General features: G+C 45.9%; 4 protein-coding genes across 5 annotated transcripts in view; 2 read left to right on the top strand and 2 right to left on the bottom strand.

The window, feature by feature from the left end:
- The first annotated feature begins 32,145 nt into the window (after positions 1–32,145).
- Positions 32,146–86,546, top strand: PAIP2B (poly(A) binding protein interacting protein 2B). The gene is made up of 4 exons (XM_081254956.1): positions 32,146–32,293; positions 73,400–73,548; positions 76,877–77,053; positions 78,032–86,546. Exons 2-4 carry the CDS (start codon positions 73,411–73,413, stop codon positions 78,086–78,088), a joined length of 372 nt encoding a protein of 123 aa, XP_081111082.1. The 5' UTR covers positions 32,146–32,293; positions 73,400–73,410; the 3' UTR covers positions 78,089–86,546.
- A 111-nt stretch (positions 86,547–86,657) lies between these two features.
- On the bottom strand, positions 86,658–95,981 carry NAGK (N-acetylglucosamine kinase). Of its 2 annotated transcripts, XM_081254954.1 has the most exons (10): positions 95,516–95,968; positions 93,645–93,729; positions 93,391–93,489; positions 92,419–92,560; positions 91,495–91,605; positions 90,680–90,792; positions 89,307–89,394; positions 88,222–88,319; positions 87,642–87,720; positions 86,658–86,985 (listed from the first exon to the last, which is right to left on the bottom strand). In XM_081254954.1, the coding sequence occupies exons 1-10, from the start codon at positions 95,542–95,544 to the stop codon at positions 86,795–86,797; spliced, it is 1,035 nt and encodes a 344-aa protein (XP_081111080.1). In that variant the 5' UTR covers positions 95,545–95,968; the 3' UTR covers positions 86,658–86,794. The 2 variants fall into 2 exon arrangements, with proteins under 2 accessions (XP_081111080.1, XP_081111081.1); XM_081254955.1 differs by lacking the exons at positions 91,495–91,605; positions 92,419–92,560; positions 93,391–93,489; positions 93,645–93,729 and having other exon boundaries at positions 95,516–95,981.
- A 25,393-nt stretch (positions 95,982–121,374) lies between these two features.
- TEX261 (testis expressed 261) lies at positions 121,375–127,480 on the top strand. Its single transcript, XM_081254483.1, has 6 exons — positions 121,375–121,550; positions 122,441–122,520; positions 123,711–123,864; positions 125,713–125,780; positions 126,462–126,564; positions 126,844–127,480. Exons 1-6 carry the CDS (start codon positions 121,481–121,483, stop codon positions 126,957–126,959), a joined length of 591 nt encoding a protein of 196 aa, XP_081110609.1. The 5' UTR covers positions 121,375–121,480; the 3' UTR covers positions 126,960–127,480.
- Positions 127,481–130,251: 2,771 nt separating this feature from the next.
- ANKRD53 (ankyrin repeat domain 53) overlaps positions 130,252–130,393 on the bottom strand; it is a gene marked incomplete at both ends in the record, with an annotated part of 5,485 nt that continues 5,343 nt past the window's right edge. Inside the window, 1 exon segment of the mRNA XM_081253883.1 lies at positions 130,252–130,393. This exon segment is cut by the window's right edge and continues 584 nt beyond it. Coding sequence (XP_081110009.1) covers positions 130,252–130,393 — 142 coding nt within the window.

The raw sequence follows: 130,393 nt of genomic DNA on the forward strand, positions 1-130,393 counted from the left end.
ATGGGAAACAGCCCCTACTTTAGAGGGTCTCCCAAGCAGTCGGGTGCAAAAGGAAACAGGTAACTAGGGGAGCCCGCATGGGGTGCATTCCAATATCAAAAGTCATGTTTTGCAATGGAGGAGAGGAGAGCATGGGGGAGATTTAGGCCAGGTGAGAGCTGAAGGGCATGATACCCTGGACTTCTAGTGGCCATGATTCATAGTGGAGAACAGCCCACGCACCATTTTCTTTTCCTTTATTCCTTAAAGACGACTAGATGGTATATGTGACAGTTAATTTTTCAATAGCGTCAAAAATATATGATATGCAATGAAAGGAAAGTTTCCATCATCCACTGCCCCTAGTTTGCTTTCCTCTGAGGCTACCACTGTTAACAAATTTCCTGCGTATCTTTTCAGAGACACTCTGTGCTATATATATATATATATATATATATATATATATATATATATATATATATATATATACTCATTACTCTTCCCTCAGTCTCTCTCCCTCTCTGTCTCTCTCACACACACATACACACACACACTGTACTCTCTCTCTCTCTCTCTCTCTCTCTCTATATATATATATATATACTCTCTCTCGCTCTCTCTCTATATATACTCATTACTCTTCCCTCAGTCTCTCTCCCTCTCTCTCTCTCTCTCTCACATACACACATACACACACACACTGTACTCTACACAGTTTTGCCACCTTGCTTTTTCTTCACTTACCACTATATCTTGGACAACTTTCATTGTTTTTAATGATTGCACAGTATTCCATCAAATTGTTGTTTCAATTATGCTCCTACAGCAATTTATCAGGGCACCTGTTTCACCACATCTCTTTGTACAGTATTTATCAAACTTAATTTTTTGAAATTTCCTTTCTGTAAACATTCTGTTTGTATCCTTTGCCCATTTTTCTATTCAATAATGTTAGTCTTTTTTCTTAATTGTTGGAAATATATATATTTGGAGATAGGGCCTTTAGAGAGGTAACTAAGGTGACATGAGGTCATGAGGGTGGGGACCTAACCTACTATGCCTGGTGTCCTTGTAACAAGAGGAGGAGACACCAGGGATATGCATGTACACAGAAAGGGTCATGTGAGGACACAGCAAGAATGTGACCATTTCCAAGCCAAAGAGAGAGACTACAGGATAAACCAAAGCTGCTGATACCTTGTTCTGGGACTTCCAGCCTCCAGAACTGTGAGAAAGTAAGTGTCTGTTGTTTCAGCCACCCTGTCTGTGATATTTTGTTTTGGCAGCCCTAGTAAACTAATACAGCAAGAATGCGGAGAAACTAGAACCCTTTTATTTATTTATTTTTAAGTTTATTATTTTTTTTACACATACTGGATTTGATTTTTTTTTTTTTTTTTTTTTGGCTGCATTGGGTCTTCGTTGCTGTGTGCGGGCTTTCTCTAGTCGTGGTGAGTGGGGGCTACTCTTCGCTGCGGTGCACAGGCTTCTCACTGTGGTGGCTTCTCTTGTTGTGGAGCATGGGCTCTATGCGCACGGGCTACAGTAGTTGTGGTACATGGGCTCAGTAGTTGTGGCTCACGGGTTCTAGAGCACAGGCTCAGTAGTTGTGGCACACGGGCTTAATTGCTCCACAGCATGTGGGATCGTCCCGGACCAGGGCTCGAACCCGTGTCCCCTGCATTGGCAGGTGGATTCTTAACCACTGCACCACCAGGGAAGTTCCCTAGAACCTTTTTACACTGCTGGTGGGAATGTAAAATGGTGCATCCACTTTGGAAAACAGTCAAAGAGTTAAACATAGAGTTACCAGCAATTGCACCCCCACATATATACTCCCAAATAAAGTACGCACAAAAACTTGTACATGAATGCTTATAGCAACATTATTCATAGTAGACAAAAAGTAGAGACAACCCACATACCTGTCAATTGGTGAATGGATAAAGAAATATGATATATTCATGTAATGGAATATTATTCTTCAATAAATGAAGGACTACAACATGGAAACACCTTGAGAATATTATGTTAAGTGAAAGAAGCCAGTCACTAAGGACCACGTATTATATGATTCCATTTATATGAAATATCCAAAAATAGGCAAATCTATAGAAATAGAAAGATTAGTGGTTGCCCAGGGCTGGAGGTGGATGAAGGGATTGGGGGTAATGGCCAGAGGTACAGGGTTTCGTTGTGGGGTAATGAAATGTTCTAAAATTTAGGGCTTTCCTGGTGGCGCAGTGGTTGAGAATCTGCCTGCTAATGCAGGGGACACGGGTTTGAGCCCTGGTCTGGGAGGATCCCACATGCCGCGGAGCAACTAGGCCCGTGAGCCACAACTACTGAGCCTGCGCGTCTGGAGCCTGTGCTCCGCAACAAGAAAGGCCGCGACAGTGAGAGGCCCGCGCACCGCGATGAAGAGTGGCCCCCGCTTGCCACAACTAGAGAAAGCCCTCGCGCGGAGGCAAAGGCCCAACACAGCAAAAATAAATAAATTAATTAATGGACTCCTACCCCCAACATCTTAAAAAAAATTAAAAAAATTAAAAAATAAAATAAAATTATTGTGGTGATGGTTTCATAGCTCTATTTGAATATACTAAAATTCATTGAATTATATACTTTGAATGGATGAATTATACGGTATGTGAATTATATCTCAAAAAAAGTGTTAAAAACAGAACCAATACACAGACTTCACTAAACATGAGGTCACAGTATGTGACCAAATATTTCATACATGAAGAAACTCAGAGAAGTTAATCTTGGGGAAATGATTAGCCTTACTGCAAGGCTAATTGAAAATACAAAGGAGAATATTGGCAGAGCTAAGAAAAATGGCTAAACTCCTAAAATGATAAAATTATTTACTAGGACAACTGTTTCTGAAAGTACTGAGGCAAAACACAAGACCTATGAAATTATTCATATTTGTTCCATAATCCACATTTGGGGATACCTCAAAATAATCCAAGTGAGAAAAATCAATTTTCACTAAATGTTTATAGCAATACTATTCATGATGCAAAACAAAATGAAACTGGAAATAACTCAAATACATGGTAATTGGAAGGGTGTTTAGTAAAGTGGCAAACATGGACTGCATTAATAAAAATAATAAAAGTACATGCAAAATAATGAGAAAGTAGAATACAAATTAGTTTCTAAACTCTAATGACTGTACATAAATACATGTACACTGTTGAATATAAAGAGGAGGAAATTAAGTAATAAATGGGACCAGAATTCTTCTTAGGAAAAAAAAATAACTGTGTTTGGGAAAATATCCTGATAAGCTGTTTCTGGTATAAGGTGGGACTCTGAAAACATGGGTATGAGCAGAAGCCCTAGCAACACAAGAAAAACTGCTCTGTATGGAAACACGGGGGGAATTTATTTTTGCTCCTGTGAGAGAGTGAGAGAGGAAGGAGAAGAGATGGGCCAAGCAAGGGAGGGATGGGAGAGAGGATTTGAGAGGAGGAAAAGTCTGGGTTGCTGCATTGACTAAAGGTTGGTGGGAAGTCTCTGGTGACTGGGTGGGAAATGGGACTTTTAAAGGAATAGGAGTGTCTCATATATAAATTTTAAGTTGTTTTCTCAAATCTGAAAACCTCACTAAAGCTCTGTGTGAATGGAGTTTTGTAGAAACTGAGGAAGAGATTGAAGTTGAGGCAGTTGGAATAGTGAAAGGACAGCGCCGTTGGATACAGGGCCTCGGGGCCAGGGAAGATAGAAGAAAGTGAGTCTCTCAGAAATTATCAGTAATCTTGGGAATGACTCTACATGCCCAGATTGGATGTTTGGGAAGACCTTATTTACATTACAGAGGGAAGGGAAGCTCTACCTGACATGTGCCTTCCGTAAGGATGAGAAGATAACATGAAGTAAATGTAGGTGTTTTACGTTTAGGAGAGGCTTAAATGTATGAATTTAAAAAGAAAAACTTCTCGTCTGTTCTAACAATATTGATCCTCGTCCACTGACTAAAACAGAATGAATGGCTAAGCCCCTGCCACAGCAAAATCCAGTGGAAGTGATGTTCAGGTACACTGTGGATAATGGCTGGGGGGAATGGAAAAGAATAGGTAAGATGGAAAAATTAACATCCATTCTCTCTTGGCAGCAGGACTGGAAGGAATGTAGCTGGGCTGTCCAATTTTAGAAAAATTGTTCTGTGTGTTTGTTGAAGTGTTATTAGAGCAAAAACATGATCAAATGTTCAAGAACTGGTCTGTGAGAAAAGTTCACAGAGAAAAGAATTAATATTGTAAATGACTCTCAGTAAGCACATTGAAGTTCTTAATTGCCCAACTCCAGAATTCATCGTTTCCACTGACTTAGCCAGAGGAAGGTTACTAACCAGCCCAAATTGACAGATAGACGGCAGGTCTGTGGCACAAGGCCTAGAAGTGATTTTGCCAAGGTTATAGAGCAAGCCAGAGGGTGAGCTGAAAATAGAAAAGTACCTCACGCTCCCATGCGGGCTATATGATAACTTGTGTACTGTCAGCAAAGAGTTAAGGAATGAATGTCCTGGAGGGGTTAGCATAGTTTTATGGCTAAAGGAGTCTTGCTCAACAATCGCAAATGTAACTTGACAATGGTGAATGACCTACCTAATCCTATAAACAGTAACAACCTGAGCACTTAAGCAGAAGTTTCAGAAAAAAAAAATTTTCTCTCTGACGATTGCAAAATTTTTTAAATGCACAGCTCCATTATCAGGAAGCCGCTACTGGTACAATGCTTAAACTGCAGAGACCATCACCTTTGATCTTCCTCCTCTCAAGACTAAACTTCCAAATAACGACTCTCAGCACTGTAATACCAGCAAGCTTACAGGATCTCGCGAAAGTGTGTAAATGTTTTCATAAGCGTAGGATTTTCTGGAGGCAGATAACTTTCTGTAAGTTTCCTTACTGAATTAACAGAACTGGAAATTAGAATGGGACAGTCAGATAGTTAGAGCTCCAGGGCTTAGCCATTAAATTTACATCTCTAGGTACTCAGGCCATGGAGGAATTGCTCAGCTAGCTGCTATGCTCATATTTTTAGGCAAACAACAAAAGCCAGTACCACTGGTTAGGTGACTGTTCTCTAGGGTAGATTCTTGTATTGCCCTGATCTAGTCAACAGAAAACTTCAAAAATTTATGTTTCAGGAGTGTTGTTAATCCCACTCCCACTTTCCAGAAAGAGTTCTTTGTGATGATTGCTGTGTGAAGTGGGTTAATACTTTCGGTCCAGCTCTAAGTGCAAATGTCACAAACAGTCCCAGACTATGGATTTCTTGACTGTTAGTTTCTTCCCTTTCATGTAAGAGGCTGCACTATTACTGCTTCTGCTCAGTTCTTCAGTTGTGCCTTCTACAAGACCCTGACCAGAAGAAACATAAAATCAAAGTGTACAGTAGAAGAAAGGAAGTGATAGGTCCAGCATCTATTTCTCAGAGAGCTCTCACTTAACTGGTAAGCGTGGCGGAAGCCAATCCCCTTTCAATAGCATAGCATCATATTTGAAAGCATCTTACAGAGGCTTCATAAAAAGCAGAAACAATGGAACTACATGGATAAAATATATATCAAAATATCCACCAATAAAATCAGGGTTATTAGAAATGTTACCTTTTGCAGGCAATATTTTATTAATATGTTAATAACTCACTTATTGTGAGGTGAAGAAATAATCCAAACATTCAGATTTGCATGAAGTTTTTTGCTCCTTCAGCCTCTTTTAGCATAAATGTTTTGGCTGCTACCATTTTTTCCCCTTTTAAGCAGCACAGTGACATAGATTAGGACATTTCTGAGTTAAATACATATAAATACACAGGTTAACTACATTTGGGGTGGGAAGTAGATCTAGCTTAATTCAGAATGCCTTTTGAGCATTCTTAGCCATTCTGTCTAAATTCTGGCAATATTCAGGATTTGCCTCTGTTCACCAAAACATAGGCTACGTTTCCCAAAGAAGGTAAAAAACGTGAGAAACTCCAAGGGGTCGACAGTGTGTCTGGGTTGCTCCACTGCTCCCTTCCACTCCTCCCTTCCCACTGTGACCCATGCTCTGTTTTACAGTCCTGTTTTATTTTGAACCCTGGTTCAGCAATTTCTGTCTGCACAGTTCCAACATATGGACTATTTTCATTGATTTCATGTATTCATCCATCCATCTATTCACCAACAGTTTGTCACTTTAAGGAACATAAGCATTCCCTGCCCTTAATAAGGCTTCAGTTGAATAAGGGAGATAGCCAAGTGACAAGGTAAGAATATATGAAATGGACTGAGCAACCAAGGGAAACTGTTGTTTGTTCTCGCTCCCCACTGCTGCAGCAGGGGCCCCAATAAAGCCTTGCCTGAATTTCTTGTCTGGCCTCCGGTCAATTTCTATTGATTGGGGAAGGCCAAGAACCCTGGTCGGTATCAGATTTATGGCGCCTAATGTGGGGCTGTTGTCCCCTTTTGGGGGAGAGGATCTGGGCATCTCCAGGACCACTGAATGCAGCTTCCCCAAGGGTGACAAGTGGCAACCCTGAACCTCTTGTTTCAGCATCACCGCGTTTGGTAAGTCTGCCTTCCTGGCCCCTGGGGGCCTCAGTACCCTCATTCAGGCATTGCTTTTCCCCTCCCCTTTGTCCTTTTCCCTCTCCTGATATGTCTCTGCTTCTCCTTTCTCTATCCTCTCCTACTTCTGTCCTCTCCTTCCGGGAGAGTGGACATCGGGCAGCTACAGCATCACTCCTCTCAGCTTGTGAGACCATGCTCCCTCTGGCCAGCAATGGCTCACCTTGACGTGTGACAAGGTGACATACCGCGCAGACCCTGGTCCAGCAGGCTCTCCCTGATAGGAGATTTATGAGAGTGATAGAGGTTTAAACCTCATATCTTGTAGTGACTGGAAGTCCTATCGTCCCAGTAGCCTCACCTTTATTTTCCTGCTGCCTCTTTCTCTTTTTCAGCCTTATCTGTCCCTCCTCCCTTTACCTCTCCCTTGATCCTTTCTTTTAAATTTTTTATTTATTTTTTATTTTTATTTTTGGCTGTGTTGGGTCTTCGTTGCTGTGTGCGGGCTTTCTCTGGTTGCAGTGAGCGGGGCTACTCTTCATTGCGGTGCGTGGGCTTCTCATTGAAGTGGCTTCTCTTGTTGCAGAGCATGGGCTCTAGGCACATGGGCTTCAGTAGTTATGGCATGTGGGGTCAGTAGTTGTGGCTCGCGGACTCTAGAGCGCAGGCTCAGTAGTTGTGGCACATGGGCTTAGTTGCTCCACAGCATGTGGGATCTTCCAGGACCAGGGCTCAAACCCGTGTCCCCTGCATTGGCAGGCGGATTCTTAACCACTGAGCCACCAGGGAAGCCCTCCCCTGATCCTTATACCTGCACTGCCGTCCCCTTTATCCTGAAAACATCTTGTTTGTGTCTTTAAGTTTTTGTGATTGGTATCTTTGTTTTACGTAGTTTTGTCTGTCCAACTGCTCCTGCGAGTCTCTGCCAAAATTGTGGGCGTGGTGGAGTATTTAAACCTTGAAATATAAATGCAGCCCACACTGCCTGAAACTCCAACCTTGAGTTACTTGATGGGATTTTAAAGAACAAACAAAAAAAGACAGAAACTTGAATCTTTCCCTCCTCTGCTTTTGCAATGTAACTATGCTACCTGGGTTCAAGGAGCTTGCATCTCTCTCCTCTGCTTCTGCAATGTAACTATTGTGCCTGGGTTGGAAGAGCTTGCATCTCTCTCCTCTACCTTTGCAGTGTAACTATTCTGCCTGGGCTCTCAGGAACTACCTGATTCATCTGTAGCCCCCAGACTGAAGAAAAAAAAAAAAGAGCCATTTTAAATTCAAGCAGGAAAACTATGAGGTCTCTGGTTCTGTCTGTCTTAATATAAAAATTAACTTGTAGGGCTTCCCTGGTGGCGCAGTGATTGAGAGTCCGCCTGCCGATGCAGGGGACACGGGTTCGTGCCCTGGTCCGGGAAGATCCTACATGCTGCGGAGCGGCTGGGCCCGTGAGCCAAGGCGGCTGAGCCTGTGCGTCCAGAGCCTGTGCTCCGCAACGGGAGAGGCCACAGCAGTGAGAGGCCCGCGTACCGCAAAAAAAAAAAAAAAAAAAAAAAAAAAAATTAACTTGTAAATGAGCTGTATTTAATTTGCTTAAAGGAAATCAAGCACTTATATACATTCTCAGAAATATAAAAGAGGCTCACCAGAATACATTTTGGGTTCATGTGACCTGGGAAATACTCAATATTGAATTAATACCTGGTATTAAAGCTAACTTAAGCTTGTGGGTTTAATTAATACAGACCTGTCTTTAGATTCGTCAACATTAAGTATAATGCTTTTATTGTACCTAGGGTTACTGAGGTCAGTAAGTGCGTATTGTTTTTGTTATGAAATTTGTCAACAGGGAAAATTACCTGATATGATTAACTTATTAAGTAAATGTAACTGGGATAAGAACTTTTTGGTAAATTCTATAGGAATAATTATGTTTTGGAAACGTTCATCTAAAACAGTCCCTCCAAATTTTTGTAACTTCAAATTACGTTAAATGATAGGAAGTCATTGAATATCCAGACCATTTCAAATTAAGATAAAATGTTGAGAACATTAATTGCTAAACAGGTCTAAATTTACCTACTTTTGTCTTCTTGTGAGAGGGAAACTAAAGCTCTTTGGTGCCACCTTGAGATGTTCTCTACCAATCTATAGAATGCTAATGAAAAAGACAGTTCATGGTTGCTTAAGGAAAGTAGGATGTGTCAGAAAAGAAGGTATGAGGAATGGAAATATGTTTTGTTGAAGGAAAAAAAAGGTGATTTTGTCCTAAAGCTGGCTGTTTCTCAATGGAAAGAATGAGGGATAAAGTATGGCTACAGAAAGTTGCAGAAAGTTCCCAGAAAAGGAACATTGAGAAAAGAATTTTGTGTGTGGTCAGGATTTTCTAAGGTTGGATTAAATTTAATTAGGTAAATGGATTTTATTAAGAGTAGGCTGATGCAAGACTGGATTTGGTTTCTCTCTCTCATAAGAGAACAAAGTTTTCCTGGAATGCCGCTTTTGATATCAGATTGTGTGAGTTTCTGTGCCTTTAAGTGATCTGTTTTTATTTTTGAAATCTTTTTTTATTTTCACCTTAGCTCAAGGAGTAATTGCTTCACAGCGACTTATGATTCTATCTGACCAGGTGTTTAAAAACTTTTTGAGATTTTTGACAGACTTCCCAAATATCAAATTCTAATTGAAATTCTTTTGACTTCCAGTTAAATTTGGGGTGCTTCAAGGGGCCCCTGGAATATCCCAAAGAGAGAGCCTAACCTAATTGGGTTCATTTGGTACATTAAATTATATGGGAAACATTGTCCAAACTCAGGCTCTCCCCAATTTTATCACAGCCACCAAAAAGATAAGGGAAAGGGTTTTGGGTTCTTCTTCTGTCTAGTCTCTCAACTTGCTCTATGTCCAAAAGATCCCCTGTGGGAATACTCCCACCTCTAGGCCCTCAGGTCCTGACCCCCATGGCATTTTCCATTGCACCCAACTCCGATTCCTCCAGGAGTTCCTTTTTGCACCTCTAGGACCCTCTTCACTCCAGGCCTTGGCAGCCTATACCTTGTTACAGACTACCTATTGGGCTGGCCACTTCCAAGCAGCCCATATCCAAGCAGCCCACATCCTAGGCTTTGTAGATGTTCAGTCTCGAGTAATACACCCCAACACAGGGAAAATTGTTACAAGACATAAGTTTTATAGACAACAGATCCCCCTCAAGGAGAGCCCTGGCAATGCACTAGCACTGGTTCAAATGCCCCCTATCAGGGATCCCTTGCACGAGGGCCTGATGACAAGAGACATCTGATTAGGCAATGGGAGAGTAGAGGATGCTCAAAATCCCATTAGTTAAGAAGGGAATTCGGGGGACACTCTGACCCCCTTCCAACAAAAGCCTCCTGGTAAAATGTCTCTGAGATGCCAGGCTTCACTTCTAGGAGCGTTCTTGGTTGCAGGTTGCTCAACATGGGAGGATTCTCTTCTAAGCTGGAAGAAACACCTCTGGAATGTATCCTTAAAAATTGGAAATTTTAGAAATAGATGGGCTGAAAAGGGGACAACTTAAACTCTACCGTCACACTGCCTGGCCTGTATATAAGTTGGGGGATGGAGAAAAATGGCCTGAAAAAGGGCCTCTAAATTACAATACCATCTTGCAATTGGATCTTTACTGTCACAGATGGGAAAATGGACTGAAGTTCATTATGTCTAAGCCTTCATGGTCCTTTACCAAAACCCCGCTCTAAGCAGCTCCTGTAATCAAAAGCCTGGGGAATCAGAAAGCACTCTTGACATTTTAGATGATCTCCTTCTAACCTTCCCCAATTCTCAGGGGGGCAAACCAAGTTTCCCCTGCTTCTCTAGAGCCACCTGCTTCTCCGGAGCCTCCTACTTCCCCGAGGCACCTACTTCTCCAGATCCCTCTGATGGCTCCCAAACTCCGCCTCCCTGTGTCCCTTTATACCCTCTGTTACCCCAGGGAGGAGAGACTAGTCCCTCCAGGGTAACTTGTAATGGAACTTCCTATCACCCAGGATCAGGAAAATTATGCCCTCTTAGGGCAGTGGCAAATGGTGAAGAGACAATCGGAGTACATGTGCCCTTCTCTTTAACTGACTTAGCCCAATGCAAAAAGAGAGTGGGCAGGTTTTCCGAAGAGCCCAGTAAGTTTGTTGAAGAGTTTGAGGCCCTAACTCTGGCCTTTGATATAACATGGAAGGATGTCCAAATAGTCCTACTACTTGCTGTACCCCTGAGGAAAAACAGAGAATTTGGGCAGCAGCCCAGGGGCACGGTGACCAGCTTGCCAGGGACCAATCCCAACATTTTGTTATGCGTGGGGATGCAGTCCCAAATCAGAAACCCTGTTGGAATTATAATTCCTGAGAGGGAACAGAAGTCAGGAAACACATGATCTAATGTGTATTAGAAGGGATGAGAAAGTGTATCAAAAAACCAGTTAACTATGAAAAGGTTAAAGGAGTGACCCAAGAAGAAAAAGAAAATCCAACCCTCTTTCAGGGGCAGCTTGTGAAGGCTTTTAGAAAATTTACTAACATTGATCCATCCACTCCCAAGGATCAATCCCGGCTGGGACAACATTTTTTTTTTTTTTTTTGCGGTATGCGGGCCTCTCACGGTTGTGGCCTCTCCTGTTGTGAGCACAGGCTCCAGGCGCGCAGGCTCAGCAGCCATGGCTCACGGGCCCAGCCGCTCTGCGGCATGTGGGATCTTCCCGTACCGGGGCACGAACCCATGTCCCCTGCATCGGCAGGCAGACTCTCAACCACTGTGCCACCAGGGAAGCCCTGGGACAACATTTTATCAGCCAGTCCACCCTTAATATTAGGCGGAAACTCCAAAAGTTACAATTAGACTTACAAACCCCAATGCACCAAGTCCTAGAGGGCCTTTGGGGTATTTAATAATCGAGATCAAGCTGAGGAGGAAGAGAGAACACGACGTAAAAACAGGCAGGCCAGCGCTCAAGCTAAACTGATGGCCATAGCTGTCAGCCATGTCTTGCAACCTCAGGACAACCCAAGGGGGCCAAGGAAGTTTAACCATCCGCCTGGAGGTAAAACAGCAAGGGGGAATGCTTCAAATGTAAGTCAACTGGCCACTGGGCCCAAAAGTGCCAAAAGGAACCCCCTGGTCCATGCCCAGTCTGCAAACAAAAGGTCATTGGAAGTGGAATTATCCTCAGTCCTGAAGAGGAAGGGGGGTTCCCACTCCCGAGACAGCCATGCTGGACGACTGAGGCAGCCCGGGGATTCTGACGGCTCCCCACAACGAGATGTCTATCTCCATCAAGGAGCCCCGGGTGGTCCTTGAGAAAGGTGGCAGGTAAGAAAACCAGTTTTTTAATTGATATGGGAGCCACTTACTCTGTCCTGATCTCTCACACTGGGCCTGTTTCCTCCAAAAGTTGTACTGTGACTGGTGTTGATGGAAAGCCTTCCACCCATTTCTTCACTGGCTCACTTGTCAATTTGAACATGGCTTTTTTGTTGTGCCTGAGTGTCATACCCCACTACTGGGAGAGATCTTCTGGGCTGCCTCGGAGCCATATTATAGTTAGGAGGTCCTGAGCAGCCCTTTTTCTTGATTCTGACTAAGACAAATCAGCTGGAAGAACAAGGTCCTATGAACAGCCATATTCTACACGCAGTAAACCCTGCAGTTTGGGACAAAAGAATCCCTAGGAAGGTTAGAAACGTCCAACCTGTAAAAATTAGCCTTAAGCCAGAAGTCGCTTATCCTAACAAGAGACTGTACCCCATAAAGTTGGAAGCAAAAAAAAAGTTTGCAACTCCTCATAGATAAATTCTTAAAACATGGCCTCCCAGTGCCCTGTCCGTCTCAATGCAATACCCCTATTCTGCCCGTTGTTAAGCCAAATGGGGAATATCGAATGGTACAAGACCTTAGAGCAAATGAAGCAGTGGTCCCTATACAACCCCTTGTGGCCAATCCTTATAATATATTAGTCCAGATCCCTGGAGATGCCAAATGGTTTACTGTGCTTGATCTCAAGGATGCCTTCTTTTGCATCCCAGTTCATCCCTCATCTCAGTATCTATTTGCCTTGGAGTGGACTAACGCCCACACAGGCCAAATGCAACAACATACCTGGACAGTATTGCCTCAGAGGTTTCGAGATAGTCCACACTTGTTCGCCCAGGCCCTAGGAAAAGAACTAAGGGAAATACACCTAAAGGAAGGGGCCATTCTGTAGTATGTAGATGATATATTAACATGTAGCCCTTCCATGGAGCCTCAGATCAAAATACCACTGAAGTCCTTAATTTCCTTGAGACCCGGCGTTACAGGGTCTCCCAAATAAAGACACAAATCTCAAAACAACAGGTTAGGGCTTCCCTGGTGGTGCAGTGGTTGAGAGTCCGCCTGCCGATGCAGGGGACACGGGTTCGTACCCCGGTCTGTGAGGATCCCACATGCCGCGGAGCGGCTGGGCCCGCGAGCCATGGCCACTGAGCCTGCGTGTCCGGAGCCTGTGCTCCGCAGCAGGAGAGGCCACAGCAGTGAGAAGCCCGCGTACCAAAAAAACCAAACAAACAAACAAAAAAAACAACAGGTTAAATATCTGGGATATATTATAAGCCCTGGAAGTCGACAGTTATCTCCAGAGAGAAAACAAGCTATATTAGGCCTAAGCACCCCAAAGACAAAAAACATCTTCGTGCTTTCTTAGGTGTGGCAGGATTTTGCAGAATTTGGATTCCAGAATTCGGACTAATGGCTAAGCCTCTATATGAAGCCAGTAAAGACCCAGATATAAAACCATTACTTTGGACTGGGGAACAAGAAAAGACTTTTAATAATATCAAACAGGCCCTCACCAGAGCTCCTGCTCTGGGTGTTCCCAGTTTAAAAAAAGCCATTTATCTTGTACGTAGCTGAAAAACAGGAGACAGCCTGAGGGGTCCTTATACAACAGCTAGGAGAAGCTCCTCAACATATAGGCTATTTTGCCAAACAACTAGATTCTGTGGCCCGAGGTTGGCCTGGCCGCCTCCATGTGGGAACTGCCACCGTTTTATTAGCGGAAGAAGCTAACAAGCTTACCTTTGGACAGCCACTGGAAGTCCAGACCCCTCATCAAGTACAAGGGATTCTGGAGATTAAAGTCCACCAATGGCTAACTGGAGGCTGCCCTACTAGGTGCCACGCTTCACTCCTTGACTCCCCAGAACTAACATTCAAAACTTGCCACACCTTCAACCCAGCTATGCTAATGCCAGCGGAAAAGCCCAGAACTAACACATTCCTGCCTTGAAACCCTTGACCATGTTTATGCCGTAGGCCTGATCTAACAGACCAGGCCATAGAAAACCCTGAGGAAGAATGGTTTACTGATGGCATACTGTTACAGAAGCAAAACCTTTGCCACCTAACACTTCAGCCCAGAAGGCTGAGCTAATAGCCCTAACTCGAGCCTTAACCTTAGGGAAAGGAAAATTATAAACATACATACAGACTGGAAATATGCCTTCCTTGTTTTACATGCCCATGCAGCTATCTGGAAAGAAAGAGGACTTTTAAATCCAAAAAAGTCCCCTGTAAAATATAGGGCTAAGAGTTTACATCCCATAGAAGCGGCTCAAAAACCAAAACTAGTAGCAGTCATTTACTACCACGGGCATCAAAAGGAAAATTCTCAAATTACCCAAGGGAACAACAGGGCAGATTGGGAGGTAAAGAAAGCAGCCCTTATGCCCATACCAAGTAGAAACCAACATTGAGAAAATTCGACAGCAAGCCACTTGGCTTCAGCAGACAAGTAACTACCAATTCTTGCTATTCAATATGGGCGGGGAAATTGAAAACTCGTTCTCTAGTTTGTTCTCTTGGATACCACAAGGTATAAAAAACTTTCTGGCAGGAGGTTTTCATTTTCTTCTAACCCTTTTCTTTTCAGTCATACTGGTTTATGCCATCTTTCACCTAGTACTCCGCTGTCTTTCATACTTTTGTAAACCTGTGAGTAAGACTTTTCAGTCCAAGAAGGAGACCTGGGACCAACAGGTCCAGACCGTCCATTCTAAAAATTGAGAAACATGTGAAACTTTAGCCCCGAGGTTAACAAAAATATACACCCAAGCAGAATGGCTTTTTGGCAGGGGCAACATCGCCCCCTGTCTGGTCAACAGTTACGGAAGCCCTCCCAAAGTTAACCTGGTTGCTTCCCTTTCTAGGCCCTTTAATAGCTATTGTTGTTGTTCTCCTTTTTAGCCCCTGTTTGTTTAACCTTTTGATTAAGTTCGTGTCTTTTAGACTCCAACAGTTCGAAGTAAGGCTCATGATGGCTCAAGGAGTTCAACCCAGGTCCCTACAGGTCCTTGGAACAGTCAGCAAGGGACTTCTACACCTCCAGGGTAGGCTAGGATCTGTGGCCCCTGTCCAGCAGGAAGAAGTTTCAGAAGAGACCTTCAGCCTTTACCCCTTAAGAATAAGTGTGACGGGAATAAAGACACAGACCTACTAGAGAATGGACTTGAGGATACGGGGAGGGGGAAGGGTAAACTGTGACAAAGTGAGAGAGTGGCATGGACATATATACACTACCAAACATAAAATAGATAGCTAGTGGGAAGCAGCTGCATAGCATAGGGAGATCAGCTCGTTGCTTTGTGACCACCTAGAGGGGTGGGATAGGGAGGGTGGAAGGGAGGGAGATGCAAGAGGGAAGAGACATGGGGACATATGTATATGTATAACTGATTCACTTTGTTATAAAGCAGAAACTAACACACCATTGTAAAACATACTCCAATAAAGATGTTAAAAAAAAAAGAAAGAAAGAATAAGTGTATAGGGACTTCCCTGGTGGTCCAGTGGTTAAGACTCCATGCCCCCAATGCAGGGGGCCCGGGTTCGATCCCTGGTCAGGGAGCTAGATCCCTCATGCCGCAACTAAGACCCGGTGCAGCCAAATAATAAATAGATAAATAAATATTTTTTTTAAAAAAGAAGAAGCGTGTAGAGCCTCTCAGCAGGGAGTGAGACAGGCTGGGACCCGGGACCCTTTGCTGCAGTGCTGCAATGCTTGCAATGTGCTGTCCTCAAGCAACAGAATACAAAGAAACTGTATGGGACTAAAAACAACTGCATGCATGTGCAGTTGGAGCAAATTCCGGACGAAAGATACAAAGAGATCAAAAACCCAACTACCACTTTTGAAGAGCCGGGAGAAAAGGCAGGGTACTCGGTGTGCCCCCTGCACACAACACCACCTAAGAGGTGGGCAAAACACCTAAGCCACCCCTCCGGCCTGACCCCTGGACACACCCCTACCCTCACCCCATGTAAGGAATAAGCTCACCCCCACCCCCCACCCCCGCCTCAGGGAGCAAGCAAGCAAGGGAACCTGTTGTTTGTTCTCGCTCCCCGCTGCTGCAGCAGGGGCTGCCTGAAAAGAAGAAGAAGAAAAAACAAGAATATATGAAATAAGTGCTAGAGGTAAGCTGTGGGGTCAGAAAGACTTAAGTTCACATCCAGCTCTGCCATTTACTAACTGAGTGGCCTTGATTATTGTTATTGAACCTCATTGGGTTTCAGTTGCATTATCTGGGAAAATGAGTGAGGCAGCTATCTTTGAAGATGGCGCTCAGTGATCCTGCTATATCATGCCCTTGTGTATCTGCTTCTCTTGAATGAAGGCTGGACCTAGTGACTTGCTTCTAACAAATAGAATACTGCAAATTTTTTTTCCATGATGGGGATTCAAAAAACAGACTTTCATCTCACTGGATTTTTCTCTATTGCCTCCTTAGCTTGCATGCTTTAATGAAGCCAAGCTTCCATGTCAGAGAGCCCCACGTGGCAGAGAACTAAGGAAGGCCTCCAGCCAAAAGCCAGTGAGGAACTAAATCCAGCCAACAACCATGTGAGTCAGCCTGGAAGCAAATCATTTCCCTCTTGAGGCTTGTGATGACGGTAGCCCCATTCGATACCTTGACTGCAGCCTGTGAAGCAGGGGACTCAGCTAAGCCAGCCCTGACTCCTAACCCACAGAAACTATGAGACAATAAATGTTGTTTAAAGTCATTAAGTTTTGGGGGTAATTTGTTACCACAAATCGTGATGATGATGATGATGATGACAAGAGGGGATCCAAGCTGAGCTGAAATGAAGATTCACAACCTGGCGGGAATGCTACTAATGTGAAAAAGATATTTTTAGTGCTTGAGCCCCTGAGGAGTACAAGAGAGATGAAAGGTATGGAGATCAGGGTATCATGTTTCTCATTCAGACCCAGACTATGTCTGACTCTGAGAGAAAGGCGCTTGTGAAAAAACTAAAATGGCAGGTTTGTGGGAGTGGGCAAACAAGAAATGGTGCTTGGGGGCCCAGGTGACACAGTTTAGCGAAGAATTGGGGAGAGGGTCATTCTCCCGCTTCTGCTTAGGTTGGACTGCGGCTCCAGTTGTAAAGTGAGAACTGAAGGGATAGTGCAGTTTTTTGTTTTTTTTTTGCGGTACGCGGGCCTCTCACTGCTGTGGCCTCTCCCGTTGCGGAGCACAGGCTCCAGACGCGCAGGCTCAGCGGCCATGGCTCACGGGCCCAGCCGCTGCGCGGCATGTGGGATCTTCCTGGACCAGGGCATGAACCCATGTCCCCTGCATCGGCAGGCGGTCTCTAAACCACTGCGCCACCAGGGAAGCCCTAGTGCAGTTTTTTGACTCAAGGATTTCCTGCCTTGGAAGCATGGGGGAGCAGCACCCTTGGCAGGCAGGAAGGGTTCTCATGGAGGACACTGGCCACAGTGGAGGTGACAAGGCCCTCCAACCTCTGCTGAGATTGGTGCATAGCTATTTCTGTGTTTGTGAACAATAAGAAAGAGACTGGGGAGCTTCCCTGGTGGTGCAGTGGTTGAGAATCTGCCTGCTAATGCAGGGGACACGGGTTCGGGCCCTGGTCTGGGAGGATCCCACATGCTGCGGAGCAACTAGGCCTGTGAGCCACAACTACTGAGCCTGCGCGTCGGGAGCCTGTGCTCTGCAACAAGAAGGGCTACGATAGTGAGGGGCCCGCGCACCGCGATGAAGAGTGGCCCCCACTTGCCACAACTAGAGAAAGCCCTTGCACAGAAACGAAGACCCAACACAGCAAAAATAAATAAATAAAAATTAATAAACTCCTACCCCCAACATCTTCTTAAAAAAAAAAGAGAGAGAGACTGGGGAAGGAGCATAAGCACGCTTGATTTTGGGCAGCTTCTGAGAAGGGCAGCTGAGGACCTAGATCACCTTAAGCCAGTGAAATTTGGGTTATAGATGTCTTAAAGGACGAGCAGAGTTCTGACAGGCAAAGAAAAGTAAACAGACATTCTAAACTGAGAGAACAGCACAAGGAACAATTCAGAGCTCTGAACATAAATCATTTCTTTAGGGGAAAGCAAGTAGTCTTGTGTGACAGGACAGGAGTACAAACTAGTTAATATTTCCTACTCTGATTCTGATGTAGTCCCTAGAGCAATGATTCTCAAACTTTTTGTGTCAGTTCCCCTTTACACTCAAAAATTATTGGTGATCTTGGGGACTTCCCCAGCGGTCCAGTGGTTAAGACTCTGGCTTCCACTGCAGGGGGTGTGGGTTCGATCCCTGGTCAGGGAACTAAGATCCTGCATGCTGCATGGCGTGGCTAAAAAAAAAAAAAAAAAAAAAAAAAAAAATTATTGGTGACCTCAGAGCTTTTGTCTATGTGGATAGCATCTTTTGAATATTTACTGTATTAGAAATTTAAATGGATAAATTTTTAAGTGTTTAGTTTGAAATTATCTAAAATAACAATAAAAATATGTTAACATAAGTAGCATATTTTTATGAAAATTAACTATATTTTCCACAACACAACAAAAATAAGTGAGAAGAGTGGCATTCTTTTTTATTTTTGAATATCTTTTTAATGTCTGGCTTAATAGATGACAGCTGGGTTTTCATATTTGTTTCTGCATCAACCTGTTACAATATCACACATCACATTGCCTCTGGAAAACTGTGAGAGAATGAGAGTGAAAAAGGCAAATCATGTTTTTGTATTATGAAAATAGTTTTGATCTCCCAGTCTCTTTGAAAGAGTTTGAGGGACTCACAGAGGTCCCTGGACCACACTTTGAAAATCACTACCCTAGAGCTGTTCCTGAGAGAAAAAGCCAGAATTTACAAATATAGGAATGATGATGATAATAGTAATATTACTGATAGCTAACATTTATTGGGTGCTTACTACGTGCTATTCTAAGCACTCACAAAAACCTAAGAAGTGGGTACAATGATACTTTCCAGATATGGAAACTATGGGCAAAGAAGTTAGGTAACTTGCCCAAGTTTATATAGCTAGTAAATGGTGGTGAAGCTGGGATACAAATGCAGGCAGCCCTGGCTCCAAAGCCTACCCTAACCACTGCACAATCCTGCCTCTGTAATGGACAAAGGCCTGCAGTGAAATGACAAAGGGTTGAGTCATCCCGCTCATCCACCCCTTCTCCCTCCTCCCCCTGCCATTTTCGATTTCAATGCTCTTTTCTCTTTCCCTGCCTGCTTAGGGAACTCTTGTTTCTTTTCATTCTGCAGTAAGTCCTTACCCATTGCCTGTTGTTCATTATTCCCATGACTCCGCAGAAACTGCTCTCTCTTGAGGTACCACCGACCTTATAATTACCAGATTCAGTGGCCAATTTTCAGTCTTCATCCTCCTTGCTCTTTAAGATATGGGATATTATTGACCATTTTCTTTTATATTAAAATGTTCCCCTCTATTGGTTATTCTGACACCAGACACTTTTATTTCTTTTACCACCTATCCAATAAAGAATTTTTAAAAATATTCTTGGGCTTCCCTGGTGGCGCAGTGGTTGAGAGTCCACCTGCCGATGCAGGGGACGCGGGTTCGTGCCCTGGTCTGGGAAGATCCCACATGCCGCGGAGCGGCTGGGCCCGTGAGCCATGGCCGCTGAGCCTGCACGTCCAGAGCCTGTGCTCCGCAACGGGAGAGGCCACAACAGTGAGAGGCCTGCGTACTGCAAAAAAAAAACTCTTTACAAGGTCCTCTTTCTTGGCCTGAACTGTAAATATCTTCATTCCTCAGTGTTCGGTCCTAGGCCCTTCTTTCTTCTCATTGTATAACTTCTCCAGCTACCACATCATTCACCTCCATGGCTTTAATTACTAAATATATACTGTTGACACCCAAAGACATTATTTACAGCCCAGCCCTCTGTCATATGTCCAAATGATGCCTAGACATTCCTCAGACATCTCAAACTTAACCCATCCAAATCCTAACCATTATCTCTCCCTTCGAACTGGCTGCTTCTCCTGTGGTCTCTGACCTGGGGAATTGCACCACCATCTGTGAGCCAAATGATCTACAATGACAATAAAAGTATATTAACATAAGTAGCATATTTTTATGAAAATTAACTATATTTTCCACAACACAACAAAAATAAGTGAGAAGAGTGGCATTCTTTTTTATTTTTGAAATCTTCTTTTACCTCGCCCTTAGGATCTGCCTCAGGGTCCAGTAGGTCCTGAAACATTTCTGAAACGTTCTAGCCCAGGCCCTCCTCTTCTCCCTCCTGGATAATTATACTGACCTCATTAGTCGTTCACTTTCTTCTAGTTCTGCTGTGGGCAGTTCATCCACAGCAGCCAGAGTTGCTGCTCCACGTGGCTCTAGGTACCATCACTCCATTGCAAGCTCTATTATTGGGGCTGGCTGGAGTTGTGCAGCACTGAGGCTTTGTATGCGATACTGTTGGAATGTGCCTTCTAAATCCCAGGTGTGACCATGTTACTCAATAGCCTGAAACCACTTCCATGATTCCCTGTTGCCTTCAGATTAAAGCCCAAACGCCGACAGTGTCCAGTTATTAAACTTACTGGTGTAAAACAATAACCATTTTATTAGACTTGTGGATTCTGTGGGTCGGAGATTTTGGAAAGGAGGAACAGTTTGTCTCCGCTCCTTGATGTCTAGGACCTTACCTGGGGGCGACGTTTGAACACCTAGATCCAGCCATGCTGGTTCTAATAATAATCCTGAGGCTTTTCAGTTAAATGAACCAATAAATTCCCTTTTTGCTTAAGGGAATTTCGAACTGGGTTTCTCTCAGTTGCATCTAAAGAGTCTTGACTAGCAAAGGGCACTACCCTTGATCCTTCCCTGATGTCTATATCTTGAATTCTGTGAAAGGGAGAATGCTAATTATTCACCCTTATCCAGACAAAATATAATCATTCTTCAGAGCCCTTGATCATCAATTTTAGGAGGGGGTAAAGAGGGTGGAGCAATTCTCTTAATATTTCATATGGAGTATCTGAGAGTTAGAAAGAGAGATGAGGGGCCTTCTGATAATTCAGTAACCAGTCAATTCAAAATACATATTGAGTAGCTATTATATAATTAGTTTTATGCTTGTCATTATGTGAGAGTACAAGATAATCACCACCATCAAGTAAGGGATCTCAGGGTGACAAGATTTATACACATGTAATACCTAAATAGCCATCCCAGCCTTAACACAATTTACAGGCCAAAATAAAATACACCTGGTAGCATGTACTGTAAAAATTTGAGGAATTTCAGGATTTCCTGTTCAGATGATGGAAAACCTCAAAGAAGAGTCTTGGAAAGCATTAGCTTTTTTTTTTTTTTTTTTTTCAGCATTAGCATTAGCTGAAACAGGAAATTTTGCTCCTTTGGGCAAAGGGGCAGGTGGAAATTGTGGAAACCACAGTTTATTCCATTCCTATTTGTATGTCCTCTCTATGCCCCATAGCGTCTGAAACCTGTTGTTGTTCTTATTTATATTTTGGTCTTTTCCACTCACTGTGTGCTCTTCAAAGACAAGAACCAGGTCACATTCACCAGTGAGTCCCCAGCACCAAGTTTGTTGCTGCTATAGAATAAATGGTCAGTAGGTAGATGTTGAATGGAGGGATGAATGGATGAGGCAGCGTCACCTAGATCTGAGCTCTTGGAGACCCACAGACCATTCCTGTTCTTACCTCCTTCCTACACTTCCTGTCTAACTTTCCTCTCTACCATATAAGTATGCTTAATATATATGTTGTTTGCCAGGATACAAGACGTAAATAAGTGCTGGGGAAGTAACAAATTAGAGTCACTAGTCCTACCTATTTCCCTGGGCCCTGAAGTCCTGGCTCTGCCAAGGGCTCCCTGCCCAGGGCCAGAAGCTGCTCTCTCTCTTGCCAGCTTGCCGTGCTGACAGGTCTAATTGCTAAATGAACAGTCTGTGTTTCTATGTAGGCGAGAGGTTCTCAAAAGAGTATTTGGGCTCCTGCAACCCCAGGAAGGGAACACGATATTGTGTAATCAGAAACTACCACCTCAGCAGAAGAGGTCAGCCCTGGATTTTCTATTACAGGATTTTCTATTTCTATTTGGAACCTGGAGGCATTCTTGGAATTTTGGTTCACAAAGTATAGTGGAACCCTTCTGATCATTGGGAATGTGGACGAGATTTGCTTTCAGAATGCAAGTTTCTATATAAACATAAAGGCTTGTGAAAGATAAATTGGGTAGTGGTGGTGTTTATGGGCTCATATTCACAACATGAATCTTTAAAGTTCATCCATAAATAGATACTTGTTGGACATGTGCATGTGAGGTAGAGAAATCAAGAATTCTAAAACATGACCATTAAAGAGGTGGCAATTTTATTGAGGAATAAATCAGGCAGTCACAACATGTAATTAAAAATGCTAGGCAAAAAATAAGGATCACATAATAGATGCAAGCACTCAGGAGAAGAAAAAAATCATTACTCCCAATGTCCTTAAAATAGATGAATTTGCAAATGAATATTTAGATCACTGAAATCAGGATAGACCTCAGAAACTTCTGGAGAAATTCAGAAACTATCAATATTTTATCAGCCAGCTCTCACCTCAAGTTTATTCTGCAAAGTCTCTTTATGTTAAAGACCTTTGGCCAAAAGTTTCTGGTCAACACTAGTAATTGATAACATGTTCACCCACATAGTCTTGATTTCTCATTAGTATAATCATTTATTACATAGTTGTATTTTAGTTTCTGATTGATTCATTTATAAAAGCTAATGTTTTAGCCTTCTTCTTTTTTTTTTTTTTTTCCTTTTTTTGCGGTACGCGGGCATCTCACTGTTGTGGCCTCTCCGGTTGCGGAGCACAGTCTCCGGACGCGCAGGCTAAGCAGCCATGGCTCACGGGCCCAGCTGCTCCGCGGCATGCGGGATCCTCCCGAACCGGGGCACGAACCCATGTCCCCTGCATCGTCAGGCGGACTCTCAACCGCTGCGCCACCAGGGAAGCCCTAGCCTTCTCATTTTTAACTTTTATTAAGAAAAATGTTTAAACAGAAAAGTAGAAAGACTGGTACACCGAACAGTCATATTCTCATTACTTGAGTCCAAAACTAGTTAACATTCTGTCGTATTGACTTTACCAATATGTATATATGTGTGTATTGCTAAACCATTTCAAAGTTAATTTCAGTTATCACGATAGTTTATCCTTAAATATTTCATCTTATAGCTCTAAAAAATTAAGAATATTCTCCCTATTAACCACAATACCACCATTACACCAACAAAATGAACAATAATTCCCTAATGCTAACATCTAGTACACATTCATATGTTCCCAACTATTCCAAATGTATTCTACAGCTGTTTTAACTTGTTTTTTAAATGCTCATTGAGATCATCATTACCATTAAATTACTACTGTTAGTATCACTTGTATTCTTAATTTATGTTAGTTTGATTAATATGTGTCTCAGCCTGTTCCTCCTTGGGCTTATCCTGTACCTCTTTGTTAAACATTTCTTGTATCTTCTTGGTTTGTGCCTCCATTCTCTTTTTTTTTTTTTTTTTTTTTGCGGTACGCAGGCCTTTCGCTGTTGTGGCCTCTCCCGTTGCGGAGCACAGGCTCCGGACATGCAGGCTCAGCAGCCATGGCTCACGGGCCTAGCCGCTACGCAGCATGTGGGATCTTCCCAGACCGGGGCATGAACCCGTGTCCCCTGCATCGGCAGGCGGACTCTCAACCACTGCGCCACCAGGGAAGCCCTGTGCCTCCATTCTTTTTCCGAGATTTTGGATCATCTTTCCTATCATTACTCTGAATTCTTTTTCAGGTAGATTGCCTATCTCCTCTTCGTTTAGTTGTTCTTGTAGGTTTTTATCTTGCTCCTTCATCTGCAACATATTTCTCTGTCATCTCATTTTGTCTCACTTACTGTGTTTGTGTTCTCCTTTCCACAGGCTGCAGGATCATAGTTCCTCTTGTTTCTGGTGTCTGTCCCCTGGTGGGTCCAGGGGCTTGTGTAGGCTTCCTGGTGGGAGGGGCTGCTGCCTGCCCTCTGGTGGGTGGAGCTGAGTCTTGTCCCTCTGGTGGGCAGGGCAATGTCAAGAGGTGTGTTTCAGGGTGGCTGTGAGCTTAGTACAACTTTAGGCAACCTTTTTCTTTGCCTTTGCAGTTAGTCTTGTTTCACTTGCTCAGAGGGTGCTGCATAGAGGCCTTGCACCTGGCCTGTTCAGAAATAACACATATTGCTTCTGTTTACATTTCATTGGCCAAAGCAAATCACATGTCCATGCCTAACTTTAAAAGGGAAGGAAAAGTACAATCTGCCATGAGTCTAGAAAAAAATACTGGAGTATTTGTTAATGATCTTAACAAGAGGCCCAGGACCTATTTGCTATGGCCCATTTGGTTGTCACCCCTAGTCAAGGTCCATCCAGTGCCCCAGGCCCCTCTGTCTCTCTTTGTTCTTGGAAGAAATTTCCATTCTTTCACCCCTATTCACTCATCCTACATTGGCTCTACAACCTGGCTCCTGCTCTCTGTGTTTCCCCTAAGATGAGCTCCCAGGTATAGGATCCCTACTTTTGCCTCTCATTCTGGTCTCTACCTTTTGGCTTCAGCCCACATAAAAATCAGAAAGACTTGCTCTGCCCACATGTCATGCCTGGAACCCACCAAAGCTAGATTAGTCCTTGTCTGTCCCCCTTCTGACAGTGGAGGTTTAGATACTCAGAGGCCCAGACTTGCAGCTAGAGGACAAATACCAAAGCTGTGTCCAAGGAAGGGTGCCAGGGCTGAGGAACTTGGCCAACTCTAGCCATCATGCAGGGAGCCAGAGCCAAGAAACAGGATCCTGAGACAAGGTCAGGGAGCCGGGGAACATGAGAGCAAAAACCAGCAGGGTGAACACTGCAAATAGAAGCTCCGTAAACAGGGTCCCATATTCACACCTTATGGTTTTCTAATTAAATCTCTTTAATCAAACTAATGCCTATGCATGTTTTACAAAATCAGTTGGTTTTCCAAGGCTTCCAATGAAAATCACCAGTCCCCTCCTCCATCCCTGAGGCAACTTTTTCAACCTTTTTACCTTTTCATTTTTTTTTTTTTCCTGCGGTACGCGGGCCTCCCACTGCCGTGGCCCTTCCCGCTGTGGAGCACAGGCTCCGGACGTGCAGGCTCAGCGGCCATGGCTCACGGGCCCAGCCGCTCCGCGGCACGTGGGATCCTCCCGGACCAGGGCACGAACCCGCACCCCCTGCATCGGCAGGCGGACTCCCAACCACTGCACCACCAGGGAAGCCCTTACCTTTTCTTTTGATGTACCCTCGTGTATTAATAATTTGGTTATATATTTATTCTTGGATTTTTTTTTTAGTTTTAGACTATCTATTTAGTCTATCTAATGCCTTTCCACTGTGAAATAAGGGGAATTAGCTCTCTTATGCCACTCACTACATACTTTCCCTCTCCCTGTCTTCCCAGTGTGAATCCATATTCAGTGCCAACATGATTCTGACTATGTAATTATTGTCATAGAGTCAACAGGGCATAATAAGAGTAAGAACTCTGGAGATAACAGTATCTGGATTTGAATCCTGTCTCTACCTCTAACTGTGTGTGATAGGCTAAATAATGTCTCCTCAAAGATGCTGATGCTCTAATTTCCAGAACCTGTGAATATTTTACTTTACATGGTAAAAGGGACTTTGCAGTTGTGATTAAGTTAAGGATTTTGAGATGGAGCAATTATCCTGGATTACCAGGTGGGCCCAGTGTAATCACCAGGGTCTTATTAAGAGGAAGGCAGAAGAATCAGAGTCAGAGAGAGAAGAGGTGAGGATGGAGGCAGAAGTCAGTGGGAGAGACAGTGCTACATTGCTGGCTTTGAAGATGGAGGAAGGGGCCACGAGCCAAGGAATGTAGGCGGCCTCCAGAAGATGGCAAAAGCAAGGAAATGGGCTCTCCCTTAGAGCCTCCAGATAGAACGCAGGCCTGCAGACACCTTGATTTTAGCTCATTGAAACTTATTTTGCACTTCTAGACTCCAGAACTGTAAGATAATAAATGTGTATTGTTTTAAACAATTAAGTTTGTGGTAATTTGTTACAGCAACAAGAGGAAATGAACACACTGTGTGACAAGGTATTTAACCTCTTAGTCAAAGATTTCTTATTGGCAAAATTAGCTACTGTGAGGGTTAAATGAGTTAATAAATGTAAAATATTTAGAATAGTGCCTGGCACATAGTAAGCGCTATGTGTGTATTTGCTATTATCGTTTGTAGCTAAGCCACCAAGAGTAGTATAATTATGTGCCTTTTCTTTTGTCTTTTTCTCACACTTATAATTCCCTCTTAGTCTTCTATGAATTTATCACTAACTAATCTGCAGCTATAAAATTGCCTGTTGATATGGCCATACATATAGCTGACATATCCATTCCATTTTTTTTCTGGGAGACATCACTCCTGGAGTCCCAAGTTCTCTTCTCCACTGCAAGCAGGTTGCTCTCTAGGCCTGTTGCACAGCTGCTGCCCCTTCATTGTCCTTCTGGGGATTCCCTTCATTTTTCTCTTCTGTAAGATCTCCCGCTTTCCTTAATTCTGTGTCTTCCTCTTTCTTCTTATTATGTTTTTAATTAATTAATTTATTTATGGCTGTGTTGGGTCTTCGTTGCTGTGCGCGGGCTTTCTCTAGTTGTGGTAAGTAGGGGCTACTCTTCGTTGCGGTGCGTGGGTTTCTCATTGTCGTGGCTTGTCTTGTTGCGGAGCACAGGCTCTAGGCGCGCAGGCTTCAGAGTAGTTTAAACCACTCTGGTTTAAAGCTTTGTCTGATTAAGTAATTTAAACAGAGCCTACAAGGAATGCTTAGCTCCTTCAGAAACAAAATTACATGTCTGCATACTAGCCTCCACCATACCCTCCAGAAACACACTTTCAAGCATTGAAAGAACACTATCAACAGAGAAAAGGCAACCCACAGAATGGAAGAAAATATTTGCAGATCATATATCTGATAAGAGATTACTGTCCAGATACATACAGAACTCGTACAATTCAAAAGCAAACAACAAAAAACCAACCTAACTTTAAAATGTGCAAAGAACTTGTACAGATATTTCTCCAAAGATATACAAATGTCCAAAAAGCACATGAAAAGATGCTCAACATCACTAATAATTAGGGCAGTGCAAGCCAAAACCACAATGAGATACCACTTCACATTCATTAGGATAACTATTATATTTTTTAAAAAAACAGAAAATAGAAAGTGCTGGCAAGGATGTGGAGAAATTGGAACACTTATGCACGGCTGGTGGGAATGTAAAATGGAGTAACCTCTGTGGAAAACAGCATTTCCTCCAAAAATTAAACATAGAATTATCACATGATCCAACAATCCTGCTTCTGAGTATATACCCAAAAGAATTGAAAGAATGAAAGGACTTGAACAGATATTTGCACAATCATATTAGCATTACTCACAATACTCAAATTCTATTGGCAGATGAATGGATCAACAAAAGGTTGCATATCTCTATATGCAATCAGATACTATTTAGTTTTAAAAAGGAATGAAATTCTGATGCATGCTATAATGCTATACAACATGGGTGAACCTTGAAGACATTATGCCTACTGAAGTAAGCCAGACACAAAAGGACAGATATTAGATGATTCCACTTACATGAGGTATCCATAGTAGTCAAATTCATAGAGCAGAAAATAGAATGGTGATTTCCAGGAAATGAGGGAAGGGGAGGATGGGAAGTTATTGGTCAATGGGTACAGAATTTCAGTTTGGGATGATGAAATCATTCTGAAGATAGACAGTGGCGATGGTTTCACAACAATGTGAATATACTTAATGCCACTGAACTGTATACTTTTTAAATTTTTATTTATTTTATTTTTGGCTGCATTGGGTCTTCGTTGCTGCACGCGGGCTTTCTTTAGTTGTGGCAAGCAGGGGATACTCTTTGTTGCGGTGCATGGGCTTTTCATTGCGGTGGCTTCTCTTGTTGTGGAGCAGGGGCTCTAGGTACGAGGGTTTCAGTAGTTGCAGCACGTGGGCTCAGTAGTTGTGGTTCGTGGGCTCTAGAGTGCAGGCTCAGTAGTTGTGGTGCATGGGCTTAGTTGCTCTGCAGCATGAGGGATCTTCCTGGACTAGGGATCGAACCCATGTCCCCTCCGTTGGCAGGCGGATTCTTAACCACTGCGCCACCAGGGAAGTCTTAAAATGGTTAAAATAGTAAAAAAAAAAAAAATTGTTATGTGTATTTTACCACAGTAAAAATAAAAGAAATACCCTTAAAGAATAAAGATTTATCACTAGGACAGCAGTGGGATATGGGGAAGGGTTGGTGGACTCCTCTTGTCTCCCTCTCTCCAGCTGACACCATCCCCTATAACTACATGACTGGTTATTGTCTCATTTCTGTCCCTATGGACTCCTATCTAGTCTGTATACTACCACCAAATATCCACAAAGCTACCTCCCCCTTGTCTTTTGGCTTCCATAGTTTCTGATAAGAAGTCTGATGTAGTTCTTGTCTCCCCCTCCCCACCTCCACCATGTGATGTACCTTTTTTCTCTAACTGCTTTTAAGACTTTCTCTCTTTTTTTTTTTTTTGCATTACGCGGGCCTCTCACTGTTGTGGCCTCTCCCATTGCGGAGCACGGGCTCTGGACGCGCAGGCTCAACGGCCATGGCTCACGGGCCCAGCCGCTCCGTGGCATGTGGGATCTTCCCGGACCGGGGCACGAACCCGTGTCCCCTGCATCGGCAGGCAGACTCGCAACCACTGCGCCACCAGGGAAGCCCCAAGACTTTCTCTTTATCATTAGTGATATCCAGTCACGAAGTTATAAGAGACAGTGTCAATAGTATGGAGGGAAGCAACAAGAGCCCACCAACTCTTCCCCACCTCCCATTGCTATCCTGGCAATAAATCTTCATCCTTGAAGAGTATTTCTGATTGTGCAAGGACACCATACTGACCTGAAGACTCTGTTTTTCAAAGCTGTGGATCATGTAAGTCCCTCACTCACTATACACCTGAAGCCACCTTAGGAAAATAAGCAGTGGAGGGTATGGGGAAGTCATCTTGGAGACAGATTTTTTTTTTCTAAAAGAGATGTGTTTCTTGTAAGATCTATTTATTTAATCAGATAAAGCTTAAAACCAGAGTAGACAATCCTAAAAGGATATATACCTAATAACCCAAGTTGGAAATGCAAGAAGCAATGTGACTAGTGATTCTACAGTTGTGCAGCATAATGGCCCTGGGGATGGTACCCTCTTCCCATTCTTCACATTATTCATGTCTCTGTTCAATGCTCCTTCCTCAAACAGCTCTTAAACTATTAAACCTAAAACAGGCATTCCCTTAACCATTTCTTAACCCTGCTTTATTTTTCTTTGTAGTGCTTAGTCAAAGCATATTTTATTGTTTAAAAAATTTTTTTTAATTTTATATTGGAGTATAATTGATTTACAATGTCGTGTTAGTTTCAGGTGTACAGCAAAGTGATTCAGTTATATATCATATACATATATCTATTCTTTTTCAAATTCTTTTCCCATTTAGGTTATTACAGAATATTGAGTAGAATTCTCTGTACTATACAGTAGGTCCTTTTTGATCATATATTTTATATATAGTAGTGTGTACATGTTAATCCCAAACTCCTAATTTATCCCCCCCCCACCTTTCCCCTTTGGTAACCATAAGTTTGTTTTCTTAATCTGTGAGTCTGTTTTGTAAATAAGTTCATTTGTACCCTTTTTTTAGATTCCACATATAGTGATATCATATGATATTTGTCTTTGTCTGACTTACTTCACTCAGTATGATAATCTCTAGGTCTACCCATGTTGCTGCAAATGGCATTATTGCACTCTTTTTTATGGCTGAGTAACATTCCATTGTATATATGTACCACATCTTCTTTATCCTTTCCTCTGTCGTTGAACATTTAGGTTGCTTCCATGTCTTGGCTATTGTAAATAGTGCTGCAATGAACATTCAGGTGCATGTATCTTTTTTTAAATTTTTAAATTTATTTTTATTTTTTATTTTTTTTGGCTGTGCTGGGTCTTCGTTTCTCTGCGAGGGCTTTCTCTAGTTGCGGCAAGCGGGGGGTCACTCTTCATCGCGGTGCGTGGGCCTCTCACTATCGCGGCCTCTCCTGTTGCGGAGCACAGGCTCCAGACGCGCAGGCTCAGTTGTTGTGGCCTACGGGCCTAGTTGCTCCGCGGCTTGTGGGATCCTCCCAGGCCAGGGCTCGAACCCGTGTCCCCTGCATTGGTAGGCAGATTCTCAACCACTGCGCCACCAGGTAAGCCCCCTGGCAGGAGTTCCTTAGACCCAACCAAGTTGTCAATTACTTGCCGCGCAGTCTTAATTTGGATGTTTGGTGGTCGTCTGGGTGGATCTTTTCAAGCCAAAGAGATAGAGCAATAGGAGAATGAGAAAGACTGAGGGGGAAAAGCCTTGGCCTCAGTGCGCTTCTTCACGGCCAGAGAACTGGTCTCTGCCAGATCCTGCAGGCGACGTCAGCTGCCACTTAACGGGCTACTTGAATCTACATGGCTCAGGATAAGTCCCAGTCACCCTTCAGAGGGGAGCCATAGCCCAATAGGCGGATCGAGATTATGGCCTTTGAGGCCCCGCATTGGGTGACAGAAAAGATGTTGCAGGAAAGAAAGTGGGGTGCGAGAGGATGGTCACATCCCAAGTCATGTCTGAGTCCCTGGGATGGCCGCCAAGTGTGGGTTCTTGGCTTTGTGCAGGCAAGAATTCAAGAGCAAGACATAGTAAAGTGAAAGAAGGTTTATTCAGGGAGATACACACTCCATAGACAGAGTGTGGGCCATCTTGGAAGGCAAGAGGCCACATGTATCTTTTTGAATTATGTTTTTCTCAGGGTATATGCCCAGGAGTGGGATTGCTGGTTCATATGGTAGCTCTATTTTCATTTTTTAAAGGAACCTCCATACTGTTCTCCATAGTGGCTGTACCAATTTACATTCCCACCAAGAGTGTAGGAGGGTTCCCTTTTCTCCACACCCTCTCCAGCATGTATTGTTTGTAGACCTTTTGATGATGGTCATTCTGACTGGGACATCTTATTATTTATTGGTTACTTGTTAATTGTCAGTTTCCTCAGCTAGAGAATAAGCACCCTGGGTTCATCTTCATTGTCTTGTTCATATCATATACCCAGAGCTTAGATCAGAGCCTGGAACATCATAGAATATGCTCAATAATGTTTGTTAAATGAATGAATTTATTTATTTATGTATTTACTTAATTATTATATTTAATATATTACATATATATTTATCTAATTACTGTATTATTTAATGAGCTTACTTATCTGTTCTTGTCATTTTTATCATGTATCCACTCATTTTGCAATCACTTACTAAGCCTCTACTTTGTGTTATGTACACAGTTAACATGAGAGGTGGGGAGAGACAAAGATGTGTAAGGATTTCCATAAAGAAATCCCCACTTCCTGAAGGATAAAATTCAAAGTCCTTCGCAAGCAAAGATTGGACGCCGTAAATCCAAGGGGATAGTAAGGTTTTATATATTTTTTAACATTCAGGAAACTAGACTTGTCTCTAGGAAAGTGAAGAGTGCCTCTGCTTCCGTCCAGCCCCTCCAAGGAGTCCAACTCCCCAAATTTCCTCAATGGAGGGCCGCACCATGTCCTACTCAGCCTTGCTCAAAGCTCCTCCCTTGGTAATTGACAGCTGGGGGGAAACCCACTGAGGCCCGCCTCCACGCCCCTCCGTGCTAGACTGAGTGGCGCAACCCAGTGGGAGTGGCTGTTGGCTCAGCCAATGGAAGGAAACGGGAGCAAGGGCCTGTGTAAACAAACCCAGAGGTGCTGCGCCTCGGGCTCCTCCCCCACGTGGGGGCCCGAAGGATCCTTGGCCCAATGCCTATACTGGACTAACGTAGCGTCCTTTCAGCCAATCAGAGCTGGTGTCTCTCTCAAGGAGGTGCTCCGCCCCGAGGGAAAGAACTCAGGGAGCGAAAAGACGGGCATTAACACCAATCAGAAGCTGGAACTTCAGAGGGAGTGGGCGGGAACTGCTTCACATTTAGACCAATAAGCAGCACAAGTGCCCTTCTAGGTGACTGAGCGGCATCCTCTTTGGCCCAATAGACGAATGGGGCGGTGCCCAACAACCAATGGCTTGGGTTCGGGGGCGGGGTGAGGACCAGTGTGCAGTAAGAGGTAAGCTAGCGAGTGATAGCGGCGCTCCTTGGGTGCTGTGGCTCACGCTTTGGTACTACAGGCCGAGACTGTTCTGGCGACGGCGACCTCTGCGGCGACGGCTCACGTTCTCGGAGTAGCAGAGTACGGTCTGGAGGAGGGGCTTCTGGTCAGCCCAGGTGGGCTCGGGCGCCCGGGCTGCCGGGGAGGGACCTGCGGGAAGCGCCGCTCTCCCGGCTCTGGGGGCACACTGCGCCTCCCTTTCCGCTGCCGTCGGGGCTGTGAGGGGCGGGGCGCGCCTCCCCGAGCTCCTGTGAGGAGGGTGAGCCGGCGGGTCCCACATCGTGGCCCTCGGCGAGAAGGGGCATCGGCCGGCGTCAGTCCCTGCCCCTCGCGGGCGCTAGGCGGTCTTTAGTCCCTTTCTCCCCGCACCAGCGCGCTATTCTTTCCCCGCTCCCAACTTCCCTGACCCCCCCACTCAGCCCCCTGCTAATACTCGGACTGAAGTCTCTGGCTTGCGAGTCCCTTTACTGCCCGGGTGCAACACTGCCAGGCAAATTGACCCGTGCTGCCTCCTGCCGTCCTCCTCCCGGAGATGGGAAGGGGGAGGAGTTGTGCATTTTCGTCCCTCCCCCATTCGAGGGTCCCCCTGCATTATTTGCGTTTCTTAAACTCCCTGCGTTCCCGCGTTACTCTAACCTTAATTCTTTTTTTTTTTTTTTTGCTGTCTTTTTTTAAACATCTTTATTGGAGTATAATTGCTTTACAATGGTGTGTTAGTTTCTGCTTTATAACAAAGTGAATCAGTTATACATATACATATGTTCCCATATCTCTTCCCTCTTGCGTCTCCCTCCCTCCCACCCTCCCTATCCCACCCCTCTAGGTGGTCACAAAGCACCGAGCTGATCTCCCTGTGCTATGCGGCTGCTTCCCACTAGCTGTCTATTTTACGTTTGGTAGTGTATATATGTCCATGCCACTCTCACTTTGTCACAGCTTACCCTTCCCCCTCGCCATATCCTCAAGTCCATGCTCTAGTAGGTCTGTGTCTTTATTCCCGTCTTACCCCTAGGTTCTTCATGACTTTTTTTCCCTTAGATTCCATATATATGTGTTAGCATACAGTATTTGTTTTTCTCTTTCTGACTTACTTCACTCTGTATGACAGACTCTAGGTCCATCCACCTCACTAGAAATAACTCAATTTCGTTTCTTTTTATGACTGAGTAATATTCCATTGTATGTATGTGCCACATCTTCTTTATCCATTCATCTGTTGATGGACACTTAGGTTGCTTCCATGTCCTGGCTATTGTAAATAGAGCTGCAGTGAACATATTGTTACATGACTCGTTTTGAATTATGGTTTGCTCAGGGTATATGCCCAGTAGTGGGATTGCTGGGTCGTATGGTAGTTCTATTTGTAGTTTTTTAAGGAACCTCCATACTGTTCTCCATAGTGGCTGTATCAGTTTACATTCCCACCAACACCTGATTTGAGTTAGGGACCTTGACCACTTGTCTTCATCCTTCCCTTAAGCGAGTGAGCCCTTTACTCCCTCCCATCCCCTACATTTCATCTTCATCTCTCATGGAAAGTAACATTTTCTACTTGCCCCTTCCAGGCTGCTGGAAGGTGAATGCAAGAGAGGCAGAATACACCGTACAGGGAGCTTTTCAAGGTTGGGAACTTTAATCGGTTTTGTTAATGGTAACCCATTCTTCCTTTCCTGAAAATGGCATTGATCATTATATCCTTTCTAGAATCTGTCCCATTTAGTTGTTTTGGTGATAATTTTTTTAAAATGCAAATGAGAAGGGTTTACTGGAAGCAAGAAATTTTAAAGTGTATCATTATTATTTTTTTAAGTAGATAGACTTGGATTATACTTTAAACAACTTAACTGGGGTGTCCGAGAGTTTGCAGTGTAGGTAAGGGCTTGACCACCCTACTTTGTCATGAAATATAGGACATGCTTTAGCTGTATGGCGCTATGTGATTTGATTACATCCAGCCTGTGGATAATATAGCATTAAATCTGTTTAAAAACAGCACTCTCCAGCACTCTCTGTTCCCCTTCCACAGAGAATTTGTATTCACCTTCATAGTATATCAGTTTGGGTTACAGTAGTGTTGGTTGTAGCCATATGTTTCTAGATAAAAGTATAAATTATGTTGTGCCTAAATAAAATATGCCAAGAATTTTAAGGGGAAAAAGTAACATCATATTCAGTTTTGATTGAGACTTAGAGTTTTGAAAATATTAATTTAGATGTTGGACAGTGAGGATTTTGTTTGAGGGGATGGAGGAAATGGAAGTACTGGGATAAGCCTGATAGGTCCTTTGCCCTGTGTGCAGGGGGGGGGAAGAGGGAAGAAAGAAAACACACGTGTACAAAGCCTAGTAGATTCTAACTGTGCTTAGTTCCATGACGTTACATAAATCGCAGTTGTTTTTCCTACTTCTTAGTGGGGAAATGTAAGCAGTGAGCTTAACATCACGTCCACTGTGTTTTGGCCAGAATTTTGCAAGCTTTTGTGAAAAATTCTTATTGTTTTCCTTATCCTGTTTGTGACATATATATCAATATGCCTCCTTGTATTTTACTATGTTAAGACCGTATCTTGTATATAAAGAAATAAGTCTAATAGAGTGAATTAAAAGGAGTCTTTACTCTGAAGAGGCAGCATTGTCTAAAGGACCATATGTTTGAGCCCTGTTAATACAGAAAATCACACTGAAAAGAGGAAGATCTTAAAACTAACAAATGGCCAAATGTCTAGAACAACAACAAAAAAATTATGGCAGAATTATTAGCAGTCGTCAACTAAAAGTCCTATGAGTTGGTCACTATTGTGAGTTGGTATAAGGCTGCAGTTGAAAACCAAAGTTCAATCTTTTCAGGTGTGTTTGTGCTTAGTAATTACTCGTTTGCAAATTTGGAGCACTGTAGTTATGATTTCTTCTAGAGACCTTGTCTTTAAGGAGCTCATAGTTTGATGGAAGAGAGACCTGTAAGCCAAGAATTAAATGCAGAGGGAGAGCTTCTGCAGTATAAGGTGTGTACAGGGCAAAGAGAAGCACTGTGGTCTCGTGTTCTGTCCTCATCTGCTACTGCTCTAGACTTTCTAAAGTGCCATTTCCCAAACTACCTGTTTATTTCACATACCTGGGCCTTTCTCTGTAGGTACTGTTCTCTCTTCTTGAAAGCCTCTTCCACGTCTTATGTGCCTGGTGAGGTTCTATTTCAAAATCTTCTTGAAGCCTCCCACTGCCTACCCTCCATCCAAATAATTATTTTCTGTACTTTTTTGTTACCTTGTTATAAGTAATTACAGCTGATTCTCATTATTCATGGTGATTATGACCTATAAAATCACGCAGAACACTAAATTAGTGAATATTGAACCATTGCTCCTAGGGAAAATATGTTCATTTCTCACATAGATTTAATCTTAAATCCTAAATACAACTCATCCTGGTAGATTCTATTTCTTTATTTTACAAAAGAGAAAATGAGGTGCAGAAGTGTTAAGTGGCTTGCCTGAGGCCAACCCCTAATAGGTGCCACAGTTAGGATTCAGACCCTACTGGCCCATGAGCCAGAGCTTCCTGCACTACACTGCACTGCCCCCTACTGTCTGTGTCCTTAGTCATCCCCATGAGAGCTGAAGCTAAAAAGCACAGCACTGCCTAGTTCGACCTTAGCTGGGAACGTGCTCCGGAGTGACTCAAAATGTTTGACACTCTGTGCATGTCCATGAGTGACTGCAAAAGCATCATCAGTACTGATTTGGGGGTTACAAATAAATTTTAGCAAGTAGGCAAATTTGCAAATACAGGATCCACAAATAAGGAGTATCAGCTGTACTTGTAAATAAGCCCTGGAATCTATTTCATGGTAACTTTCCCTGCAATCCACTGTAGAATGTGCCTTTAGCTTCTTTGAGAGTTCATTCTCTTATTCATTTGTTCAACAAATATTTATTAAGCATTTACTATAAGCCAGGCTCTGTTTTAGGCTGTGGTGAACAAACTAGAGATTAAGCTGCTGCCCGGGACTTCTCTGCTGGTCCAGTGGCTAAGACTTCACACTCCCAATGCAGGGGACCTGGGTTGGATCCCTGTTCAGGGAACTAGATCCCACATGCTACAACTAAAGATGCCACATGCCGCAAGTAAAGATCCCACGTGCCGCAACTAAAGATTCCATGTGCCGCAACTAAAGATCCTGCACCGGCAACAAAGATCCCGCGTGCTGCAACTAAGACCTGACACAGCCAAATAAATAAATAAATATATATATTTTTTAAAAAGCTGCTGCCCTTACAGATGTTAAATTTGAATAAGAAAGACAGACAGCTAACAGTCTGGAGCTCAGGAGAGAGATCTAGTTTGGAATTAGAGATTAACTTGACCAAGGTGAAACCCTTTGTGGTCCCTCCCGTTTCACATCCCCTAGCATACTGATTTCCAGAACATTTCTGTTCTACTCTGTGCATACACTCTTTTGAGCCTCGCTACTTGTTATTAGTTGATTTTGAGGCCATTTACCCACGTAACTGGCAGCATGTTCTGGAAGAATCATACTGATCTGGTCTTTAATTTCTGCCTTTGCCACCTACCAACTGAGTGACTTCAGTCAAGCTGTTGAACTTTTAAAGCCTGTTTCCTAATTTCAAAAGTGGTGATCTGATGTGCTAGGCCCTTGTGGGTTGCAAGGAAGAGACATATTACTTTTGATGATGAGAGTTTAATGTAAACTAGAATGGGATAGCATCTTAGCCACCATATTGTCCCTTGGCCCTAGTGCTTTTACAACCTTATAGAACAATAACTTAGCAGTATTTAGGATAGGATTTAAGCTCTGGAGACCTACCTTCTTTTACTTTGTTCACCCAACATTTGTGTTTCCTAAGAGAGAGTATCTGATTGGATTGGTTTGTCACCTTCTAAAATGGAGAACCCCTGTTGAGAAGAATTTTGAACCAGGCCATATCCTAGGTGATCTCCCTCAATTTCAACCTGTAGATTGTTCTTAGTTAGAGCTTTGAGTCTGGTCCAGGAGTTTGTGGCCAAAGAAGTAGGATTAGTTTCATGTATTATCTATGACACAGACCATAGCATATACAAAAAGAACCCATTGGAGACAGTTTCTTCAGAAAACGACTGAATATAGAGTGGTCCTTAGAGTTTTTTGTGGACTTCTGTCCAATTCAGATACCTATCTAACATGGTCATAGACAGTGTCTAATAAAGCACCTAACAAAGTACCTGACACATGTCAACTATTGCATAGATATTCCTTTTGGTATTGCATTTAACATTATTGTAGTGTGGTTATTTGTTCACATGGCTGTCTTCCTTACTAGACTGTGCTCCATGAGGGAGGGTTAACATCTTCATCCCCTATCTTTGGCACTTAGTTCAGTGCCTGATACATGGTAATAAATGTACAAATGTCTAACTTGAGGAATTCCCTCACTCTTCCTAAAAGAATGGAAGGATAGGAAAGCTTTCCAGAGAAGGTATTGTTTAAGCTCATTCTTAAAGAATGAGTAGGAACGTTTTCCAGGTGGATAAAACCTTGAGGCAGCAATCCAAGTAGGGACTAGCAGGTGCAAAGGCAGAGATATAAAAAGATAATGAAGTTTACTGTATGCTCCTGGTAGATTAAGACAACAAACAAAAAGTAAACAAACAAAAATCACCTCAGGAAAAAACTATCAGTGAGCTTGGCCAGAAGACCTGTCACACCTGAATTAACTATGACCACAGCTGCTCAGTAATGGATGCAAATTTTAGGGAGAAAGTGTAATATTCTCAAGTTGTTGGCAGGGTATCAGTAACAGTTTAAAAATACAAATATTGACTTTTGGGAACTATTACACTGTAGTGAAATTGTTTACTTCATCATGAAGTTCATATGTGTCCTGCACTGTTCAAGGTGCTGAAAATGTAATCAAACTTATTCTCAAGTGGCTCACAAGCTAACAAGGAGACAGATGGATGAACTGATTTATTATGTAAGTGAAGTAATAGAGATATGAATAAAATGCTATCTAAACCAGGAGAAAGGAGTATTTCGTGATATGGAACACTGGGGGAAGATTTCCCAAATGAGGTGGTATTTTTTTTTAAGTCTTTATTGAATTTGTTACAATTTTGCTTCTGTTTTATGTTTTGGTTTTTTGGCCACGAGGCACGTGGGATCTTAGTTCCCCGACCAGGGATCGAACCCGCATCCCCTGCATTGGAAGGCGAAGTCTTAACCACTGGCCCGCCAGGGAAGTCCCAAATGAGGTGGTATTTGAGCTGGGCCTTGGTAGGTAAAGAAGTAGGGGTGCACTGTACTGAAAATAGGGACTTTATGAAGATAATTCGTGGTAGGAAAGATTTAAGAATTATTCATATTTACCATATCTGTTTTGGGCATTCAGGTAATAGTTACATTTATTCAAGCAGTTTCTCTGAGCATAAGATGTGAATAGTTATGCCATAGTAGAATTTTGTGTCAAAATAAACTGGGTTAAACAAAGGTTTCTGAAATGCAGGACATCTCTAGAGCCTTTATTATATTAATGTCTTTTGTGAAGCATGGCTCTCCAAAAGGGCTACGTTGTATTTAACCATGGCTTCTCTCCCCATCCCCACCCCTGCAGCATACCCAAACATCTTTTGGAACAGGATTACATGAAACATAATTTGAGGAATGATGAATTAAAATATATATTTACCAAACCAAGATTTACCGGTAGTCTCCACGTCCACTGTAAAATAATGTATAATTCTATCATCTTTTTTTTTTTCTTTTTTTTTTTTTTTTGCGGTACGCGGGCCTCTCACTGCTGTGGCCTCTCCCGTTGCGGAGCACAGGCTCCGGACACGCAGGCTCAGCGGCCATGGCTCACGGGCCCAGCCGCTCTGCGGCATGTGGGATCTTCCAGGACCGGGACACGAACCCGTGTCCCCTGCATCGGCAGGCGGACTCTCAACCACTGTGCCACCAGGGAAGCCCATTCTATAATCTTATAGAAAAGAAGGAGAGACATTTGGAGAGAAAGAATACATTCTAGCCAAAATATCATCATCTTGGTCAATAAGTCCCAAACTAAAAGAAAAAAAATTGTTATATGATCACACCCTCCTGGCTTATTCATATTTTGAAATTCTCTAAGGTGATCGGAGACACCCTGAGGCGTTGCAGAACTAGAGCAGGAGTCCATGGTGGTGGCAGAGGCAGAGGTCATTTTGGAAGTGGTACTCTTCCACCTTGAGAGAATGCTTCTTTTATTATGCATTCATTTTAGGCCATGTTAGACATATTTTGCCAGATGGGTAATTTATTTAAGAGGATACTGAAAATCCACACCCTCTTCTGACTCTGGAATTTTTGGGGTTGTATGCCAATGTTCTCTTTTCAATAAGATTTGGTTATATGAGCATTAATTGATGACCTTGCTGTATAATTTTAATTCATCTGTCAAATTCTGATTATGTGATTAACTCCCAAGGTATTGTTAAAATTAAGGAAACAATGATCATGTTTTTGATAGTGCACTGAATTTGAAGTCAGAAGATCTATGTTTGAGATTTGTCACTGCCAACTTTCTATTTGAATGACCTTGGGCACAGCTGTCTAAGCATCTGTGGCCTCCGTTTACATTTTTCTTCCTTTCCCATTTTGACAGAATGAAAGTACATAGGGTTAGTATAAGAATTAAATGATGCATATAAACATACCATATGAACTCTGAGGCACTATGCAAATAAAAGACAGACTGAAGGAATGGAATGTATCCAACTTAATTTTCATTAACATTTATTTTTAGTTTTTAATTTTGTATTATGGAAATAATACATATTTACCATTGTAAAATTAGAAAGCATTAATAGGCAAATGGAGGGAAAAGCTACAAAGCACTTCATAGATCCACCATACTGAGATGATTAACATTTCGATGGATATATTTGATGGATGTGTGTGTCTGCATTATTTAAAAGAAATGGGTTCATCTTGGGTGTTTTGTTTAGTCACTTTACTTTTATAAGTCCCCTAAGAGTACATTTGCTTGGTTCAAGGAATTGTTAAGTCTTTTGCTACATATTGCTGTATATAATGAGAACTATAATAAGAAAAGGAGCTGACTTCTCAGGCTGGTGAACGTAGGACCTTGTGGTAATCTAATATCCTGCACTACTTCAGAAGCTTCATGCAAGGCACATTCAGAAATGAACTTGATGTACGTACATAGTTATGCTTGGCATTGTTTGTAATAGCATGAAAAGGAAGACTCCAGTGTGTCAGCAGGAGCTGGTTAAATAAACCTTGAAACATCCAAATCATGGAATATTGTATAGTTGTGAAAAGAATGAGGAAGAGAGAAAGAAGGGTAGAATAAGAATATACATTGCTTATAATTGCAAAAGAAATTCTGAAATGATGTATAAGAAACCAATGAAAGAAATAGGAGTGGGAATGGGATTTTGCCATATGCCTTCATATATATTTTATATATTAAAATTTTTTTTGAGTCATGTTTTTGTATTACCTTCTCAAAAAATGAGTGAATGAATGAATGAAATGGAGTTAAGAAAAGGAAGAAAAAGGGATCTGAGGTGCTGCCCATCTCTTTGGTACCAGGTGAATACATAGCAACAGTAGAAAAGATTGGAAGAGAGGCCCCAGGAAGGAGTGGCAGCCTTGTTTTTCTTCTTTTACTCAGTTTTGTATATTTAAAAAATATTTTGAGAACAATGAAACGATTTGAAACTGTCAAATGGCAGTACCCATTGCTTCAGTAGCTGCATTGCTTTCTTTTTCATGTTCACTTATAGTATTTTTTCATATGCATACATATTATTTTTAATTGTATTTATACTTTTAATATTTCTAAACTTATCTAATTGTATTTTTTCCATGTTGCTATAGGAGGACCTTTAAAAAAAAATGAAGGTAGGGCAGTTTTATCTAGTGCACATCCCCAGAGTGGTCTAATCTACCTCAAGGGGCAGGAAATTCAAGCTCTCTAGTTTATATGTGACATACATACATGAGGAAAAATAAGGAAAGGAAAAGATTTGAATATGTATCAATGAAAATAGCATTTCTCCTTGATTATAAAAGAAAGCACACTTTTTTTATAATAATTCAGAAAACAAAATATAAAGAAAAATATCTTAAATTTTCCACCCAAAACATTCTATTTTTTGCTTTTTTGGACCTTTTTTATGCATATAAACTTTAAAAAAATAGAATTATATATATATATTTCTCCCAACTATTGAGATGCTCATGTAGTTTTTTTTTCCTTTGCCTGTTAATATGGTAAAATACATTTTCATATTTCTTAATTTTAGACCATCCTTGCATTTCTGGGCTGAACCCTATTTAATCAGAACTTTTTAAATTTTAAATAAATTTTTAAATAAATTGCTTGACTTTGATCCTGTTTTATTTGAAATTATATGTTTGTAACATGGAAATTGGCCTGTGATTTTCTTTTGTCTTATTTTTGTTCTGTTTAATGTGTTGAGCTACCTGTATACTAATCATTAGAAGGTTCTCTTCATTTGTCTGTGTTCTGAAACAGTTGCATGGGGATTACCTGCTTTTTGAAAGTAGGTACTTTGTGGACTATAGACTGGTCTTGCCCACCCTTTAAAATGCATTACGGCAATTCTCTAGCTGTCCACTGGTTAGGACTCCGTGCTTCCACTGCAGGGGGCACAGGTTCTATCCCTGGTCAGGGAACTAAGATATCCCGGAAGCCGCGTGGCGCAGTCAAAAATAAATACGTAAAATAAAATGCATTAAAATCAGGGGGAGGGCTTCCCTGGTGGCGCAGTGGTTGAGAGTCCGCCTGCCGATGCAGGGGACATGGGTTCGTGCCCCGGTCCGGGAAGATCCCACATGCTGCGGAGCGGCTGGGCCCGTGAGCCATGGCCGCTGAGCCTGTGTGTCCGGAGCCTGTGCTCCGCAACGGGAGAGGCCACAGCAGTGAGAGGCCCGCGTACCAAAAAAAAATAATAAATAAAATAAAATCAGGGGGAGTGAAGTTTTAACATAGTGATTGCAGTGTAAACAGAAGCAAAACAGTGTAATTATCTAATGAGAACTTTTGTTTGATAGTGGTGTTCTCAGTGTCTTTTTGCTACCAAGGCTAGTGCTGAGGTTACACTCATCATCTGAGGGTGTACCAGATGTAACTGTCTAGTTCTGAGGTGTTGCACATATACTAAATGTGCCTACCAGGGCTCTGCTTTATCCCCACAGAAAGCAAGAAGTAATGCAGTAAAAATCTACGGAGCTAGAAGATTTTGAAGAATGGCGTGTTCTGGTTTAATTCTATTAACTTTGGAAATATAAAGGTGAAAAAAATCCTGAAGTTTAACTCCCTGTTGAATGCAGTTCTAATACGTAGAAAATAATTCCACTTTTCTTCTTTAGTAAGTTTGGTATCTTCAGACCTAGTTGATGTTTTATTATAGAATCACTAAAGTGTATTAGGCACATATTTGAAGATCCTTTTTTAGAACTTTAGGTGTAAGAGGATGTAAATGGTATTGCATGAAGTCAGGCTGGGTGGGAACTGATGCCTGGTTAGTATCTATTTCAGACTAAATCTCTGATTGCTGCTTGTGTTGTTATCTAACTCATTTAAAATAAAACACATTGGGTTGAGGGTGGGAGCTGTGAGGAGAGTATGTCTTTTAATCGGATGTCTTTATTTCATATCAAGATAGGATATACAGTACCCCTGGCTTTGGACCTGTAGAAGGAAACACGTTTTTCTACTTGCTGTAGACCAGTGGTGCTTCACAATCACATTGCTGGGCCCCACCCAGAGTTTCTGATTCCACAGGTCTGGGCTGGGGCCTGATAATTTGCATTTCTAACAAGTTGCTAGGTGATAATTGATGCTGCTAGGCCAGGGACTAAATTTTGTGACCAGTTGCTTATACTAACTGTAAATTCTAGAAATCTGGTTCTAAAAGAAAGCAAATTTGGTCTGGGAGTATAAGAAGTGCATAGGTTATGGGGCAGATCATGAAAGATTCAACTCTCTGCTGCTGCTCAGCATAGTGTTTGAGTTCAGGTAATGAGCAGTATACAGGGATATGACACAATTCTTGTTTCATGATTGGAAGTCCTAGCCAAATATCAAGTGAGAAATTTTGTTTCATTTGCACAGCTTAGAGACCAGGGGATTCTGGTCAAATAAGATTAAGTGATTAATCCCATGAGAATGGGGGTTATTTATATGTCCCTTTTGTCTTTCCCACTTAACATTTAGCCTTGCTTTAGAAGGGCCTGATTTTTTTTAAACTGGGAAAGAACTTTGAGTGCCTATTAAATTGAAAGCTTTTGTGTTTTTAAAGATATTAGCTATATTAGCCTTAACATTTTTTAAACAGTAATTTAAGAGAATAAGAGGAACTTTTTAAGAAAGAGAGAACTCACTGAAATTATTTTATATGTTGGAGAATATCGTCTGCTTCATAAAACATCAAGCATACTATGGATTTTATTTTATTTTTTTTAGTCATTTTCATTACATCGTTTGAGGTAATACTAGTAATTCTTTTTTTTTTCTTTTTTTTTTTCTTTTTTTTTGCGGTACGCGGGCCTCTCACTGCTGTGGCCTCTCCCGTCGTGGAGCACAGGCTCCGGACGCGCAGGCTCAGCGGCCATGGCTCACTGGCCCAGCCGCCCCGCGGCATGTGGGATCCTCCCGGACCGGGGCATGAACCCGCATCCCCTGCATCGGCAGGCGGACTCTCAACCACTGCGCCACCAGGGAAGCCCTCTAGTAATTCTTATAATCCCTCTGAAGATGAAAAATGAAGGCCAAAATCATAGACTTGGCACAGAAGCTGGATACAGGAGACAGCTATGAAGGAATAGATAGATATACACACACATTTACACACACACACACACACACATAACATACACATACATACACATACATATTTTTTAAATGGTTATTATTGTTACTATTTTAACTAAGACAAAGATACCTGTGCTGAACTTAGGCCTCAGCTCTGGAAGCCACACCTTTTCATGAAGGAGTTTTGCTTCAACAAGTTTCTCTCACTTGTCTGCTACCTAATTTCTTTTGTTCCACTGCTGACACCCTTGGTTTTAAAGTTGACTAGCTGGTTCAACATCGACCGTTGGAGGAATAACTGGTGTCATACACAGCAGGTTGGGCAGACTCCCTACTTGGAAACATTCCTGTTTTGCTCCCACCCCCACAGAGGAGAACTAGGAGGAGAAAAAGGAGAGTAGAACTAGGTCCTACAGACCAGGCCAGTGGTTCTGAAGCTTGTTGCACAGCAGAAACAAGACACTAACGTTCTAATGCACGATATAGATTTGGGGGTCCCACCCTGAGACCTTCTGAATCATGATCTGCTAGAACGGAGCCTGGGGGCTGCATTTTTAACAACTGCCTGAAGTAATTTTATGTAGCCAGCTGGGCTCTATGCCTCAGACCAGACCAGTGCTGGTCCTAGGTGAATTTTCACCAGCCATGGTAAAAGTAAAAAAATTAGGACCACATAGTGTTTTTCATAAAATTGCATTTATTAATACAAAGAATTGTTTTTTGCATTGAATTAAGGCCTTCCTATGTTTTTGGATGTTAAAATATCCCTTTGTAAAATTATGTTGATAAGGATGTTTTCTATTACCCTTATTTAGTTAAAACAAATTGCAATCTTATGTTCTCCTCAAAATACTCGTGAAAATTTCCTAGTCTGTGAAATCCTAAAGATTGAGTATCTCTGATCTACTCATTTTTGGAAATTGTTTTTTTTTTTTTTTTTTTTTTTTCTTTTTGCGGTATGCGGGCCTCTCACTGCTGTGGCCTCTCCCGTTGCGGAGCACAGGCTCCGGACGCGCAGGCCCAGAGGCCATGGCTCACGGGCCCAGCCGCTCCGCGGCACATGGGATCCTCCCAGACCGGGGCACGAACCCGTATCCCCTGCATCGGCAGGCGGACTCTCAACCACTGCGCCACCAGGGAGGCCCTGGAAATTGTTTTTTAAAATACTTTGGAATACAGGTCCATAGAGGGTCCAAAATCTTTGGCTAGATAAGGTTATTTTTTTAATGCTTTTTAAAAAATTTTAATTTAATATTTTATTTATTTTTGGCTGCGTTGGGTCTTTGCTGCCGTGCTCAGGCTTTCTCTAGTTGCGGCGAGCGGGGACTACTTTTTGTTGTGGTACGCTGCCTTCTCTTGTTGCGCAGTGTGGGCTTCAGTAGTTGTGGCTCGCGGGCTCTAGAGCGCAGGCTCAGTAGTTGTAGCGCACAGGCTTAGTTGCTCTGTGGCATGTGGGATCTTCCCGGACCAGGACTCGAACCTGTGTCCCCTGCATTGGCAGGGGATTCTTAACCACTGCGCCACCAGGGAGGCACTAGATAAGTTTTAGAATTCAGAAATTTTCAGATTTTAGAGAGATCCTTTCTCTGTATGTTATGTAATGCCTGAGGGGGTCTGGTGCAGAACCCTTAGTCTCATACATTAATATTTCTGAGCAAAACAAGAGTATCACACTAAGTAAGGTAAATTAAGGCTATATATAGCTTCACATCAGTTCAGGCCAAGTTTTACTGTCAATTGAGTTTTGACATGAAGTGTTTGGAAAATTTTTAGTTTTTAGAGCTTTTTGGATTTTGGAATTGTACGTAAGGGATAGGATAGACCTATCTGAGGTCTGCTTTCTCATCCTAAAAGTGCCAGCAAGCTTCAAATTAAATGGAGCTTTGTATGTTTATGGTAAGGAATAATTTATTTTGATTTAACACACTAGTGTGTGATGTATCCTTATTTGTATTTTCCTTCCAAAGACCTAGTTCTTTTGTTGAATAACGTTTTTCTTCAGCCTCCTTCCCCTACTCCCATTTGTAGTATTTGAGAAAAATCAGAGTTTTATATCAGATCCATTCTAGAACTAAAGTGGAAAGAGGGAGAGTAGGGTAGTGGCTAAGAACGTGGGCTTTGGAGACAGAAAGACCTAACCTTAAGCCCCAATTCTGGCACTCAACTAGATTGTACCTTGCTTTACAAATATCTGAATGTCAGAGAATTCATCTGAAAAACCAGGATAATAATAGCATCTATATCAACCCGATTGCTGTGAAGGTTAAGAGAGAATGTCAGTGAAGTACTTGGAAGAGCTGTTATTCTATTCTCATCTTTTTCCCCTGGTATTTGGGTAGATCACTTGCTTCCTCTGTGTAACTTAATTGTCCCATGGTAGCCTCTCTTTCCCTTAGAGCAGGGGTCCCCAACCCCCGGGCGGCAGACTGGTACCGGTCCGCGGCCTGTTGGGAAGCCAGCCGCACAGCAGGAGGTGAGCAGAGAGTGAGTGAGCGAAGCTTCATCTGCCGCTCCCCATTTGCTCGCATCACCGCCTGACTATCCCCCCCCACCACATGCCCCAGTCCGTGAAAAAATTGTCTTCCGCGAAACCCTGGTGCCAAAAAGGTTGGGGACCACTGCCTTAGAGGTTCTGGATAAGCTTGCTTCAAACATTTTCCCAATTCATGATCTGTTTCTGTTCCATTCTTTTTTTTTTTTTGCAGTACGCGGGCCTCTCACCGTTGTGGCCTCTCCCATTGCGGAGCACAGGCTCCGGACGCGCAGGCTCAGCGGCCATGGCTCACGGGCCCAGCCGCTCCGCGGCATGTGGGATCCTCCCAGACCGGGGCACGAACCCGTGTCCCCTGCATCGGCAGGTGGACTCTCAACCACTGCGCCACCAGGGAAGCCCCAAATTAATTTTCAAGGAGTTTCTGCCACCCTGAATGGTACCTTTCCTAAAAAGACTTCCAGTGAATACAGTTTTCTCTACCTCATTACACATGTATTTGGACTACTTAGCTCCTTTTTCCCCACTTTTCTGTGGAAGACAATTCTTTTCTCTAGAAATATATCAAATAAAATGAGCATGTGGTCCTTTTTGGTGACTTTTGTTGAGATCCATGGTATGGATTTCTTCCAGTTTACATAATCCTCTATGGCAAGATTTTATACCTAGCCTGCAGCTCGTGAAGAGAATGTTGTAGCCACCTGGTGTTATTAAACACTCAAATTGTAAATAAGAACATGTAAAGTATTTTTGAAGAATAGAATTAGGATTTTTTTCCCCCTCAAAAGTAATTTAACCTGTCAAAAACAGATTCCTGAGTGATATTTTCACTGGCTGTGGGGAATAATTGTTGATACTCAGTGAAGAATGCTCAGCCCAAATCCAGGCCCCTGAAGGCATGGACTTCCCTTCCTAGCAAATGAGATTTAGCATACAGCATTCTAGAAATGGCAGTTTGTCAACAAATTATTTATTGAAGACCTAGTGGGCACATAAAAGCATACTAGAAAGTGTAAAAGACTTGATTCTTGCCCTCGAGAAACGTCTAAGGTTATAAATAGACTGTTCCCAAAACAAATAACAAGTAATACTCACTCGAATGTAGGTATAATCAAATGTGAAATGGTGATGGAGGTGGGGTAGACCTTAGGCAGAGATTTTATTTAGGTTTCTATAGTGGCATTTCTTTTTTTTTTAATTAAAAATTTTTTTAAAATATTTATTTATTTGGTTGCATTGGGTCTTAGTTGCAGCAGGCGAGCTCCTTAGTTGTGGCTCAAGGGGTCCTTAATTGTGGCTCGCTGGCTCCTTTGTTGCAGCATGCATGTAGGATCTAGTTCCCGGACCAGGGATCGAACCCGGGCCCCCTGCATTGGGAGTGCGGAGTCTTAACCACTGTGCCACCAGGGAAGTCCCATGGCATTTCTAATACTATTACGCATTTAAAAAACAACCTAAACTGTCCTCAGATCAGTCTAAGACATTTAAAAGCCTTTCCTTTGTTATTCAGGAAAGTTACACATATTTCATATGTAATAATTTGCACATAGGAATGTTTTGATTAATGTTATCTGCTAAAGATTCAGTTTGCAATATTTTCTCTGTTAATAGTACATAATATCTTGTTGGAGCTGTATATAGAGAAGTCAAGGTCCCTATGATAACCACCACTTGATGTTATCCTGGGAGGACAATTGATGGACTTTACCTGGGGAAGTAGAACTTGCCACTGACTGTAGTCAAGTGTTGATTCTACCTTTGAAAGTCCCTTTAAATGCTTTATGGAGAGCATTTTATGTCTGTTTTGTACATTTCCAGTAGGATAATAGTAATATCACAGAATATTCTAGGCATTGTTTCTAAAAGTTTGTGAGTTAGAATAAAAATGTAATGAATAGATAAATAAGGCAATTAATTAATTAGGGAAATGCTTGGTAGTTAAGACTTCTCAGAGCAGTTAATTTACTTGGCCATGGATTCTTTTTTTGGCCATGCCCATGCGGCATGTGGGATCTTAGTTCCCTGACCAGGGATCAAACCTGTGCCCGCTGCAGTGGAAGCACAGAGCCCTAACCACTGGAAACCACCGTTGTTTTTTTTTTCAATTTTTTGCAAAGGGCATTCACAAGACTGATGTTTTGTAAAAAAACCAATTTGCGAACAACTGTACTGATGTAAGAATTAGGGAAATTGGGATTTGTACTATTCCACGTAGTGTTTGCCACTGTATTAGAGGAATTGTTCTTAGTCTTTAGTCTTTCTGTATATCAGAATCACCTATAGCAGTTAATAGGCAAAAATACAGATTTGGGGCCCTGGCTCAGGCCTAACAAGTCATATTGCTTAACAAGCATGTTAACATTCTATTTGCAAGCACTTTTCTTGCATCCAGTGAAAGGATGGAACATTTGTGTATTGAGGTCAATATAGGAACGCTTAGCAGAGTGATTACTTCCTTGTTTTCTGTTAAAGGCAATGCAGCTTCTCCGAGAACAAATGAAGTGGAAACAGAGGGGATAAGGTCATTCTAATTGGAGACTGACCCAGAACTTGTTTTTAAAATCTCCATATGCATATCCTACCTGTTCTCCAGATACTTTCCCCACCCCCCAAAAAAGTTGAGCTTCTCATTCTGCCTCCTTTGCACCTTGATCTTCCACCAAATGATGGAGAAAATTTGTTGGGTTTATTTACTCAGTAAAAGAAGACTTTGTAAAACAAGGAGACAGATAAATTACTTTAGTGCAAAATATAACATGGCATATGAAACTATGTTCTACACTGTGGGAAGAATCAAAATGGAGTCGGTATTGCTAAGAGAGCTCTTTAAAATGGAGCTGGGGCCTTCCCTGGTGGCGCAGTGGTTGAGAGTCCGCCTGCCGATGCAGGGGACGTGGGTTCGTGCCCCGGTCCGGGAGGATCCCACATGCCGCGGGGCAGCTGGGCCCGTGAGCCATGGCCGCTGAGCCTGTGCGTCCGGAGCCTGTGCTCCACAATGGGAGAGGCCACAACAGTGAGAGGCCCGTGTACCACAGGAAAAAAAAAAAAAAAAATGGAGCTGGGAGGCGATTAGTGAAGTGTTGTCTCAGCCTGGATGGAATCTGACCTTTTGACCTGATGAAGTCATCCAGAACATCTGCCAGAAACTCAGGATACTTATGGGACCCTTGCCCTAAAATAACTGTAACAGTCTGTCTACTTACCGGACCTCTACCCTGAAACAACTTGTGCCTTAAGGACAAATATTTTCTGATTCGTGTGAGAGTCAGTCACAGTTCTCACCAGGCAACTTTTTTTCCAAAGTGAAGCCTATAATATGCTTTTATTAATCTACAGGTAACAAATGTAATGCAGACATCGATCTTATTGGAATAGTAGAGAAATCTCTGGAGCCAATAGAAGAGAACTGGGCGCTCCATTAAGTAGCAGTAACAGGGTAATTTAGCAACAATCACCATTAAAGGCAAATGTGTGCATAATTATGGAGGTGAGCTGTTAAATAGTAAAATCGGGACTTATTAATTACAATCAAATAAAAGTTAACACTGATTACTTACGATATACAAGGCACTGTTCTGAACACTTAATTTTTTTAAATTGAGGTGTAGTTGACTTACAATATTATATTAGTTTCAGGTATACAACATAGTGAATCAAAATTTTAATAGATTATACTCTATTTAAAGTTATTATAAAAGAGATGCTATATTCCCTGTGTTGCAAAATATATTTTTGTAGCTTATTTATTTTATACAATTTTATACATAGTGGTTTGTACCTCTTAATCCTCTACCCCTATCTTGCCCCTCCATCCTTCCCTCTCCCCAGTGGTAACCACTAGTTTCTTCTCTATATCTGTGAGTCTATTTCTATTTTGTTGTAGTCATTTGCTTTATTTTTTAGATTCCACATATATAAATAATAACATACAGTATTCATCTTTCTCTGTCTGATTTATTTCACCAAGCATAATGCCCTCCAGCTCCATCCATGTTGTTGCAAATGGCAAAATTTCATTCTTTTTTATGGCTGAATAGTATTCCACTATATATATCCATTATATACAGATCCAAAAGAATATTTCTACAATTTATGTTAAAGAGTGTTCTGGGGCCTCCCTGGTGGCGCAGTGGTTGAGAGTCCGCCTGCCGATGCAGGGGATACGGGTTCGTGCCCCGGTCTGGGAGGATCCCATATGCCGCGGAGCGGCTGGGCCCGTGAGCCATGGCCGCTGAGCCTGCGCGTCCGGAGCCTGTGCTCCGCAACGGGAGAGGCCACAACAGTGAGAGGCCCGCATACCGCAAAAAGAAAAAAAAAAAAAAAAAAAGAGTGTTCTGCCAGGACTTCCCTGGAGGTCCAGTTGTTAAGACTCCGCGTTTCCATCGCAGGAGGCATGGGTTCGATCCCTGGTCGGGGAACTAATGCCACAGCCATGTGGCGCGGCCAAAAAAACAAAACAAAAAACAAAAACAGCAACAAAGACTGTTCTGCGTATGTTTTCTCCTAGTAGTCTTATGGTTTCTCGTCTTACATTTAGGTCTTTAATCCATTTTGAGTTTATTTTTGTATATGGTATGAGAAAATGTCCTAATTTCATTCTTTTACATGTAGCTGTACAGTTTTCCCAGCACCACTTATTGAAGAGACTGTCTTTTCCCCATTGTATATTCACGTCTCCTTTGTCATAGATTAATCGACTGTAAGTGTGTGGGTTTATTTTGGGGCTCTCCATTCTGTTCCATTGATCTATGTGTCTGTTTTTGTGCCTGTATCATACTGTTTTGATTACTGTGGCTTTGTAGTATAGTCTGAAGTTACAGAGCATGATACCTCTTGTTCTCTTCTTCTTTCTCAAGATTGTTTTGGCTAGTCGGGGTTTCTTGTGTTTCCATACAAATTTTATAATTATTTATTCTAGTTCTGTAAAAAATGATCTTGGTATTTTCATAGGGATTGCATTGAATCTATAGATTGCCTTGGGTGGTATGGTCATTTTAACAATATTCTTCCGATCTATGAACATGGAATGTGTTTCCATCTGTGTCATCTTTTTTTTTTTTTTTTTTTTTTTTTTTGCGGTACGCGGGCCTCTCACTGTTGTGGCCTCTCCCGTTGCGGGGCACAGGCTCTGGACGCGCAGGCTCAGCGGCCATGGCTCACGGGCCCAGCCGCTCCGCGGCATGTGGGATCTTCCCAGACCGGGGCACGAACCCGTGTCCCCTGCATCGGCAGGCGGACTCTCAACCACTGCGCCACCAGGGAAGCCCCATCTGTGTCATCTTTAACTTTTTTCACTGGTGTCTTATAGTTTTCCAAGTACAAGCCTTTTACCTCTTTAGTTAGATTGATTCATAGGTACTTTATTCTTTTGGAAGCAATTGTAAATGAGATTGCTTCCTTAATTTCTCTTTCTGTTAGTTTGTTGTTAGTGTATGGAAATGGACCAGATTTCTGTATATTAATTTTGTATTCTCCAACTTTACCAAATTCATTGATGAGCTCTGGTAGTTTTTTGGTGACAACTTTAGGATTTTTTTTATGTATAGTATCATGTCATCTGCAAATAGTGACAGTTTTACTTCTTCCTTTTCAGTTTGGATTCTTTTTATCTAATTGCTATGGCTAGAACTTCCAATACTATGTTGAATAAAAGTGGCAAGAGTGGGCATCCCTGTCTTGTTCCTGATCTTAGAGGAAATGCTTTCAGCTTTTCACCATTGAATATGACGTTAACTGTGGGCTTAGTATATATGGCCTTTATTATGTTGAGGTATGTTCCCTCTATACCCACTTTGTGGAGAGTTTTTATTGAACATGTATGTTGAATTTTGTCAGAAGCTTTTTCTGCATCTAGTGAGATATCAGATGAGTTTTATTTTCAATTTATTAATGTGGTGTACCACATTGATTGATTTGCAGATATTGAACCATCCTTGTATCTGTGGGATAGATCCCACTTGATCATGGTGTATGATCCCTTTAATGTTTTGTTGGATTCAGTTTGCTGATATTTTATTGAGGATTTTTGCCTCTATGTTTATCAGTGATATTGGCCTGTAATTTTATTTTTTTGTGGTATCTTTATTGGTTTCTTGGTATTAGGGTGATGCTGGTTCGTAGAATGAGTTTGGAAGCATTTCTTCCTCTGCAATTTTTTGGAATAGTTTGAGAAGGAAAGGTGTTAACTCTTCTCTAAATGTGTGGTAGAATTCACCTCTGAAGTCGTCTAGTCCTGGACTTCTGTTGCTTGGGAGTTTTTTTGTTACTGATTTAATTTCAGTACTGGTAATTAGTCTGTTCATGTTTTCCATTTCTTCCTTGTTCAGTCTTGGGAGATTGTATATCTCTAGGAATTTGTCCATTTCTTCTAGGTTGACCATTTTATTTGCATACAGTTGCTTGTGGTAATCTCTTATGATCCTTTATATTTCTGTGGTGTTGGTAGTAACTTCTCCTTTTCCATTTCTGATTTTATTTATTTGGGCCCTCTTTTTTTTTCTTGATGAGTCTGGCTAAATGTTTATCGATTTTATTTATCTTTTCAAAGAACCAGTTCTTAGTTTCCTTGATCTTTTCTCTTTTTTTTTTGTCTCTATTTCATTTATTTCTACTCTGATCTTTATGATGTCTTTCCTTCTACTAACTTTGGATTTTGTTCTTCTTTTTCTAGTTCCTCTAGTGTAAGTTTAGGTTGTTTATTTGAGATTTTTTTCTGATTTCCTGAGGTTGGCTTATATCACTATAAACTTACCTGTTCATGCTGCATCCCATAGATTTTGGATCATTGTGTTCTTGTTTTCATTTATCTCCAGGTATTTTTAAAATTTCTCCTTTGATTTCTTCAGTGATCCATTGGTTGTTTAGTAGCATATTATTTATCCTCCACATGCTTGTGTTTTTTGCAGTTTTTTTCTTGTGGTTGACTTACTGGTCTCATAGCGTTGTGGTTGGAAAAATGCTTGATAGAATTTCAATTTTCTTGATTTTACTGAGGCTTGTTTCGTGGCTTAGCATGTGATCTGTCCTGCAGGATGTTCCCTGTGCACTTGAAAAGAATGTGTATTCTGCTGCTTTTGGATGGAATGTTCTATGTATATCTGTTAATAAGTCCATTTGATCTAATGTGTCATTTATGGCCAATGTTTCCTTATTGGTTTTCTCTCTGGGTGATCTGTCCATTGATGTAAGTGGGGTGGTAAAGTACCCTACTCTTATTGCATTACTGTTGATTTCTCCCTTTATGTCTGTTAATATTTGCTGTATGTATTTAGGTGCTCCTATGTTGGGTGCATATATATTTATATTTGTTATATCTTCTTCTTGGATTGATCCCTTGATCACTGTGTAATATCCTTCTTTGTCTCTTGTTACAGTCTTTGTTTTAAAGTCTGTTTTGTCTGATATAAGTATTACTACCCCAGCTTTCTTATTTCCATTTGCATGGAATACCTTTTTCCATCCCTTTCCTTTCAGTCTGTGTGTTTCTTTAGATGTGAAGTGAGTCTCTTGTAGGCAGCATAAATATAGGTCTTATTTTTGTATCCATTCAGCCACTCTGTGTCTTTTGATTGGCGCCTATAGTCTCTTTACATTTAAAGTAATTATTGAAAAGTATGTGTTCATTGTCATTTTGTTAATTGCTTTTGTAGTTCTTTTTTATTCCTGTATTCTTTTGTTCTCTTCCCTTGTGATTTGATGACAATCTTTAGTGTTATATTTGGAGTCTTTCTCTTTCTTGTGTGTGTATCTATTATAGGTTTTTTGGGTTTTTTTGCGGTACTCGGGCCTCTCACTGTTGTGGCCTCTCCCATTGCAGAGCACAGGCTCCGGACACGCAGGCTCAGTGGCCATGGCTCACGGGCCCAGCCGCTCTGCGACATGTGGGATCCTCCTGAACCGGGGCATGAACCCATGTCCCCTGCATCGGCAGGCAGACTCTCAACCACTGCGCCAACAGGGAAGCCCTATTATAGGTTTTTGGGTTGTGGTTACAATGAGGTTTATCTATATAGCAATATATATTTATTTTAAGTTATTGATATCTTAATTTCAAATGCATTTTAACAACTCTGCATTTTTACTCCCTTCCCCTCACGATTACTGTTTTTGTCATCATATTTTACATCTTTTTGTTTTGTGAATCCTTTACCTGCTTATTGCAGATATAGATACTTTTACTACTTTTGTTTTTTAATCTTCCTACTAGCTCTGTGTGTGGTTAATTTACTACCTTTACTGTATTTTTAACTTTACCAATGAGCTTTTTCCTTTCATAATTTTTATGCTTCTAGTTGTGGTCTTTTCTTTTTTGCTTAGAGAAGTCCCTTTAACATTTCTTGTGAAGCTGGTTTGGTGGTGCTGAAATCTTTTAGCTTTTGCTTCTCTGTGAAACTTTTGATCTCTCCATCAAATGAAAGCCTTGCCAGGTGGCGTATTCTTTGTTGTAGGTTTTTCCCTTTCATCACTTTAAATATATTGTGCCACTCCTTTCTGGCCTGTAGAGTTTCTGCTGAAAAGTCAGTTGACATCCTTATGGGAGTTCCCTTGTGTGTAACTCATTGCTTTTCCCTTGCTGCTTTTTTTTTTTTTTTTTAATTTTATTTATTTATTTATTTATTTATTTATTTATTTATGGCTGCCTTGGGTCTTTGTTGCTGCGCACAGGCTTTTCTCTGGTTGCAGCAAGTGGGGACTTCTCTTCATTGCGGTGCATGGGCTTCTCATTGTGGTGGCTTCTCTTGTTGCAGAGCACAGGCTCTAGGCACATGGGCTTCAGTAGTTGTGGCATGTGGGCTCAGTAGTTGTGTCTCATGGGCTCTAGAGCACAGGCTCAGTAGTTGTGACGCATGGGCTTAGTTGCTCCATGGCATGCGGGACCTTCCCAGACCAGGGCTTGAACCGGTGTCCCCCGCATTGGCAGGCGGATTCTTAACCACTGTGCCACCAGGGAAGCCCTCCCTTGCTGCTTTTAATATTCTCTCTTTATCTTTAATTTTTGCCATTTTAATTACAATGTGTCTTGGTGTGGCCATCTTTGGATTGATCCAGTTTGGAACTGTCTGTTTCCTGGAGCTGGATGTCTGTTTCTTTTTCCAGGTTAGGGAAGTTTTCAGCTATTATAACTTCAAATATGTTTTCTGCGCCTCTCACAAGGCAACTTTTAACAATCTCATGCCTTTTTGTGTTCATGAGCCCTTGACTCTTTCTTTTCCTTGGAATACTCTTTCAGGGTTTCCCAAATCTGTGACTTGTGAATTGCAATTCTTAAGTCCCAAATGAACGCTTTTCTTATTTGCAGCCTCCTGCATTATTTCTTTGTTGACAACATGTATTTAAAAGGCTTTACAAAATTATTTCCTATTTTGCTTATGTAGCTTTAAAATGTGTGTGTATGTTTGTATGTATACACACACACACATATACATGACTGTGAAAAATTAGAAGAGGAAACAAAAACAAAGTCCCAAAGTTAGAGTTTGGTAGGTTTATCCAGCAACTGTTTGGACAGGGAAACTTATATTCCTGGCACCAGGGAAGTGAAAATCTCCTGCCATGGAGTTAGAATGTTTCGTGGAGTAAGGCTTTGTAATGGATAAACTCTCTCTCCCAATGCTCTTCCTTCAGCTCTGACTTTATGCTCACCATGCAACTGTCTATTACTAATTAAGAATCCCAGGCATTTAGATTTTGACTCATGGGAATGAATTAGCTATTCAAAAGAATAAACAAGTAAAGTTGAAATAACAACAAATCAAATAACAAAAAACATTTTTATAGATTTTTAAAGCTTACAAACATTTTCATGTTCATTATCTAATTTAATCCTGAAATCAACTCCATGAGATAGCTATTATTTTCCCATTAGAAATTACCACGTATTAAATCCTTAGTGGTTGTTCAAGAAAAGCTGAAATCTTGAGTGTTACATCTATTAATGCCAAGGTTGGGGTTTTTTCCATGGGAACATTGGATGCTAAAATCAACAGGGATTTTCAGCTCAAGATGGCAGACTAGGAAACATTTACTTTCTGTTCCTCCTGAAACCATATTTAAATAAAAGTGTAGAAATACTAAAATTAATAAACCAATAAAAGCCAAGAGATTGTGGAAGTCATCAACCACAGAAAGATTTCAACACGTTTCGAGAAGGCAAACAATGAAATGGGGAGCAATGAATAAAATAATAAAGAAAAGACTACCCTAAGTAGGATCTGCGCAAAGCCAGTCAGCTTTTGCTGAGCTCTGGTTATAGTAAAGGGCAGAGGAAAGAAGAGGGGCTGAAAACAAGGAGACAAAAGTCATTTTAGGAAAAAAAGTTCATTTAATGAGCTCCAGGGAACACTCAGCCTGCTGCCATACTAACTCATGAATTACAATGGATTGTTGGTAAGCAAGACAAGAAAACAGGGAACAAACAAAACAAAAATCAAGAGATTGTTTCTTACTGAACTCTTCTCAAACGAGATCAAAGAATTATGGTTAAATGCCACAGCTGTAAATCATTTCTGCTCCTGGAGAGGCTGGAAAGGGCTTATAATATTTACCCCTTTTTTTTCAGACAGAATTTAGGTCTGAGCAAAACCTTTTGTGTCCTCCAACCTCAAAGATTATTGGGGATGGAAGTCCAGATTTGCTTTGACATACCATAAAAAGAATCTCATGAGCAGAGGGTCAAACTAATTTTGTAATATATGAGTTATACCCAGTGTTAAATAGATTTTAAACTAAAATATATAAATAAATTTTTACTGATCTGTATGATTCTGGGTTCTAAAACTTCTACATGTCACATGCCTGATACATAACACACAATGTCAGCCCCAGGAGAGAGAAAACACTCCAATGAAGCAAGCCAAAGAAACAAGATTCAAACACGGTAAAGTGATGTGTAGACCAGGATTTTTCAAATCTTTCCTGTCATGCTGAAGCTTCCAGCTCCTGAATAACAACACATGTTTCCCTTGTCCTAGACACCCAAGAGTATGTCTCCTCTCTTGGGCATAAGAATCTCTAGAGTTACATATGTGTAGTAAAGAGTGGACCCAGCTGGCATACTCACAATGACCAAATTGTGTTGATCATATTTTTAAACCAATACATCACTCTACGATGAAGTTGCAATAAATGATATATTTGCTTTCTAGACATGAATGAGATGCCTTACTGGATGTACTCCAGGAAGGCCAGAGAAACTGGCTTCTAATCCATATGGAATAATTCACTGGTGAATTTCTTTCAGGATAGCCCATGATTTATCTAGAATATAATCTTTACATATCTGGATCCTTCAAACTAGACCAAAGGAAAAATCTGGGCTGCAGGCCTCAATTAGAAATGTGGGATGTTGCTTCTTTCTAGACAAAACCAATGAATATTCTTTTCATACCACCATTTTCAAATATACCTTGGAAAAGCCTTGTCATTTAAAGTATTTTACAGTTGTCATACACTTAGATTGGTAAGAAAGGACTCATAAAACAGTATAAGTAAAGCAAATGACTATACTAAACCCAGAAAATTGTTGAAAGAAAAGTGGTTAGCATGTTCTAATTGGGATTCTAAATATAACTCATATTTCCTGCTGGCTTTGAGTATTTGTTGCAAAGAATGAAGTGCAGTGATAATGATTATCCTACTGGTCATACTGGGCCAGCCTCATTCTCTTCACAGATTCATATATGACTCAAGCATCTGCCTATTAACTTACCCCAGTTGCCAATATTTTAAATTGCCATGAGCCAAATATCTCTTCTGTACAGTTGATCCATTTATTTTAATGGCTGCCTTTTAATTTCCATCTTTCTTTTCTTGCTGCTACCCATCTTTCTATATAGTCATTAGAAAACAAAATGTGGCCACACTTTTTGGTGGAAACATTTCATGTTAAAAGTGAACACTTTGTCCAGGTCCTTTCTAATCTGGTACCAAATCTCTTAGGCATCCTTTTCTGCTAAGACTATTCCAGTCTACTTATGTTTTTAAATCCTTCCAGTTTCTCCACTGTCTCTCCATTGTTCTTGTTCTATAGAAAAGCTTGGGACCATTTGCAAAGCCAATGCCTTCTGTGCCATTAAACTTTCTTGACCAATCACCCTCAAACTACAGCAGAAATATAGGACTCTCAACAACTGCTTCCCTGGGTGTCTTATCCACTCCTAGCTTCCCCACCGACTGACCTTGGCCTCTTTTGAAAGGCAAGAAGAAACAGACAGAGAGAAGGGATGCCTAGTAGAACATCCTGATGCTTTCAGCCAGTGTGTGATGGCCACGGGTATGTTATAAGGAGCTTGATAGACATAAATTTTTTTGGTGATAAATCTTTCTAGATGTTTTCTACATCCATTCAGATTTTACGGTAGTTAATATTATATTTGAAAACAATGGCTCCCTCTATAACTGTTCTGTTTCAGTAACAATTATTTTGTGCCTAAGACTAGCGAGCATCACAGCTAGAGAGAGGCTGCTCCCCTGTCTTCCCCACTGGATCTTCTCGGTGTGATTGTTACTTTAGTCCAAGTTTGTTTATCATCAGTGAAGTTTTTTTGGTTTGTGAGACTCTAAAATATTTAGTTTTTTTCTTTTGATTTAATTCACTGTAATGTTCATATTTTTCTACTAACACCAATGGAATGCATGATTGTTATCTGTTTATTAGGTTAGTAATCATCGTAATCAGCATTATCCACAAAATCTGGCACTAGGTATTCCTAAAGAGGACAAAACTGATTTTCTTAATTTTCTGAATTATTCAATTTATCCCTTCCTTCCTACCATCCTTTCTTCCTACCTTCCTTCTTTCTTTTTTCTAATGCCTGTAAATATTAACAATTAGCCAATCTAATTCTAGATGGAGTTTTCATAATGTATTATTGTTTGTCTTTGTAAATTAAAAATATTTCTTTCAAAAAAAAAAAGTGAACACTTTGAAAGCTTTTTTGATTGGTGAAAGAAATGAGCTTGGAATAATGCCACCAGAGACTGAGTGGGAGTTGCCCCTTTCAGAGGTGCCACTCTTAGGAGCTAAAAATTAGGTGTTTAAAAGTTTATCTTGAGGGAATAACATGTAATATAGTTTGAAATAAAGGTATAATAACCTTATGAAGAAGAGCATTATAACTGATACCGTTGTGAAGGGGGTGAAATTGTTAAATGAATGACTTCGATAAAGCTTCCATGCACAAAATGTATTCATTAGCTTTCTACATAGTGATCTGCTTTTACTTTGTAATTTGTAGTCCCTAAAAGGCTTTTTAAAAAAAATAAAGTCCGTCCTTACACTTAGGTTTATATAGGTCAATCTTCTTTTTTAATTTTTAATTTTTTTGTAATTTCCATGTTACTGCCTACTGGTAACTGTATGTTATGCATTCAGACATCTCTACTATGTAAGCATTAAATAATTGCTCTTTTCATCAAAAAAAAAAAAAAAAAAGAAATGTGGGATGGTGCTATGCTGACAACTGGTGGTCCCTGACCTGTATCTTCTGAGACTAGAACCCAGTGTGGTGGATGACCAATTCATGAGTTGAACAAAAGAAGACCTCCTACAGGGCAGTAGTGTATGTGTTCATTACAGGTATGGCACTTAGGGCTAAGTACCATAAGGACTACAAGAAAAAAAAATGTAGCACGTGAAGCATATATGATAAGGAGGCACCACAGTCCAGAGCATGAGCTCTGGAATCACACAGGCTTGGTTCAAATCCCGGCTAAGCCACTACCATCTGTATACGCTGAAGAACAGTCGAAGGTTTAAATGTTTTACCAAATTTCGAAAAAGAAGTGAAGAAAGAACCTATCTGCCAGGAAGGGACATCGTGGGGTGCAGCATCCAGTCGGGTCAGGGCTCTGTATCCCCTGCTCAGAAACCTTCGCTGCCTGGCTCATGGTGATGCTGGAAGCTGAGCAGCCCTGGAGAAGGCGCTCCTGTCTCCAGGCCTCGCAGAGAAGCTGAGGAGGTCCCCGGAGGAGGCTGGCCACAGCCTGGCAAGCTCTGGGTGCCTCCTGCCCTCAGCTCTGAGCAGGCTCTGGCCTCTGGGCCCCATTGGGGGGAAGGGCTGGCTGATACATACCCAGGGCTGAGGGGCCTGCAGAGCAGGTGCCCAGGCAGGGTGAGCTCTGGAGGAGAAGGCTTCCACAGTCCCAACAGTCTCCGCATGGTGGCCCATCCGGTGCCAAACACCCGCCACCCACAGGGAGAAGACCCAGCCACTAGAAAGTCCAGAAGGGGCCCCGCCCTTTGCCTTTGGGCCGGGGTTTCTCCACCAGCTGGGCTTGCATATGCCCCCTGCCTCAGCCCCTGCCCCGCCTGCCCTCTCTCTGTGGCAGGTAAAATGGACATGTCACAGTGTCAGGCTGAGCCATCCAGCATCCAGTGCGTGCTAGACCTCGAGAGGAGTTAGAAGCTAGGAAGAAGCTCTCCCAGTTTCACACTCTATTCTCGGATTGCTTGGTGCACAACCGCTTCTACATGGGCAATTTACTTTGTAAATTTCGTACCTGGCTCCACCGCTGCGGGCCCCGGTGGGCTGTCACCTGCTGGTTTTGCCCTCCCACGAGGCTGCCATATCTGACCGGGACCACCCTGCTGCTCCAGCACCTGCCTTCTGCCCTGGTCGCAGGCTGTCCCACCAGGACCGAGTGCCTTTATCGCGTGCCTTTATCGCCTGGCTTTTACATTAGGCCAAAATGGCAGTATCCCATCCAGCAGGCCAGGTACTCCCGTCTGAGGATTCTTGGTGAACTGGAGGGACTCGCCAAAGAAGCCTGTGCTGTCTGCTCGTAATTCCATCAGGTTCGGCCACTCAGCCATCAAGATTCCTCCACTGGGGCACAAATTTACCCTCCTGCATTCACCACCTGAGCAGGTAGTCAAGGTTAGGAAGCCATCCAGATGGCTAGGTACCATCCAGTCACCTCCCACTTCCTTGCCCAAAGGAGAGTAAGGTGAAAGTCCAAGAAGAACCCCGAAGAGGCATGGCAAAGATGGAGGATCACACAGAGACCAAAGGAGAGGACGATCGGAAGAGGGGCCACCGTAACAATGGGGATATACCATTGACATCTAGGCCCCAGGAGACCAGCGGAGACCTCACTTCCCTCAAGTGCGATCTTGAGCCTCTGGACCTCCTTCCCGAGCACCGAGAAGACAATTTGAGTGAGAACGCCCAGATGTCTCCAGTGAGCTCCTCCTCAGAAAGCCATGTCATCAGCTCAGATGGAGATACTGGAGATGTCCTGCCTCCTTGGAAGCCTGAATCCCATGCCATGGTGTTCTCTGCCCCAACCACATGCTGCTCCCTGCTGCTGGAGAGGCCAACAAAAGAAGTGCTGGGTGAAGACCACCGGCCCAACTCACCAGGCTCACTGATGTCTGGGAAGGAGCTGCAGCGTGAAAAATCTTCAGACATCCCATCAAGAAGCTCCCCTTCCCTGGTATCTACCAGCAGTAGGCCCTGCAAGCAGAAGATTCCCCTGCCACTTTTTCTGCTGCTGCTGGGGTTGAGGTCGCCCCCGCCAGGGCTGAGGTCGCCCCTGCCACTGACAAGGGATCGAGGTGAGTGACCCCGTCCTCCTAAGCTTCTGTGCTTAGCTCTTGCCGAAAACCCAGGCACCTTGGAGAAGAACACTGAGTGTCAGTGGAACAAGATCCTGAATAATATAAGGAAGGTCCAGCCACCGTCCCATGAAAAGGAACCCCCAACACCCATTTTTTGTAGATTCTACCCCTCCTTTACTGCTAAGCTACTCCTCTTCCAGTCCCTACCATCAATCCCCCTGTCTTAACTGGGCAGCCCATGACTTCTATGGCAGTCCCTTCTACCAGCATGGTCACGGCATCTGGAAGTTTGACCTTCCAGCCTACCGTAGATCCTAATGTCACTGACATGGACACTCCTGCCCCTTCCCAAGCTGTCATTTTTAGGTCTCCCCCAGGTTTCAGGGTGGAGCAGAGGCGCCCTGCAGGGGTACCAGTGTCCATCACCCGACCTGTGCCGATGGTCCCCTGCGCCACCTCAATTTTTAACCATCCCTTTGGCCCCCAAACCAACCCTCAGCCCATATTTGGGACCTCTTATGGGCAGCAGAGAGCCTCTCTCCCTGGTGCTCCTGTTTTCCCCAGCCCCCCATTTATGGCTTCAGCCGTTATTGGTGCTTCAGCAGGCAGCACGTCTGACACCAAAGCTATGGACAGCACACCTCCTTCTTAGGCTATCATTTTCCAGTCTGCGCCTGTCTCCAGGTAGAACCAATACCCATTTCACACGGCTGTTCCTATTGCAGAGAACACACCACCCAGTGGTAGCAATGCCTCAGCCCATGCCTTGACTCATTTACCTGCAGCATCGGCCAACAGACAGACCAACACTTCAAGCTTCTCTTGGACCCAGGTCTCCCGTCTCAGGCCACATTTGGGGCCAACGATGGGCAGAGGCCTAATGATTATTTTCTCTTGGGAAACCCAGTAGACCCAGCACAAGATAAAGTCCTAACCTCTCCTGCAGCCCAGCCACTGCGAGTCAGCATCATGCAGTCAGCTTTGCCAGCTCCCCTATTGGTCACCACCAGCAACACGCAGCCGGCCTTTGGCGACAACCCAGGCATTCTCCCCAGGGCTGTATCCATTACTACTGGCTTTGGAGTTGCCACCAGGGTGCCCAGTACTGGGGACAGTAACTCGCTCTTTGCCGATACCACACCGGGCCTACTGTTCATGGGACCTGCGGCCCCTACAGCTGGTGGGAGCCTTGGAGTCAGTGTGTCAGCCCTAGGCCTCACCCATTCAGAGGCATCCAGACCACTTAACTTTGGGGCAGGACTAAGTGGGGCACCCAGCACCGCTTCTGTTCCTACTTTGGGCCAGATAACCTGCGATCTACCTGACCACAGCAAGGCTGCTGCAGTAGGAGGGGCAGGCACCATCCCAGCATTTGGGAGTGTACCTGATTCCACCTTAAATCCAAATACCTGGGGCCTACCTGGGCTGAATACAGGTGGTATGGTGATGGCAGGGGATAACACCATCCCCATGACTGGAGGCCACTTTCCATCACTGAACCCAGGGCCCATCTGGATGTAGAAAATCTACATTTAAAAGTTCCATCACCAAGGAGAAGAAATCTGTGTCAAGGGACCTGTCAGTTTCCGCCTTCCATCAGAGCACACCACATCTGTTGGAGTTGCAAGTGTGGGTACCACCCGTGGGTTTCAACACACTTCTAGTTCTACCTTATTTTCAAACACAAGGGGCCCACCTGCCCACAATCCAGGTGGTGGTCGTATGGGAGGGAACAACATCATGCCCATGATTGGAGGACCTGGTATTCCCGCTTACAACTGGGGCCCACCTGGCCAATACACAGGTGGTGCGGATGGAGGGAACAACATCTCACGGGTGCTCGGAGGCCCTGTGTCAATAACTGCCATCAGACTTGGAACCCATCTGTGCAGAGAATGGGGTGGGCGATGGGGGACAATACCACACCTGCTGTGACTGGATACACTTCTGGTGCCACATTCATACAAAGCCCCTGGGCCCCCCTCCAGCCAAAACCCAGGTGGTGCCATGGGGGATAGCACCATCCATATTTAGAGAGGAACCTCTACTCTCAGAGCACTGGGGTCCCCAAGTCAGGACTCCCCTCTGACTTAGACGAGCCAGCATTGTGTTTAGAGGCTCCTGGTCAGGGCAGCTGTGCCTGTGCTCATAGGAGTCTGGCAGCCTCATAACCTGCCCAGGGCTTCATAGGAGCCATCAGCTAATTCCTTTCTTCTATGAAGAAACTCAAACAAATGAAGAGCAGATCTTATCCTTCAGACTGTGTGTAACCATGAATGGACTTTGCCTCACTGGAAAGCGGCTCAGCCCCTTTAAGTGAAACTTACCCTCCTCCCTTCCTACAGCAAGCCAGAGGACCACACCTCGGGTGTGCGTGTGTGTGCGTGTGCATGTGCGTGCGCGTGTGCGTGTGTGTGTGTTGAGGGTGAGGAGTATATGAGCCCACTTCAGAACTACACCAGACTTGAGAAGTTCCAGTTAGGAGAATGGAAGGGAGCTGCCTGTATCATCCACTGTGCCATCCCTGGCTGGACTGTTAACTTGGCGGACCCAAGCCGCCTGCCAGTTTTCCCTAGATTTGGAACTGGCAGGATGCCCACTGCTGTTTCCAGATGCTTCGTCTCCCCCTATGCATTTGCCCCAATGGGCCCTTCTCTTTCCCAGCTTTATGTACATATATATATGTCAATAAAAGCTTGTTCATGTTAATCTCCTTCTGTTTATGTGTCTTTACTCACTGACTCAGCTGTAGAGGAAGAACTGACATATGTGAGTGTTGATGTGTGAGCCAGACTTAAGGCCCCCCAATTTTTTGTCCCAGTGACTGGGATGTGGAATTAGGCACATGTTATGGCTGCATGTGCTGACTCCTGAAATCTGTTTTCAGTGTAACGAGTGACAATCAGGAGGAACTAAGGTCCAGAGGAGTGAGAGATGGGGTGACTCACCCTGTCTTCTCTACATGTCTCTCTGTCCCCTCACCACTCAGACCACACTGGAGGCTAGATAATCCCTGATGTGTGATAAGGAACCACACCTTAAGATTTTAGTTTTTGAAAATGTTTAAATGTCTTTCAGGGCATCTTTTTACTCAACTGAGACTTAGGCCAGTCATCTTCATACATTCCCACTCCACCCAGAGAGGATGGATTTGGCATCCAGGTTCATGTGTCTGGAGAAACAAAGGAAGAGTTCATACCTGCTCTGTAATTATTGGAAATTTAAGTTTACCTCAAATGTACCATGCTGCTTAAAATAGCAGAAAAGATCCTCTTTAATAACTGGCTTGGCTCTGAGCTAAACCGCTGAAATATCAAATCACAAGAGTTATAATTGTGTCCAGTTCTGGCTGACCCTAGAGTTCTGCTGGACCTCCACTAGGTTTAATAATGGCAAAATTCCTGAGTCTATGCAGCCTATCTTCCAGTTGGAGGGGAGAACAGAAACCCATGTGCATTATCTGGTAGGTTCGCCAGTAATAAATGCTATGGAGATTAAGCAGTATATGGTGAGTTGAGATTGTGGGCAGAGAGAAGCAAGTCTTTCAATGTAAATGGTAGACAGGATAAGTCTTACTGGGAAGGTGGAATTTGAACAGTCTAGAGGGAGGCAGATGAGTCAGACATCTGAGGGAAAAGCACTCCAGATCATGGGCATAACCTCTGCAAGCCCCAGAGGCAGGATGCCAGTGTCCTCAAGGAAGAGTTAGTAAATAATGTGGCTGGAATAGAGTCAGCAAGTGGGAGGGAGGGAAGGAGGAAAGGAGGACAGGAAAGATGTGTGTTGAATTTGCTGCATCACCATTTATTGATTGTGTGATCACAGTTAATTCAGCCTTCAAGTGTTTCAGTGAACTCAGTGCTTTTGCTGCGGCCTATTTACCTCTCGAGTTTTGGAAGGATAAAATAATGTAGGGAAGTATCCCTTCCTACCTTCCGATGGCCTACACTATCAGTTATTCCTTCTTTCTCCTTTATTTGTAGCCTCTCTGTCTCTACTAGACTCTTTCTGTGAACATTTAAACATGTTCTAGACTGCCGAGTCTTTAAAGTTTCCAGGGATCCCTCACCCCTCCAGTTCCTGTTCATTCCTATTCCTTTCCTTGGCAGCTGGCCTCCTTGAGAGAAAGTATCTAATACTTCCTGTCACTGCAATTCATACCTCATCCATTTGACTTTCTCCCTCATTTCTCTTTATGGACACTGCTTTCATTAAGGTCATCAGAGACCTCCATGGTCCTAAATGCTGCGGACACTCTTCAGCCTTCCTTTTGACCTTGCATCAGCCTTCGACACACCTGCCTTACTGGGTGTGTCAGTCCCCTGTGTAACAGATTACCACACACTGGTGGCTTAAAACAACATAAATTTATTCTCTTGCAGTTCTGGAGGCCAGAAGTCAAAAACCAAGGTGTTGGGAGGGCTGGCCTCTCTCTCTGGAGGCTGTTGGGGAGAATCTGTTCTTTGCCTCTTCAACTTCTGGTGCCTATAGGCATTCCTTGGCTTGTGGCCACATCACTCCAATCTCTGCCTCCCTGGTCACACTGCCACCTTCTCTCTGTCTCAAATCTCCCTCTGCTTTTCTCTTATAAGGACACATCATTGGATTTAGGGCCTACTGGGATAATCCAGAATGATCTACTTATCTCAAGGTCCTTAATTTAGTTGCATCTGCAAAGACCCCTATTCTAAACAATGTAGCCTTCACAGGTTCTAGGGATTAGGGTCTGAACATATCTTTTGGGGAGCTACCATTCAACTCACTACACTGGGGTTCTGTCCTTGATTTCTGTGATGGCACACTCTTCTGGTTTCCTTCTCTGTCTCCTTTTCTATACTATCTCCTCCTATAACTGACTTTTTAAAATGTTCACACTTGTCAGGTCTGGGTCTTGGACCCTCTTCTCATCTCACTTTGCCCTTTTCCCCTAGGCAATATCTTCTAGTCCCATGACTTCTGTTACCATTTATGTAAACAACTAGTCCAAGTTTCTGTATTTAGCCATACCTCACCTACTGATGCATATAAACAACCTACCTATGTCACCATTTGAGTGTTTCAGAGACATTACACGTTTAATGTGTCCAAAATAGAACTCCTCACCCTTTATACCCCGACTCCCCATCACCACCCAAGAAAAATTTGCCCTTCCCACAGAGTTCCTTAGCTCAGTGAGTAACGTTACCACCCACCCAGTTGCTTGTGCCAAAGTTATCCTTGATATGTCCCTCACCCTGTCTCCCCGCATCCGGTTCCTCACCAGAACAACCTGAAATAGTTTGGGGATCTACCTACTCTCTTCTTACTGCCATTAGTTTAGTCCAAGTAGCTACCTCTTTTTTTTTTTTTTTTTTTTTCATCTGGATTAGTGCATTAGCTGCCTTACTGGTCTCCCATTATCCACTCTCAGTCTCTCCAATCCATTTTCCATGTGGCAGCCTGAGTGATCTCAGAATATGAATTGAGGGCTTCCCTGGTGGCGCAGTGGTTGAGAGTCCGCCTGCCGATGCAGGGGACATGGGTTCGTGCCCCGGTCCGGGAGGATCCCACATGCCGCGGAGCGGCTGGGCCCGTGAGCCATGGCCGCTGAGCCTGCGCATCCGGAGCCTGTACTCCACAACGGGAGAGGCCACAACAGTGAGAGGCCCGCGTACCACACACACAAAAAAATATGAATTGAGTCATCACTATGCTACTGAGAACACTCTTTAATGTCTTTCATTGCTTTTAGGATGATATCCAAAATCCTTCATGTAGCCTCTGATGTCCTGCATGATCTGGCCCCATCTGCCTCTGCAACCTCATCTCTCTTCCTTGGCAATTCTCCCCCCTGGTTCTCCTTTGACCTTCCAACTATATACATACCTACCTACTTGTAGTTCCTGAAAGTTCCCTCCTGCCTCTGAGTCTGCACATGCTTTACCCTCTCCTCCCTATTGCTAGCTAACTTAAGTTCTTCAGGTATCAGTCTAAGTGTTGCTCGTTCAGGGAAACCTTTCCTAACCATCCCCCACTCCTGGACTAGATTGGGTCTTCCTGTTGTCTTCTCATATTCCCTTTTACTTCTCCTTTTAATTTAATAGTAATTATTCTTAATTATTTTCTTGTCTCTCTCCTGAGCGAATGTAAATACCACCAGGGAAAGGACTGTGTACCCTGTCAAAGCAGCAGTCAAGCACAGTGCCAAGGGTAGACAGGCACACAGATATTAGTGAGTGAGTGTATCTAATTAACTGAGTTGCTAAGATGTAACTGGGAAAAGACAAAACCTGAATCTAGTGGCAGCATGTCTGAAGTAAAATAAAATGTAAAATTGTTGTCCATAATGTTTAATTTTTATTAACCAGTATTAACCAGACTGAATGAAATTAACAAAACTGTAGGAAACAGAATAGTAGAGACTAGTTTTTATATCAGCTACTCAACTGACTTTTTCCCAGTAATCGAGTCAAAAGTTCCAAGTGTTCTTGACAGTCAGACTGTTATCCTGGGCACGATCTAGGTTTATAGCTTCTGAAAAAATCTCATTTAGGTTAAAAAATATAGTCAGTTTTTGGTGTGAGCATGTTGTATCTGAAATTTGTGGTTTTTCAAAGTGTTGAGCTGATGAAGTATGTGTTCTAGAAATATCCTAGATATATTAAAAGCCCTGACATTCTTTGTGGCTGAGAACCAAGGCCTCTGTTTCAAGCCAAATATCTTAAACACAAACCCTTAACCATGGTAAAGTGCTAAACCAAATGCTTGGCAGGAGCTTAGCACTCCTGTTTTGACTGTGAACAGGGCTACATGCTTTCCCATCTTCAGCCAAATGACAATCGTTATTTTCCATTTTCAGCATGTCCTCCGTGTCTATAAGAGGGAAAGTGAGATAGAGGGGGAAGAAGTTTCAAATAGTTCTTAGATTTCATAATGCAGTATAGACACAGACCAGACACCAACTCCTTTATGTACTGCCGAGGTCTAATTCTTGAAGAACTTCTCAAGTAATGACCTACTTCAGACTGCACATTTGACTTCTTGGTTTTTTTTTGTTTTTTGTTTTTTGTTTTTTGCGGTACGCGGGCCTCTCACTGTTGTGGCCTCTCCCGTTGCGGAGCACAGGCTCCGGACGCGCAGGCTCGGCGGCCATGGCTCATGGGCCCAGCCGCTCCGCGGCATGTGGGATCCTCCCAGACCGGGGCACGAACCCCTGTCCCCTGCATTGGCAGGCGGACTCTCAACCACTGCACCACCAGGGAAGCCCCTGACTTCTTGATAGATAATTGGAAAGATGTGGCAACTGGTGGTCAATGTGACAGAGATAGTTGTCAGTGTTTATTGAATACCTGTGTTAGTTATTTATTATTATATAACAACTTACCCCAAAGATTAGCAGGTTAAAACAACAAACATTTATTATCTCACAGTTCCTGTGGGTCAGGAATCTGGGAACAGCTTAGCTGGGTGCCTCCATCTCCGAGTCTCTCATGAAGTTACAGTCAAGCTGTCAACTGGAATGGCCATCTCATCTGAGGGCTTGACTGGGGGAAGATGAACTTCTAAATTCAATCACATGGTTGTTAATAAGATCGAATTCCTTTTCACATGCGCCTCTCCGTAGTGTAGCTGACAACGTAGCAGCTATTCTGATTTGTGATCTTCTTATGTAACCAAGCATTGCCCCCCATCTCTGGAAGCTTTGTGGGTATTTTCTTTGTCTCCGCTACACTAGAGTTTCACAATGATATGCTTTGGTGTGGGAGGATCAAGTGAAATAATGAACGTAAAAAGTCAAAATAAGATGATTAGAGAAACACTGTGCTGTTGGAGGGCATGCATGATGGACGGTGAGCTGGAGAGGGGCTGGAAACAGAAAGAGAATGTTAACATGCAACTTCGGAAGCAGGAAGGTCAGGGAAGTCACAGGCAATGGTGGTATCTTACCTGGTGTCTTCCTCAAGTTGGAAGGCATTCCCCAAGTGTCTTACCTAGGAGTTACCATTCTCCAGCAAAATCTCCCCATTCCCACCCCACTTCTAAAGTTGAGGGGCACATTAAGCACCAATTCACTGTCACCCAGAAGGCCCACAAACCAGTGTTGTTATTGAAGTAACCCAGCAACCCAGTTTGCTTAACCCCTGAACCAGTACCTTCTTTGGTCTTACTTTAGCACTGTGTGGGTGGTTTTTTAAAAGTGAGGTTGGACAGATTATGTGCCTTAAGTTAACAGCATAGATATGAAAGTACTTTATAAATTGTTAAACGCTGCACAAATTAAGTTGTTGGACTGATGCTATTTAGAGAAACCAAACTTCCCAATTGTGTGGAAAACACGGGTGGAATGGTATAAAATACGAATCAATACTGTATAACCTACTGTGGAGAGAACCACTTTCCTAGTATTAACAGTCTCATATCTCAGTGTTTTCAACTTCTCTAAAGTGTTTGTGTTAAATTGGATAATCCCCATGTTGAGTTTGTGGTAATTTTCCATTCCTTTTCTCATGAAGGTGTATCCTGCAGTTTGTTCTCTGTGCTCTGCCTTGCTCTTGAATTAGCAGGGTTATTCTGTTCTTTCTTCCTCTGTCTTCCCTTTTTCCTTATGGTCATGTGCACTCAGGATTTATTTTTTGGGCAAAGGCAGATGTTTTAGAAAACTGAACTCTGGTTCTCTCTGGGTGATTTCCATAATGTGGGGAGAAATCAGTGTTGGTGGTAAACAACTGGCAAATGAATCTTTGGAAATACTATATACTGAATGTAATCTGCTACCCAGCAAGGTTCAAGACCTTTAAGAGTCTCTTATTTGGGACTTCCCTGGTGGCGCAGTGGTTAAGAATCCACCTGCCAATGCAGGGTACACAGGTTTGATCCCTGGTCTGGGCAGATCCCACATGCTGCAGAGCAACTAAGCCCATGCGCCACAACTACTGAGCCCGCACGCCACAACTACTGAAGCCTGCGTGCCCTAGAGCCCACACGCTGTAACTACTGAGCCCACGCACCACAACTACTGAAGCCCATGCTCTCTAGGGCCTGCGTGCCACAACTACTGAGCCTGCATGCTTCAACTACTGAAGCTGGTGTGCCTAGAGCCCGTGCTCTGCAACAAGAGAAGCCACTGCAATGAGAAGCCCACGCACCGTAAAGAAGAGCAAGCCCCCCTGCGGCAACTAGAGAAAGCCCATGCACGGCAACGAAGACCCAACGCAGTGAAAAAGAAAAAAAAGGTCTTTGACTAGGAATACTTACTTATGCAGTTGCCCTGGCATTTAGAGCAGACTTAATTCTGTCACTGTTATGCTGCAAATGGAGGTGGTGAAAGTCAAGAGCTGGTTTCCTCCCTTTTATAGCCTTATGGAATTATTATTCTGGGGCAGTATTTGGAATAATCATTGATTTCTTTTGTCTCCATCTGAAATATGTTAAACTGATATTTTTCATACTAGGTGCCCTATTTAAACCAACAGTGAATTAAATGGGTTCTGTCTTAAATTGTTTTTGAGCTGTCACTGAGTTGCTTTTCCATCTATTCCTATTACTCCTCACAATTCTACTTTGTCTTTTAAGAAGATGAGATTTTCTAATGTTCATAACAGGTTAGAAAATGCAAAAATTTTAAAGAGGAGTAAGCAATAATTTTTTTAGTGTACCCAGAGCAGAGAAGGGCTTTTTTATGAGTGTTGCCAAGATAGAAATGAGTGAGGAAATAATTTGTTAGAACTTAAAAATGCCCCAGGGATGGTTGGGAGGGAATTGAGTTGAGACTGGAAGGAGACAGGCTAGAAAGGGAAAGTTGCCGAAACACAGTAGATATGGAGTTCCTAATACTGAGGTAGGTTACAAAATATAGAAACCTACATCTTGTGTTTCAGGAGTTTATAATTGGAAAGAGAAAAATTAAACATATGAAACAGAGCAATTAAGTAGTATTAACACCATGCTCATTACATACAAGAGCTTAGGGGAGGTGGTATAGAGTGAGTAAAGACTGCAGTGATTTTTAAAGAATCATTAAGATTTAAATAAAGTACAGAAAAAAGATATATTTCAGATGATAGCGAACACATCAAAATGGATTTGAAAGCCAAAGTAAACAATTTTTTAAAATATGTACGTATTTGAAGAGCCATAGACAGACACTCACACAAACTGCAGACAAAAATTAAAGCCAGTAAAAACTGCCACCAAAAAATTAAGCGAAAAATAATTTTTATTTATAAATCTGTTTATGAAAAATAAAAATTATGACAAATGTAATAAAAATTCTTACAAAAGGTAAGGAAATGATATATATACCCTGAGAGAAAAATGGGTGAAGTACTTTAGCAGAAAAATTACAATATAAGAAATATAAATGGCTAGTAAGCTTATCTCAAAATACTTAGCCTCAGTAAAAATCAAAGAAATGTAAATGTAAACAATAACTTGCAAGTTTTCTTGTATGAAATTGGCAATGGTTTAAAAAATAATAATACTCACGAGTGCAGAGAAACAGGCATTTACCTAATACCAGCGGGAATTTAAATTCTTATGGCAGCATGACAATAGATCAAGAGCCTTAAAAAAAACAAACATTCTTTCCTATACAGCAGTTCTATTTCTAGGAGTTATCCTAAGGAAATCATTAGAACAAATGAACACAAGAAGTTCATCCAACCTTTATAATACAGAAATGCAGGATATACACCAAATGACAGTGTGGCTGTATTAACATAGAAATGAGAAAAAGCAAATGATGGTGCATCATGTTGTTACTGTATGAATGGATCCTTGGAGAATGGTTGTGTGTATATGTACACACGTAGGGGAAGTCAAGAAGCTTATATCCACCACATTGTTAATCATTTTTAACTCTGGATGGTTAGACGACTGGTGAGCTTAACTTTTCTCCTTTTTGCTTTTCAATACAATTAACATGTATTATTTTTGAAATATGTTTTAAAGAAAAACACATCTTAAGAGTCAGAATAAGGGGCAATTGTTTACAGTGTTTATTAAGAATGCATTTTCTCTACCTAGTTAAATGTTAATAAGGAAGCTGTGTGATCTTGGTTACATTCTAGAACCTACAGAAATTTGGCTTGAAAAAATACTCCCCACCCCTAGCCCCCAACCCACTTGCCTAGAAAGGCTAACTGAGCCTAGATGTTTTTTTTTCTTTTAACTCTTAAAGCATCATACATCTGTATAGTTGGTAAGAGGATATGGCTAGTTTTGTAACAGTTATAGACTAGCAGTTTCTATTCATCTATAGTTAATAACTTTGATCTAGAACTTCAAAAGCATCTGGAAGAATCTTTTCATTTCCTTGATCCTTGTATCATTTTATCCTTTCTTTTGCTCCTGTTTAGGTTCTGTCATAATGAATGGATCCAGTGTGGCAAATACTTCACCCAATATAAAATCCAAAGAGGACCAGGGGTTAAATGGGCATGATGAGAAGGAAAACCCATTTGCAGAGTACATGTGGATGGAGAATGAAGAGGATTTCAACAGACAGGTAAAGAAGTGAAAGGCTAATGAGATGTGTAATTCAACAGCTATAGTATTTTACCGTCAGTCTGTTACAAGAGAAATGGGTTCACTGGCTTTAGAACAACTTGAAAATATGTAAAAGCCTGGTGTGGGCTGACCAAGAAGCAACCTCAGCTGCTGAGACCAGGTTGAAGATACCTTGGTGGATGATACTGAAATTTTTCTACAATGCTAATTAAAAGAGGATCGAGGGCCTCCCTGGTGGCGCAGTGGTTGAGAGTCCGCCTGCCGATGCAGGGGATACGGGTTCGTGCCCCGGTCTGGGAGGATCCCATATGCCGCGGAGCGGCTGGGCCCGTGAGCCATGGCCGCTGGGCCTGCGCATCCGGAGCCTGTGCTCCGCAACGGGAGAGGCCACAACAGTGAGAGGCCCGCATACCGCAAAAAAAAGAAAAAAAAAAAAAAAAAAAAAGAGGATCGAATACCATGGTGTTCTGGTGTAGACTTCTGGGAAACAGCAGCTGTGTGCAGACAGGCCAGCTTGGCATGCCCCACATAGGAACTCAGAGACTGGCAGAATGCAAGTCTGAGATAGAGAGTGTATTAGGTGGGGGAAGGCTAGACTGCTTCCACAAAGATCCAGCAATAATTCATTGTCTTATATCTCTGTGGCGTTAACAGCCCAAGGTAAGCATTCCAGGTAGACAGGTGACTCTGCAACTACACGGTGCCCTCCATGATGTTGCTCTGCCACGCCCAGGGCATTTTATCAGATGCAGGATCACTGGAAGTCAAGCCACAAGGAAAGGCCGAGAGCCAAATGTCAAGGCAAAGATCTCTTTTTAACCAAGTGATGCCAAAATGCTCACATCCCTTCTGGGGACATTACATGATTAATAGCTACATGGCCATATCCAGCATGAGAGACAGGAAATGTGATTTTAACTGAACAGCCTGGTGCTTTGGGGAGAAGGAAACAAGTTTAGGGGGGCAGCCAGGAGTTACCACCCCATGTGGCCCATTGTGGCATGATCTGTGTGAATAGTACATAGACCGTGCTTCCTGTCACACCCCTGGGCCCAGGTGACAATTTTCGTGGGTTATGCCTGTGAATAAGGGTAGATTTAATACCAGGGAGCATGTTGTTATGCTCTTGGGAAGAGGAAGGGCACATCTTGAGCAGTCATGTTAAATCTTGTAGCTTGGAAATATTTTCTAGTTGTTATTTTAAGTACTTGATATTTAAAAAAGAAAAGTGTGGCTAGGGGCTTCCCTGGTGGCTCAGTGGTTGAGAGTCCGCCTGCCGATGCAGGGGACACGGGTTCGTGCCCCGGTCCAGGAGGATCCCACATGCCGTGGAGCTGCTGGGCCCGTGAGCCATGGCCGCTGAGCCTGCGCGTCTGGAGCCTGTGCTCCGCAACGAGAGAGGCCACAACAGTGAGAGGCCCGCGTACCGCAAAAAAAAAAAAAAGTGTGGCTAATTGTAATGTTGAAATAGTATGTTTAAGTCTTGCTACCAGTGACTTTTCCTTTGAATTCATGAGGTTAACTATATTGGCTGGCTTGGGTGATTATTTTTGCTTGACCAGCCCTCTGGTGGTGGCTCAAGTGAACTGTGAATCTGTCACCAGGCTTCCTGCAGGAAAGTGATGGCCAAACAAGAAGGGGGAAGCCTGTTAAAATCACACTTAATCTCCAGAGTGAAGCATACTCTTTATTAAGAGTTAACAGTGTCTGCAAAAAAGTGTAAAATATCCTAGCTATATATTACTTTAGATTAAGACAGTCTTTAAGAAACATGCAGTTGGGGACTTCCCTGGTGGCACAGTGGTTACTAATCCGCCTGCCAGTGCAGGGGACACAGGTTTGAGCCCCGGTCTGGGAAGATCCCTCACGCTACAGAGCAACTAAGCCCGTGTGCCACAACTACTGAACCTGCGCTCTAGAGCCCGTGAGCCACAACTACTGAGCCCCCATGCCACAACTTCTGAAGCCAGCGTACCTAGAGTCCATGCTCCACAACAAGAGCTACCACAATGAGAAGCCTGCACTTCACAATGAAGAGTAGCCCCGCTCACCTCAACTAGAGAAAGCCCGCGTGCAACAACGAAGACCCAACTCAGCCAAAACCAAAAAATATATAAATTAATTAATTAATTTTAAAAAAGGAATATGCAGTTGTGTAAATACGCATATTATTTCTTCTTGTTTTGAAAGTATACTACATTGATGACATCATTTTCTATTGGTATGCAAAAAAGTGTTCTTTATATCTTTCTAAGGTTATGAAAGTATTTTTTCTCATGTAGGGGCCTCAATACCAGAAAAGTGGGCCAGAAACTGGGAGTTAGTTTTGATTTAATCTCCACTATCCAGGTAGTGTTCTAGTTACATAGTTCCTGTACCCTTTTCATATCTGAGAGATGGGAAATTTAAGAAGAATCGCTTCTCAACAAGACTGAGAAAAGAATTTCAAGCTTTCAAATGATTTTCTGTAAGTGCCATATGAGTGGAAAATATCTGTATCACATATTAGAAGATCTGTGAATACCTGGAATTTCTGCTATTTTGACTATTTCCTCAGTCTTATTTTTGATGGAAGTTGGTTGAAAAATTAAAAATTATATTTTCTCTAGCCTGTCATTAGAAGCATCATAATTCTTAGTAGATCTCATACAAGATCATTCTTTTTTTTAAAATTAATTAATTAATTAATATTTATTTTTGGCTGCGTTGGGTCTTCGTTGCTGTGTGCGGGCTTTCTCTAGTTGTGGCGAGCGGGGGCTACTCTTCGTTGCAGTGTGCTGGCTTCTCATTGCGGTGGCTTCTCTTGTTGCGGAGCACGGGCTCTAGAGTACGCAGGCTTCAGTAATGGCGGCCCACAGGCTTAGTAGTTGTGGCGCACGGGCTTAGTTGCTCCGTGGCATGTGGGATCTTCCCGGACCAGGGCTCGAACCCGTGACCCCTGAATTGGCAGGTGGATTCTTAACCACTGTGCCACCAGGGAAGTCCACAAGATCATTTTTTGTGTGTGTGTGCTGTACGCGGGCCTCTCACTGCTGTGGCCTCTCCCGTTGCGGACCACAGGCTCCGGACGCGCAGGCTCAGCGGCCATGGCTCACGGGCCCAGCAGCTCCGCGGCATGTGGGATCCTCCTGGACCGGGGCACGAACCCGTGTCCCCTGCATCGGCAGGCGGACTCTCAACCACTGCGCCACTAGGGAAGCCCCCCCACCACGAGATCATTCTTAACTGCAGAGTAACAACCTCTGAAAGAAAGAGGTAGAGAAAAAACTGGAAGGTGTGAGTCCCACTGGGACAGTACGTCTGAGCTCTTCCCCTTTGCTTGCTAGGTGGAAGAGGAGCTACAGGAGCAAGAATTCTTGGACCGCTGCTTCCAGGAGATGCTGGATGAGGAAGACCAGGACTGGTTTATTCCATCGCGAGACCTGCCTCAGGCCATGGGACAGTTGCAACAACAGTTAAATGGACTGTCAGTCAGTGATGGTCATGATTCTGAAGATATTTTGGTAAGAGCATATGTAGTTCCACATGTGACATAGTGAAAAGAATGTAGGATTTAGAGTCACAGACTCTCTTTTTGGCCCTACAACCTTGGGCAAGCTCTGGAGCCCTCTGAACCGCTGATTCTTCACTCATCACCTGGGCATTAATAAGGGGGTGCATTGCAGATGCACTGCACCTCTTCACGCACTGTGCAAACGTGATGGTTGCAGCATCACCAACTTTCATTTCCTCCCACGTGGGCTTTTCAAAGCAGAACTGGGGCTAAGGGTAAAAATTTGAACGTGGAAGAGGTTTGGTTTCAAATTATCATTTGCTGCTGTCCTTTTCTTTTGCTATCCCTCAAATCTGTATTTATAGTTTTGAATGATGCTGTTATAAAAATTGCCTGTTCACTTTGGAAGGAATATACTCTTAAGGGACCCTCTTCCACTTATAATTAGAAGCCCAGATACATTAATTCCTTGCATTTCATGTTGACCTAATGTCAGAATTCTGTAAGTGATATTGTTCTCACACAACTCCCTTTCTGAATGATTGTGCCCTGCAGTTTGATGAGGTTTTAGATATTCACAGGAGAGTAGATAACCAGAGAGTACAGAAAGACGAAAAAAAAAAAAAATAGGGATTGTGGTAACCACACTAGTTTGATGGAGTACTCTGATTTTCATCAAGTTAAGGTACTAATAAATTGAAAAATTATTTTTGGAGTCACATTTAAATGAAATTTAAATGAAAGCATCATGAGGGGAACAGGAGTCTAAAGCAGGAAGGAGAAAATGAGGTTAGCAGGGCTTAGTACATCAGAACATTGAGAACAGCCCAGCAAGGAACAACCCAACAACAGCTTGAGTTGCAAGGAATTCTATTTTTTCTCTCCTTGAGGCTGAGAGGAAGGTACTGGTAATAACGGAAGCAAGGAGAAAATACGTTTTAAAGTGCGGCTCGCCTTGGGATTTATTATCTCTTGGTTCTTATTTCAGAGCAAAAGTAACCTGAACCCGGATGCCAAGGAATTTATTCCAGGAGTGAAGTACTGAGCTGACAGAAAGCTTTGAGGAGAACTTGTACGTCCCCACATCTGGGGACAGCGCTGCACAAAAAGGCGGAGCTGAAGAAGGGGGGCGGGACGGGCAAGGGGTGCACAGCGGGGAAAGGGGACAGTGGTTTAATTCGACACTGTGATTGGAGTAACTGTTGTGCTCAGTCTTTCTCTACAAGCCTCTGAGCATTTCTCTTTTGTTCTACTGACTTTCATTTGGAGCAATTTCTTATTATTATTAGCTTTTTGATTTAGGGAAATTGCAATTCCCGCCCCCCCCCAGCTTTGTCAGGAATGTTCTGCTGTATGTGTTTAAACAAAATAAGCTGACCAAGAAAATCTGCGTGTTTAAGAATGCCCTTCCCGCTCTGCTGTATACTTACCAAGGGCAATGAACACCCGGAGCACTACTTACTCAGTCTGTTAAGCTGGATGGGAAGAGGGACGAGTGGAAGAAGCAGGTGTTGTAAACCAGGATGCACAGCTCCGTGATCCCTGGGAGTTTCCTGTGATGAGCTGGGATTACCAGTGGCCTGCTGAGCCCATGTCTCCCTGCCTGAACCCCATTCAAGAAAACACAGGCTTAAAGTACTGGAAACCAATAGAAGCAACTTTCATCAACCATCTGGTTGATGAAAGTTGTAAAGCAGAAGGAGAGGACTGGGATGGTGATTGTCACCTGAGTCGTTCAGTTACTGTTGGCCTACTCTTAAGCCTCTGTTTACAGCTACCATCAGACTCAAAATTTACAAGGTAAAAGAGCACTAGAGTGGATTTGCCATTTCGTCTCATGGTGTCTGGTCCCCTGTCTCCCCTCCACCCCAAACCTACTCTGTTTTTGAGAAAAGATATTGTTACCAAAGGTGTATGAGAGGCATGCGGTGCTGGCCATCAGCGTCAGCCTGGAGAAGTCATCCTTGAATCCTCTTAGTTATGTCTTAAATTTATTTTGACAGTTTTTTTCCAGCCGCATGAGGACTTGGTCCACCTGGTACCTAACTTTCCTTAGAAAGGTTTGTGCACTTTCACAAGTCAATGTGTTTTTCAGGACACTAGCAAGAAGCTCCGTTCACAATTTGGATGCTTCTTCCCACCTTACAGAATTATGCAGAAGAACTCCAAGAAAGCCTAGGAGAGCGAGTCCCGTTTGACCCTGTGACTGTGTGACCCACCAGGACAGTTGCGGCAGTTATAAAATTTTGCTGTTCCCACATACCCAGGTTTTTGAGTTTTCTAGGTTGGACTTTCTGGGTATGTTCCTTTCCTGCCCACAAGTCACAGGGGTTTTTGCTGTCGTTGTTGATACTCATAAGGAACTAAACTTGGCCCAGGAGCTGCCTTTGTGTGCTAGAGAAGTCGGTGGGAGAGTCAGGTCTAAAAGAGAGCATGTCCAGTCCTGGCCGTTCTCCCAGGACGGGCAAGGACTTGCAGGGGCCTGAGGAGGACAGTGGCTTCTGTATGACTGCCACTGTCTTGTGTGATAGGCCTGTCAGGAAAAGATCATGTAACTTGAAATAAAGTCTGTGTAAATTCAGTATGTGGATGTGGGACAGAGGTTGGAAGGAACGGACTAGGGTTTGGAAAATTTAAGAATTTCTCCTTTTTCTTATGAGGTCCCTTGTTGACTTTTTGAACAGCCGCAGGTTTATGTCAGATTGAAAATATGGACCCACATCTTTTCCTTGTTTGAGTTTCTAAGATGGCATCATTTGAAAAATGCCCTTCCTTGTTAGGTCCCATGTCAGAGGAGAGTAGTTTAGGGAGCTCGTATTGTCAGATACGCTCATGAATTCCCAAAGTCTCTACCTCGAGAGAATGGAACTCTTAACTCGTTTTCAGGGAGGGCTACGAATAAAGAAATGTCTCGATTCCAGCTTCAGCTTTCAGCTGGAATTGTTGCCTCTAATAAGGAGAGGACCTAGGAAGTGCGGAAACAGAGGTCTCTTTCTTCCAGGGCCGCTTTTCCTCCTTCAATCTGCATTAACTTGTCCAAGCTCAGAATCCTGAAGGCTGCTGGAAATGTGTTGGGATTGCAGAAAGAGCCATTGTCTAGACCGTGGTGTCTCCATCACAGAGAGCACCATGGATTCTTGTGTGGCTCCTGGTCTGGGAAGTCCTACAGGGATCCAGATTGAGGCGTTTCTTCATCCTGAAGCAGGCTTGCCCTTCTGACACCAGGATAGGCTAAGGTATTAGGTGTAGTTCAAAGGGCTTGTTTTCCCATCTGCTGTGGGGTTTTCATCTAGGATGTCAGCGTGGTTGCACAAGGCATATTTGGTCAGGACTAAGAAAGCTTCCTTCCAGCCAAGCAGTGGAACCTGAGGGCTGGCCATTCCAGCCCCACTCAGACACAGTGCGCTGACTCAAGATCAGGAAGCAGCTAGCAGTGTGACCCCCTTCGTAGTGTGTAGGTTTGTGCTTCCAGCGGTTCCTCTTGCAGCGTGACCTTTTTCTCCATCTGTTCTATGTGGTGAGAGGTGGCAGCACAATTGTCACCCAGACCACAGGCCCAGCTGTAGTCAGAGTTCGCCAGCTCCGCAACAGGAAGTGCGTGTGGGTCTTACTGGATCTTCACTGGGGAGAGGCTGGGAACCTCCATCTCGGACCTTTCCTCATAGGAGAGGTTCTGGGTGCGAGCCAAACTAGACACCTTTGCCTGTTAAGGATGAGGCTGGTATTATAAGTGATGATTTTGATATTGAATTGAAGCCACTACTCTAAGTTTTTTTAATTGGCAGCTAGAAGTTTAAGTATAGAAACAGAATATGTATTTTCAACAATTGCCAATTCTGGCTGGTCCCAGTGTTAGTTTATTAGTGACTGATTTTGTGATTATTGGACTCTCAAACTCCAAAATGAAAATGATTTTCTCTCTTGCTCTTCAAGGGGTAAAAAACACAAGAAATGCCTTTTATTTTCTCCTGCCCTTTGATCTGCAGCAGCAAACTTGATACATACAGCCTAGGCCTGAGCACCTGCACCTTTGGGTCTTTGGAGCAGTTTCTGACGGCAGCAGTTGACTTTTGGGGATTACATAAGGTCAAACCCAAAAAAGATGGCAAGGAAAAGGCTGGACCTTTGCAGCACCTTTAGTTTCCAAAGTCAAAAAACAGCTGGGGTCCCTTTAATTAGGGTTACAATGCTAATTATAACTTTAAAATGTTTTTAGAGGTAATCAGCATTTTTCAAATTGTGTATTGCTATAATGTCAAAGTTCTGTCTTGATTTTGAAGATGCTGGGAAGTAAGGAGGTGAGTCAAACGCTCTGACTTCAGAGTAGAAATTAATATACATCGGGAAAGTTGTGTGAAGAGGTAGCCAAAGGAAACAGCTTGACTGAATCTTCTTGCATTGGTGCTGCTGCAAAGCCCACGTATAAACATCAGGAGCCCAGGAATCTACACTCCTGAGATGGGAGGGGCAAGTGTTCTTCAGTAAGGGTCCTGGCATCACGGGTTAGTAATGTTGCTTGGTTAGGTTATGTTGATGTATAGGTTCAGGCAGAGACCTGACAAATTTGACCAAGATTTGGAGACGTGCACCTGTTGGGAAAGACTGTGTATTCCTAGCCACTCTCCTCCGGGATGAATGTAGACCTCATTAGTTTGGGAAGTTGTTGGAGAGAACAGGAGGGTTGACTGGGATCTGGTGAGCATCAGGAACCTTGGTCTCCTCCCACCTCTGCCCACGGTTACCCATGTGGATCGTTTCCCCTCTCAGGTCATTAGCTCTCCTGGCCCCTGTGTAGTTCGCAGAGTACTTTTCTGCAGCCAGTGCTCCGCTGCCTTGTGAATTGCTTCACAGTTTTGTAAGTTTTTTTTTTTCCCTTTGTTTTTAATCTTCTGCCTTTATTTCTCCCATCTTGAATCTGCAATTAGTGCCAAAGGACAGGGGAATAGGAGGCTGACCCAAGGAAACACTCAAGTTTCCTGCTTGTTACTTGGCCTCTGCCCTCCCTGCCCAGCCCCCCACTGCTGTCTCCAGTCGAGATTTTAGGAGGGGTCATACAGATAGGACAGCTGAGTACACTGATCTCTGTGGGGCGTTAGCCAAGTGATTCACCACCCTACCCCGGGGGGACAGAAGAGAACTCTACAAACGGACAGATGCACCATCTTTATTTTAAAAGAAAAGCCCCTTTAGATTTTGTTACTAGGAGTCTCATTTGTGAGGTCTGCTGAGTTTTCTTCCCCAATCCTCCCTTCTTACTGGCTACGTTTTAATATTATAAATAGTGAGGAAACATTCTAGGCTACGTACTATAAAAGACTACAATGTTTTCACTCTGTAACTCAACACTAATTGATAATCCTGTCCTGTTGACTGTGAGCCTTCAGAAATGTTTAATGCTTGACGGGTGGTTTGCGAGACAGGGACTTTTTTAAAAAACAACTTTATTGAGGCATATTTTACATAACATAAAATTCACCCATTTCAAGTGTACAATTCAGTGATTTTAGTAACTTTTCTGAGTGGCACAGCCATACAGTTCTCAGTTTTAGAACATTTCCATCCCCCTCAATAAGATCCTTCATGCCTATTTACATGATAATACCTGTTCGTAGCTCTAGGGAATCACTAATCTTTCTGTTGCTATAAATTTGCCTTTTCTGGACATCATCTCAATGAAATCACACAAAATGTGGTCTCTTGTATCTGGCTTTTTTCATTTACATATATTTTCGAGGTTCACCCATGACAACTTGTGTTAGTAGTTTGTTCCTTTTTTATTGCTAAATAATATTCCATCGATGGATATATGTTTCATCAGCAGGGGGTCGTTTAAACTTGGATTTCAACCTCCTGTGGTCTAAATGGAGCCCTGGGAACATAGGGCTCCTGGCGGGGCTGCTGCGCATGTCAAAGGGACTGCCTATCAGAACCAGCTTCCTCATCAGAAGCTCCGCGGGGAGCCTGACCTGCTGCAGAAACTTTTATAATTTTGCAACTTCCTTTTTACATGAAACTTCTGTGCTGTCTACACATCGGGCTTCTGAAGCATCTGATAATTAGCTCAATAACTTAATGAGCATGTGTTTGAGTGGACAAGAAAGTGAAACCATCAGTACTGTGTTGAATATTTTTTCCTCCCCGACAAAATGGAGGAATCTCTGAACTTGCTCAATAGCGTCGTCTCCATTACAAAGCGGAACATGTGTTAAAGATCGTGCTGCCTTTGTTAGACCGATTTGGAAGGAAAGAGGCCAGCCAGCCGAGGCGGTCAGGAGGAGAAAGGGAGTGGACTTTGCGGTACATCCCAGCGGGTCTGTGCACGGCCCACGCATCTGCTGTTGTGGACGGTGAAGCACCGAGCGTGCCAGGGCAGCTAAGCACCTCCAGCAGGCCCAGGCCTGGACTTTGGACCTTTATCCCTATTTCTCAAGTGTTTTAAAAGCTGTTTTTGTTCCTTTTTTCCCCTAAATACACATCACATTGTAGTTATTAATACTTTGGGGGAGGGGCAGGGCTTTAAAATTGAAGAAAATACTTTTCATAAAAATATCAAAAATGGAAAAAAAGTTACTTTTTAAAAAATTTGCTATACAAACCAAATGGCAGCTGTTGAAAATCTCATTACAATGAGAATAAATTGCATTTGCTGGCAGTGGTACCTTTTTTCCTACAGTTGGGTCATTATATCATATTACAAGGGGGGCGTATGCGTGGTGCACGTTTGATTTTGTCTCGGTATGGATCACAGTTTTAGTGGCATAATTTTCCATTCTAAATGGTGTTACAAAGTAGTACAAGTATTGTGTTGGAAGTCACAGACCTGAGTGAATCCCACCTCCACCACTTTGTGCCTTTGGCCTGAACCTGTTTATTCGTAAAGGTGTGACACCTTCCTCCCGGGGGGCTATTGTGAAAATTAGACCTAATTTAATTTCAAAATACTGCCTGGCATATGATAGGCACTTAATACATGGTAGTGATAGTGGCAGTAATGTGTGTGGCTTTGAACAGAGGCGGTAACAGGAAATCCTTGGGTTTGAAGGGCAATTGGATAGCTGATATTTTCCTGTTCCTGGGGAAAACTGACTCATCTAGAAAACAAGTAAAGGGCTTCTGTAACTGCCTTTCAACTACTGAACCAGTTTGAGAACCTGCTAGGTACCAAGCATCGTCCTAGGTACCAGGGCTGCTGGAGTTAACGAGCAGACATCATCCTTGCTCTTGTGGAGGTTAGTTTGGTAACTCTTACTCGGTTTACACCTAGCTTGAATCTCCCAATGATTCTCTGAGGGGCTTTATTTTATGGTAAAGAGATCATGGGACCAGACCATAGCCAATGGGTTTTGTTTAGAGTGCTGTCTTTTCTTTGCCTCCTTCCTACAATCAGGTTTAAAAGAATCTGAGCTGACTTGCCTAGTTACAGCTTTTTGAAATAGTTATGTCTATACAGGGCCTAACTGTTCACAGCCTTACAGACGTGAATGGTGTATTCATTCATTTAAAATTTTCATTAAACTAAGTACATTAAAGAGAAGTGCAGATGTTGTAAACAGTATAGTCCATAAATTTTTACCAACTTTCTGTTGGTATAGGATGTAACGGTATACTCATTTTTAATCCTTACATTAAAAATCCTTAGAGCACTCATCACAGCTAGAAGACATTCAGTGAACATTTGCTGAATGGATGGCGCAGGCGAGGCCATGCTGTCCACGAGACCACACAGGTAGATTAGGCAGTGCCGGCCTTTTCAAGTCCAGTTCTTGTTCCCAGCTCTCTTGTTTGGCTGTTATAAGCTCAGATGAGATGAATACATACATATTCAATGCCTTGGCGGTGCGGAATTCCATTATTTGCTCCTGATATTTTATTAGTGAAGGAGATTATAAGTTTAAAATTAAAGGGGGAGAATCTCATCAAAAATCACTTATGACCTTCTGCACTGCCACCTCTGTGTAACTAACTGGAGAATAAGCTACCCCATCCCATCTCCTTTGACCAAAGGAAAAAGGAACACAAAGTGACCTTGTGCAGTTGAACAGTGCCTTCATTTTTTCAACTAATATTTAGTGAATACTTATGAGCTGGCAACTAGAAAGTCTTGCTGTGCTCTAAGCCCTCCACTGTCCATCTGGAATAGTAGAGCCTGGACAATGGTAAGGAAGTGATGGCTGTACCCTGAGGAACATAAATATCTTTTTAAACTCTTCACCAGTAGTTTTAGATTATAAATCCGAAATACTGTTTGATCCTGGTCCTGAGATCATGTGAAAAGACTTCTCCAAAGTTCACCACTCATCAGTAAGCGTTATTAGGACTGTGAGATGGAGCAAAGGCACGCTGCTGTGTCTCTGACTCCTTGCAAGCTTTATTAGATGATGATGTACTGGTGACTTGCGGAGAGCTGACCCCAGTGGTCTGGGCCATACCTAGATGTGAAGAGGGCTGGCTGTCCCTTCAGAAGGGACTTGTCTTGAGTTCTTATTGTTGTGTTGAGCTAGAGTTGATGGGACAAGAGCCGCTACCATTGTGTTCTAGACAGTGAAATAAGTGTCATCTGACTTGGGAAACAAGTATTCAAGACCCCGTTGAGAGGCTAATCAGAGCTCCAGAATTCGTGGGTAGAGCTCCCTCAAGCGCAGATCCCGGACCTCTGCAGCAGAAATTACCCAAGGTATTTGGTAGAAATGAAAATTCCCCATCTCACCTCATCCTTGAGCTAATGAATCAGACACCTTATGGAAGGGGGAAAAAATAGAAACCTGAGTTTAAAACAAGCTCGTGAATAACTGATGCACAGTTTGAGAAATGACGTTTAGGACGTGATCCATGCCTCTTACAGCTTGCACTCCAGACACCTGGAGAGGCAGCCACTGTGGATCAAGACTCTGGCTTCAGTCTTCGCCAAGCAGCACGGGCAGAACAGGAAGCTCTGGGCTTGTCTTGGCCAATCAAACTGCAGTATCCAGAGGACAGGAAATCATGTCTGCTCCCCTCTGAGGTTCATCATTCCCGCTGCCACACAACAGTGTCATCCTGTAACCAGAGCCAGGCCAGCAGTCCCCAGGAACAGGCAGGCCACCTCGTTGTGTCTAGTTGGCCTTCTTGGATCTCAGCCATCCTCACAACTTCTTAAGAACTCATTCATGCAGAAAAACTGCAAAGTGTGCTGTTTACCTGTAAGTACCAAATCCAGTGAGGTAAAAATTCTCCCAGATTAGAATTGGTCCCTGTCCCCTAAATCCTACTGGGACTATCAAGAGAGGGTGTGAAATAGCTAAGGTTATTATTGCTGGTGATGTTTTCCATGGACAACACTTAGTTCCACTAAAAATGGTCAGGCAGCCATCTTGACCCTTACCTTTGACGAGAAAACTGAGATCACAGGTGAACGGGCAGCCACGTGGCGTAAGGATCTAACGTGGTGGGCAGGGGCGGCACACAGGTTATCTGCCTAACCGTGTGGCGAGCAGACTGCAGACCACAGGCCAAGCATCTGGGGGTGGGGCTTTAAACCCTGGGCTAAAACCATCTCTGAGCCCTCTGGGATACCTGCTGGCAGGTGAGCTGAGGATGTACACAGCAAACGTGCTTGATAACACAATCCAACTGGGGAGTGGGTAAAGTGCGTTTATTTTCTTCTATATGTTTCTTTTTCAAAAAAAAAAGAAAAGGAAAAGGAGAAAAAGCCTCCTGCCTTCCAGCACCCAATGTCCACTGGGCTTGGAGGGGGTGGAGCCAGGGCCAGCCCCTAGGAGAAGGTGTAGGAGTAGAAGGCAATGGCGTTGACGCTGTAGTCCATGGGGAGGAGGTGCCCGATGTGCCTGGCCCCTAGGCTGGCCCCGCCCAGGGCAGAGGAGTGCCGTAGCTTCAACAGGGTGAAGCTGGAGAAGGAGTTCTGAGCCTGGATCTCTCTGCCCTGGGTCAGCGCCAAAAGGAACCCTGGAGGAAAGAACGTAGAGGATGGAGGTGAGAGACCAGGGAGGAGGTGGGGACAGAGGGAGGGAAGGAAGAGGCCCGGGCCCTGAGGCATCCTGTGGAGGCCCCACACGCCAAATCCCTAACAGATGGTTGCACCAGGGTGCGTGAGTCCAGTAACGGTGCGGGGCACTGGAGCCCGAGGCCCCCAGCCCCCGATGCCTCCCAGGGGTTCCTAGGTAGCATCAGGGATCCTGGAGCTACTTCAGAGTATCTAATGGAAACCACACAGCCACCTGAAACAAGCTGCAAGGTTGCAGAAGGCACATTTCTTTCCTTCTAGCTAGGAGTATGGTGACTGGGATGTCACCACATGCTGGTCAGAAGCTCCAATTTCAAGTTAGATTTGTCTTTAATTTTTAAAAGGTGGTGCCTATTTAAGAAATCCTTTGGAAGAGAATGTCTTTCTAAGAGTTCAAGGAAGCTGGACGGGACATTGTAAAAGGGCTCCCTGGAAGAGTGAAGGTTGAGCATCTTGGTCTGAGACATCAGTGGCCTGTCCAGGCCTCAGGGCCCAGGTCCCAAGTCCTCCCCAGGGCAGGCTGTTTTCCCAGGCCACCCCCTTTCCAGCCCCATCTCTTGCCCTTGCCTGTCTCAACCTGCCCCCACCCTATACTCACCTTCCTTCAGCAGCTCCCAGCTCTTCCACACAGAGCCCACACACAGGATGGGGAGGCCAATCTCCCCTTGGAACAAGACCTGGAGGAGAGCAGAAATGGATACTGGGGGCAACCAAGCCTCCCCAGTGCCAGAGGGGGCAGTTTCTTAAGACTAGCCCAACCTATCCCAGTCACTCTCCCTCTAGCCGAGAACCAGACGGTGGACTCAAAAGAAAAAAAAAGGGAGAAAAATAGAGAGATTCATAAAGGCAAGGTAGAGAACGGAAAGGAAAAAAGAATTAAGCAGCAACACAGGAAGAAAAGAGAAGGGAGGGAAATGGACAGATGCAGGACTGAAAGAAAGGGGACAGCACATATACCACAGTAAACCAATCTGCTGTATATAAACACAGATGAGGGGAGGCACCGACCCAAAGAACTTTTCTGTGTTACAGACTTCCTGCAGAGTTTTTCTCATACCCTAAGTTCCTTTAGAATCGTATCCAGTTTACACAGTTTGGTGGGACAGTCTCATTCTAATGGGAAAGGGCCGAGTCTGGCCCAGCAGCCCCCCAGCCTCCATTTCCCCCCTTCAACTCACCGGGTCAATCTCAGGCAACACTGCCACAACGTGTCTGCCCAGCATCTCCCCAGCCTTCCTGAAGATGTAACGGGAAAGGGGATCTCCCTGCTGAGCACCTGGGGTAGGGAGGAAGGAATGGAGCGGGTGAATACCCAGGGAGGCTCCGGTCCTCAGTTACTCTCCTTCTCTCTCTGTCGCAGGGCAGCAACAGTGCGAGTACGATGGCTGGCAGAGGTCTCAAGCAGGAACAGACGCTCACCTCACGGCGTGTGGGTAAGCCAGCCTCCAGAGCTACCTCTCGTCCTTACCCACCGGCCCCCACCAGCTACTTTCACCCTAGGAAGGGTGTGCTGGACAGAGGTGGCTCACTCCAGGCACTCAAGAAGGGCAGCCCCGCTGGGGAAAACACTGGCACCTGGTCTGTACTCCAACTCACACTGAGTTATTCAGTGTGTCCCCGAAGGTCTCTCTGCTCTGGGGACCCAGGACCCTACTTGAACAGCTGGCTGGTACTCCTCTCGGGGCTGCCCACCCCCCTCCAACAGTCTGCTGTTAGTCAGCACAGCCCCTTCCTAGCTCTGCTCTGAAAGGGCCTCAGACCAGCAGGATCTAAGAGGGCCCTACAATGCCCTGAGGCTTCAGAAAACCAAATTAAGGGAGCACGGACCGCACACTGGAGCAAGAGCAACGTGCAGACAAACAAGCCCTGTGGTTCAGCTTCTCCTGATACCCAACCAAATATGCCTAACCTCTCCGTGATTCCCTAGGCCTCTGGGTAGCACTCATTCAAAAAGAAAGTTATAGATCTGCCCAAAGGATAACTGCTTCATACATTTCTCAGAAATAGACATACAGCCTGCACAAGCCGTGACAGCTGTCACGAAGAGAAACAGGCCATATAAAACGACCGGCAGTACAACCTGCGTGTCCTTCTATCTCCACCTCAAGGCCCACCAGTGCCAAGGCCCACGGTGGCAGAAAACTGACGGCACTTGGTCAAAGGGAAATTGGCTTCCAATCCCCATCTGAACCCTACTCCACCCTCCAATTAGGGAGGTCTTCGCAGAACAAAGTCAGAGAAAACCCTACCCCATCTCCAGTACCTTCTGCAACTTTCCGGCAAAACCCAGCAAACCTGCATTTATCAAAGTCCCTATACAGGTGGGTGAGGATTCCTAGCCGATCTGGCACCTGGGAGACAGAGAAAAGGCACAAGATAGTCATCAGAAGCAAAGGAAAATTCCCAGTCTGCCCACCCAGTTAGCCTTCCTGATGTCTCTACTGTTTGAAAAGCTGGAATAATATTTGTTTAAGCTCTAGAGTACAAGGATTTGAGATTTCTCATTTGAGAAAAGTTATTTGTTTTCCCCAGCATGGCCTCTACTGCTCTTTAGAGTTTAGCCTGGACACGACACAGAGCACAGACCTGCATTCACCAAAGAGTCTTCTGCAGTTCCTTGAGATGCTCTTGAAAAGATTTCTTCGGTCGAAGGAATCTAACCACTACTGCTCATTGCACCTCTCCCTTAAGAGTCACAATGCAGGTCAAAGGCTCTGAGAAGTCAAAATTGATTTGTTTCTCCCACACTTATTTCACCACATAAAGTGCATCTTCTACCTCAAGTACCTTACACACCTGTAACACCTTCGAAGGTCCCAAGAACCAGAGATTCCCTAGAATACGTTACTAAAATGGAAGAGGGGGTGGGGGGCTAAAATTTGAGCATCTGTGGCAACGTACTAAGCATGTCATACATACTGTGTCATTTCATCTTTCTAATGTCTTAATAATAATGACTAAACAATAAGAGAGGGAGTAGTAGACATATTAGTGGTGTTCAGAACCAGTCTGCTGAGTCAGCTCGCCTAAGTGGCCCTCAGCCAGAGAGATGTCTCTCAAATAAACTTACTTGCCCTCTCCTCTCCCAGCCTCCACCTCTGGTGCAGCTAAAGGTAGCTGTTTCCTAACCCACTGCAAGTGAGCACAGCCCAGACAAGGAGGGCAGTCCATCCCTGATGCCCTCCCTGGGTGGGAAGCTGCACCCTCCCAAGAATTCTCCCTGCCCCTCTTTAACAGGCTCTCCTCCCTGACCAATACAGCCAGAGGCAGCTCACTGGCTAACATACCTGTTCAGACTTCACCTGCTGTCCCTATGTCCGTGTGCACTGTCTCCTGATCTCACCCTGCAACTCTCACTTCAGCCTAAATGGCATCTGCCTTCACCTCGCCACAGAGTCTAGCTGCCCAAGGATGAAGTCTAGCCTGTCCCCAACCTACCCTCTCCTCATGCGGGGAATGCATGCCCACCTCATTCTGAATCCGGTCCTCACAGACGACTTCTCCATCCTCCAGCTCTGACAAACAACTCACCCTGACCTCCCCGGGCCCACCCAGTCCCTCTCCTGAATTCACTCCTGCTCGGCCTCCCACTGCCCTACCCCAGGTGTGCATGTTTACCAGGGGCAGGGGAAGTACCTGGAAATAGTTGAACATGGCCTGTTTGACATAGCCAATGTCATGAGGAGCCGCCTCTAGGTTGTCGATGGAGTCAAACACTATTTTCACTGCTTGGTGTGCAATCCAATAGGCTGCAGAGAGCAGAAAGGGCTAAGAAGATGGGGCAATCTCCCCGAGTTCACAGGGAAGGAAACTCACACCTAGACAGGGTTGAGTATTACAGAGAATTAGGTGCCCCAATTCCCAGCCTGGGGTCCTCTTATTAGACCATATCTGACTGATCCACGTAAGGGAAAGCTGGAGGGGGAAGACCGAACAGGTGAAGCTGCGTCACAACGGCTCCCATCCCCACGTAAAGACCAGGTCAGTCAGCTGCCACCCAAACCACGAGAGTCACTGCCAGGAGCTGGACCCTAAGGGCCCTTATGAAAATGTCCACCTGCTACCTATGAAGAGGTGATGGTGGGAGGAGCTTCTAGACCCCCTGCCCACTAGCAGACTGGTACGGCATTTCCTGACATCTACGGCCTTAACCTTCACAGTGTCAATTCCCTCCTAAGGACTCCAAAAGTCAACACAGGTAGGCAACGGCTATTATGCTGAGGCATGAATCTGAGTCCTGGGTGCAAATCACTGCTGAAGAGCATGGCCAGCCACTAGTCCAGCATTTGCATCTCTAGATGTCTTAGTCATTATCTTGGACTCAGATTCAGGCGCTCTCCCCAGAGAGCCCCAGGGGGTCAGCAGGCTGAGGGGAGGGGAGAGGAAGATGGGGAGCTGCAGGAAGTGAACGGTCCAGGACCCTGAGCCAGGCCCAGTCGGCGTGAGCTCACCTGAGCCCTCATCTCCCATCATGTGGCCCCAGCCACCGCAGCCGCTATCAGAGCCATCGGGGTTGATGAGCCTGCAGTTGGAACCTGTCCCAGAGATGAGCACGATCCCACCTGGGGAAAGGGCACAGGAGGCTCAGTGTGGCCGAGGCCCTGCACAGAGCACACAGCTTCTGACTGAGGAAAGAAAGGACAGAAACCAGCCCCAAGCAAAGGGATCACCACCCAGTTTTGTAGAGAAAACCGAGCCCAGCTAGTTTCCTGCCTGAAGGTGGAGAGCCTGGGTCTCAGAGAAACTCCAATCCCATAGTGCCCTTCTCTAGGGAACAGAGAGGCACACGAGTCTGTGTCTCCTTGCCCAGCCAGCCTTCAAGTGACTACCTGCTTTACTGAGTCCCTACCATGTGCCAGGGATTGTGTCAGACCCTATTCACACAGTGACACTCATTCAGTACCCTAAACCACCTTATGAATACAATTACCCCCATTTTATAGATAAGGACATTGAAACTCAGAACTTTCCAAAACTTCTCCAAGATGGTATAGCTGGCAAAACAGGAGCTGAGATTCAAATGCCAATCTCACGATACCATCACTTTTTATACTCCCGTCACAGAGTTCCTCCCATTGTCTTTTCAGCACGTGCTGCTTTCTCCAGCCAGCTTCATCGCTGCACTGCCCAGGGGCTCCCTCCTCTGCAACGGAGTCTCACGTCGGACTCCTTTCTTGCTTCCCATCAAGACACCCTTCCTGCCCTCCCTCCTTCTATCCAGTCCCTGCTCTGGCGAACCTCAGCTAATGAAGGGAGTAGGGGCCGTGATGAAGGCTGCCTCCCAGGTATTTACTAGTCAAGTTCTGCCAGCGAAATCTAAGGGGCTTCCCCAGGAAAACCGGCTCTCAACCTCACCCCTCCCTCCACCTCCTCACCATCCGGCGTAGCTGTGGCGATGGAGCCGGCGGCGTCAGTGGTGATTAAGTAGCTTTCACTCAGGTAGGGAAATCGGTCCCTCAGCTCCTCCATCAGGATCCTCACCGCGTCCTCCTGATCCCCACCGCTCAGGGATAGGCCCTAGGCCACGCGGGAGGTGAACGAGCAAGCAGGGCCCCAGACCCAGCTCCTTCCTCGACCCCCTCCCCTCCTATATCTGCTCCCTGCTTGCTACCGCTGGGCATACCCTGTTCATGCAGCCCCAGTCCTCCCTCCGCCACACACAGTGCCTCATCCATCGAAGGCTGCGGCTGCAAGAAGAACCTGGACTGAGCCCTGCCAAGACGAAGGATTCAACAGTGCCAGGTCAGGAGCTGGGGAGGACAACAGTGCCCTTAACAGAAAAATCAGGCAGAGGAGCAAGTCGAGGAGAGGTAAGCTTGGTTCGGAATGCGTGGGGTTTGGCTGTGCCTGCAGGACATGTCCCTGAGGATACGTCCAGGAAGTAGCCAGAGCTACAGCAACTTGGGAGAAAGCTCTGAGCCAGGAATAACAGGTAACATTTAATCAGCCCTTATGGGTCAGGGTCTGTGCAAACCAATTTGGGATGTATCATGCCATTTTACCATCCCAGTAACTCTGAGGTAGCTACTGTTATCCGCATTTCCCAAACGAGGAAACTGAGGCTTCGAGCAGGTAAGTAACCTGCTTAGGGTCACACTGCACAGATGCTGAGTGACAAAGATGGGATTCAAACCGAGGTCTCATGGCTCTCCAAAGCCCTGTGCTCTTCCAATCCTTGTGGCTTGTAGGTGACAATGCAGCCACAAGAGTGGATGTGATTAGATGAGTTTCTAGACCAGAGACTAAGCCCTCAAGGCCCTTCCCTTTGCAGTCATCGGACTCATCTAGTTCAAACTCGCTGTCTCAGTGTTGCTGTGACCTAATTCCCAAACTCTACCCAGACTCACCAGGCTTCGTAGAGGAACAAGAGGATCCACCCCTGCTTTCCGTTTGGCCCTGTTCACCATCTCGTTGATCCTCTCCACACACTTGTCTGTCCCGATCAGCTGGCCCCAGTCAAGGGAAGGAGGAGTTACAAAGGCCTGCATGACCTCTGTCGCCCCTACAGGCTGCCAAGTGAGCCCCCAGCCCCCACCTTAACAGGAGTTACAGAGAATAAAACCACAGTCAAGCACACTGGTCCCCTCAGTGTGGCCTTTACCCAGTGGTTTGTGCTGAGTCCATCCGCTTCTGCCAGGATCTGCCCATCCTCTGAGAGTAAAAGGACCTTGGATCGTGTGCCTCCCCTACAGAACACAAGGGGGCACTCAGTCTTGCTCAGAAAAACCTGCAGATACAGCTAAACTTGTGCAGTCCTTGTCATAGGCAGAGCCCAGAGTGAGAGGGACAGCTTCAGCAAGCCCAATCACCATTCCCAAACCCTCCTCTGTGGCTGGGCGTTTGCTGGGCTCTTGGACTTCCAAAACATAGTTCCTGCTCAGCTTCCCTTGGGGGTATCCTACGGATCCTGCAAGACCCTACTCATATATCACCTCGGTCTTGAAACCTCCGATGTGTGGCCCACCACTATAGCTCCATTAGTTCAGCCATGTCAGTGCCCCCATGGACTCCTCCGTATTAGAAGTGCGTTAAGCTGTTTTCCTGTCTGCCTCTCAGTAGACTACAAGCTCCACTGGGTCAAGCTCTGGATCATTTATTTACCCTCATGCCTGGCACAGGTAACACTCAGTAAACGTGACTAAAAAGAATGGCACGTCTCTCTGCTTCTCTCACAATAGCGAAAGGCTGCCTTTAGCAGCTCCAGCTGCCAAGGTTTTCAGGACACCCTTGTGAGAAATGCTGGCCAGATGACAGGAAGAGTTAATACCTGCTTAAGCAACTGAAGGGTCAAATGCTTATTACTGGGAGAAATGGTAGTTTGGAGGGAGGTCTGTGGTGGTGCGATGTATGTTTCTTTATTGATCAGTACTTTTAGGAATATCAGAAAAGGACACTGAAGACCTGCTGATCAGACTCAAAGATGACAAGAAGCTTCAAGGGGTAGTTAATGCATGAGGTGGCAGATTATCGTCCCAAAGAACCTCTTGACAAAGTGGAAAAATGGGTCATATGTTACACATGAATATAACAGGGATAAACGCAAATTTCTGTAGTTTTTTTTAAAAAACTGCAATAAATACAGGGCAGGGGAGATCAATCATAACAATGCATGTGGAAAAAAAAGACTTTGGGGTCCATGAGTCAGCAGTGAAATGTGACTGCCACTGAAGTAATGCAATCTCAGATTCAAAAGTAAGTGCCCTAGCTCAGACCCTCTATTGTGCCCTGATTTGACACACCCAGATTCACAGAATGTTGACTGGCAGGGGACTTGGCGATCATTCGGTTCATCCCTCTTATCACTTCACACACGTGGTAACTGAAGCCCAGACAGGGCAAAACTCTTGCCCATAGTCACACCGAGGGGAAGAGCTATTACAAAAAGTCCTGCAGACAAGCTTCCGAACAGGAAATAAGCAAGAATAACAGAGGGTTGGACCTAGAGTGAGTAGCCTGGAGTGCCGACAAGAATGGAGGGGTTTCAGCCTCTCCCAGCTTTAGGTCCCAGATACCTTCCGGCAAAGATCACTGTCCCGGATTCCACCACGCTCCCGCTCCCCACCCCCAGTCCAGCAACTTCACACCTGACACCTGTTCTGCAAAACTCTCTCCGGAGTGGGAATGGAAAAAAGAAGCTTCTCCAGCGGAGCACTGTGGAGTGGGTCTTTCGTGGGAGAAAGGGCTGTGGTTCCGCCGCTAAACACAAAGGACCCCCCCCCACCGGGGTGTGGCCGTGAGTGGCACAAAGTGCCTACAAAGCACACGACCGCGCGCGCAAGGGCACCGTCGCGCGGGCACACACTCCTCCTCCACAAGACCCCGCAGCCCAAAAGCCCAAAGTGGCCGGACCCTGACTGAGGTGGGACGTCACCAGCCTGCCGACCTGGCCACGGCCTTCCTTCCGCCCCGCCCTCGGACCAGAGAGGGGCCCAGGCCGCCCCTTCCGAACTCCCTCCTCCGGACCGCACTCACCCCTCTACACCCCCATAGAGCGCGGCCATGCTGCTGCCACCGCCACCGCGGATCCCGCCGTTTGCTTCCCTCCTGTCGGCGATCCCTGCACTCCAGCCCGCTGGGCACCGCCCCGCGTCACGTGAACGTCCGTGCGGTCCAGCCGACTCCCAGTGCGCGTGCGCGGGGCGTGGCACCGTGGCCCGCCCCAAACCTCAGGGCTGCTGGTCGGGCTATGGCGCCGGGCTGAATAAGTGCGGTCCTCAGCGGCTCCTCCAGATCGCCTCCCCGCCTCCTGAGCCCTGCTTCTGGAGATGGATACGGGATCCCAAGCGGCGGAGCCAGGAAGGGGTGTCTGGGCCGGACCACCTAGACCCGTTGCCCTGCTCTCCCCTCAGTGCCCGGAAGTTGCTGGCAGCTCCGCCTCGCGCGTGCGCAATGCGTCTGAGCCACGTAGACTGGGGGTGAAACAGGACAGTGAGGTACACCTGGCCAGACCCCCACTGGGGTGTGGGATCGGGGAGCTGCACGAAGCCAGGGGAACACTGGGAGTCTTAAAAAATAGCACTGTTCAACCCAACACCTGCCTGGCGATGGCAGAGACACACCGTGAGCACACGAGCACCCACGCAGACTTTACACTGGACTTGTGTGAATATGTGTAACCAGGAGTAACCAGAAGCAGGATGGGAAAGGAGAAAGCTCCCCAGGCTGTCCTTGTAAGCCTAGAGATGAAAGAGTTCAGCTTTCACTACTTTCCAAAGAAAGTTGGGTTCTTTGTGGAGGGTATTTGGGGGCTGTAGACTGCCAGGCAAACTAGCAGATACAGTTTGTCAAATAAAATTCATATTTTATGGCAAGACAAAAATTTAAACATAAAAAGTTTTATGTGCCCTTTGGCCTCCTCTCTCCCCCCTGTTGTGCATTGTGTATCTGCATTATGGATCGACCAAGCCTCCCCAAACTCTTGCAGGAAGGGGGACCCCTTCCGGGGCCGGAGAGTGGGCTCTTGTCTAACGCTCAGAAATGCATTGTTCGAGGAGACACACGTGCTGACAAAGCAAGAGACTTTATTGGGAAGGGGCACCCAGGTGGAGAGCAGGAGGGTAAGGGAACCCAGGAGGACTGCTCTGCCACGTGGCTTGTGGTCTCAGGTTTTATGGTGATGGGACTGGTTTTCAGGTTGTCTCTGGCCCATCATTCTGACAGGGTCCTTCCTGGTGGTGCACGCATCGCTCATCCAAGATGGATTCCAGTGAGGAGGATTCTGGGAGGTTGGTAGGACATATGGACTGGAGTCTCTTTTTGACCTTTACCAAATTCTTTGGTTTGGTGGTGGCTTGTTAGTTCCATGTTTCTTACCAGGACCTCCTACCATAAAACTACTTGTGCAAATGGTTACTGTGGAGCCTGGCCAGGGTGGGTGGTTTCTGTCAGTGGTTCCCCAACAAAACCTCCATCGGCAGAATTACCTGCTTAATCATAAAGAGCAACGTTCTCCTAACATCGATAAGACAACTCCTTAAAGATAAGATTCCTTCTTGATACGGGGTCACATGGCATGTAGATCTGGATTATGTAAACTATCAATAATACATCATTTAATGTACAGCCATCTTTCTCAAAAAACTTGTATTACTGTGCTTTGACTTCTAACAGGTGGAACAGTGCTGAGAGCTTTCTGAGATACTCTTCTTGGGTTATAATCCTCAAATTTGGCTAGAATAAAACTTTCCATTTCTTTCCTAGATCAACTGATTACTTTTTTTTTTTTTTTTTTTGTGGTACGCGGGCCTTTCACTGTTGTGGCCTCTCCCATTGCGGAGCACAGGCTCCGGACGCGCAGGCTCAGCAGCCAAGGCTCACGGGTCTAGCCGCTCTGCGGCATGTGGGATCTTCCCAGACCGGGGCACGAACCCGTGTCCCCTGCATCGGCAGGCGGACTCTCAACCACTGCGCCACCAGGGAAGCCCCTGATTACTTTTTTGTTGACAGGTTTTACAAGCCTTTTGTTGCCCTCCAGCCACCACTGCACTCTCCTTCCTTACACGGGGTCGTGACAGGGAAAGGGAGGACGAAGGGGGAAGATGCCAGGTCTGGGAGTCAAGCTGGGGCTCCTGCGTGCCTCTGTGAGCTCCTCTAGGCGGTTCTGGACCCGTAAAGGGCAGCAACCCGTGCTAGGACAGTCAGCTGCCCTTGGTGTCTCTTCGGGAACATCAGTCTAGGGAGGGGTCCTTCGCAGGGCCATTCTCAAGCTGGCCTGTCCCCACTCCCCACCCCCATATACCTGCCCAATAAAAATTAGTTAAGATTGGGCTTCCCTGGTGGCGCAGTGGTTGAGAGTCTGCCTGCCGATGCAGGGGACACGGGTTCATGCCCCGGTCCGGGAAGATTCCACATGCCGTGGAGAGGTTAGGCCCGTGAGCCATGGCCGCTGAGCCTGCGCGTCCGGAGCCTGTGCTTCACAACGGGAGAGACCACAACAGTGAGAGGCCCGCATACCGCAAAAAAAAAAAAAAAAAAAAAAAAAATTAGTTAAGATCTATGTAGTACTTTACGGTTTTCAAAACTCTTTTGATAGTTAAATCCTGTGTTAGCCTGAGTAGGTGGCTGTTTATCATCTCCATTTTGTAGAGGAGAAGCAGCAGCAATTATGTGTAATTCACCCAAGGTCATTCACTAGTAAATGGTGAAAATTCTTATCTTCACACCTTTCTCTTTTGCTTCCTTTTCTAACAAGAAATACAAAGGGAAACTTTAATATTATCATACACATAGGTCCCAAGGCTCATTGCACTAGTGCATGGAAAGGTACAGTCTTTTCAAAATCCACCTATATCTCCTTTCCTTCAAAAATCCTGCCAGTTTGGGGACTTCCCTGGTGGCGCAGTGGATGGGACTCCCATCTTCTTAAACAGAAGCCCTGCACTAGGAGCCTCTTTCCCTGATAGCCAGCTGGGTCTGGTGTGAACATTTGGTGTATGTGTACTTTTTAAACTAGAAGGGAGGAGTCTTTTCAGTTCTTACATATTTGGGACACTGAAACACTTCATTTTAAGCCCCAAGAATAATTAAAAAGTAAAGCACTGCATCATAGAGAGTATTGGAGAGAGGAGTAGGATTTTTTTTTTAATGCCCACCTATATCATTTACATCCATAGCACATCAGACCTGGAAGGTGCTTAATCCAACAAACACATATTTTTAGAATAATGGGAGTAATAGATTCTGGTGAAATTAAACTGGCAGGATTTTAAAAAAATATTTATTTACTTATTTTTATTTATTTATTTGGTTGCACCGGGTCTTAGTAGCGGCAGGTGGACTCCTTAGTTGCAGCTTGCCGGCTCCTTAGTTGAGGCACGTGGGCTCCCTAGCTGCGGCTCGCAGCCTCCTTAGTTGTGGCATGTGAACTGTCAGCCACAGCAGCATGTGGGATCTAGTTCCCTGACCAGGGATCGAACCTGGGCCCCCTGCACTGGGAGCACGGAGTCCCATCCACTGCGCCACCAGGGAAGTCCCCACACTGGCAGGATTTTTGAAGGAAAGGAGATATAGGTGGATTTTGAAAAGACTGTACCTTTCCATGCACTAGTGCCATGAGTCTTGGGACCTATGTGTATGATAATATTAAAGTTTCCCTTTGTATTTCTTGTTAGAAAAGGAAGCAAAAGAGAAAGGTGTGAAGATAAGAATTTTCACCATTTACTAGTGGATGACCTTGGGTGAACTACACATAATTGCTGCTGCTTCTCCTCTACAAAATGGAGATGATAAACAGCCACCTACTCAGGCTAACACAGGATTTAACTATCAAAAGAGTTTTGAAAACTGTACTACATAGATCTTAACTAGTTTTTATTGGCATTACCAATCAGTGTCTGCTGTCCAACACAGTAGCCACATGTAACTATCAAGCACTTGAAATGTGGCTGGTCCAAAATGAGATGCACTGTGAGTGTAAAATACAGGATGGCAAAGATTTCATACCAAGACAGAATGTAAAATATCTCCAATAACTTTTATACGAGTTACATGTTGAAATGATATTATTTTGGAGATAGTGGGTTAAAATTATATATTATTAAAATCAATTTTGCCAGTCTGTTTTATCTTTTTTAATATAGTTACTAGAAATTTTAAAATTATAATGTGGCTCACACATTTCTATTGCACAGTGCTATTTTATATCCTGTCTCCTAGACATCTGGGCCAGAATATTTCAGTCATTAAGTGCCTGTTTATGAACTATGATTGATTTAAAGAAAACTGCATTGAATAAATTACTGTACATTTGTGCTGTACATTAAAGTTCTATATAAAGCTCTTTTAGGTACATTTATCTCATTTGATCATTCTAACAACCCCATGAAAATATCAGATTTCTAACCATATATTACAAGTGAGGAAACTCTGAAATCAAAATTGTTAGCCTAGGTTCACACAAATAAGAGATGTTGCTTAAAATGGGTGTGGGTAGTTCCCGTAAGGGGAAGGAAATAAAGATGTTGCAAGGCAGACAAGTGTTAACCACTGTATAGTTTGTAAAAGTTTAATGCCCCTTTGTACTGGACTTGCAGCATCCTGACAGCTGCTCCTGTGAAGCTCGCGAGGTTGGTAAAGTCCTCTAAGAATCTGCAAGCCACAGTTTCATTTTCTGTCTTCTCTAGTTTGTCCCCATGACTCCAGAGTTGCCCTATTTCCTGGGGGGTGGAGGGGTCAGGTTAGGGGGACAGGAGGGAAAAATATCTCCCCTCCCAAATCCACTTAACGATTTTGGGATGGAGGATTTGGTGACCCAAGATCCTCAACAGGTTGTGTTGACTTGGTTCATGAAAGCACAACCACATCTGTTTTCACTCAGCACTGTATTTCCAGGGCTAACCTCACTATCGGGCACAAGATAGGAGGTCCATGAATGGTTTTGAGAGTACTTATAAACTATAAAGCACTGTACCACAAACATGAGAGCTAGTAAATGCTACTGTGAACTAAAGAAGGAAGCAAGCAGATTCTACGGCAGAGACAATTTGCAGAACAGACTGGGGAAGAGAAACATTTGGAGAAAATAGAAATAAAACTGTGAATTGGGGAAGTGTGAGCTGTTCAAGTGGTCAGGGGGCCTCAAAGGGATCTAGCCCTAATCTGTCCTGCATTGGGAGATTGCCAGTACATGTGTGACCTCAGCACTGTACTTTAGTATAATTAATCTGGCAGGTTCCTTGTAGCAGGACAAATGGGAGGGAAGAGCCTGGAGCAGGGAGACACTTAGAAGGCTGGGGTAATGGCCCAGGCAAGAGATGAACAAGGAAGTGATAAGGGACAGGGCAGAGGTCATGGGAAGGGATTGAAGTTGGGGTGCGGATCATACTGACCTCATTCTCTGTTGATCTAGGATGAGGGCAGGGACAGAGGCTGGAGTTGGCTTTCTTACAGTGAAAGAGAGAGGGGTGAGGGGCTGCCTTGCTAAGGGTGGAGGTGGGACTCTGAGGCTGGTTGATGTTCCAGACCTGCAGGTCCCCCAGGAACAATCCAGAAGGGGCAGGGTGTACACAGAAGCAGGTGTGGATACCTGGCTATACACAGTCTGCCCTTCAAGTCTCCTCTGCCTTGATCTGAAGTGATTCTAAAAGGGGGGCTTTGGGCCAAGGCAGCTACCCCAGAAAATCATGTTGGTTTTCTCCCTCTTACTGGGCATGTGGGTGTTTATGTATGTGTTTATATGCATGTTTTGGCTTGTGTCATCTATATGTAGATGTGTGTACATTTATTTATATATTTGAACTTGTCTTTGTATATGTTTCTAAGTGACTAAATGTGTCTACAAGTGCATGATTTGAGATAATATCTTTTTTTTTTTTTTTTTTGCCACCACTAGAGGCATGTGTGATCTTAGTTCCCCAACCAGGGATGGAACCCGTGCCCCTGCAGTGGAAGCGTGGAGTCTTAACAACTGGATCGCCAGGGAGGACCCTGAGATAATATCTTTATGCACTTTTGTACTAGTGTATGTACAGAATTAGAATTAGCATTTCAATTCTTTTTTTATATAAATTTATTTATTTTTGGCTGCACTGGGTCTTCGTTGCCATTCACGGGCTCTCTCTGGTCGCTGCGAGCAGGGGCCACTTGGCTACTCTTCATTGTGGTGCTCCGACTTCTCACTGCTGTGGTTTCTCTTGCAGCAGAGCACAGGCTCTAGGTACGCTGGCTTCAGTAGTTGTGGCACGCAGGCTCAGTAGTTGTGGCGCACGGGCTTAGTTGCTCCGTGGCAGGTGGGATCCTCCCGGACCGGGGCTCAAACCCGTGTCCCCTGCATTGGGAGGCGGATTCCCAACCACTGAGCCACCAGGGAAGTACCAGCATTTCAATTCTTTTTTTTTTTTTTTTTGGCGGTACGCGGGCCTCTCACTGTTGTGGCCTCTCCCGTTGCAGAGCACAGGCTCCGGACGCGCAACTCAGTGGCCATGGCTCACGGGCCCAGCCGCTCCGCGGCATGTGGGACCTTCCCAGACCGCGGCACAAACCCGTGTCCCCTGCATCGGCAGGTGGACTCTCAACCACTGCGCCACCAGGGAAGCCCCAGCATTTCAATTCTTAAAGGAACCTAAGGAACCTGCATATCTAGGCACCGTTGAGCAGATGCACAGATGTACAAGCGTAACTTTGCAGGTTGTGCTGGAGCTGGCCTGCACTAGCTCACAGAGAGCTAATTGTGAACATCTTTCTAACTTCTGTTCAGTGGTATGGTATCGGTAGCTCTAAATTACCACGGTGTGTGTATTTATACCACAGAAATCAGCAACTGGTACCAATCACATTGTTGTTATTTTTGTTTCCCAGAAAGCTGTTAAACATTTACCAGCACACACTGGATAGGTGTTTGTTGTGTGTGAGAATGTCGGTGGTCTGTGTATATCAGTGCAGAAGTACGTATACGAAAGCGTGTCTTGTGTAATGGGTCCAATTTTTTTATAGACCACAGACTCAGGGGTGCAAAAATGCAACTAAGTATTTTCCCACAACTAAAAGTAATTTCTGTCTCAAACTTCCAGCTCTTAATCTAGTCACTTACAGGGGAACTCGGGCATTTCAGATTCAATTTAGATTGAACACTCGTCCGCCTCTTGGTTCCCCGTGTTTGTGTCTAAGGGCCAGGTGTAAAGGGCACTGCAGCAGCAGTAAGGAGGGGCGGCTCCAGGCATCTGCTGAGACGGTGCGGTTTTCCCATCCGGGCCTTTGCTTATTCGCATCCAGGCTCCTGACATCTCTTGAGATTTCCTCGGCCCTGTGAAGCATCCAGTTTCCCAGTGCACACTGCCATTTTTTAAAATGTATGTATTTATTTATTTATTTATTTATTTTTGGCTGTGTTGGGTCCTGGTTTCTGCGCGAGGGCTTTCTCCAGTTGCGGCGAGTGGGGGCCACTCCTCATCGCGGTGCGCGGGCCTCTTACTGCTGTGGCTTCTCTTGTTGTGGAGCACAGGCTCCAGATGCACAGGCTCAGTAGTTGTGGCTCACGGGCCCAGCCACTCCGCGGCATATGGGATCTTCCCGGACTGGGGCACGAACCCGTGTCCCCTGCATTGGCAGGTGGACTCCCAACCACTGTGCCACCAGGGAAGCCCAACACACTGCCATTTTTTAAACCTGTAGTCTTGGCAGGTGTCAGGGCAGATTATGTTTCCCTCTTCCTGGACTCCCTCCAGTCTGCCGCCTCCAGGAGTCACAAAAGAAGAGAAACAGTGTCACTTCCCCTCACAGCACAGTACCCTATAAGATAAATCTTTTTTTTTTTTTCTTGCGGTACGCGGGCCTCTCACTTTTGCGGCCTCTCCCGTTGCGGAGCACAGGCTCTGGACGCACAGGCTCAGCAGCCACGGCTCACGGGCCCAGCCGCTCCGCAGCATGTGGGATCTTCCCGGACCGGGGCACGAACCTGTGTCCCCTGCATCGGCAGGCGGACTCTCAACCACTGCGCCACCAGGGAAGCCCTAAGATAGATCTTATAGAGGCTGAAATTCCCAGAGGTCAGGGCCCAAGCTGGGATTTGAACTCAGTTCTCTCTGACTCCAAAGCTTTTTCCACTCTACCAGACTTCCCCAGTTCTCCATGGATTAGGGGCACTTGGTACAAGCTTTTGATCATGATGGGTTAGGCCACTGGTACTTAAATAATCATAGAATTCCCAATTCCATCGTTTGACCCTGTAGCAGCTGGTACCACTCCCGACACTGCGGTGCAACGGGAACGCCAGAAATAAGTGTGTGTGGAGGGAGGGCTGTGAGCTCCTCTAGGAAGTCTGTCACGTGTAAACCCAGTGGTGTAAGTTTCACCAACTTCTACTCCCCAGCCTGTCCCACTCCTTTATCAGGATTTGTTTTTGGTGCCTAGCTGGAGCCCTGGACACAGAACTTTCTGAGCTACTAACAGTCTATGTCCTAAGAAAGAGGGGCCAAAGACTCAAGGTGGGGTGGGTTATGTGGCCCAGAACGGAGGCCGGATTCTCCCAGAATCCTCCTCTGGAAGTGGTCCCCCTGCAAGGGAGGATGGACAGACATGTAGAGGAGGAGCCTCATCTCTCCCAGGCTCCTGTCTTGCCCCTTAGCAAGTGTGAGGAAACCAGAGCTCTCCTTTTATAAAATGTATTCTTTTTTAAAAAATAAATAATTGTTTTTATTGAGATAATTGTAGATTCACATGTTGTAAGGAATACTGCAGAGAGGTCCCATTTTCCCTCAAAGGTAACATCTGGCACAACTATAGTACAATATCACAACCCACATGTTGACAGATGCCATCCATCCGTCTTTCCAATTTCTCCTATTTCACCTGTACCCGTTTTCACAAGTATGTGTGTGTGTGTTTAGTTCTGCAGTTTTATCACATGTATAGGTTCGTGTATCTACCACCTCAGTCATGAGACAGAACAGTTCCATCTGCAAAGGCTGCCTCAAGTCACCCTTTGATACCTGCCCTCCCTCCCCCCACCCCCGCCCCTGACTCCTGGCAACCAATAATTTGTTCTCCATTTTCAAAATGTTGTCATTTCAAGAAGGGGATGTAAATGGAACCAGACAGTGTGCAACCTTTTCTCACGCAGCATAATTCCCTGGAGGTTCATCCAAGCTGTGGCATGTCTCATAGTTCCTTTTCATTGCTGAGTAGTATTCCATGCTGTGGATATTGTAAATTTCTTTTGTTGTTGTTGTTATATATATATATTTGTTAATTTATTATTTTATTCATTGATTTTGGCTGCATTGGGTCTTCATTGCTGCACACGGGCTTTCCCTATTTGTGGCGAACAGGGGCTACTCTTTGTTTAGGTGCACAGGCTCCTCATTGTGGTGGCTTCTCTTGTTGCAGAGCATGGGCTCTAGGCACGTGGGCTTCAGTAGTTGTGGCATGTGGGCTCAGTGGTTGTGGCTCGTGGGCTCTAGAGCACAGGCTCAGTATTTGTGGCGCACAGGCTTGGTTGCTTTGCATCATGTGGGATCTTCCCAGACCAGGGCACGAACCCGTGTCCCCTGCATTGGTAGGTGGATTCTTAACCACTGTGCCACCAGGGAAGCCCTGTTATATATTTTTTAATTGAAGTATAGTTGATTTACAATGTCGTGTTGGTTTCAGGTGATTCTACAGCAAAGTGACTCAGTTATATATATATATATATACATATATATATATACATACTCACATATATATATATTTTCAGATTCTTCTCCATTATAGGTTATTACAAGGTATTAAATATAGTTCCTTGTGCTATACAGTAGGTCCTTGCTGTTTATCTATTTTATATATAGTGGTGTGTATCTGTTGATCCCAAACTCCTAATTTATCTCCCCTCCTTTCCCTTTTGGTAACCATAAATTTGTTTTCAATGTCTGTGAGTCAATTTCTGTTGTGTAAATAAGTGCATTTGTATCATTTTTTAAGATTCCACATATAAGTGATATCATATGATATTTGTCTTTGTCTGACTTACTTCACTTTGTATGATATTATCTATGTCCATTCATGTTGCTGCAAATGGCATTATTTATTTTTTATGGTTGAGTAATATTCCATTGTATATATACACCACATCTTCTTTATCCATTCATCTTTGATGGACACTTAGGTTGCTTCCATGTCTTGGCTATTGTAAATAGTGCTGCTGTATTTCCTTTAAGTTAAATATTTCACTAGTACAAAAATCTATGCTATGTACATAAAGGTTATAAAGTCATGGATCCTTATCTGCAAGCTCTTGAGCCTCACGGAAGAACCTGGGAAATGAGGAGAAACTCTGTTTTGGTACCAGCCCTTGAGCCCTTGCATGTGAGAATCCCTCCTTGGGTCTGGAGGGACTGTCTGCAGGGAGAGGGGGCTGATGAGAGCCTCAGGATGAAAAGAGGAGGCAAACTGGGCCTGTGGCCAGACAAGTGCCTGTCTAGAGTAGGGCCTCCCTTTATGCTCAGACCTGTTGTGGGAAGAGGCTGGAGCAGACAGCTGCTGGTGGGGGCTGGGCAGAGACTCTTCTCAGTGCAAGTCACCACCTGTTCCAGCACCATCTGTTACCAGGGGCAAGGTAAGCACAGAGGCAGTGCCAGGATCAGACAGACCTCTGCCAGGAGGGTTCCCTGGAGGAGGTGGGAAATCAGGAAAGACACCTCTGAAGCTTTATCCTCAGCTCCTGGAGCTGATCCTGGCTAGGACTTCCTTAGCAAGCACTAAGTCTCTGCTTTGGGTATATGCAGGCAGCTGGAGTCTTGGACTGGTCAGGGCCCCAGGGAGATCCCAGCTGAGAGAAGGGACCTGGAGCCTGCGGGAGACAAAGTGTGTGAGAAAATCAGAGGCTGGGAGACTTGCTCAGGACACCGCTGTCCCGACTGGCTTGGCCACTCCCTACCACATGCCCCAAAGACTCTCCTTCCAGGCTGAGTGCCTTCCTCCCAGAATCCTCAGGGCTTGCAAAACCACTTCCCAACTTATCCATCCCAGTGGCACAATTCTGTCTTTGTGTGCTCCCATCCAACCTGACTCTCTCTGGATCCTTCTAAGGGTGGACCCTCACTGAAACTCAGGAGTGGGGAGGTGAGAGGGAGGGGCTGGGAGGGGCAATCAGGGCACTGGCTTCTGAGCCTTTCCAGGTGCCTCATTCAAGGTTTGGCCAGGCCTGGGGGAGGACAGACATGGGTCTCCCAGACGGGCTGGGGAGGCAAGGAGTCAACCCCTGGAGAGTTCAATAAGCCAGTGATACCGAAAATCGGCCTCTGTACACCAGCACGGAATTGAATCTCGGAGACAGAGTTTGGGTGAAGTAGAAAAGAACAGCTTTATTGCTTTGTCAGGCAAAGGGGGCCACAGTGGGCTAATGCCCACAAAACTATGTGTCCCGAGACTTCCCTGGTGGTCCAGTGGTTAAGACTCCATGCTCCCAATGCAGGGGGCCCGGATTTGATCCCTGGTCAGGGAACTAGATCCCCCATGCTGTAACTAAGGGCTCGCATGCCTCAACTGAAGATCCTGCATGCCTCAACGAAGACCCGGTGCAGCCAAATAAATAAATAAATATTAACAAAACAAAACTGTGTGTCCTGACGGGGGGATATGGGGAGGTGTTGTGAGGAGTTTTGTTTTGCTTTTTGGCCATGCTGTGTGGCATGGGGGGGGTCTTAGTTCCCCCACCAGGGATTGAACCCTCAGCCCCTGCAGTGGAAGCGCAAAGCCCCAACACTGGACCATCAGGGAATTCCTGGTGTTGTGAAGAGTTTTATAGTCAAGGGAATGGTTTGCTGATAAGGATCAAGGTACCTGCAGGGCCTGCATTTCTTCAATCCAGAGATCATCCAGAGTCAGGTGGTTTTAAAGATACTGTCATATATATCCCTTGAGGGGGAACCAGGACCCTTCCCCAAGGCTGCACTATTGTTTGTTGACTGCCCGTCCCTTGTCTCTGCATCCCCTCCCTTCCCTGATTAGCAACCATTTAAAATTGCCCTTTGGAACTCAGGGAAGGTCATGGAGGCTGAACGAAGCCTACTTCCTACAAACAAGAAACGGGAGACACAGAAAGACTTTTGTGCCCAGGAGCCCCACATGGTCCTGCTCGGTTTCACCAGGAAGTCACAGGGAGGTCGTCAGCGAGTCCAGTGAGTATCGTGGACTCCGGGTGCAAACAGGAGGCCAGAGAAAACAGGGGTTAGAATGGGCTGGAGCACCCAGGAAGGCTTCCTGGAGGAGGGATGTTAAGTAGGTCTTGGAAGCCTGGGCAGAGAGAAAGGGCAGGAAGAGCACTGTGAGTCGGGGGAGGAGGGTCTGTGCAGGGCAGGGAGCCAGGAGGAGCAAGGTCCTTTGGGGTTCCAGAGCCATGGCTCAGAGTGTCACGTGCGGGGGCAAGGGACAGAGCCAGGCAGCTTTCCTTTTCTTCTCCACCTGCCCAGGAGACCCGGCCAGTGTGACCGGTAGGGTGGGAGACTGGACAGATGGAAGAGGAAGGGCCGGCTGGTAGCTTTGAGACAGGAAGAAGGCAGGGCACAACCTTTAAAAGAATGACATAGCTGTTGAGGACATGACATAAATGGGTTAGAACCAACTAAGTCCAAGATGGTGGACAAGTCGACTTCCGCTAGATCTTGAACCTTAGTATTCGCTCATTGTAATACATCAGCACGCTAAATGACACATCCACAGGCACTATGACAGTTCCGAGGCCGACCATAAAAGGCCAAAAAGTGGGCGGTGACCCAATTCCTGGAAATCTCCACCCCTTCCCCAAAATAGTTGGAATAATCCTCCCACTCATTAGCCTATGAAATTACCCAGCCTATAAAAACTAACCACTTCAGCTCTGGGGGACCTCTCTCGCCTTCTGAGATGGCTCATACTCTGTCTGTGGAGTGTGTATCTCCCTGAATAAAACTTCTTGTACTTTATGGCTCACCCTTGAATTCTTTTCTGCAAGAAGCCAAGAACTCACACGTGGCGGCCGTCCCAGGGACTCGCCTGAGACCTGGGACACCACAGTCTTCTCTCCCCTGACACTCTTTCCTGCAACAGCTTAATCAGTTAAAACAGTCCCTTTCATGGTGCCCTGCAGGTCTCCAAGGGCTCCTTGGAGCCAATCCCCCCTATTTCAATACCTGCTAAGAAATAGGGAGACCAATGGTCTGGTTTGCTCAGGACTGACAGAGTTCCTGTGATGGGACTTTCAGCTTTAAAAATGGGATGAATTAGTTGCTCTATCAAAAAATCACTTCTGGAGAGGAGTCCTAGGGCAACTCTGTCAGTCGCCCCAATGACCCATGACAGGTTATATGGCTCAAGTGTCTTTAGAAGGAGAAGTGTTTGGTTTTCAGTTCTATAAAATTGTCCTCCAATAATTTCGGAGCAGGATTTACCTGTCACTGCTGATAACAGAATGAGGTATTGTTCCACAGATCAATTCTGCATTGTTTCCCAAATGGTGTTGCCTGGAGAGATGTTAATTGGTGCCTCCAGAACAAAGAGTTCCTGTGGTCCCTGGGCTGAGTCCTCTTCAGTCTTCCTGCTCCACACTTCTTGGAGAGTCCGGCTGCCCATCAGTACATTAAGGCTCAGAAAAGCCTCAAAGGAGGGAAACCCGTTTTGTCCTGTTTAATGGCTCAATAAACAAGATGGCGCCAGGGGAGTCTTTTCTCACAAGAGGTATTAAGCCCCTAATACATCTGCCCCCGCCAACACACGCGCACGTGCACACACACACACACGCACACAGATTCTCTCTTTTTAAAAAAAATTTATTTATTTTATTTTTGGCTGCATTGGGTCTTCGTTGCTGCACATGGGCTTTCTCTATTTACGGCGAGTGGAGGCTACCCTTCACTTGCTGTAGGGCCTCTCACTGCAGTGGCTTCTCTTGTTGCAGAGCACGGGCTCTAGATGTACGGGCTTCGGTAGCTGTGGCTCGCGGGTCTAGAGCACAGGCTCAGTAGTATGGCACCCAGGCTGTTTCCCCACGGCATATGGGATCTTCGTGGACCAGGACTCGAACCTGTGTCCCCTGCATTGGCAGGCAGATTCTTAACCACTGAGCCACCAGGGAAGTCTCCAGATTTTCTCTTAATTCCAGCTTGAAAAACTCTGGAAGAGGGACTTCCCTTGAAGTCCTATAACAGGTCACTGTTAACAGGTCATCCTACATAGATATTTGGGCTCGGGGCTTTCCTCATACCCTTGTCATCACACCTCACCCCTTGGGCAAATGCCCCCCTCCCCAGGGCAGTCCTGTGTGCTGAGCCATCTCTGCTCTCTCCCAAGCGTGAGAGGGGCAGGGGCCACCATCAGAGGGGCTCGCTGGCCCAGCCGGTCCCACGTGGGCGGGCATGTGCGGTTCAGTGACTGTCTGAGGCCTAAGCAGAGGGGACAGCAGCGCCTTTCCTGAGACAAGTGGGAAGAAGGTATCAGCCATGGCTGACCGAGCGGTGACCCAGGGCCCAACACAGAGCCAATTAGCAGCCACCACAGTGGTAGTGGGCTTGCCTCGGCTTCCACGAGAAGCCCCACGTGCAACTGGTATGTCAGGCCGAGTTAGCACCAGGAGGGCTGAGTGGAATCTGGCTGGAGGCTGCCTGCATGGGGGAACGTGGGTGATAACACTTTCTCCTGGGCTTGGGGGAGCTGGGCCAAGTGAGATGAATGAGCGTGTGTGCCTCTGCCTGTGTATGTACACGTGCGTGGTGCGTGTGACACATTCGTCATCCAGGACTCATGTGTCAGTGTGCGTGTGTACACCTGCTCATGTTCCTTCAGCATGTTTAGTGCGTGCTTTGTGTGCCTACCTGGCAAAAGCTGGGAATTCTAGGACTGAGCCAGCCAAAGTCCCTGCCCTCACGGGGCTTACATTTTAGTGGGAGAGACAGAAAAGAACCAAGTAAACATCTATTATATGGACGTGTAGTGGAAAGTGCTACGAGGAAAGGCAAAACACGAAATGGGATGGGGGTTCCTATTTTACACTGCCATCAGGGAGGCCCCCTCTGTGGAGGCGACCTTGACCTATGTGAGGAGGAGGCATCTTGTGACTATCTGGAGGAGGGCCTTAGACAGAGGGCAGAGAGCGGGGCCAGAGTGAGGGAGCTGGAATTCCACCACGTGGCCAGTGGGCGTGGTGTGGATGGGAGGAAAAGGGAGATGGCTCGGCTGGGATGACATCTGACGGACCAGGCGTAGGGACCTCCCTCAGCGAGAACCTACCTGCCCGACTCGGCTCTGAGGGGCAGCTCTGACCCCCTCCCTAAGTCCGATCCCACTGTCCAGCATAGCGAGGCACCATCCCCAGGTAGGCCCTTCAGCTCTGCCTATGTGTCTGCATGGTGACCAGCAACAAGAGAAGCCACTGCCCAGGGAAAGAGAACAGGGCTCTCACAGCCAGGCTCGAAACTGGCCTTGAAGCTGCATCCTAGTGACCAGAGGCAAGGCTGCTTGTGGGTGTCCTGATGTGTGGAACCCACTGGCAGATGGCGTGATGGGACTGCTAAGAGGCTGCTGGGGACACTGGAGACCCTGGACCAGGCTCTCTCAGCCCAGACTTTCCCTTGGGAGGCCTGGCAGGGTGCAGCAACCAGGGCTGGGCCTTGGGAAAGCTGGAGGCCTCACTGCCCCTCACCCCGCCTCTCTGTGGGAAGGGCAGGCTCTAGACCCCAGCAAAGGTGCCAGAAGCTGCTTTCAGACCTTGTCCTCCATTTCCCAAGCCCCGCAGCCCTGGCCAGAGAGCCTCGCAGGCCCAGGAGGGGAAGCTTAGCGGGCCCCGCTGCAGAAGGCCTCCGGCAGAGGTTGGGTGGATGAAAGGAAAGGGAGGTGGTTGGGTGGGAAAACTGTGGTCACCCCATCAAACCAGCCAAAGGCTTCCTTCCAGAGGGGCAGATGGATTGGGGTGTCTCGGGATGAAGGCAGGCGTGGGGCTTGTGTCCGTGTGTCTTGCTGGGAAGCTGCATCTGCGGGTCTGTTTGTATGTGTGTGTGCGGGTGCGCATTGGGTATCTGGGTCAGTCTGGGTCCTTCCTGGTTGTTTGTGTGTCTGTGGGCGAGTCCCCGTGCCTCTGTGCCCGTGAGCACCTCCGTGGCCCCCGCACATGCTGGCTGTGTGGGGGCCTCTCTGGGTACGTACCTTTCTGGGTGTGAGTGTGTGAGGGGTCTTGCGGTGCGTCGCCTGTCAGCCTCTGAAGCTGTAACACCCTGCTTCCTAGCATGACCCCGAAGGTCTCGGGGAGAAGCCGCCTCCTGCGTTCTCGTCCAGGCGGTGGCCTGGGCGGTGGGAGACGAGCAGCTCTTGGGGGATGCGGCAGTGCTGGGCTGGTGGGCAAAGACCCGCATCTAGCTCTGCCTTTTCTGTCACTGTCACTGTCACCCGCCGTTGCATGGCTGGCCAGACCGGTGGCCCCCAAACCAGTCCTGCACTGATCGTGGCCTCTTACTGACCTCTGGCTGTGGTTTCAGACTCTCGTCACTGCCACCGCCGACTCTGAAGTGGCACGGAGTGTGGCGGCGAGGAGAGGAGGTGGTTGGTTGGACGACAGCTGGTGGGCGGGGCTCAGAGATTTCAGATTTGGGAGGCAATTCAGAGGGAATCTAGCCCCCCTCCCCAGTGTATCCACGCAGCGGCACAGTTCCATCTTTGTGTGCTCCCCTCCAACCTGACTCTCTCTGGACCCTTCTAAGGGTGGACCCTCACTGAAACTCAGGAGTGAGGAGGCGAGAGGGAGGGGCTGGGGGCGGCACCCAGGGCCCTGGCTTCTGAGCCTGTCCAGGTGCCTTGCCCGGGGTTTGGCCAGACTGGGGGAGGGCAGGCGTGGGTCTCACACGCTGGCTGCGGAGGCAAAGTGTCAGCTCCTGGAAAAGTCACCAGGAGGCAGTAAATGAGCCCCGTGAGGACCGTGGACTCTGGATGCAAACAGGAGGCCAGAGAAGATGGGGGCTAGATTAGGCTGGAACACTCAGGAAGACTTCCTGGAGGAGGAATATTAGGTGGGTCTTGAAAAACTGGTAGGGACTGGATGGGCAGAGAGAAAGGGCAGGAAGAGCACTGTGAGTTGGGGGAGGAGGGTCTGTACAGGGCTGGCAGCCAGGAGGAGCAAGGTCCTTCAGGGCTCCAGGGCCATGACTCAGTGTCGTGTAGGGCTGGGGGATAGGGCTGGGAAAGCTTCAGGGATTGCCCTTTGCTGAGTAGGGGCTGGAAGGAAGGGGAGGGAGAAGGGCAGGCCAGGCACAGCTGGCCGCACAGGCAGGCCCCTCCACAGCCAACGTCACTGCTGTTTTACCTGAGTGGGAGGGGATACTCCAGACTCTAGTGGCCTGTGTACTTCTCTCCCCAGGGCAGTGGTTCCCATCCTGGCTGCCCTGTGGAAGCCCTGTGCAAACAGTGGGGTGTCCGGTGCAAAGGGGGCATTTGAAAAACTGCTGCAGCCGGGGCCCCAGCCCAGAGTCTGATTCCACTTGGTCTGAAGTCATTACGCTGTGCAGCTGGACTAAGAACCCCCTGACTCAGGGTTAAACAACGAGGGGGGAGTTGATGCAGCTGACATCGGAGAAGGAGGGGGGGGTGCCCAAACTTCGCATCAGCATCTTTTGAGCCCTGGTAACCTCTTCCCCTGGGGCAGTTAGGACTCTTGAGTTGCAAGAAACAGAAACTTGGATAAGAGGAAGCTGGGATGGGAAGGGCTTGGAACTGGGATCCAGAAAGACTAAGCCACACCCCACTGACCATATCTTCTCACACATCAGCCCGGGGCCTTCTCACCACAGCCTAGCTTCCTTTGTTGTCACCCACATAGTGGGCTCTCAGGTTGACGTCTTATTGGCTAAGTGCCACGGGCTACACACAGGCTGGCCCAGCTTTCTGTCAGGCCGCCTTTCCACTTCTGGGAAAGAGAATCTGGCTGTCCTTAAGAATCCACCCCTAGTGTGATCTGTAGTGTGATCTGGCTAAATATTGCTGCAGGGGCCAGCCCTGTAGGCAGGATGGTTCTTGCGTGCCAGGCCCTGCGCTGGGCACTGGGGACAAGGAAATGAGCACACGCTCATCGCCGTCTCAGGAAACCTTTGAGCTGGGTCTTGAAGAATGAGTAGGAGTTTGCCAGGTGGAAAGGTGGGACAGGGTGTAACGGGTGAGGCTGGGGAGTCTGCGTCTCAGGCAAGAACACCACAGAAAGAGAAGGAACCTCCAACTCTCTTAACTCTGTGTGAACAGAGAGAGAAAACGCCTGCGCGAGGAGGGACTCTTAATGGGGCACCACGCTAAGGTGCAGTTTGGGTTTGACATGCATCATATTTCCCCTGCCTATTGCTACCACCCAATCCCCCAGTGGTTGGGCTGAAGTTGATAGCAGAGAGTTCTGTTTTGTTTGTTTGAAAAGCAGGACACATCGCTGCCCTAAGCAAAATAGATGTTCTGTTAGGAAGGAAAAAGGAAAAGAGGGCGATCCAGCAGCAGCCCTTCAGCCTACACATCCTTGTTCCCTTGTATGGCAAGCACCTGGCTCTGCCCATCACAGGAGGTGATACGAGAAGCCTGCAGAAGTGGAGGAGGCTGGCATAGGAGGCGAAAGTGTTCCATATGAGAACGACTGGAAGGAGAGGGCGGGGGGAGTGTGTGTGTGTGTGTGTGTGTGTGTGTGTGTGTGTGTGTGTGTGAAATATCTGAAGAGTGGTTATTCGTAGGCAGTGTATCTGTTGGGAAAGGCATTCTCCTGTGTGCAGTCTTTCTACCCTAACTGGGCCTAAGGACAGGCCTTGGGCCTGGAATATTTCCTCCGCAAGAGATAATGAGCCCACTAATGAGCCCACTCAGCCTGTGCCGGGCTTATCACCTCATGTGGGAATATCTTTCCCCGTTTCAAGCTCAGCGTGTGCTCCTTTGTCCCGCTCATACGTGTACATCAGTGCCCCTCCGGCACGACCCCAGCTTTCAGTATTCCAAACTCCAGGAAGGAGGGGTGGGATGATTCTGCTTCAGCACAAGACGGGTGCACAGAGGCCAGCTGCCCTGCGATGGCTGCACCTGCCATCAGGGCCACCTGCTGGCCATGAGGAGCCAAGGCCCACGGCAGAAGCTGCTCTTGCTCTGTCTTCACATGAGTAAAGAAAGCATTGGGCCGTTCAGTGCTTGACTGCGCTGTGTTTTCCTTGGCGACTCCAGCACCCAGATGCAGTGGGCAGAAGTGTTTGGACGTTTGTTCCAGTGGCTGACGCTGTGATGATCTTTGTGATGACCCCCATCGTTGGAGTCCTCCTCTGGCACTGGTTACGGGTACAAGATGTTCTGGGGTTAAGCATGCGGGTACCGGTGCCAGGAAGACGAGGGACTGGGGGTGACCAACTCAGTCCAGTTAGCCCGTGACTTTCCTGGTTGTGACCCAGAAAGTCCTGTATCCTGGGCAGAGCAGCATGGTTGGCCACCCAATCTGGGGCTTCCTAGCTGTGTGACCTTGATCAAGTTACCTAACCTCTCTGTGCCCTGGCTTCCTCCTCCGTAAAATGGGTATAAAAATAATACCTACTTTAAAGACTTTTTGTGAGGATTAAACAAGAGAGTTTGTATAAAGGACCTAGCTCAATGCCTGGCACGAAGACGTGTTCAACAAATCTTAGCCATTAATAACAATATCATAGCAGGTGTATAGACTTTTTCTGGGGAGTCCCAAAGGGGAAAACTGGACCACTCTCTTCAGTACAAAGAAATATTTCCTCACAGATCATGGGGTAGTGAATTTTCAAGGTGTTCAAATAAAGGCAGATGTTGGGCCTGCTTTGTGAAGTGGAAGGTAGAACTTCCTCCTGGCCCTGACCCTTCTTAGTCCTTTGATATATTCATCTCAGCCTCCTCTTCTTTCCCCCCAGGAGGGGAGTTAGCTCTTCAGAGAGAGCTGTCCCTCTTCTTCTAATCAGGATTTCCTGTCACGGGGGACCACTCAGAGCTGCTTGAATCAAGACAGGGAGACACTCCAGCGATCTGTGTGGGTAAAGGTGGAGTGAATGTGAATGGCTGGCTGCTGTCTGGGCTCCTGGGGCCACCTCCTCTCCTTGGAGAGGAGCTCCCAGCTCTGGCTGGACCTCCATCAGAGGAGGTCCCACAACCTGCTCAGGGGCTCTTCTGTGTGTGTGTGTGTGTGTGTGTGTGTGTGTGTGTGTGTTTGTATGAGAGGGAGAGGGAGAGGGAGAGGGAGAGGGAGATATCTGCAAGGGTCTCAGTTGATATGTGCCGAATCCCAGAGTGCTTGCCTTCCCCTGCCTTGTTCTTCCCTGTCATTCTCCAGCCACACACACACACACACACACACACACACACACACACACACACACACCTTCCCCACCCCCAATCCGGGTCCTCTCAGCTCGCAGGCCCGGCAGCTTAGCTGAAGACAATGCTGAGGCAATTAATAGAGCCTTTTGAGGACTTGTCACTAGAAAGCTCTTTAACTCAGCCACCTGAATTGGGGCCCCAGGCATGTGACAGGGATGGGGGAGGGGTGCCAGGAACACCAGGGCAGCTGCCTGGGTGGGGGCAGAGGCATAGCAGAGAAACAGGGTCAGGAGGCCTGTGGATTATGGGGACATAGGAGTGGCCATTGTTTTTCACTGTTTCTGGTTCGTCTTTTCCTAGAATTTTCCTCTGGCTGACCTGCTGCAGAACCAAGGCCTGAGAGGTGAGCTTCCAAACGAGAAACCTGCTGACTACATGGACCGTCACAGGAAAGGTGTTCCTCTACGGTGTGGGCACCTTAGAGAGGGGACATTGTACGTGTTAGGGATAGAGTGGGAGGGGGGCGGCAGGTACCTACCCCAACACTGTGCTTCCGTTGGCGCTGGGGAGCTGGCCAGGAAAGGGGCAAGAGCTACACAGCGGGAGGAGAGGAAGAGGAGGGAAGAGGGGCCTGGATCTCCAGGCCTGTCCCTGCCTGTCTCTGACTCCATGGTGTCTCTCACACAACAATCATTGTCTGTAGCCAATCCAGGCAGGGGCAGCAGAGGCCCGGATGCTGAGGTAGACCCTGTCTCCAACTGTGTGTAGTGTAAGTGTGCACGTGTGCACTCGCTCTCTCTTGAACCGGCCCTGGCTTTGGTCCTCTTCAGGTCCTCTGGCCGCCACTAGAGGGCGGCAGCGAACATAGCCAGGTGAGGGGAACTGGAGTTGCAGGGTCCCGCTCTGCCCAGCCTCTTGATTCCACGCTTCCCCGCCCTTCTGAGCACCTAGGGATGCTCAGGTCCCAGCCAGATAACCACTGGGACCACAGAACCAACTAAAGCCAGTCCCCAGCCTTGGGTGCAGTGAAGGTGTAAGTGTGTGAGAATGTGAGAAGGTTAGCTAGTGAAGTTGCTGAAGGGGACCAGAGGTGAACAGAGGTGGCCAAAGCCAGAACCCTGATGTGTATTCATTAGCTCCTATAAGGATAAAGGTAGAGGGGTACAAGGAAGAGCCAGGGGACCAGGCAGCCTGCAGGGAGATAAAGCGGGGCCCAGCCCACGACCAGGCAGGCAGAATCACCCTGACAGCAGGTTAGTTAAAGAGACCAGAGAAAACCACGTGGGTCTGGAGCCAGACTGTCCAGATTCAAACCCCAGATCCTCCAAGTACTAGCTGTGTGACCTTAGATAAGGTATTGAACCTCTCCGAGCCTCGGTTTCTCATCTGTGAAATGGAGACAGTAATAGTCCTATGCTAGATGTGAGTGTTAAACGGGTTAAAACATACAAATCACTCAGAACAGTGTCTGGCACAGAGTAAGAACACTATACGTGCACTACAGTACACTTATAGAAACTATAAAAAGAAACAAAAGGAAATGATTGTTTTATGAGGAAGACATCCACATGATGCTGAAAGAGCTAGTTTCCCTAGAACATCATCATGAGATGTATGGGAACTGATCCCCACACACGTGGAAATCAAATGGTAACATATGAGCTTGTGAATCAGTAAAAGTTAAAGGAGTATGTGTAACATTGGTATAAGTGTATGTAGTTACTAAGGTCTGTCAATATGTAAATCAACAAACCTTTGAATCTACAAATCTTTTCTCTCTTGAGTTCCTTGCAGTGAACATGGGAGCCCTTCTGCTTCACCCCATCCCTCCTTCAAGAGAGGTTGTTTTTTTTCATCCTGGTGACCTCCTGCCTAAGCACAGGTCCCAGAGAGCCTTCATGATCCCTGCCCCACCTTCTTGGGAAATCATGGTTTCTTCCTGCTGTCCAGAGGAAACATGAATCCTCAGCTTTGGTCCCTGGGGCCAGTTTTGGCTCTGAGACTGTGGGGAAGTAAAAATGCCCAGCTCTGGAATAACAGTCCTGGGTCAGCCATCTGAATGCCCTTAACATTTTCCAGCCTCAAATTTACCTTATCTACAATTCTGGGGAGGAGTGGGAGAATACTTTTATATTTTTATATTTTTCTTCCTCCTTGGGAGGATAATGTTTAGGAAAAACTAAGACGAATCGAGATTTTATTGTGCTTCTACTCACTGATGCTTCTGTGTCTCAAATCCAAACTCCCCAACAGAAAAGACCTAACCATGAAGCTCCCCTATTCGGCCAATCAGGGGTGGCCAGGTCACGTGATCCAAGGTTAGCTGACTTACCTGTAAGGCGCCATATGCTTTTCTCACAAAGGGACTGATTAACACGACAGACAATCTGAGACATCCTAGCAGGTCCAGCATACTACATTTAAATTTTAAACTTAATTCATGAATAGGTAATACATTTACATATATTTACATAGTTCAATGCTTTAAGGATATAAAAAGGAACATGGAGGAAATGCCCTCTTACTCTTGAACCCCACTCTTTCTCTTCCTAGGAGGCAAGCAAAGTTACCATTTTTTAATGGACTCTTCCAGAGATATTCCATATAAAGAAATATCTATGCAGATTCTTTTGCTTTTTTCAAAAGAGGATCCTCCTCTATGGGTACCTAAAGAACATCCTCAGTTGTTTTTATGGCTCTGCTTTATAATGTACCAAAACATACTTGTCCAGTTTCTTAATAATGAACATTTAGGTTGTTTTCAGTCTCTCCTGGTGCTGTAATGAAGAGCCTTGTAAATAAGCACACAGTCTTTTTCTTTTTTTGGCCGCATCACATGGCGGCACAAGGAACTTCCCCTTCTCTCACCAGGGATTGAACCCTCACCCACTGCACCCCCTGCAGTGGAAGTGTGGAGTCTTAACCACTGGACCACTAGGGAAGTCCAAGCACACAGTCATTTAAGGTACCACTTCTCCTTATACACAGCCCTCAGAAATTCTTAACCAGGGGTGTGGGGACCTCTAAGAAGTCAGCAGATATAAAATTCAGGGAGACAAACTGAAGGACTCTAGAAAGTTGGAAGGGAAAAAGTTTCCCTCTTTATTTACACTAAGGTCTAACTGAAATTTAACATTTCCTTCCATTATGAATGCAGGCAACAAACTCACAGTAGTTGGCAGTATCTGTGACTCTCTCTGACTTGGCTACAAAATTGGGGGTTCCCACATACCTCCCCTCAGGTTCGATAATTTGCTACAATGGCTCAGCAAACTCGGAAATATTTACTTAGTTTACCAGTTTATCATAAAGGATATGATAAAGGACATAGATGAACAGCCAGAGAAGAGGTGAGGTCTGGAAGGGTTGAGCTCAGGAACTTCTGTCCTTGTGGAGTTGGGGTGCACCACCCTCCCAGCATGTGGACGTATTCACCATTCCGAACCCTATGGTTTCGAGATTTTCATGGAGGCTTCCTCATGATTATTAACTCAATCCCCAGTGCCTCTCCCCTACCTGGAGGATGAAGGGTAGGATTGAAAGTTCCAAGCTTCTAGGGCAGTCCCTGGCAGTCCAGTGATTAGGAATCCTCGCTCTCACTGCTGATGGCCTGGAGTTCGATCCCTGGTCGGGGAACTAAAACCCCACGAGTCACGCAGTGGGGCCAAAAAAGAAAAAGTTCCAAGCTTCCAATCTGGTGACCAGCCCCCTTACTGAAGCTAACCAGGAGCTCACCAAGAGTCACCTCATTAGAACAGAAGATGCTCCTATCACCCAGGAAATTCCGAGGAATTTAGGAGTTCTGTGTCAGGAACTGGGGGCAGAGACCAAATATATGTTTCTTATTATGTCACTGGGAGGTAGTTATTAGACTTTCTGTTAGATTGAATTATGTTACACTTTAATAAAGAAACATATATATTATTATATCACACAGTTTTCTAAAAATTTTTTTGATATCTGTATTTCTGTGTAATTTCTTTGCTTTGTAATCTTATGTGTTTTTTTTTTTTTTTTTTTTTTTGCGGTACGTGGCCCTCTCACTGTTGTGGCCTCTCCCGTTGCGGAGCACAGGCTCCGGACGCGCAGGCTCAGTGGCCATGGCCCACAGGCCCAGCCGCTCCGCGGCATGTGGGATCTTCCCGGACCGGGGCACGAATCTGTGTCCCCTGCATCGGCAGGCGGACTCTCAACCACTGCACCACCAGGGAAGCCCAATCTTATGTATTTTTTAATGGTGGTAAACTATACATAACATAAAATTTACCATTTGAACCATTTAAAATGTACAGATCAGTGGCATTAGGTACATTCACAATGTCGTGCAATCATCACCACCAGCCATCTCCAGAACTTTTCCATCTTCCCAAACTGAAACGGGGTATCCATCAAACAGTAACTCCCTATTGCCCTCTCTCCCACCGTCCCCCAACCAACCACCATTCTACTTTCTGCCTTTATGCATTTGACTATTCTAGATACCTCAGATGAGTGGACTCGTACAATATTTGTCCTTTTGCGTCTGGCCTCTTTCACTTAGCATCATGTCCTCAAGGTTCACCCATGTTGTAGCGTGCGTCAGAATTTCATGTCTTTCAAGGCTGAATAATATTCCATGGCATGCACGTACCATTTTGTTTATCCATTCATCTGTTGTTTTGAGTTGTTTCTGCCTTTTGACTATTGTGAATAATGCTGCTATGAACATGTGTGTGCAAATATTTCTTTGAATCCCTGCTTTCAGTACTTTTGGGTGTATACCCAGGAGTGGAATTTCTTGATAGCATGGTAATCCTATGTTTAAGTTTTTTGAGGAATATGTATTTATTTTTATACATGAAAAGTATTCTGAGATAAGAAACATACCAGGGGCCCGTTATACATTATTTTGGCATGCCTGTCTCGGCCACCAGATGGGGGACTTCTTGACAAGGGCTGCCCTGCTCCTTGGGGCCCCTCAGTTAGCTCTTCCAGAGGTGTAGTAAATGCATTCAGCGCCTAATGGGCGAAGTCAACAGAGAGGGAGAGTTAGGCTTGAGGATGACTAATCAAAGGTGCCCCAATTCCTACCTGTGCCTCTTCCTAGATGTACAATAACCTGAGGCAAAGTAACCTTCCTAGGCCCTGGCTTCCCATCCATAAAATGATCTACATCATCGGATTAATTTCCATCGTGAACCTTCAGCCTAGCTTTTAGCATAGTGCCTGGCACGCGTTAGGCACTCAACAATTTTGTTCCTGTTACCTGCGGGAGCAAAAGAAAGCCCTGGGCAACCTGCCTGGAGGCTTCTGGCCCGAGGTTGCTGGGGAGGGGTCGGGCGGCCTTCCCCTACCCTGGACCACCCTCCAGGCTGGCGCAGGAGTGTACAGGGAGGGGCCGGTGGCTACGTTCCAATCTCCGGTACTAGCGCCGCGTCCCCGCGCCTCAGGACCGTCCCGCCTCCCCGGGGTTGCATCGCCGACCGTCCCCTCCTTGTATCCTCGGGAGCCCGGCGGTCCGCGGGTGCGCGCCGGTCTGGGCAGCAGCGGTTGGCCCTCCGCGCCGGCGGGCGGCGCTAGTCCGGACCCGGCTGGGGGAGGTGCTCGGGCCGGGCTGCTCTCGGCGGCGGCGCACGACCGTCCGCGGGGCGGGGACGCGGCGGCGGTAGCGGTGGCTTCGTGTTGCCGGAGCCCGAGCGCGCAGGCCCGTCCCGGCGGGCGGGTGGCCGGGGCGGGGGCGCCATGTGGTTCATGTATGTGCTGAGCTGGCTGTCGCTCTTCATCCAGGTGGCCTTCATCACGCTGGCCGTCGGTGAGAGTGCGCGACCCCGGCCCGCGCGGGCTCCAGCTCCGGCATCTGTGCTCGCCGGGGGTCGCATCACGAGGGCGCCGGAGAGAGCCGGGAGACCCCCCGCCCGGTCCTTCCGGCCTTCGCATCCCCCTTCCTGCCCCGCCTGGTCCTGCCCCTCCTCCTGACCCCAGTAGCCTAGCCTGACCTCGGGTCCTTCCAGGAGTCACAGAGTCCGCCCCAGCGGTGCCCGGGGGAGGCTGACTCAAGTGCCCCTTGCCCGCGCGCGGCCGACCGCTGCCGCGCCCTCCGTCGCGGGGCCGGCAGCACCGAACTTTTCCCAGACACCTACCCCCGCCCTTTCGCCTCGGGCCCTTGGTGCTTCCCACTCACTCTGACTTTGACGGGCTTTCCCTTTTTGGCTAGTTCCTACTCTTGATCTCAGCTGAGACTTCACCTCCTCCAGGAAGCCCTCCTTATGGGGTTTGACCTGTCCTACTGGGATCGTCTGACACCCCTTCCCACTCAACGCCCGCCACCCCCGCAGAGCTGGTCAGGGAAGGGAGCTCGTCTGCCTCGTACTGTACTCAGCTCTCAGCCCAGCACCTGGCGCATACTAAATGCCAACGGATATTTATTGAATGAGTGAAAGAAATTCCCTTTTATGGGCCAGAGGTTAGGTTTGTGCTGAGGCATCAAATACAGGTTTCCATTCACTTTTATGAAATCTCTCCTTAGTTGCCCTGACAGAGTTTTACTTCCGACTTGGGAGGGTTACACACGGATTGTGTGGTTTGTTCCTTACCTAATGGAGTCATGAAAGGTTGAGTGGAATCCAGCTGCAGAGAGAGGGGTGATCAGCATGGTGGGAGTGACCCTGGCTAATGTTCTCCCTGCTTGCTTCCCCCCACCAGCGGCCGGACTCTATTACCTGGCAGAACTGATAGAAGAATACACAGTGGCCACCAGCAGGATCATAAAATACATGATCTGGGTAAGTGGCAGTTTTCCCCAGGATCCCCCTCACTCTTGCCGTGCCTCAAAAGGAGGAAGTGGGGAGAGTTTGGCCTGGGTGATGAGACCTGTGTCCTCGCTGTATCCTGAGGGTACCACCCACTACCTCCCTGCCCTGTACCTTGTCCCCTGGGTCTGCTCTCCTGGGCCTAGGTCTTCCCTGGCCTCCTTCCCCGAGTGGCATCGCTTCACTGCGGGCCTCGTTCTTGGTTCCTTAAGGCGAGAGCTGAGTGCCCATTCTCTGTTGACAGGACTGTGGCTTTGCCTTTGCCTTTGACCGCCTTCAGTGGTCTTAGCCCCTTGCTCTGCTTAACAGCATTTAGAACTGAGAGGAACCTTAAGGGCAGTTTTGAGTACTTGTTCTTTGCCCTCTTTCTAACTGGATCAAGTGACTTGTTCTAAGAGGGAGACACCTTCCCTTCCCCAGGCCCTGCCCTGCTCAGGGCTCGTGGAAGGCTTCTCTTCCTGAAGACACAATCCTTGCCATTGATGTCCAAGCCACAGGAGTGACTGCTGGTGGATAGATTTCTGCAGCTGCAGGAAAGGCTGGGGAGGGGCTGGGGGCACGTTTGGACAGGACGAGCCCAGTGCCTCTCAAGTCACCTGCTGTCGGCAGCCACTTCCACTTTGGGCATGGCCTCGGGTAGGGAGTTAGTGGTGGAGACAAGACCGTAGCTCTCAGCTCTGGGTTCAGAGGCCCAGCTCATGGGTGTTGGTACAGGAATTAGACCTTCATTCAACCAACTGCCTGCCTTTTGTTGAGCACTGACAGCTATAAGCCCTTCAGAACAATGTTTTTCAAACTGCAGGAAGGATTCACTCTTGGGTTGTGCCATCAGTTCAGTAGATCATTATCAGCATTAAAAAAACAAAAGGAATATGGGAAAGACTAGAATTGAAACCTGAACTTCGATCACGTATGTGAACATGTGGTGGAGTCACAGTGTAAACTAGTGTTCTTACTGTGGGTTGCTGTCAAACAAACTGAGATTGAAAAGTGCCGCCCTTTGGGAGCTGAGAGACTAGCTGGGGAGGTCAGACCTGTGGCTGTGAAACAAGGAGAGACTGAAACATGAACAGAGTGTTGCCCTGAGTAGGCTGGGGGTTAGTGAGTCCAGAAAGGCTGCCTGGAAGAAGCTCCCCGCACTGTGTGCCTCTGGTTGTTTTCAGTTCTCCACAGCTGTGCTGATTGGCCTCTACGTTTTTGAGCGCTTCCCCACCTACATGATTGGTGTGGGCCTCTTCACCAACCTTGTCTACTTTGGCCTCCTCCAGACCTTCCCCTTCATCATGCTGACCTCGCCTAACTTCATCCTGTCGTGCGGTGAGAGGGGACATAGTTGGGGAGGCAGCTGAGTTGGTTGGACGTGCCCAGCTCAGTCTAGGGCACTGAAGGGGATATAAAGAAAAGAGGCAAACCACTGAGGTCCTCCAGGAGGCCAGGCTGATTGGAGGTTGGGGTTCTCACACATGAGGAGCCTAGAGCCCGTGTTGGCTCTAGTGACTAGAATTTGGGGGGCTGGGATACTCAGGAAGGGAGGGCTTTCCTAGGGAGGTAAGTTTGACAAAGGGTTTGAGAAGGGACAAGAGGTGGGTTGGCTGAGCAGTTATAGCCCCTAAGAAACCACTTGGCCAGGAAAAGCCCAAAGCCTTTCCCTGGCCTGCAGGCAGCTCCCCGCCCAGTCCTCTGGCCCAAAGTCATGATTAAGACGAGCCTCCTGGGGCTCTGGGGCTCCCTGCAGACAGCTGCCTTGGGGTTGACAGGCCCCGGTGTTTGGAGGACCCTGGCCTTCCTGCCTTCGCTCTGCCACCAGTTTCTGACCCCGGGGCGTCATTTCCCCTCTCTGGCCTTAGCTTCTCCATCTGTTCAGTGATGTTTAGGAGACTCAGTTGGCACATAGATGCTATAGTTATTCTTGGAAAAGGTTCTAGACAGTATCTGGTCACCAGGATTGCCTTTTCTCCCTTTAATCATTACTGGTCATCATAGGCTTTGGTCAAGATATCAGATTGATTGGGGTTTCTTAGAGCTGCTTTTCTGTTTCTGTGAGAGAATCTGGAAAGAGACTGTTACTCACAAGGAGGGCACAGTGTTAAAGCCAGGACTGAGTGCCTTGGTGTGATTCCACCAAAGGATTTGTTCTGCGGGGATTGGTGTGAGGAGTCCTTCCCTGGAGACCAGGCTCCTCTTGCATCTTCCCAGGGGGGAGGGTGCCCCCCAATCCCCCCACCCCTTGGGGAGCTCCCTTGGCTTCCCTTTGTCACTCCCCTGACCTGCCCTCTAGATGCCTGGGAGAGTTTTTCTGAAGATCTGTGGGTGTCAGGTACCATCCTATCTTCCAGTATGCCCTCAGCCTAGAGCGCGGCTAGGAGCGGCAGAGCTGTGGTCCTCTGCCTTAGCAGGGGAGAGGCAAGAGAGGAGAAAAGAGGGAAGATTCGTGGCCGTTGGCTGTGGGGTGTGTGTGAGGGGTGTTGGGTGTGAGGGGATGCCTCGTTCTGGTGCCTGCCCTGCACCTCACCGTGGGAGCCGGCAGGAGTGCCTGTCTCGGAGCAGCGAGTCCCCGGGGCCTCTCTGAATTTGGCTGCATGCTAAGGAGGTGGTGGGATCCAGAACATACCAGTTCACACCAGTGAACCTTGTCCTGAGGACGGACCCTCCCCCAGAATTTTGGGGAGCCCTAAGATTGCGCTGCAAACCGTCTAGCAAACTGTGCCCTTTCCTTCCTGAGGAGCGAGAGCCTCCTCCCGGCTGCCCCGTCTGGAGCGGACTCCTTGGGAGCGTGTGCTCTGCGCGCCCGTGACATCCTCCCACACAGCCCTGCGGAGCTCTCTTCCGGACTCACGGCCGCTAAAGCCCAGGTCAATTGGCACCGTGCTTTGGAGTGTGTAGCGCTGGAGTCTCGTTTTTACAGTATTCAAAGAGTGTTTTACGTACTTCTAATTGGATTCATGAGTGCCCTCTGCAGCGGGCAGGTGGGGGGGCTAGTTCTTCCATTCTAACAGACGGGAAACTGGGTTCTGGAGAGTGGTGCGCATGGCACGGAGCCATACTCTGAGCTGGGTGTGAAGTCAGGGCTAAGACTCGGCTTCCAACCTCCAGGGCCTTGTGAAGGTTGAAAGTCTGCTTTATGTAATCCGCCCCAGAATAAATGACTCTTCATTCCCTCAACAGGGCTAGTGGTGGTGAATCATTACCTAGCGTTTCAGTTTTTTGCAGAGGAATATTATCCCTTCTCAGAGGTAAGAAGTATTCAGTTCGTCATCGAACTACTAGCCGGGACAGAGCGAGTGAAAGGGACTTGCGTGAGTTCTTTGTGAACTTGGCTATGATTTGAAACTGCGTTTATTCGGGGATGACACATTTTTTAAACAAATGGTATAGATGACTTTAGAACGCAGTGAGGATGGGGAGCAGGGACCCCTTTGGCTGCGGTGGGGAGGACACTGCTGTCTCCCAGTGAGTCCTTCGGGGCTCCCAGCATCCCAGCCTAGCATCCTAAGGTCAGGAAGGGGCGGTGGGGTGGCCTGGTCTGACGCAGACCTCACAGGGCAGGGGCGGGCCGCAACCCTGAACCCTGTGACTCCAGGTTGAACCCCTGGGGAAGAACAAGGTCACTTCTCAGGGAACATGGGTCATTCATGGTTTCGCCCTCCATCTGCCTCCTTCGGTTCAGAGAGGTTGCTTCTCCTAGTGACCACGATTTGGGGATTGTGGCCATACAGTCATCTTTGGTCTCCACCTTTCCCCACTGAATTTTTTCCATGTCTGGGGGTGTCCTGTCTCTGCTTCCCGGGCCCTGGTCCCCTTCAGAGATCAAGTGTGGGGCACGCTTGACCGCCTCTCTAAGATACATGGTGAGCACACCTGGCCCAGCCTTGGCATCTCCAGGGGCACCCTCATCTCAGTGTCTCTGTTGCCAGGTCCTGGCCTATTTCACTTTCTGTCTGTGGATAATCCCGTTTGCGTTCTTTGTGTCACTGTCGGCTGGGGAGAACGTCCTGCCCTCCACCATGCAGCCCGGAGGTGAGAAGGGGTTTGTAAGGTGGGAGGCATGGTGGGAGGACGCCAGCAAGGCCTGAGTTGCTGGGGGAGCTGGAGCCCGCCCTGTGATGGAGACACTTGGACTCTGGGTGGGCAGAGCTGTGTGTACACACACACACACACACACTCACACTCACACACACACTCACACTCACACACACACACACTCACACACACACTCACACACACACACACACTCTCTCTCTCTCTCTCTCTCTCTCTCTCTCTCTCTCTCACATCTCCCTGCCTGTGTCTCCACAGATGACGTGGTCTCCAATTACTTCACCAAAGGCAAGCGGGGCAAACGCTTAGGGATCCTGGTTGTCTTCTCCTTCATCAAAGAGGCCATTCTACCCAGTCGGCAGAAGATGTACTGAACTTCTGCGGAGGGGATGCTGGGGCAAGATCAGGAGAGTCAGGCCCCTGGGCCTCTGCAGTAGGTGGGGGCCGGGAGCTGGAAGGCACCTTCCCCCAGCGCTGGCCCTCCTTCCCTCGACTCCCCCGGAAGTCCCCGTCCCCACCGTCCTCAGGAGGCTCAGCTTGGCTCAGATCTGATGCGGCCAGAGGCTGAGGCCTCAGGGCGCCAGGGAGGATGCGGTGCCTGCTTAGCCAGGAGGCCGTGGTCCACCTGGGTGTGCAGAAGCTGAGCTCCTGTGGCCCTCCCGCCCCCTCCTGTGATGGGTCCGGAGTTCTGGCTCAGCCAGGGCAGGCAGGGCAGGGGCCGTGAAGCTGGAGAGCAGACAGTGATAATTGCTGTGGGCAGATGGCCATGGGGAGGGGCCGTGGCTTAGCACTTGCAAGAGAAAGTTTTTGCTGTTGAACTGTGATTTCTGTCCAAGTGCTGATTCCCGTTTGAATAAAGATTCTAGGTGGCCCTGTTTGCCTTAATACCCTGAAAGTTCATCTTCCTTTCTTCCTGCTGACCTTCCGCCTGGGCTGGCTTTTCTGCGCCAGGGGCTCCTTTCCTGGGTTTGGGTCTTGCCTTTCCGAAGGGACTGTGCTTGTGGCCCTTAGTGGGAAGGGGACAGAGATGCGGAGCCGAGCCTGGAGTGGGAGGCGGGGGACTGGGGATGGAGGCAGCCTTTCTTAATCCCCTTTTCTCTCCTTCCATCTCTTCTTTCCTCAGGGCTCTGTGACTTTCAGACTGGGGGCAGAGAGGGGATGGTGTGGGACTGGGTTAGATTTTTCAGGAGAACATGTACAGTATCCTATTTATAAGTCTTCGCCTAGGGAAGAGAGTGGTTTCTGGCTGAATTCTATCTCGGGCTCGAGGAGAAACATTAAAAATTGGCTTCCTGGCAGACTGGGCTACAGCCTGTTTTGTAAGAAACAGGGCTGGTGAGAGAAGCTGTTTGTCACTCTTAAGAGCACACGAGGGCTGACCCTCTCTTCTGAGTGGTCTTCGCTCCTGGGGAGGTGATCCGTCTTCTAAAAAGGCAGGCCAGGTCCTGGGCACAGGCCAGCATTTGTTGACCTTGCATTCCAACTACAGTGCCTTACAAGTACTCAGCAGTACATATGTGAATGAAGTCCCCACGAGAGCCATTACCGGATGTGTCCTATACCTCAAAGCAAAGCAGACAGGTGCAGAGATGGACTGCACACATGTGGTACCTTTCAGCCACAGGGAAGACCTCTGCTTGAAAATCTTACCTCTACATCCTGCCTCAAGTCCCACCATAGCCCTTCATTTCCTTGGGTCTAGCATTTCCATTCTCTTAAAAATACCAGCCTTCCCCTTTCCTGGGGAGGAACAGCACATTTTGGCCTTCTCTCAGTGGCGCTGAGATTGCCAGGCCCTTTTGTCCTGTGCAGACAAGGGAGGACAAGGTGGAGGACACTGGAGGCCAGTGTCCTGACTGCTGGCCAGCAGCTGGCCTTGCTCTCCCTTGCTGTCCATTTCTTTGTTTCTCACCCCAGTGGTGTGGCTTTGCCCTCCATTCACTCCACTGCCAGTGTTCTGGGGGTTGCCAGTGGCCTTGTGCTAAGTCCAGCGGACCCTCTTCATATCTCCTCTTTCTGGATCTGTGCAGCATCGGGCAGGGCTCGTCACCCCCAGCATCCCGAGCACTTCTGTGGCTGGTTCTCCCTCTCTGGCTGCTCCTTTCCGGGTCCTGTGCAGGCCCTTCCATTCACCCCCTGTGCAGTGGGGTTTCTCAGGGTTCGGTCGTGGGTTCCCTGGAGGAGCCCATCCGTGCTGATGGTTTCAAGGAATTGAAAGCTAACAGCCAGCCCCAGCATCCCTCTCGGTCCTCTGAACCACAGTTCTGCTGCCTTTGGGCACAGAGACAACTCTCATGGCCCAGATAGCACTTGGTGCCACCCTTTGCAACCTGCCTTTTTTGGGTACCTGCCTTGGCCCCAAGATCACTCAGGAGCCCGACCAGAAACCTGCTTTCTCTTTCTGCCCTGACATCCAATCTCTAACAACTGTCAAGTTTACCTTCTTAACATCTCTTGATTTGAGCCACTCCCACTATCAGCAGCTTTCACCTGGACTATTGTGACAGCCTCCTTCTGCTTCTCTATCCCACAGCCAGAGGTGTCTTTCTAATGCATGGTTGATCCAGTCACTCCCTGGCTTACAACCTTCCATGGCTCCCCGCTGTCAGGATGAAGTCCAGACCCCTTAGCATGGCTTGTGAGGCTCGTGGTGTCCCGGTTCTTGCTCGCCTCTCTGGCCTCATCACTTGCCACCTTGCATTCTGATTTTCAGCCTCCTGTATCCAGAGGTGCCACTTTAATTCCCTTTCTTCTGCTCGCCTGAGTACCTTCTCTGTCAGTTCTCAACTTAGATTTCACTTCCTCCAAGGAACTTTGAATGTCCCCTCTCCCTCCAGCACACCACACAGATCACTCTGGGCTTACTTGCCTGCTTACTGGTTTATCTCCCCATTAGACTGTAAGCTCCTTGAGGGCAGGGATTGTCCTTCAGTTTTTGTATCAACCGTGCCTAGCTTGGCACCTGGCACATAGAAAGTACTCAATAAATGTTTGTTTAATGAATGATTTGTAGTGGTGTGTACAGGGGGTAGCAGGGGACCCAGGATAGCTTCCTGGAGAAAGTACAAGTGCTTTCAGTCTCAAACTGAAGCCATAGGTCCTCCCTCCCTTCTCCAGAAAGGCTGCCTGTGCCGCCCTGTACTGCAGAAACCCCAGTGGCAGCTGGGAATGGAGGATGGCAGCCCATAGTGGCAGGGAAGCCAATGGCAGTGTGACACATTAGCTCTCTTCCTCCCTGTTTTGGATCTGGACATGCAGAGTGAGGCTTAGAACCTGCAGCAGGAAGGACTTAATATGAACAAGAGGCAGAATTTCCCAGTGGTCCCTCATCCTGGAATCCTTGTCCCTGGTGAGCTGTTGTGTGTGAGGAGGGGAAATGGGGACACCAAGGTGTCACTTTTACAATGGTAGGGCCCAGGATAGAGGAGGATCCCCACTCTGAGCCTTGGTCTACTGCCCTAACTTGGATCTCCTGGGGGGTCCAAGAGATTCCTTTGTGGAGAGAAGGGAGACCTGGGAGCTGGGTTTTGTCGGGGAGGGGCCTCCGATCCTTGAGCTTGGGGGTGGGCAGCCTGTGGGCACTCCCCCTTCCTCCCCATCCGTGCAGAATCACCACACCTCAGCCTTCACTGGGCAGCCTCCAGTCGGGAGGCTACCAAAATAAGTTTAAGTGGGGGGTGGTTTGGGGGAGGGCAGAGTGGGGAGCCCTTGATGGGCTCGCACAGCTGCCAGGAAGCCTTCGTCAAATGTCTCTCGCAGGTTCATGCTCAGAGTGTCGGTCCAGAAGGTGCCATCACCCAGGCGCCGC

This window comes from Mesoplodon bidens (assembly GCF_964165515.1).
Source record: "Mesoplodon bidens genome assembly, chromosome: 14".
NCBI lineage: Eukaryota > Metazoa > Chordata > Mammalia > Artiodactyla > Ziphiidae > Mesoplodon > Mesoplodon bidens.

Bases quoted from the DNA above. Each gene is read 5' to 3' on its own strand.
- PAIP2B (XM_081254956.1), top strand. From the start codon at position 73,411: ATGAATGGATCCAGTGTGGCAAATACTTCACCCAATATAAAATCCAAA. The intron at 73,549-76,876 runs GTAAAGAAGTGA...TTTGCTTGCTAG, and splicing joins AAGAGGATTTCAACAGACAG to GTGGAAGAGGAGCTACAGGA. The intron at 77,054-78,031 runs GTAAGAGCATAT...TTCTTATTTCAG, and splicing joins ATGATTCTGAAGATATTTTG to AGCAAAAGTAACCTGAACCC.
- NAGK (XM_081254954.1), bottom strand. From the start codon at position 95,544: ATGGCCGCGCTCTATGGGGGTGTAGAGGG. The intron at 89,395-90,679 runs GTACTTCCCCTG...TCTGTCTCCCAG, and splicing joins CCATGTTCAACTATTTCCAG to GTGCCAGATCGGCTAGGAAT. The intron at 87,721-88,221 runs GTGAGTTGAAGG...GCTCTCCTCCAG, and splicing joins TGTTGCCTGAGATTGACCCG to GTCTTGTTCCAAGGGGAGAT.
- TEX261 (XM_081254483.1), top strand. From the start codon at position 121,481: ATGTGGTTCATGTATGTGCTGAGCTGGCTGTCGCTCTTCATCCAGGTG. The intron at 122,521-123,710 runs GTAAGTGGCAGT...GGTTGTTTTCAG, and splicing joins TCATAAAATACATGATCTGG to TTCTCCACAGCTGTGCTGAT. The intron at 125,781-126,461 runs GTAAGAAGTATT...CTCTGTTGCCAG, and splicing joins AATATTATCCCTTCTCAGAG to GTCCTGGCCTATTTCACTTT.